At 45.2% G+C, this 138654-nt stretch overlaps 7 protein-coding genes and 1 long non-coding RNA gene across 28 annotated transcripts; 4 read left to right on the top strand and 4 right to left on the bottom strand.

The window, feature by feature from the left end:
* Window positions 1-22415: 22415 nt before the first annotated feature.
* CCDC68 (coiled-coil domain containing 68) lies at window positions 22416-30081 on the top strand. Of its 6 annotated transcripts, none has more exons than XM_068665047.1 (10): window positions 22416-22657; window positions 25493-25635; window positions 26714-26857; window positions 27079-27204; window positions 27320-27448; window positions 27875-27957; window positions 28306-28411; window positions 28712-28795; window positions 28997-29073; window positions 29212-30081. In XM_068665047.1, the coding sequence occupies exons 2-10, from the start codon at window positions 25546-25548 to the stop codon at window positions 29276-29278; spliced, it is 906 nt and encodes a 301-aa protein (XP_068521148.1). In that variant the 5' UTR covers window positions 22416-22657; window positions 25493-25545; the 3' UTR covers window positions 29279-30081. The 6 variants fall into 6 exon arrangements, with proteins under 6 accessions (XP_068521148.1, XP_068521146.1, XP_068521144.1 ...); XM_068665045.1 differs by lacking the exon at window positions 22416-22657 and adding an exon at window positions 23094-23240; XM_068665043.1 differs by lacking the exon at window positions 22416-22657 and adding an exon at window positions 23459-24901 and having other exon boundaries at window positions 26717-26857.
* A 128-nt stretch (window positions 30082-30209) lies between these two features.
* Window positions 30210-57868, bottom strand: RAB27B (RAB27B, member RAS oncogene family). Of its 2 annotated transcripts, none has more exons than XM_068665049.1 (6): window positions 57762-57868; window positions 39279-39450; window positions 37042-37127; window positions 35998-36101; window positions 34791-34914; window positions 30210-34083 (listed from the first exon to the last, which is right to left on the bottom strand). In XM_068665049.1, the coding sequence occupies exons 2-6, from the start codon at window positions 39429-39431 to the stop codon at window positions 33894-33896; spliced, it is 657 nt and encodes a 218-aa protein (XP_068521150.1). In that variant the 5' UTR covers window positions 39432-39450; window positions 57762-57868; the 3' UTR covers window positions 30210-33893. The 2 variants fall into 2 exon arrangements, with proteins under 2 accessions (XP_068521150.1, XP_068521149.1); XM_068665048.1 differs by lacking the exon at window positions 57762-57868 and adding an exon at window positions 44209-45266.
* Window positions 39367-46304, top strand: LOC137846943 (uncharacterized). Of its 2 annotated transcripts, none has more exons than XR_011090665.1 (2): window positions 39367-42999; window positions 45702-46304. It is a non-coding gene; the product is annotated as an uncharacterized lncRNA (long non-coding RNA). The 2 variants fall into 2 exon arrangements; XR_011090664.1 differs by having other exon boundaries at window positions 45261-46304.
* A 935-nt stretch (window positions 57869-58803) lies between the features above and the next one.
* DYNAP (dynactin associated protein) lies at window positions 58804-68442 on the bottom strand. Its single transcript, XM_068665796.1, has 10 exons — window positions 67460-68442; window positions 64673-64765; window positions 63041-63265; window positions 62203-62409; window positions 61528-61761; window positions 60826-60979; window positions 60200-60309; window positions 59908-60021; window positions 59389-59538; window positions 58804-59103 (listed from the first exon to the last, which is right to left on the bottom strand). The coding sequence occupies exons 2-10, from the start codon at window positions 64748-64750 to the stop codon at window positions 58990-58992; spliced, it is 1386 nt and encodes a 461-aa protein (XP_068521897.1). The 5' UTR covers window positions 64751-64765; window positions 67460-68442; the 3' UTR covers window positions 58804-58989.
* CWH18orf54 (chromosome W C18orf54 homolog) lies at window positions 68437-76125 on the bottom strand. Of its 2 annotated transcripts, XM_068665795.1 has the most exons (8): window positions 75173-76125; window positions 74753-75089; window positions 73549-74319; window positions 72333-72483; window positions 71534-71642; window positions 70062-70193; window positions 69234-69339; window positions 68437-68577 (listed from the first exon to the last, which is right to left on the bottom strand). In XM_068665795.1, the coding sequence occupies exons 2-7, from the start codon at window positions 75075-75077 to the stop codon at window positions 69280-69282; spliced, it is 1548 nt and encodes a 515-aa protein (XP_068521896.1). In that variant the 5' UTR covers window positions 75078-75089; window positions 75173-76125; the 3' UTR covers window positions 68437-68577; window positions 69234-69279. The 2 variants fall into 2 exon arrangements, 1 of the variants encoding a protein (XP_068521896.1); XR_011090938.1 differs by lacking the exons at window positions 68437-68577; window positions 69234-69339 and adding an exon at window positions 70943-71005 and having other exon boundaries at window positions 70118-70193.
* Window positions 76126-76260: 135 nt separating this feature from the next.
* On the top strand, window positions 76261-82890 carry STARD6 (StAR related lipid transfer domain containing 6). Of its 5 annotated transcripts, none has more exons than XM_068665801.1 (7): window positions 76261-76312; window positions 76746-76839; window positions 76991-77040; window positions 79451-79577; window positions 80320-80437; window positions 81783-81876; window positions 82217-82890. In XM_068665801.1, exons 2-7 carry the CDS (start codon window positions 76750-76752, stop codon window positions 82368-82370), a joined length of 633 nt encoding a protein of 210 aa, XP_068521902.1. In that variant the 5' UTR covers window positions 76261-76312; window positions 76746-76749; the 3' UTR covers window positions 82371-82890. The 5 variants fall into 5 exon arrangements, with proteins under 5 accessions (XP_068521902.1, XP_068521900.1, XP_068521904.1 ...); XM_068665799.1 differs by having other exon boundaries at window positions 76293-76418; XM_068665803.1 differs by having other exon boundaries at window positions 76310-76338.
* POLI (DNA polymerase iota) lies at window positions 76621-92433 on the bottom strand. 9 transcript variants are annotated; one of them, XR_011090933.1, is made up of 13 exons: window positions 92285-92433; window positions 91396-91521; window positions 90548-90712; window positions 89650-89802; window positions 88832-89068; window positions 87888-88066; window positions 87550-87641; window positions 85912-86045; window positions 85212-85435; window positions 83484-84265; window positions 82892-83155; window positions 77572-77705; window positions 76621-77428 (listed from the first exon to the last, which is right to left on the bottom strand). XR_011090933.1 is itself a non-coding variant. In XM_068665794.1 (11 exons), the coding sequence occupies exons 1-11, from the start codon at window positions 92400-92402 to the stop codon at window positions 83083-83085; spliced, it is 2283 nt and encodes a 760-aa protein (XP_068521895.1). In that variant the 5' UTR covers window positions 92403-92433; the 3' UTR covers window positions 82745-83082. The 9 variants fall into 9 exon arrangements, 1 of the variants encoding a protein (XP_068521895.1); XR_011090935.1 differs by having other exon boundaries at window positions 76621-80940; window positions 83412-84265; XR_011090930.1 differs by having other exon boundaries at window positions 76621-80940.
* A 267-nt stretch (window positions 92434-92700) lies between these two features.
* MBD2 (methyl-CpG binding domain protein 2) lies at window positions 92701-120953 on the top strand. Its single transcript, XM_068665798.1, has 7 exons — window positions 92701-92960; window positions 102480-102639; window positions 108435-108572; window positions 114898-114988; window positions 115564-115741; window positions 118934-119074; window positions 120460-120953. Exons 1-6 carry the CDS (start codon window positions 92848-92850, stop codon window positions 119061-119063), a joined length of 810 nt encoding a protein of 269 aa, XP_068521899.1. The 5' UTR covers window positions 92701-92847; the 3' UTR covers window positions 119064-119074; window positions 120460-120953.
* The last annotated feature ends 17701 nt before the right edge of the window (window positions 120954-138654 follow it).

The following is a 138654-nucleotide window of genomic DNA, read 5'->3' as shown; positions in this document are numbered from 1 at the left end:
AGGAGATCGCCACTCGGGCAGAGGTTTGCTTGGGGCTCAGGGGTGCTGTGGGGCAGCTATGGGGTCTGGGCTGGGCAGGCAGGGGGATTTGGGGACATGGGGTACGGGGAGCAGCCGCTGCCACCCCTGTGGTGCTGGGACTGTGTCTCTGGGCAATCAGTACGAACAAAAAATGCCCTTTAGTTACATCCTGCTAATTTGGAAGGAGGTTCAAAGGAAAATTGAAAAAGTCCTTGTGGTTTAGGGCCAGTGCAGTCATTAAGAGCAGAGCCAGACCCTGCCACTTGCCAGCACCGCTCGCTCAGGCGAGGGCTCTCGAAGCCAGGAGTCACCCCAGGATAAAATCGGGGACTGGACTCGGGCTCGGAAGGAGAAGATCTGCTAACAGACCCCACTCCTGTCAAACACTGCTGCCGTCCCAGGAGGAAACATCCCAGCCCTAAGAGGTGAGGCTCTCCGAAACCATCTGGCAGCTTTCTCCTTTCATCCCCAGTCCCAAATACTTATTTTTTTCAGCATCGATTTTGCAAACGGCCCAAAGAAGCCCATGCTGTAGGCTGATCGAAAGCAGAGAGAGAGAGGTGTGAGGTGCCCATGGGCCCAGCAGGTCCGTAGGCGTCTGTGCCCTGTTGGGGTTTTCTTCTGACGTGGGCAGCCCCAAACCCGGCTGCTTCACGTGCGGCCCCAGCAGCTCCTGAGCCCCGTCCTGGCTGGATTTGAGGCACGCAGGGACACCGACAACAATTCCACCTAATGGGAACCAAATGCTCTGCCCCAAAACGTCCCTGGCTTTCAGTGGGAGTTTTACAAGGAAGTCAGAATTGGATTCAAAGGGTTTGTCTCACATTTGTCTTCACTCCTGGCTCTGCACCCCAGCTTGTTCTTATTTTATCTAAATCTGGTCTTAGTCCCTAGAGCTCTGGGATTTGTCCAGCTTAGGGCTCAGTTCCCGTCTCACCTACACGGAGCACCCGCAGTGACCGGCCTTTAGCTGGGGTCGGTGGCTTTCAGGTGGGGCTGGTGGCCGGTGGCCGTGTCCTGGCAGCCGTGTCCCCACACTTGTCCCCTCTCTGGAAAGGAAAGGACCCGAGGAGCCGTGCTGCCGCCGCATCAGCCCCAGCCGCCCATGGCCATTCGGGTCTGGTACAAATTAACGTCGGCTTCCGGCAGGGCTCCGCATAACGCAGCGCGAAGGATGCACAAAGAGCAGCAGCAGCATGGGGGCCGGCCGCGGCGAGAAATCAAAGCGTCCCCGGCACCCTCCGGCCCGCGCCCGCTGTGGTTGCTTTCGCAGAAGCGCCTGGTCTGGTGCGCGGCCAAACCCTTTCACGGCCACATCCTGAGGCCTTCCCCATTCCTCAGAGGGCCGAAAGGTGAAAAGTGGTGTCACCTGTGGAAAACACAAGGACACGGCCATAAAGGTGACGTGGAAGAGGAACCGGATTGCTCCCACACCAAGCGTCCCCTCACTGCCTCAGCTACCAGGGCCCCGTGGCTTTGGATGTACCGCCAGAGTTTTTAACGCACCTCAAGCACACTTTTTGTCTCCTAAACCAAAAAATGTCCCCCAAATGTGTCATTTTTGGGGTATATTTTCAATTTACCTGGAGAAATCTTCTTGAAAATCTTGATTTTGTTGAGTTTTGACTGCAAACCGTGATCAAATCTCACTTGAAGTGAAGCTGCAGGCCTTCTTTGAGGGCACGCCGTCAGCAGCCCGTGCTGTGTTTGAGTGCAGGCCGGACACTCCTGCTAGCAGACAACAGCAAAAAGGTGATTTTTGTCAGAAACTGACACCGTAAGCAGGGGATGAAGCCAGGTTTGGGGCTGTAATTCCCCCTCCCAGCACCTCCTTGAGGCCAGGGAGGCTCCCAGGCTGGGCCGAGGCCTCAAACCACCTGCTGCAGCCAGGCCCTTGCCTGGGTCAGGACACAAAGGCGGCGTTTATTTCAAGTTCAGGGTTAGATTTGAAAGACAGCACATTAAAGCACACCCTTTCTTAATATATATATACATATATAATTATTTTTAAGTTAATTTTCATTAGGGTTTGAATGGTGGCTACTGCCGGGCTATACACAGTTCCCGTAGACCCGTGAGGTGGGCTTAACCTACGTAATCCTCAATCTGCAGAACAACCACTCCTGGGCCAAATCCCTTGATTTCTCTAGAGACACAGAAACCAGGAGTGAGCCTGACCTGACCTCGCTGTTTCCAATCAACTTTTCACAGCTGAATCGAAGCAGAGGTGTGGTGCTGTGGAGATGAAGCCTCTTACCTAACAGCAGCTGCAGAAACATCGAATTTTAGGGACCAAATGACTGAGGTGGCACTGTTTTGTCGTGCTTCCCTGTCTGAAGGAGCTTGCCTACCATCAGCACTCGTGGATTAGGGTCATTATAGTGGGCCAAGACTCAAGCACAGCTCCTGGGCTTAAGGCCGGTGGGTCTGGGTCGTGCCTTGAAAGCCTTTCACATCGAATCGTGATGCTCCTGCCATCACACAAAGGCTTTGTAGGCAGAAAAACTTATCATGAGTAAGGCCATTTCCAACCATTTTACTCCAGAAATTGCTTCATAAATGAAACATGTAAGAGACTATATTTATAGTAGAAAGAACAACTCTCTCGGGATGTGAATAGCATTATACCATATCATGTAATTAAAAGCTGAATATGACTAACACATTCCCATACAGATGTATCACAGCGCTGGCGACCATGTGGGCTACGCGGAGAAAAAAGACTTAGTTAAAGAAACCACAAATTCCAGGGGTGGGAGTGTGAGGAGGGGGATAATGAAGCGCTTCGCGATGTATTTTTCTTCTCCCTTTTTTTTTTTTTTTTTCTTTTTTCCCCTTCCGAGAGGAGGAACACATGAGAAGCATTAGGTGGCTGCATGTCTCTAGCCCTCGGAGACCCAACCGAGCAAAGGCAAGCGCTCGTCCCGAGCTGGAGGGGTCCTGCTGCAAGATGGGTGTATGGCCTGTACCCTGCTGACAACACCGGGATGGGGGCTCCGAATGCCAGGAGACCTTAAAACACAGCTCTGGCCACCGGTCCATCCCACAGGGCTCCCCTCCAGCAGCCGCTGCAGCCCAGCACAAGGCTATCCGGGTTGCTGTGGTTGCCTTCCAAGCCTGCCCTGGCGCTGCGGTGCAAAGGCCCGATTGCCCAACCCGAAATTGCATGTTTCGAGCGAGACAATGGGTGTTGAAAGGAGCGAGGGAATAAACCAGGGTTGAGAAAACAGTGTAAAATAAATCCATAAATTCTGGGCGAGGGGAGACGAACCGAGAATGTAGGGGAAAAAAAAAAAAAAAAAAGGTCCGAAGAACAAACAAGTCTGGGCGTAGAATTATGTCATCTGCGAGGCATCCCCCAGTGCCAGCCACAGTCTCACAGGATGTGATCCACGGTCTTCAGCTGGGCAGAAAAATGTCTGTGTGGAGCTCCAGCTCCGGGGAATTGTGCAGAGTAAGGGGGTTTGGGCCACACAGCGGGGACCAGGCCTGGGCAGGGCTGCTCAGGAGGAAAATGTGAGGTGGAGGCATGCCCGGGGAAGGTCCAAAGCACGGGGTGGGGGAGTTTTCCTCATGTGCTTACAAGCGAGATGATTTTGTGAGTGTGTTACAGCGGAGGATGGGAGCTGTCACCTCATGGGGACAGGGCAGGGGGGTGGCGAGGGAGCGGTGCAGGAAACCACAACCCCACGGAGCTCAGTGTGAGGGATGCAGAGGGCCCGGAGGGTTACTGGTGCCAGACCAGTATCTCCTTGGGGATATCCCAGTGCTTCACTGGGAAGCACGACTGCTTCTTTAGGCACCGAAACATAGGTGGGAGCTGTACAGAGCAGATCCCAGGGTAAATAACTCTGTTCTCGGTCTTCCCTAATGCAGCCTGTGCCTCTGCCTTCTTTTCATCTTTTCTTTTTCTTTTTCTTTTTCTTTTTCTTTTTCTTTTTCTTTTTCTTTTTCTTTTTCTTTTTCTTTTTCTTTTTCTTTTTCTTTTTCTTTTTCTTTTTCTTTTTCTTTTTCTTTTTATTTTTCTTTTTTTCTTTTTCTTTCTTTTCCTTTTCCTTTTCCTTTTCCTTTTCCTTTTCCTTTTCCTTTTCCTTTTCCTTTTCCTTTTCCTTTTCCTTTTCCTTTTCCTTTTCCTTTTCCTTTTCCTTTTCCTTTCCTTTTTCTCTTTCTCTTTCTTTTTCTCTTTTTTTCTCTCTCTTTTTTTTTTTTTCCTTGCCGCATGGAGATGAAATCTTGTTTTTTTCTCATCAAACTTTCTACAAACACAAACGCCAGCAGCACACCTTCCCCATGCTTATTCAGATTCACTCAGCCCCATCACTCGGGTCACTCCGTGAGCAGCATTTCCACCACTTTCTGAGCTCCCCACGGTCAGTCTCCTGCTGAACTCATGCTCCCATCCCGACAGGTCAACGTTGGAAATCCTCCTGGGGTACGGGCTCCTAGTTCTGGCTTTGTTTACCGCGTAGCATTCTCGTCCAGGCTTGGATGCTTCAATCAGAAACCTTGCCAGAGCTCAGCCATATGACATCCACAGCCTCTCCTACACGCACAAGGCCTGTTGCCCTGCTGTAGTATGAAATTAGATTGGTTTGACATGATTTATTCCCGACAAAGCCATATTAGTTGTTACTCATCTCCTTGTTCCATATACTTAAAAATTCGTTGATTAATTGCTCCAGTACTTTTCTGGGGCTTGATGCTAAGCTGACAGCTCCGTAGCATCTCTGGTCTTCTTCTGCTTCTTCTTTTTATCCCTTCTTTTCCTTTTTGTCTATTTTAAGGCTAGAAACCCTGTTTTCCATTTCCTAGACTTTTGGGACGTCTCCAGTTCTTACGACTCCAATTCTTGGAGGGACCGACCAAGATGTGTGCTGGCACTCCAGGCAACCCAGGACGTCCCAGCCCATCCTCCTGGCCGGTCCCTCATGATTGAAAGTGTCAGCGAGCCACAACAGACCTGGCACACGGTGCTCCTACCCCAGGGATCCAACAGCGAATATTTTCATATAAAATAGTTTCCTGGCCCTCGGACACGGCTCGCTGTGCCTGCAGAGCCTACTCAGGGTTAACACGGGAAGCTTCGGAAGAAAATCAGATGCCTTAATGACACATCCCTACTTTTATTTAGAATACGTTCTCCTTCTCCGATCACACATACTTGTCTGAACTACATTGTAAATCAATGTGCCCTAATTCAATCGCGCGTTAATTAATTCTTCCACTCGCCTTCTACTTCGGGGAAGCAGAAGAATAGATGTAAAAACCCTGATAGCGATGTTGGAGTGGCTGATTATTCTTTTTTTACAATAGCGTATTGATAAGAAAATGAGCACGTTCTTTTCCCATTTGCAGCACAACCTTGGGCAGGAGTTTGTTATATTAGAAAAAAAAAAAAGAAAAAAAAAAGCAATTTGAAAAAATTGCTCCCTGGCTCCCGTACAGCCACTTGAAAATTGATTTATTTTGGGGTTTCCACAGCTGTGTGTGGGTTTCCACAAGCCTTTATTTCATGTTATTAAATCTGGCCGTTGAAATGTTCCTTTGATTTCATGTGAAGTGCGTTTTATTTGATAATTCCTTATAGATATGGAGGGGAGGCCGCATCGAAGCCCCGGGGAGGAATAAACAAATAAATAGGTGAAGCGAACGGCTTGGTGCGTGGATGGGAGAAGAGATGAGGAAAAAAAAGAGAAAGGCCACGTCCTGAGGTTCAGGAGGCACGGACAGTGGGGATGGGGACAAATTAGGGCCAAACTGAAGGGGGAGCAGTGTGGGGAGGCAGGGGCAGTGCTGGCCGGGCTCCCCCCAGCCCTTATTTTAATTGAAATTAGAGCAGAGAGGGACCCTGCCCGCCCTCCAAATACAATTTTAAAAAGCAGAATGCTTTCCTCATCGGAACGAGCCACAACCTTCGTCCTTTATTCATCAGTTTGGTGGCTTAGCCTCATACGGCACGCGGCCACCCTCGGGATGGTGCATTCGGGTAGATTTGTAACGACACTAAAATTAACAAATTTTGCAGCGAGCCTCGGATGAAATCGCCGAAGTTTGGGCTTGAAAAGCTCGCTCCAGGTCAGGAAAAGGCAAACACTTTTCCTTCCAGTTGCAACAAAAGATTTCGGACCTTATAACGTGTTTCCCAAGAAGGCCTGCCTGAATTTGTTGTGACAGCGCTCCCAGAAGAGCCTTGTGGTTTGGTTTTGTAATGGAAATCCCAGTCACCTTAGATAGCTTTTGAATTACACTCATAATTTATGGACAGGGTGACTCCAGTAGTGTTTTTATGTATTTTCATTTAACAGCTCTGGAAATACAAGGTTTGGAGCTTGTAGCAGCTGGAGCGAAGCTCCGTCTTAATTTATGTTGGGCCAGGTTCAACCTTATGTGACTCTGCTGAACTCGTTCACCCTTCATTTCCCTGCCTGCTCCAGTTATGCTTCCTAATATTCTGCTTCCCTCCTCCCACTTCCTTCCTGCTCCAGGCCTTGGCTCGCTGCCCTCCCTCATCTGCCTGGCCTTGGAGCCAGCCCCTGCCCTCCTGCTCCCTCCTGCCTGCACCCGCAGCCCCTTTTCGGCACACAGCCCCATTTCGGCGTCCCCACGCCATCTCTTCGGGGCTCTTTGCTAGCCCAGAAGGTGGGTTTGGGCGGAGAAACATGCCTTTTCCTATGATGCACGGGGAAGAAAAGGTTGTCACCTGTTAAAGGGCTTTCCAAGGCCCGGCACAAGGCACAATGAGATGTTTGCACCCAAATAATCAACGTCTGTGGGGCCCAGGAACTTCCAGATTTCCTGAGCATAAATACTCAAGTGAGATTTCTGAAAAAATAACAATTCCTGCATTGTTTTCCCAGAATTATCCTGGCCTTATATCCTCTCGGGATGCTTAAAAGACCTGGTTACCTCCATTTGTGGGCACAAAGTCACGCCACGGGGGCCAGCAGCCGCAAAAATCATCCCCAGACAGCATCCTCCTGTGCTAACCCACGTCCAGGCGCGCAGGAAAGAAAGGCAAAATAGCAAAATACGGCGAGACTGCCCCAGAAAATTGCCCCAGCCCTTGGGACGTGCGGGGGCAGAGGCGCTGCCGCTGTGCCGGGAGCCGGAGCAGAGCCTGACCTCGGCTTATTAAAAAGCCCTGACCTAATTTAGCTGATGGCTCTCTGGATTTGCATAGGCTGCCCACAGAACGGGCTGGCGCTGGGCAGATTAACTGCAATTATTGGGGGACTCACAGAGCCTGGTTGCAGAATAAACTGGCGGCTCGAGCAACTAAAATAATTTGGGCTTCGGGCAGACTTCCCACGGCAGATAGGCGGCCCCAAATGAAATTAGGAGAAGAAGCAGGGGAAGTGCATTTGTCCTGCTGCGTTCAGCGCGGGGCAAACTTCTGCATTCCCTCCTTGCACGGATCCATCTCCCCCCCCCAAAAAAAAAACAACAAATAAAAGGTTTTGAGTGCACGGAGCAATTGATCCTTTTTTTTTTTTGACCGTCTCCACCGTTCTCAAACCCAATGAGAAAGCAATTCCGGATGGGTCGCCGGCCCCGGCGGCCTTCCTTCTGCTTTTCTCTTGTATTTGTTGTTGCCGTTGCCTGTGGAAACGGCGCTCCTGCTTGCAGCCCCACCGCCACGCTCCTTCTCCTCCCCGAGCGCGTTATTACCGCCTTGATTTACGACCTGGGAGCAATTAGGGGCCTGCTGCGGGGCCTGGGGCCGAGCTCCCAGGAGCCATGTGGGAGGCGAGGGCCGGGAGGGGGGCACAGGTCCCCCGGCCCCAAAAACGGGGCCACGACCGGGCACAGGGGCTGAGCACGGGCAGCGGGCTGGGGACCCCCACACCCCGCATCCTCGTCCCATGAAACAAAGTTCTCGTGCTGGGCTTTCACTGAAATCCTACCCACACATGTGGCCCGGCCTCGTGTTGACCCTATTAGCAGCTTTTTCCTTCCTTCTTGCCACTTTTTGCCTTCTCCTCACGGCATCTTCCCGGGGATCCCATCCCCGAGGATGCTCCAAGGCTCTCGGGGCGCCCCGGGAAGTGGCAGCTGGGCTTGCAGGGCCCGAGCCCTTTGGAGGGGATAGGGAAAAACCCCACAGCACACGAAGCAGGGCCACGAGGGGCCGAATCCTGCTGGGGACAGCCGCCAGCAGCCGCACGGCTCCGCACGGAGCGGGGACAGCCAGCAGGCCACAGTGCCACCTAGCGCGGCACGGCCGGAGGAGAGCTGCCAGACAGAGGGGCTGCCACTTCTGTGGGGTCTCCGCCACCAATTTGGGGTCTCCGCCACTTCTTTGGGGTCACTGCCACTTCTTCAGGGTCTCCGCCACTTCTTTGGGGTCTCTGCCACCTCTTTGGGGTCTCCGCCACCTCTCCAGGGTCTCTGTCACTTCTACAGGGTCTCTGCCACCTCTCCGGGGTCTCTGTCACCTCTTTGGGGTCTCTGCCACCTCTCCGGGGCGTTGCAGTTCTCTGAGCTGCCATAAAGGTAGTCAGGCAGACATTTCCATCCCGATCGTGGCAAATAAACGCAGTGGGAGCCCAAAGTACCTTGAGGGACGCCCTGCTGTGCTTATTACCCTGCACTTCTCCGCTAATTACTGCAGCCTCAGCTCGGGTACCGGGGGGGGAGCGCTTTACCTACCGCTTCCTCAGCTGCCGCAGCCTGCCGGTGAAGTTTTCCTTCCCGACGGGCTGCAGTGGGGTGGAGGCTAATGGGGCAGAGATCCCAAGACATCCAGGTCACCCCCGAGCCCGATTCCACCCTACGGGCTCGGTTGCTTCACCCCATGGGGGACCCCGCCACGTGGGGGATGCACGCACACGAGTGATGCTAACCTGCACCCGTCCTGGGGGACATTTGGGGCACAGGGTGCTATGGGGTCAGCCCTATCAATAGGAAATCTGCTGCCACCCCAAAAAACACGGGGCCGGGGGGGTCTGGGTGGCGTTTGCTGCCCGCTGGGCTCCAGCTGGCGCCGCGGCAGCGCCGCGCCGCCTCGCAGGGCCCGCTTAGCTGACAAAATTCAAAGCATTCGAGGCCAATAAATTGGATTATCACCCGATTGTTGGATTAAGATGAATGACTTCGCCAAATTCTTGGCCTGTTTGCTTTGGCCGCGCTTGAATCCGCCGGCCCCGGCTTCTGATAACCGGGTTAGCACGGGGGGTACGTGGAAAAAAAAAAGGTGGAAGTGGGCCGGCGTAATCGGCAGATTACTTGCCGGTGGGTTTTTGTTTTATGTCAGGACTCCGAATCCGTCCCTAATTACCTTCATTACGCCCGACCCCAGAACGAGCTCAAAGGCACTTCTAAAAGGGATTAATGGAGGGATTTGGGAGGAAGGGGGGACGCTGCGAATAGCGGCGTGTCTGTCCTGCACCGGCTCGGTGGGGTGGCCACGCAGAGGGCCGAATCCCTCCCGACTTTCCTGGAGCTTACAGGGGCAGAATTTGGCCAGCAGGAGGAGAAGGGCTGCCCCAAAGCCCATTTTTTGGGAGCTGGCAGGGCCCGGCCCCGGACCTGGGGGGCTGCAGCTGCTGCTGCTGCGCGCAGCGATAACACCATGTGCAGAAGCTTCAGAGAACGGCAAAAAAAAACCCTCTGGCCACCTCCAGCAGGCTCTGGCCGTGGCCACCAGCCAGTTTCTTCATCACACGGACACACGCAGTCCTTTTAATGCATGTATGTCCGAATGTAGGCTGCAGAGAGACAGAGACACCGGGGCTGGCACCTTTGGGGTCGCCGCGTCCAACCCTGCTGCTCCCGGGGCTGAAACCAGAGCCGGCTGCCCAGCACCGCGGCCAGGCGGCCCTGGGTGCCTCCGGGGACGGAAGCTCCGCAGCCTGTGCCAGGGCTCATCCCGGCTCAGACAGACAAATAGAAAAAAAAAATACAAAGAATTCAAGTGGAACTGGGTGTGTTTTAACCCGTACCCACTGTTTTTCCTTTCCCCGCTGGGCACTGCCCGCTGATACGCGGCCGTATTTTAAGTTTTTGGGTTGGGGATGCGCACGGCTGGCTGTTTGGGGAGCAGGTGAGGAATGAGGACTTGCAATCCTGCTGCAAGCGCCTCCTGTGCTGCATTTGGGTTTGCTTTCAGGTTCCCCAGCTCCCCCTGCTGCACCGAAAGCACAGGATGGAGAGCCGGGAATGTTTCCTCGCTGCTGCACCTGGGTGTGATGCCCCAGAAAGGGGAACACAGGGGCAGAAGGGGCTGAAATTGCATGGGCAGGGCCCGTCCCCATACAAAACGCTCCATTTGGGAACTCCATCCCCTAAAAAAGCCCCGGAGAGCCTTTCCCCAGTGGGTTAGGTATAGGAAAACATGTTTGCACCCTAACCGTGCCTGGCAGCCCGGCCCAGGGTGCCTGTTTCACTCTCTTCTTGTGCAAAAAAAAAATAAAATAGTGCTTCTATTTTGGGGTCGAGCCATCTGCTCACCTTGTTCCTGTTAGGCGGGGAATTAATTGCAGGCCATCTTCGTTACTGGAAACAGAGCCCGCCTAATGGTTTTATTATCAGAACCTGGTTCGAAAGGGTGTCCCGTCCCTGTCTGATGCGGGGAGCTAATTGCAAAAGCTGCTTTGGATTAACTTGAAAGGTATTGTGACATCCAGCTTTGAACATCTGGAATGAAAAATGGGATTTCTCTTAGAAAGGAACTGCCCGAGACAGCTCAGGAGGCGGTGGGAACACATTATTTCGTTAAAAAAACGCTGCCTGCCGAAACGAAACCTTCCCCACAGCACTCTCAGGGCCGTGTGCTCGTCCTCGCACTGAGCACCCCTCACCTCCCTCTGCATGGATAGCGAGAAGGGACCCCACTAATTAAGGATCTGGGCTGCAGGAGGATGAGGTTTCTGGGGTAAAAGGGCGGCCTGTAGGGCTGGGGTGGCTGCGGGGTGGTGGTGCAGGTCGGCAACGTCCTGGGGCTGTGCCGGGCATCCCGGAGCAGCCAACGAAACCAAGAGGGATGAGCCGACGAGCTGTGGAAAGCAAAACCACAAAAACGAGCAAAGAAAAGGCTTGTGACACCCACGAGGAAGGAAACGGGGGAGGAGAACAAGAACTCGCCCCCAAATATGTTGGAAAAGACAAAAATAAGAATATCAAAGGGCGCCCTTCAGGCAAGGGGAGAGCTTCCTTCCTCCCAGCCGGGGCGAGGGAGGGTGCAGCCTCCAGCAAGCTGTCATCCTGGCCAGAGATCCCCAAGTCCCCCGGCCCACCCCGGTGGCAGCAGGACAGAGACGTGGCCCTAAAAGCAACCCGAAGGCTTCAAGCCCACCCCGAGCCCTCCCCGCACCCAGGAGCAGGGTTTGCAGGAGGAGCGCGCCCTGGGTGAGCGCCACAGGTAGTTTGCAGTCACCAGTTCAGCGTTTTTCTTTCTTCTTTTTTTTTTTCTTCACTCCTGGGAGAGCTAATTACAAAGAATTTAATTAAGATCTCGCGCTCACTAATGTTCCAGCAGTTCAGCAAGTTTGGGTTCGCTCAGCAGGTTGCAAAGGTTTTATTCTCCCCCTGATCCCCCCATTAACTCAGCCCGTGCCAGCGCCGTTCGCTTAAAGCCCCCCCCCCTTTGCGGCAAAGTCTCCTGGAACAGCAGATCCCGGGACACCTTGTCAGAAGGGACCAGGAAGATTAAAAAAACACAAGCAAGAAGGGAAGGGGACTGGGGGAAAAGCTGGAACCAGTTCCCTGGGTATCAGCTCAACAGCCTTCTCCGCCTGGGGCAAAGAGAAATCCGAGCACTAAGGCCCTGGAAAGCGGAGAAAAAAATAAAAAAATAAAAAAAAAATAAAAAACATCACAAGTGACTGAGAAAAGAGAGGAAATGTATTTTTAGCCCGTTTCGAAATCTGGTTTGGTTTTGTTTCGAATTAGCTTAAAAAAAAATAAAAATCTGCTTTGGGTTTGGTGAACGATTTGAGCTCAGCGCCGAGCTCTTGCGTCCCCAGCCCGGAGGTGGCCGCGGCGCTGCTGCAGGGCACTGGGCTTCCAGGAGCCATCCTGCGTCCCCTCGGGAGCAGTTGGGGACACTGAGGTCCCTTTCAGCTGCCGGGGACCCTGAGCATCCCCAGGGCTGTACCCCAAGCGCAATAAAAACCAAGACACCTGCTGGGGAGCCTGCCTGGCGAGGGAGTTGCTAACCACGATAACCACGCAGCGGGAGAAAGAGATGTTTAGGGAGTCACCTGCAGCCTTGATTGAAAAAGCCGAGTTACATTAATTTTATTTTTTTTTTCCTATTTAATTATCGCTGGGATAATATCGCTTCGATTGAGTTTCATATCTGAGCAAATTAGTTGTGCCACCATTATTAAAACCTACTTAGGAAACTCAATCAGCGCAAACTACCACTTTGAGGCTTAGCACGTGCTAGGAACCGAACTGGAGAGGTGGTGCTTTGGTTTTTTTTTTTTTCAAATGAGCTGAAGTATCTTTATGATGTAGATAAATGTAGGATGCGTGAATCCAAATTAACCCCGCTTGGGAAATCGCTTTTCCATTTAGCATTGCTCCTCAAAGTGGGGAAAACTTGGAAAATATCGTGCAGGCTTCAGCCCGGGGGAGCCCTGACGCCCTGGTGGGACAGAGGTAAATGGAAATCCATGGAGCACTTGCACGGGGTTCATGGGCTCTTTTCTGTGGGACTGCCACCTGAATGATAGAAATTGGCCCTTTTCTTGTCCCTCTGATTTTCCCCGAGGGATTGGAATCGCAGAATATCCCCGGCTGGAGGAGACCCATCAAGACCAACTTGTGGGTCCCCAAAGGACCACCCAAAAAATCAGAGCATGTGTCAGAGAGCGTGAAGAACATTATGGAAAATATAGAAATTCTTCTCCAAAGTTTAACAAGTCATTTTATATATATATATATATATATATATATATATATACCAGCTTGGTTCCAGCCCTGCAGCAGCCCTTGGCACAGCATCAGCTTAGTACAAGAGAGGGCTCACCAAGGTCTTAATTTTGGTGCAGCTGTGGGCTGAGCTACACATTTATTTCATTCTGTATTTTTGAATCACTTGTTTTATGCTCCAACCCCGTTTTTTTATTTCTTTTTTTTTTGTATTTTTTTTTTTTGTATTTCCAAAATGCAATTAAAATTGCAGCTGCGCCGTCTATCATGAGCCCTTGACAAATCTTTCACCTTAAGGCTTCCTGCTTTCGTTTTCATCCGCTAATGTCTCATTCACAAGGTGAACCGTAGCATCGAGCTCGATAACTCGATGTACCGTAGGCTCTTCAACCTCCTCTTAATTGCAAACTCCTCTGATGCTTCACAGCTTTCTGTATCTCACACCTTCTTCGTGTCTACTTCTCAGTCATCTTCAAAAATAAAGCATCCCAGATTAATACGACTGAGGCTTTTTCTACTAAATCTCTTCTGCTGGAGTATTTCAGGTTTAGTATTTCAGGATGCTGACCCCAGTGCGGGAGGACCCCGTGCCATGGGAAACGCAGCTTGGGCAGGGGGAGAGTGGGGTGTGCTCCTGCTGGGCAGCCCCTGTTGGGGGTCTAATGGGGGATTTGGGGGATTTCAGCCCTAAATAATGCCAATAACGAGTCCTCTGCTTAGATTTCCCCATGGTGAGCCCACGGGACAGGCTGCCCTCCCCAGAAGAGAAGCATGGGGGCTCCAAGAAATGGGGAGCATCCCACCTCCACACCTCGGGACTAGAATTTCTAAATCAAAATAAAACTGGAACTCAATATTTTTTGAAATTATGAACAAACAAACAAAAAATATATACATGTAGGCTTCTACACTATATTTTTACCGCTGAGATACCCACATTAACTTTTTAGCTGACACAGGAAAATGCCATTTCAAAGTACTGAAGATTTAGATAACCCCCTCACATTTCTCTGTCACCCATTCTGTACAAAACAAGTGCTATTTACAGGAATACTTCTCTATGTAATTACACAATTATTAAAAACATAGGAGTGAAGTAGGAGCTTTTATCAAGTCATTCAAATTAGAGCTGTTTCATTCTAATCACTATCTACTTGAATACGTATCGCTTGGATGAAACTGTAAAAAGCTCGTTAAATATATTTTTCTTTAAAATTTAATTACTGGGAACTTCTTCAGAGAATAATGATTGTGGATCATAATTAGGATCTTTGTTGCTGTTTGTATTTAGACTGAAAGGTATAAAGACGGGGAGAAAAAAAGAAAGAAATTGCAGATCCAACATTTGGAAACGGGGCTGTCAGAGGGGGAATGGAATATTAACAAGCCAGATCCAGCATTACAAAGCAGAAAGATGGTGCTATAATTTGATAGACTTATTAAGCCCTTCGTTTCTGGCGTTAAGAAAGCTGTGTCGTAGTCTTCTGTAAATGTGAGATCCTAATTGCATTCTGTTTCCATACAATGCGTTTATGTGCATTAACTTTGTTTAAACAACCACGATGCATTTGCAACTTCAGCGTGACGACTGGAGGTTGCCCTCCATGTGACGGTTCTAGAGCCCAGAACCAAGGAGGAGATGTCAATGTTTTCCATCATGTAAAGCAAAGTAAATCACCCATTTTTTTCCAATTTTTTTCCAGGGATTGTGGCAATGGATGGAAGCAAAGCGGGAAACTGAAGGTGGTGGTGGGGGGGGCAGGATGAGGCCTGCTTACCAGAATGGTTCCAGAAGATAAAAACAACAATGAGTAAAAGAAAAAGGAATTGTCCTAAAAAATAGTAATGAAAGGAGGAGACCAGAGTCTGAAAATACCCATTCACTTGCACGTACACAGACAGAGATCATGAGAACTTCTCTCTGAGGGATGCAGACTCTGATAGCAATCTTAAAATTGAAAAGCAAACGCAAGTGATATCAATTACTGACGATTTTGTTTGTTAAAGCTTCCTCTTTATTGATGATTTTAACTCAGATGAAAGACGACTTTGTTTATGAGGGAATACACTTGGAGCTGTTGGGATTCTCTCCTGACGGGGAAGGAGGGATGAGGTGAGGGAAGGGGACGGGCATGGCTCTCCCTGCCTGCCCGGAGGGGAGCACGGCAGCTTTATGGCCCTAACCCACGAGGCCAGAGCTCCCTTCATCTGCTGGAGGCCATGGCTCCATCTTTTTAGGTGGAGAAGGAGAGCAACAAGGATTTATTTTTTGAATACCCCGGGCTCCCTCTGAGTAGGCACTTTGTACCATTTCCCTTGGACGCCCAGGGAATGGCGGCGGCGATAAACAAAGCTCACAGAGCTCAGCCGATTTTGCAGATACGTTCACTGCCTGCTTCCAAGGCCTGCTACCAGCAGGAACCTGACTGCCTGAAGTGTCATGGAAGTGTCATGACAGAGGTTTCACCTCTCCCGTTTCCTTGAAGGGCTTCATGCAGCAAGTGGGGCCTGAGGTGGCAGCTTGGGGTGAGGGAGGAGAGCAAGGCCGCGTTTCTCCTCCTGGGCCTAGAAACCCTTTTGAGGCTGGGTTGGGGACACCTCCTGCACTCAGGGAGCTGCCACACAGGGCTGCAGGGTCACACATGATGCCAAAATAGGGTCAGAGCCACGTTTTAGCAGTCACACTGCCCTCAGAGCAACGCCTTCAGGCCCTGGGGGCTGAGGGCCTTGAGGTCAAGTTCCTCCTGGGCAGGTGTCCCCAGCATCTCCTCCTGTCCCTCCACACGAGACAACCAAATGGTTGTATCTGAGGGTCACTGCTCGCTGCCCGGTGTCCCCACACTGTCACCGTCCCTCCTTCACTTTCCGTTGACATCCCTTTACTGCCACACCGCCAACGGAGGCTGAATACGGGATACTGCCATTTTCTGGTGCGATATTACAAACCTCTGCTTCTTTTTTTTCGAGGTGATATGTTGAGGAAAAACCCCCCAAAGCTGTTAGCTGTACATTTTTCTTCTAGAGATGAATCATAGGCAATTAACAGGAACAATTCTAATTAACTGACATAATTAAAAAACTAATAATGTTTAACATTATTGTTTTATACAATGACATTAGCTTTAACAGCCTAGCAACACATCAAGGCTTCATTTGCATAGTCACTGAGTATATTATTTATTCTTGGTTTCTTTGGTAACCAAATTGACAATAAGAACTTCAATGTGAATTCCTAAATTGTTTTGCCATATAGCTTCATAATTTATGCCATTGGCAGTAATTGTAATGTCTGTATAATTTCCTTTTAATTATCAGCTAATGAAATTTACATTCATTGGGGTAAAAAACAAATATTCACATTCGACTTCCAATCACCTGGCCAAATTTCCAATCAATTTGCCCGCGTTTAGCTGTGCCGTATGTTTACTTAGATTTTCAAATGGCAAAGTGGGCAAGAAATGCCGAAACCTCTTTGGCTGTTGGTGGCTGGAGGAGTCGTGATTGCTCTTTCGGCCTCCGCTGGTCTCTCCTTCCTCCCAAATTTCCATGATCCTTTCCAAAAAGAAGAATGAAGACGTGGACTTTATCGCGTTAAACTCCACGGATTGCAGGCGGAATTAATTCTGTAAACTTTAATTGCAGACTAATCTCTGTGTGTTCCCTTATCTCTTGATTTATTGCAGACATTTACTTCTAGTTTGAAAATTCCTCATCAGTTTCCCAAGGAATTAATTCAGTGTTGTTTTTTTTTTTTTTCAAAAGGACAAAGAAACAAAATAAAGGAGGGTTGGGGGAAGGAAATGGTTTCTAAATTCAAATTGTGAGGCTAATTACGATAATTATTTCATGAAATAATATAGAAACTTTATCTATATGAGCGTAGTTGTTTCGCTGAGAAAAAAAATATCTATTTGCACGTAATCTTAATTGAACGCAACTTCTGAACAAGACAACACTTTGGATCATTGTATTTTAAGCAGTAATGCTTGGGAAAGCCAAATTGGCCCCAAAATGTGCTCCTTGGGCTCGGGCAGGGCTGTCCCAGTGTGTGCAAGGTCCTGGGGTGCCCTCGGTTGGGGCGTCCCCATGGGGGGCAGCGCCGCCGCACCTCGGCGAGCGGCCTCCGCGGCGACTGAGCGATGAAGTCCATTATCCTCAATTACCTTTAAGTGATTCCAATCGAGATTTGATGCGAATCCACATGAGACAAATTAAAACAATTAATGGACAATCTGGGCCAGTCCTCGAAGGGAAGTGCTTATTGTTTGCGTCTGGGTTTTTCTTCTCCATCAAGCGTGCCTCCCGCGCACAGAACCTATTAGCTCCTTTTTGATTAGGAAAAAAAAAGGAAAAAAAGAAGAACCGTAATAATAATAAGTGCTAATATGCTGCGTTTCTTGAGGGAGAAAGGCATTGCTGCTTGGAGGGCTCGCTTCCCAACAAAGTTCAACGTGTCCCCTCGGAAAGGAGCCACCTGGGTGGTGATGGAGCATCTCTGCTTGGGAAGAGGAGGTCTCACCCGGGTGTCCTTAGATTTTAGCTGCTGGAAAATGGTTGAGCTGGAAGACAGGGAGTTACCCTCCCTGCCTGCCAAATTCCCCCTGGGGCTCAGCGGGGTCGGGTCCGGGCCTTGGGGATGCCAGCACGCTCACGGGGGGCTCGTGGAGCACACACTCCTTAAAACTCAAAGGGATGGGACGCTGCTACGAAATGAGCAGCTGTGCTCAGGCTCATTTTGCTCAGCAAGCGGCAATTGTGATCTGGGTTTGGGTCCACTGCACAGCATTTCTATAGCAGTTGAAAATTCATTTCATTTCATTATCGGAACTGTTCAAGCACCCCACTTTGGATCAGAGAAATCTTTCTAAACCTGCAGGAAACTCATTTACCCCTGCTGAGGCTCCAGCTTCTCTTCCCATATTAAGGTAGCGTTGTCTTCCCTAGGAGTTCTGGCAGGCACACACACAAGATTTGTTCTGAGGAGGGAAGGAACATTTGCCGAAATCCGGGGTGGAAAGGAGCAGCATTATTACTCTTCCCTGCTTTATTTAGGTCTGTTTCAAGGCTACTTTACTAATCTCTCATCTGTTACAAATACAGTTCCCGATGCATTAGAAAGGAGAGCGCTGCCGTTGAGGTGTCGCGATGTAGAACAAAGAAAAGACCGTCTGCCCTCCGAGATTTTACTAATGAAGACACTTGCGGTATCATTAAGTTGAAAAGAGGGGGAAAAAGGAAAAAAGAGGCAGTAATCAAAGCGGGATGCTTTCAGATGGGGACTAATGCAGGAGGGCAGGCACCTGCCCCTTCCCAGCACAGCAGGACTGGCTGATCCCCGCTGCAAAACTCGACCCCGTTTCCTGATGGCAATGACTCAAAGACCCAAGAAGTTTATCGGAATCAATCAGTTAGCTCCAGAAGTGCACCAATAAAGATTAATCCGAGATCAGATTGCCTGCGTTCATCGTATTGAGCTTCCACAAGCACAGAATAAACACAGGGTGAGTCGCAGAGCTCTGCGTGCTCGTGCCCTACGACACCTGTGCGGCACACAGAGTGATGCTGTGAGCTTTTATCAGCCCCGTAAGCTCTCATCATCAAATAAATGACCTGCATTGATCCTGTGCAAGTTACTGAATGCAATTAGGGCAGCTGGAAGGAGAGGTGTGCGTTGCAGAGAGGAATGCCCCCCCGGTGACGTGTTTCGGGGCTCGCACCCTCATGCTGCAGCCTTGCCGGTGCTGCTTTCGGCTTCTCGTGGCGCATTTTGGAGTCTCTTGCTTCAGCTGAGCAATCCGTGGAGAGAGGCTGTTGCCAATCACGTTATCTTGTCACATTTGTTTTTGAGGAAGAGCAACTGTTCTGGAGTTCCTCTTAAAATAATAATAATAATAATAACAAATAAATAAATAACCACAGTGAAGGAACGAGAAATGAACTTTTTATTTTTATTTTATTTTTTTATTGGGTGAGAATCTGCAAAGCAAAACTCAGCTCAGGCAGCGCTGGGTGGCAGCTGGGTGGCAGAGCTGGGTGACAGAGCTGGTGGCAGAGCTGGGTGGCAGCACTAGGTGGCACTGCCTTCCCACTGCTCCACCCGCACCTCCTGCATCCCCTGCATCCCCTAAACAGAAAAAAAAAATAAAAATAAAAATAAAAATAAATAAATAATCAATCTCTTTGCAGTTTCCTGGGAAGTGAGGTGATGGATGGGGCCGAGCATTAAACACCTCTGGTGTGGCTTGTGTGAGCGATGCTGCAGACCTTGGGCCGGTGCTCGTGGTCCTAAATCGCCAGCAAAGCTCCCACCCCATTAACACCAGCAGCAAAGCGCCTGCTGAGACTGGGGATGGGGCCGTGGCATCACGGCAGGTACCAGCACCCCAGCACCAGCACCCCATGTGCAGACCTGCAGACCTGCAGCATCGCCCCCCACGGGACCCCAGACCCCATGGGACCCCAGAAAATGCCATTAACCCCATGCCAGGAGCCAAAGGCACTGCATGGAGAGACGCTGAGGTTTCCCATTTGGGGATTTGCTTCTCACACTCGTGTCTAGATGGCTTCAGAGGTGTCAAGCTGACGTGTTCGTACACATGGCGCTTCCGCTCGCTACCGCAACCCTATCAAAATAAATGGAGGTACGGTAAAAACACCCAGAAATCTTATTTTTGAACAGCTTTTCGCCGCGCTTTGCACGGCTTTTGAGCAGCGCTCTCGTTTGCCATCTGACATTTGCTGGCACGGTTTTTCCTGGCATGGGAGCCCCGAACGTAATGCCAAGGTATGAAAGGCAAAGCAGTGCCGAGCAGCACAAGGATGGTGACAGGCGAACCGCCCCGCTAGAAATAACATCAGTGACGGTGTTTAAAGACAGGAGTTCTCCAAATGTGGCTTTCAGCCAACCTGTCGTGGACAAGGAAGGTTTATGGGGTCTGGACCAGCCGAGGGAATACCACTGGGATCAGGGTGGAGGCGAGTGCCGCCCCTAATTACAACACCACCAAAGTGGGTTTTAGAGGGAAAGAGATTTTTTAGAGCAAATGATTTATTTAGGAAATAAATAAATAAATAAATAAGACAAGCTCTTTGGTTCACAAGCTCGTCCATACGCACGAAATGGAAGGAACACTTTTCAAGCTTTCGTTCCTATTTAATTAATTCCAATTAGCGGCTGGCTAGACCAGGCGCAAATATTCCTTCCCTTTGCAAATAACAAATATTGCGAGGGGACCTATTTAGTCGGGGGTAAGCAGGCGTTGCCTAGTCTTGGTTAGACGCTCTTAAAATGTCTCTATAAACCCGGGGAAGAGTGAGGGCTTCATTTTCCTGCTAATGTTATGTTTTCAGCCCAGGCGAGATAAGAAGAACCCTTTTTTTTCTTCTTGCCCAAACTACTCATGCAACAAAACTCTTATCTTAAAAAGACATTGACAGGAACAGTTAACGCACTGTATAATTAAAGCAATAAATTAATTACCAGGCTTCCCTGGTGACTGTTAAGCACTTGAGGCAAAAGAGCTGTCTTTTGCTCCTTCTTGCAGGATTATTGCGGTTTGGTTCAAACGTTAGCTTCAGCATCTAAGCGAGGGCACTTTCCCTTCCCACCTGTAGGCTGCTGGAGGAGTGTTACCAACAGGTATGCAACCCGCTGGCCGTGACGTCCTGCAACACACCCTGAATTTTGGGGTGATTTGGGGCGATCTCGGGCCAGCCTCGCTCACAGCTCCCTCCTTGGGATGCAGCTTGGGTGCTCGATACCTCCGCCAGGACACACGGACAGCATAAAGGGACACACGGACAGCATGAAGGGACACGTGGACAGTGTGCTGGGACATTTACTGAGTTTGACATCACATCGAGATGGCTCGAACACACCTTGGCTGCGTGCTTCCCGGCAGGCAGCAGACAGATGACTCACGGCTCTCGTTGAGCCGCTGGGCCTGGCAGAGCCAGGACATAATCTGCGCTTCTTATCTAGAAATCCCAGCGTTAAGGCTTTGTTTGAGTAACTCCTTGCCGTGTTTGTCTGTGGAGAGTGGCTCAAAAGCTGTCAAAAAAAAAAAAGGCTGGTTTTGTAGGGTGAACTTGGCTTGAAGGAACTTTGGGTCTTTATTAAAATTTCTAAATCCTCATCTTTCATCTTCCTCAGCTTTGGCATGAAGGCTGGCTTCGGGTAAGGGATTTGGGGTGCAGGCGGTGTGGGAGCTGCGAGCAGCCAAGGGCAAGGCGAGCTATGGGGCCGAGCATCAGTGGGGGCAGCACGGGGACTGCCGGCCGTGCGCTGTGACCGGAAAAACCTGAGTGGGATCGGACGGGTTTCCAGCGAGGAATGCACTTTGCCTCGCTAATCAGCGATCCTCCCACCAGGGAAATTGCTGACTGAATGCTCACCGTGTCTGCTGGCAAACCTGCGGTTACACCCACGGGGTTCATGGGCAGGAGCGGCCAGAGCTGGGACGAGGAGAGGATGGCATTTCCGCGGGCAGCTCAGGAGCCAGCTCCACGAAATGGCATTTCTGCACGGGATTTGGGTATTTTGTGCTCCTTTCTGGCTTTCTCCTGCCTGAAAGCTCCTGAAAATGCAGAATGAAAGAGCCATCGTGCTTCCAGAGTATGAGTGATGCAGCTGCATTACTGCTTATGTTTTCAATAGAGAAATAAAAATAAGTAATCCTCCTTCAGGGATATATATAAAATTTCTTTCCATATTATTCAACAGGCTTTGCTCCAGACCTCAACATTTGCGAATGATCTTAATGCTTTACTCGGCAAAGCCCACAATGGAAGTTTGGTGGGAAAACCCGTAGTGACATAATAATTTTCTCCGTTCTCTTTTGAACGAGTTTGTGGATATAACTGTGCTTTTGTGGAGGTGAAACGGAGATATTTGAATAATGACAGTACGAGGATGAGTAACTGAACAAGCTCCAGGGGCTGGGAGACCTTCCCGTCACAGGCTCAGCTCCCTGCACACCCCATACGAACCTGTGGCTGAATCAAAACAGGATGCGGCGGGGAGGAATGATGAATCCCAGGGCAAGTCCGAATCGCTAACCTAAATTCCCGTGGCTCATCGGCCTCCCCTGCCATGTGGGTGCTACACGTGAAGCTTACACAAGGCTGTGTGGAGCCCTGCAGCGTGCTGATAGCTGGGCTGGCAGCTCCTGCAGTACCCCGTAAGTCACCTCGAAACGTCTCCCCGTTAATAGAGGTCTTCAGGCATCACCCCGTGTCAACGCTAGCAAATGATTTAGCAAATCTTACACCCTCAGAGACTTCCTGGGGGAAAGCACAGAGGTGTTTGCAAACTATTTGATACGCAGCCTCAAGGCCACGCCAAGCTGCATTTTGCCTCCCCTGCCGTAAGCAGTGAGGGGAAATGAAATCACCTGGACTCTGCTGTCCTGGGCTGCTAAACACAGCTGGAGCCAGCTCCAAGGCTCACGGGGGACTAAAGATTAACCACCGGTGGGTGGGTAGGAGACGAAAAACCTCTTCTTGTGCCCCCGTTTTAGAGATTTGAGTTTCCAGAGCTGAGGAAGGAGCAGTCCTGGGGGATGTGCTGGGTGCTAACTGGGCTCGGGGTGGTTTTGGGGTGTGCTCAGCCTCTCACCTTGCTGGGGAGAGGAGACTTTGGAGCTGGGCGCTGCCTCGTCACTGTTTGCTCTCCAAACGGGGCTGGGACCAGCCCGACTTTGTCCCACACCTCACACCTGAAGGCGAGAAAGGAGCAGCACGTCCCAGGCAGAAGAAAAGAGTAATGCTTTATTATTCTTATTATTTCTGATTATAATTAATAAGACAACCCCCTTGGCCTCCCAGAGAACAGACAGCTCGCCGGGGCCAGCAGCTTCTGGCCTTCGGCCCGGGACAACGCTGGGGTCCCAACAGTGCAGGGGGACACCATGAGGGGACACCATGAGGGGACAACAGCGTGTGGGGACACCATGAGGGGACAGCAGTGTGTGGGGACACTATGGTGGTGGGTGGGTGCCCAGCAGCTGTGCCACACAGCCTCAGCTTCAAAACACTGCCGGGACGAGAAAACTGGGTGCAAAACGGTGGATTTTGGGGTTACGGACATGGAGGGCTTGCTGTGGGGCGGACCTGCTGACAGGGCTGCTGTGTTTGTAGCACTTTTATGACACGTTTTTCTCCCTCCGTTCCCATTTTACCCTCTACCCCTGCAGCTCCAGAGGGGGAACTTTCTAGGGGGAGGGCTGTGAGGGCTGTGGGGCTGGAGGCTCCGACCCAAACCGGGCCGGGCTGAGGCGGGGCCGGGCGGGGCTCGGGGCCGTGCTCGGGGCTCCCCGGCGGCCGGGGCCGAGCCATGTCCGCAGGTGAGGCTGAGGGAACGGGGGGAGAAGGGTTTGGGGGGGCAGGAGGCTGAGGAAGAGGAGAAGGAGGCAGAGAAGGAGGAGGAGGAAGAGGAGGAGAAGGAGGAAGAGTGGGGGACCCGCTGGGTGGGTGCTGGGGGCACCGCAGCCTGCCCGAGCCCCGGGGGGGGAGCACCCAAAGGTGCTTTTGTTTCGTGTTTTGGTGTATTTTCTAGCAAGGGGTTGTTAAACAGCGCTGAGAGCAGCCACAGCAAGCAGCTCCTGCAGGCACAGGCATGAAAAGGGGGAGGAATGGTGGCTAAATCCCTGTTCTCTGGGACGAGCGCCGTGGTTGTTTACCTGGCAGCTCCTGGGGAGCATGGGCAGGGAGAGACCGGGTGTTGGGGTACAGGGCTCTGCCGGAGGCTGGCACGGGGTTTTTTACCCCAATATCCCCAATAGTTGCAAGGAAATGTGTTAATTCTGATTAGAAGGGCTCCAGCCCTGCCTTCGTTTTGTTGCTGGTCCCGTTGCCCCGCCTGGAAAGGCGCTCGGGGCAAAGACCCAGATTTGGGGTTTATGGCAAAGACCTGCCCCAAATCCCCGACAAACCAGGACTGTGCTGGGGACCTTCAGGCCACCTTGTGGGGCTTTGCCCATTCTTTATTTCTCCTACCACCGCTTCTTTGGGGCTAAAAGGCATTTCCACCCCACTCACCCCCAGGGGATGGGACCTGGAGGCTTCAGGCTGAACCCCCCAGGCTGGAGGGAGACTGGTGTGGGGTGCCCCTGTGTGGGGCGAGCTGGTAGCCAGGAGGAAAACAGCAGCCCCAGAGCGAGAAATGACTTTGTGCCAGCAGGGAACCATCCTCTGGAGCTATGGAAACCTCTTCCGTGTGCTCGCTTGAGGTCAAAGCCCTGAGGGTTGCGTCTGGATCTCCAGCTCCTCCTTGCCAGTCCCGTGAAAATTACAGCCAGAAAGGGAGCTCTTTGTTTAACATCATTTTTTTTTTATGCTTATTTATGGCTGATTTATGATTTAGTTTTCTGTATTGTCCGGCTGGGACACAGGTTAACAGAAGAAGGGGAAGGTCTGCAGCGGGGCGGTTGTGCAAACAGCTCCTTGTGGGAACGCGATTCCTCCGCCACCGCAGCAATAAATATTTCGAGTTGCCTAATTATATTTTACTAGAAAACGGGTTAATTAAGAAATGGGCTAGCCTGAGTGAGCTTCCTGGTAGTGCTGCAACACTCTGTGCTGGGATGACTCAATGCACACGAGGGTTTGCCTGCAGCAAACCGTGCGGGGATGGCTCTCAGTGACTTAACCCGCGGGAGCTAAGACCTTGAACTCCAGTGTCTTTAAATAAATGTATTTTTCAGTGAACTTTTATTGTAAATGATCTGCAAGGTTTGTAAAACCCGACCACTTTTTGTTTTGAGCCTGTCCACCACCACGCTGAGTGGTTTGATTAATCTCCTGTGCGAGCTTTAATTAGTTCCAGATGCTTCAAAGGGGCTCGTTTAAAAACCAGCTTGCCTGATGGCCACCTGTAAGCTTGCTGGGACAGGCTGGAAACAGGGAGCTGGAGCAATTCAGGCTCCTTTCAGAGGAAAGCAGCTGACACTGGATGTCACCATTGTACAAGAGAAGCAGAACCGAGGTGGCTGGGACCTTCCTCTCGGTGCGTGACACGGGAAGAAGAAGCTTTATCTGCTGTCTCCCATCCGTTCCTGTAGGTAGTTTTGCTCCCACCCCTCTCCTGAGAATTACGATGTTGTTCCTGCTTTGTGCTGCTCCTCGCATCTGAGCAGGACGGGTTATCAGTCCCCTGGGCTTGCTCTAATTGGCGGTGAGACCGCTCTGCTGGCTGTAATTGCTTTTGGTGGATAAACTTCTCAGACGAGTGGCAAAAGTTTTGTTTTGCCCCGTGTCGAATTGCAGGCGTGTGCGAGGCATTGGCACGTTTTCTGCTCGGAGTCTCCAGCCAAGAGTTTTCTGAAATGATGTAGGATTGAGGTTTAGGTTGCTAGCGAGAAGTCGGTGAGATCCTCAATGAGAATAATGTGCGAATTCATTTATTTTCCCATCTATAAAAAGAAAAAATAAAAGGAAGTGCCTACATTTTATTTTTATGTGGTTCTCAGTCTTCGTTTCTTTAAGCTTGCAATGCCTCCAGCACGCCCCTGAAGCCGAAATGGAATTAAATGGGGTGGAGGAATGGCCTCGCTGCATTAAATTAAGGAGCCAAGCCCCTCTTCTTGCCCTTCTACAGGTCAGAGGAACGCACGCATCGTGACCACCACCCTGCTGCTCACTGAAGAAGTGATGCGGGAAGACCGGGGCTCGGAGGGGAGCTACGTCCTGTACGGCTCCTCCTGCGCCGAGCTCACCGAAGAAGCTGAGTATGTGAAAAAGGTATTTGTGAAGCGTTGTTTTGTTGTTTTGTTCCCTCCTTTGCTTGGCAGCACGGTGAGCAATCGTGATAGCTGCCGAAAGAGAAGATCCCGACCACGCGCGGCTGTTTACTAGAAATATGATTTTCTCCGCAGCGCTGCTTTAATTACAGCACGCGCTGTCTGGGGTCAACCACTCTGAAACCCAGGGTTTTCCACCCCTCATTTAGGGTTGTTGCAAGAGGCGTTGATGCGCCGTCCCCACCCAAATTCAGGGCTCTTGCGAGGCAGAGCTGGGGACGCTTTGCGATAAGGAGGTGTTTAGGATGGGTGCCTTGTGCTTCACAGGTGACAGCAGCAGAGCAAGGTGGGAGCTGATGAAAATAAAAGGATAAAATGATGAAAATAAAAGGATAAAAGGATCCAGCCTCACTGCAAAAAAGGATATATTCGGTGGTGGTGACATTAAATCACGAAGGGTGTGTGAAGGAGTGGGCCAAAACTCTGCTCATTAAGAAATAATCGATCACAACAAGTTCTTTAAAACGCTTATCCCTTTTTCTGCTCAGGTGAGGAAGGAGGTGGGAAGAAAAGAGGCGAACAGAAAGTGATTTATGGTGTTTGAGCTCTTTGAAATGCCCAGGCAGCCCTTTGTTTTTAGGGGTTTATTTTTAACAAACGAACTGGGAGGAAAGGAAGAAAGGCTGTGCAAAATGCCAGCGAGTTCTGGCAGAAATCTGAGCGGCTGCGGGTCGTGTTTCCTGCACAAACCGGGTCTCAGAGTGGAGAGGTGGACAGTAGTTGCTAACGTGTGTGTATGCGGCCTCACCTGCCCTAGGCGATCATCTAAAAGCAAATTATTCTTGCAGAGTAACAATGGGGGGAGCAGAAGGCTGCTGTTTATTAGGACTGATGTGCTGAGGCTTTAAAATATGAAGCCCTGGGGAGCTGCACTGCTCTGCTGGCCCTTGGTAGAGCTGGCTGCTCTGCAATGCCGGGAAAAGGAAAGGGGTGATGACAAGAAACCAGCCTGTTTTAGGGGCTCAGTCATCTGTTTTTCTGATCCCTTAACCCTTCTTTCCCTGTTTGTTCCCTTCTAGCAGCACCCTCCGGTGCCGGGCAGGAGCGCAGAGCCCAGGAGCAGCGGCTGGGGCTCGAGCTGCAGCCCCGTGTCAGCGAAGATGAGGGAAACGGAGCAGCAGCTGCTGCTGGTCAGCAGGGAGAACCAGCTGCTGCGGATCAAGGTACGTGCTGGGGGCTTCCCAAGGTTTCTCCTGTGCCTCGTGGCACGGGGGACAACAGTTTTTGGGGGGGAAGAGGCAGAGCTGCCTCGCTTCTCTGGCTGGTGTGAGCTGCTCTGCTCTACCAGATGATGAAATTCATATCAAACCTGCTTTTTGACAAGGGAAAATAGTGAAAATTGATTATATCTTTATATAATTATTGTGAAATTCCCCCTTTCTAGCTGGAAGCCACGAGAGAAGCGGGCGTGCAGGCTCTCCGGGCTGCCTCCCAAAAACTCTACGAGAGCTACCAGGCTCGCTCCGAAGAACTTCACAAAACTCAGGAGAAGGAGAAGCAGCAAATACAGGTACGGATCTCCCTGGGAGGGGGCACGACGGTCCTGCTCAGACACCGAGCTGGTCCAGGAAGGTATTCTGAGCCCCCAAAATCTCAGCGGGGTCCTGTGCCCTCCTCATTTTCAGGCCCACAGTCGGGAGCAGGAAGGAAAGCTGCAGCAGCAGGAGGAGAAGGCCACGCAGCTCGCCGGCGCCATGGAGGAGAGGTGCGCCCGCATCGCGGCCATGGAGCAGCGCGTGCGCAGGATGGAGGAGGTGGGAGGCAAAACCACGAGGTTTGGCAAGTGGTGGAAAAAGTATTTTTGAAGGATTGGTGGCCTTCTGGTAAAAAAAAAAAAAACATCCTGTAAATGGAGTCGGATGTAGCACTTTTGTGGTACCTTCTGGTGGCTAAGCGTGGCCACTCAGAAGACCCGAGGTTTTTGCTGATTAAATAAAGGCAAAAACTGTTGTTTTAAGAGTGAATTTTCTCATGGTAAGTCAGCACGCTGCCATCCCTTTCCGGGTTGGTTTAAAGAGGTCAGGTTTCTGTACCTACACCTGGAGCTGAGGTTGCTGTAGGTGGCTATCGCTGAATTTTTGGGGGCTGGATAGCGGTTGGACCGGAAGCCGAATGTCTCTTGGTAAAGAAACGACAGGCTGTGTAATACCGTTCTCATAAAACTGTTTTTATTTCCTTAGGAGAAGAAAACGCTGATGGAAAAGAAAACGTCCTATGAAAAGATGCTTCTGCAGATGATGTCGAGGAACGAAGACAGCAAACGGTGACTAAACGCACGGGGTGCAGCGCTCCCCTTGTTTCTGGGGGTGACTTTTGGAGGGTATTGCTCCCTACCCACCCCGTGGGGCTCCCAGAGCCTCTGCAGCCCCCCCCTTACTATTTTTTATTTTTTTTGATATATTTTTTAATATATCAGATGATGTTTTATTGCTTATGAACTCGTTTGCAAATTCAGCCTGTGGAGTTATTGATGAGCTTCACGCTCAACAGGGATTGGGGTTGGCAGTGGGCCTGACACACGCAGTCTGGCTTATTTTAGGGCTTTATTTTATGGGTTTATTTGCTCTGCTCAGTGCTAAACTCGTGCTCCCCTCCTTGCTCCTGTCCCCAGGTGCCTGGCGGTGCAGCAGGACATCGCCACGCTGCGGGAGCAGATCGGCCACCTGCAGCGCCTGATCGGGGCGCAGCACCAGAGCCTGCGCCGCGTCATCCAGGAGGTAAGGCCCAGGATGGGGGATGCAGAGGCCTCCATCGCCCCCAAAATGGGGTTATTGGGGTGGATGGGGCAAGCTCGGGCTGTAAACACGCTGTCATGAACAGCCCTCACCAGCACGAGGCAAACCAAGGAAAATGTGACACGGAAATTGTCTTCTAAGTTGGGCAATCAATTAGCTTCAGTTTTAATTTGGTGAAAGAAGTGCCTGCAAGTCCCCTGGTGTGGCAGGACGCTTAATGCCGTGGTTTTGCTCGTTTTTCGTGTTTCGGATCCCTTACAGCCTTCCTTTCCTAACTCCTAGGCGGAGGAATTGAACGAAGAACTCAAAATCCAGGACAAGAAAATAGAAGACCTGACCGAAAAGGTGACGGCGCTTGAGACTCAGGTAAGGTCAGGAAGGAGGAAGGGGCATTAAGCTGAGAGATCAGCAGTGGTCCCCTGAAATCCTCTTGTTTCTCAGGTGGGGAAACATCAGGAGAGAGGGCAGCAAAAAGCAGGGATGGCTCTGGAGTGCTGCTGAGCTGGGGGCAGCGCCTGGCTGTGATTTATTTGCATTACATATTGTGTTTTTTTTTTCCCCCTGCAGAATAAAGAGCTAAAAGACAAAGTGGCGCTCTGGTCCGGCCAGCCCAAGACGAAAGTTTCAAAAGCCGTCCTGACAGAGTGAGTGCCTCTGCCCGGGGAGGTTTGGGAGAGCTGAGCCAGGCCTTGGGGGAAGGAATCAGATCGCAGCCTTTTTTAGAAAAAGAGGTGTGGGAAGGTTTCTGAGCGATCCCTGCTTTTCTCTGCTTCACTCCGCAGCCCTCTGCGGGACTACAGAGCATCCCCTTACCTGCTGCTGACCAGGATGAAGAAGCAGGACTGCTAAATGAACTTAATGAAACGAGGGCGTGCTTCTCCTGCCTTTGGCAGAAGGACTTCTTGTGTTGCAACACGTCTCCGACACTTGCTTTTTCTGAGATGTGGTGCGGAAGAGGTGCTGCGGAGCTGCTTTTGGGAGAATAAACCTGGAAACAAGGCATGAGGTGAAGAGAGAGCGCGGGGGCATCAGTTCCATACCCACCGGGAGCAGGAGCTGTTCCAGTAAGCCATACGGGGCCGTCCCCATGGGATTCAGCACCGTCCTCAGACAAGGATTTGAGCAGATTCCTCTCGGTGTTCGACCAGCTTTTGTTTTCCTGAACTCTTTCCACGGTGAGTTTTGTGCTCCAGTCGGTGCGAGGACGAAGCTCCACGTTTAGCCTCTCCTTCCCTTCACCCGAAATCCTGTTTGCATGGGATTGGACTTATTTCCTGGATGGTTTCTGGCATTTACGTCCTCATTTTGATGCAAAATCTTGAAAGGGTGATGAACTGCTGCCTGCGCTGCTGCTTACCTCTGACTGTCCCGGTGCAGGTAACATCTCATCCGTCCAGCCCCGTGCCCAGGACAGGCTGGTCCCTCTGCTGTCACACCAAAGTGTTCTGGGCACCGTTAGTCCCTCATTTTGAGATGTCACCTCGTGGTTTGAATCGTATCCCCCACGAGAGTGACACTATTTGCACATGCACCTTCACCTCTGAAGGGAAAGGAAAGCCAAAGCCTTGTATAAAGTTTGTCTTCTCACCTGTGTAACAGATGACAGTATTTTGGGAAAAATTGATCCTTAAATAAGACTTGAACGTACCAAATTTGTCTGTTCCTTTTCTTAGCTCGCTTCAGAAGGTGGGTTTATCCTTTCAGGAGAAACTGAGCTCAACTGCAGGTCAGGATTAAAAAAAAAATAACCGCTTTCCCCCCAAAGAGCTGAGCCAGCCGCTTAAAAATGTACTTTTATTGTGAAAATAACAGTGCAGAAACCGGATCACGGGCGTACATTCCTCAGCTGTGTTACACAGACCCACGCACCGGGGGCTCATCCGCCAGCACGGGTTTGAAGCCCCAGGTGCTTTGGTACAAAAAAAAAGTGACAAGAAATTTGTTAAGCAAGCGCCGTGGTCCCAGCGAGGGGCATCTATGCTAAAAACACCGTTTGTGTTCGAGCTATAGTGTCAACCACACTGATGTCACTAGGCGTCACAGGGATCTGCTGGAGACGAACGTAAAACATGCTTACCAGAGCACAAGAGAAGAAAACACCCGGGGAGGAACTGCTACAGGCTCCGTAGTGTTCGTATCTGGACGAGGAAAGGTGCCTCGACGAAGCCAAAGAACAATTCAACGTCCAGAAGTAGGTTGGTAAGACACAAGAGGCTTTTTTTTTTGTAATATACAGTTTGTCCATTAAAGCCCTATTGCACAATGACTTTAGAAAATAAACCCTAAAGTTATGTTTTCACTAGGTAACTGGAAAAGCACAAAGCCAAGAATCATCTCCTCTGTTGCCTTTAACCGGTTTAGACAGAAATAAGAAATTAGAAACAGCTCTGCCCAGCATCTAAGAGCATAATTCTAAGCCAGGTAGCAGCCTCTGGGGGAAAAAAAAACACAAAAACAAGACAATTCATCCAATATAAGGGGTGCACTTCTGGTTTTCTTTGGGGGGGGAGAGGTGTCAGAGTGTTTTGTGTTTAAAGTAAAAGAATTACGCAAGACAGAAAAGCTGTGAAAATTTGGCTCTCTTTAAAGTAGTCTCAAGCCAGGTCTCACAGCAGTCAGGTAAAAAAAAAAAAATACTCATTTTAACATTTTCACATCAGTTACAAGACGTTGATTTTTTTTCCCCCTTCCTTTTCTTTGTGCAATACCAGAGCGTGGTCTGAAACGCCTACAGCATTCGCACACGTAAAAATAGCAGTCACTTGAGGTTATTTTTTTACACCTCCTACTTTTCTAGGGTTATAGTGACGGGAACACAGATTTTAAAATAACAGCTCAATTTTTTTTTTCATTTTGTTTTACGTTTAGGCTGAAAAAAGCCTGGTTCCATCCAGGCCTTGAAATAGATCTAGGAGATAAAAACCTCTTACCTTGAAATAAGCCCAAGGAGTTGCTAGGGAGTAGGTATCAAAAATCACATCAGGTACAACTTTTAATAAAGTTTCCTACAGGATCCAATCCTCTAAAAGGTAAATGGATGTGTGACAACCCTTTACACAGTCAGAAAAAGGAATGCTTAGCCTTCAGAAAACAGTTTAAGGCAATTGTTTTTTTTATAAAGTTACCAAGCCAGCTGCTGCTCTCAGCTCCATCCTTCGCTACATCACAGCCTCCTGAAGCCACTTGCAGCTCCAGGAGCAGCAGCAAATTCCCCATCCGTCCCTTCTGCTTTTAAAAAGAGCATCTTTCAAGCACCCAGCACTGTATTTTAGCTACCTTTCCTCTTTCAAACATCCCAAGAAAGCCACTGAAAGCAAAGGCAATAGAGAGGATGAGAGTTATTTAAGCCCCCTCTGCTGGTTTCCCAGCCTCACGTGGGATGCCTGGCAGGTTTGCAAACGTGCTCAAAAGCAAATCCTCCCAATTCAAACACCTACAAGGAAGTTCTGCGACAGCAGGATTCGAATTCAAGATCTGCTGGGGTGGGGTGAGGCCACATCCAAGCAGAGGGATTAAGTAAAAACTGATTCATTTCCAAGGCCACTGTCCCAGAGCCACTTCTAGGGCACAACAGGGTAAAAGCGAAACGCTTCACCCAAGGGGAGTGCAAAAAGGGTGAAAACAGTGGGGTTTGGCACCTGGGGGGGATACATTCAGGAGTCCAGAGTGCAATGAGAAGAGGCAGAAGCAGTAAATAAAGTGCTGTGCCAACCTGCTGGGCTTTAATCCCTCCACAATAGGCTTCCACCACCGGGATGACTCAGATGTGGCCGTTCTGTGCTGCGGTTCCCATTGTCTCCAGGACATTACGTACAACCTGGGAACTTTCAACACTGCTCTCACTTTCAGTTTGAGCTGCTCCCGCCCCAAGGAGTGGCTCTGAGGCATCCCTGCAGGGCTGCAGCTGCTCAGCAGGGGAAAAAAAGGGAGCAAGAGTCAAATGGAAACGGAGAGGTAACAGGTAATAGACTTACTTAAAACCCTGTCCTATTTTTTTGCAAGGAGGATTAACCTAATAAGCAACAAAGCTGTTGGCAGGCATTTAGGAACATTTACTATGTTCCTCTTTCCTGAGAGCTTCCCTATAAAACCTACCTGCAGCACCTACCAGGAGGAGAAACTTCCATTTCTCTCCCTTTTCCTGTACAGTTTTGATAGCAAAATCCTTTTGGAATAATAGTTTCATTGGCTTCCTTTTTTAAAAAAAAACAACACATAATAATTAGCTTCCTGTATTAGCAAGGAACAAAACTTTTGCTGGAGTCATTTCCCTTTTATTCCTATGTGGATCCCTTGAGGGGATCCCTGAATGATTTTTAAGTAGCTGAAAGCACAATAACCACAAATAGACCTTTAACTGCCAGCTGTATAAAACCCAAACCCTTATCCTATAAAAAAAAGGACGGGAGAAACTCTATGCTGTAACCTGGTTTAGAAAACGATCTCTTTGCTTACAAATATAGTATTTTTCTTTGCTTTGTCCTGTATTTAATCTTTGCTCATGATAAGCAGCGTGATATTTCACTCAAAGTGGTTTTCACCCGTAGAAATCTTTGCGATCCACCCCACTGCTGCAGCACGCCAGCAGAATAACCTCTGCCCACTGCAAGATTCAAAAGATGCTTCCTAAAATATAATTAATTTATATTAATGTTCCCATGCGTTACATTCTCATCTTTACAAACTGTCCCTGCCGTGCCAGAATCCCTCTCAATCCATTATTTTTTCCTGCCATGCTCCAATCCCTGCTTGGATTATTGGCAACATCAGCAATGCTGCACAATTCCCTGATAATTATTGTATTATTTTTTTTTAATTAAATGCCCTTCTTCCTGCCCAAAAGCCCAAAACACACACACACAGACACCACCCCAAGCAGCTTCAGAGCTCTGCACTCTGTTCAAGCAACAAAGTTTTTCTTCAGAGGCCACACACCACTTTTCATCTCTCTATTTTACAAAACACACGCTCCCTGCTGCAGATTAAGAACCATCAAGAAAAAAAAAAATCCGTGGAAAAATGGCACAGACCTAGAAAAGCACCCACCTCCACTTAAATTTCAATATCCAGCTGATGTAGACAATATATTCTTTCCCCTCCCCTTTTTTTTTTAAAATATATATATTTTGGATAGAGCTACTTTCCTCCGTTCAGCATCCCGGCAAGGAAAGACGAGGGGCTGAGGGCACGGGAGCGGGGAAGAGCAGGTGGGAGAATCACTCAGGACGATGACCCCGTACTCGGGAACAACGATTTCAGCGCAAGAGCCTCACCGCAACACAGGTCGGAGCTTTTTCAACCAGTTCTTGGGAGGAAAAAAATAAAATAAAATAAAAAACGCACGATCCCACTAACACGATGGAGCTGCTGTGCACGGCTCGACGGAGCGGGATTGAATTTGGCGGTGGGTCAGCCACGTGCGGGTGCGCTCTTGGCACCGGTCCTCACAGTTTCGGGGCGAGCTTTAGCAGGCACACTTCTTCTCCTCCGGTTTTGCTGAATCCAGCTTCCCCGAGCTTCCCCCGTTGGCCGTGTCGGAGCCCTGCGTCTTGTCCACGCACTGCTCCATCCGTTTCATTATCAAGTCCAGCAGCGTGTCCACGGCCTTCTCCACGTTCTGGCCGGTAGCAGCACTCGTTTCGAAGTAGGGGATGCTACGGCGAAAAGAAAAGGGTTTAGCGGAGGGGCTTTTAAGGCAAAGGAGACTGAACTCTTCATAAAACCCTTGGCACAGCTATCGGTGGTGGGTTTAAAGTTAATGAAAACCGTGTGAGAGGTTTTTGGGTTGTTGGGACTCGATTTTCCTGCTCACCAGAACCCAAACTCCAGCCACGTGTCTGAGCGAAGCCGTGCCTCCTACACGCCACGCTTCCTGCAAATCTGACTCACACCTCGGGTTGTGATCGATCTGCTGCAAATGCGGGCATTTGCCTGTTCGGAAAACGCCCCAAACCTGCGCTCCTTTTCCAGAGGTGAGCACCTACCCAGCTCCAGCACCTCTCTTCTCTTTCCTAGGGCTGCTTCCTACACAAAACCTCTGCCAAAACACAATTTGAAAAACCCACGTAGCCAACAGACACATCGATGTCCACTACTTTAAAGTAACACCTATTTTTTTCCTGTAAAGACAACGCCTGTATCACATCACCGTGATCTAGATGTTTTGTTTTTTGGCTGTTTCTTGCCATTTCCTATTCAAACAGGTTGATCTGAAGGCACGACGAGCTTCACTACAGGCGTGTGATCCTGCACTGTCTGCACACCTCAGAGCATCTCTTCCTTGCAAGTGTCTCCAGCCAGCCATTAGCTGTGCTTCCAACAACTGGACCACTAAATTTGGCTTCTGCCACAACGTGCTTACCCGTATTTGTCCGCCAGATCTTTCGCTTGCCTTTCATTTACCTCCCGCTGGTCGGATAAATCCGCTTTATTACCAATTAACACAATATCTGGGTTCTCACAATACGCATTGGCTTGCAGCTGACCTAGAAGGAAAAATAAACAGGAGGGGTAAGAGCGTGTTGGAAGTGCCTTAGAGACTCAGCCGGCTGCCAAAACACTTCAAAAGGCCTGCGACACAGAAGAAAGTCAGGACTCAACTTGGTAAGCAGTGGAAGATTGTGATGACACCAACCTTTTAGTGGGAGGAATGAATCTCTGAAGAAATTCAGCTAAGTATATAAAATCTGGAGCTGTTTTCACAAAACTGTCTGGATTCTTGCGTTATCCCCACTTCAGCTCCCTGGCTGGAAAGCTACCAGCTGGAAAAGCAGCGGCCTCCATCCTTCCAGGACTCTGAATACCCTCAATTAACAACAAACTTTAAGAATTTAACCTCTCTTTCCCTGTTAGTCAGGTGGTTGTCCTAACAAAAACCAGCTACAGCTGTAGGTAGGTTTTTTTCTGACCCTGTTAAGGGCCAGAATACATTCAGCTGTTCAATTCTCAAGTACTATCTGCTTTCAAACACGAGCTTCAAAGACCAATTTGAATCAAAACCTCAAAGCCAGGAAGGAATCTCGTTCTGTTTTGCTAATACAAATCACACCAGTAAACTAAACAGCGTTTTCCAGGCTCCTTTGTATCATCTCAAACGAGGAGACTGGCCAAAGAAGTGTCAAACGCCAGAAATTTTCAGGAGGCGACAGATTTGTTTGGATTGTGCCAAATCCAAACGAGATTATCGAGTATGTGTTCAGAAGTCTACCATGCAAAAAAATGAAATAAAATAAAGAAGAGCACGCATCTTTCACATCTGATGAAGCTTTCACCCCAAATCAAAGGGCATACCCTGCTCGAGGCAAGTAATTGTGGCCCCAAATTAAGTCCCAACAGGGTGCCAGGCTCCACAGGACCACAACCCACCTCCTACAACTCATCTCATCGCATCTCAAACCTTGATCCGGAGCAGAGGTGCTTTAGAGCACACGGGCTGTGAGTACCTCGCTTTAGACATAAAAACCTCTGAAATTTTTCCAGTTCACAAGCACATAAAGCCTGGAAGCATAAAAAATGCGCAGGGAAGCTTCAAGTCACCCGGTAAACGCCAAGTGTATGTTTCTACTTACTCATCCAATTCCTGACATTTAAGAAGCTCTGTTGACTGGTGAGATCAAACATCAGTAAAAAGCCCATAGCATCTCTGAAAAACGCTGTGGTGAGGCTTCGAAATCTGAAGGAGGAAGAAAAAAAAAAAAAAAAAAAGAAAAAGAGAAAAAGAGAGCACAGCTCTGTTACAAAGTGAGCTCTACGATTCGAGGTCAGCACATTTCTGGCAAAACTGAACCGGGTAAGGAGAAAAAGGTGAAGTAAATGAAAGGTTTTCCAAACCAGCTCTTAAAAAAATCCCAGTCAGAAGAGTCTGCGTGATTTAGAGGATGTACATTCCCCTTGGAAGTCAAAAAAAAATAAATGTGATTTTCATTTTAGCTATGATACATCACGTCAGTCAACACATATTAATCAGTGTGTTAGTAACGGGCCAGGGGAAGCTTATTCGTGAGAAATAAACACTGTCGGTGACTAATGTATCGGCTCCAATTCTGTCTGATTTAACCCAGGACAGAGACGGAGAGGGAGAAGAGCTGGCCTGCAAAGCCATGGGGCTGGATGAAAGCACCGACCACGAAACTACAGCTGTTTGTCACCCAAAGGTCACAGCCAAAAATTAGCCTCAAAACGTTTAACTTTTACTACATAAATGGTGTTTGGGGGTAAGCAGGAGAGATACAACCAAAATTTGGGCTGTTTTCTGCTTTTCACACGGCAGTAACCCCTCCCACACAGTGCTGGCACCGCTTATTTAGAAACCTGAAATCTGTCTCATCCCTACACTCGGCTTCCTCTGCTTCTTCCCTCGTCAACAGATGATAGCAGCAATCGTGCTGAGGGCAACCTCGCACACAAAACCATGAAAGAAGAGGTTTCTTCCATACCAGTCAGCATGGGTAAGGCTTGAACTTAAACTCTCCACCCTAAATAAAGTGTCAGAAAAAGCTTCATTCCTGGAAAATGCCGTTCTTGTCCCGAATTAGGAGGATTTTTGAGATTCTTCACGTGAAGGGACTAACGGTTTACCCAAAAATGTGGAAAAACTCAGACTGGACTCTCACCTTTCCTGTCCAGCGGTGTCCCAAAGCTGGAGGTGCACCTTGAAGGCTTTTCCTGGAGATCCATTTGCTCCTCTGCTATTGTACACCTACCGAGAGAGAGCAATCAGTAAACGCATGACTCTTTTGGCTCGTGGCGCCCAAAGAAAGCACCGTGACCTTTTTTCTGCTCAATTCCTCCTTGAACAAAAGCAACGTGTACACGAACTGTTACAGTAAAAGACAGGAGGAAAAAAAAAAACACACAAATAGGAACCATTTTTGCTCTCCGAGCTTGCTCAGCAGACTCTTCGCAACTTTAAAAGCAGGGAAATGTTGTCCCTGAATTGCCGAGAAGAACCAGCAGATCGACCACACACCACGCTTTGTGAGTTAAATGAGTGAATAAATAAATAAAAATAAATAACTGAAGCATGCTCCTGCAATACCCAGTGCTATAAGCAGGGAATTTCACGGGCTCGTTTTTTTTAATATGACTTCTTTGCAACAGAATTGAACCTTTTGGAGCTCCTTCTTAAAAGACCATCTTATTCAGACGGATTTTCCAGATGTTTTAAAGCTTTTAATTGCACGTAAGTTGTAGTTTCGTCCATCCTTATCAGCGATCTCCCCCCCAAAATGTACGGCAGTGGAAAATTACAGAAGAAATCCGCCCGCAACCCTTAGCAGAAAAGTTCAGCCCCCTGGAAGGAAGCCAGCACCCGTCTTCAAAACACGCTAACGAGCGTCTCGACGAGGCAGGGAACGAGCACGCCGGCGAGCTGCGTGTTCAGACGTCTCCTTGCAATAAAACTGCTTTTCATATTTTCCTCTCGCTCCACCGGGGGAACCCAGCGGTGCGGTGGAGGATCCGGGTTCCCCTGGTTCCCCTCCGACCCGTGCGTCGTGCTTAACCGGTCTGAACTGCTGCTTAGGGCTAATTTAAGATGTAATCCATTTTATTCCACCTCAGGCCTAATGATTAAGTCTCCAGTGCTGCTGATTTACAAGAGTTCCCTACTAATTGCCTGGTTCCCCACGGACCTGAATACACCTAGCGTGTCCCGACCACACCATAAACCCGTGGGCTCCTATGGCTCAAGCAAGGGACTGAAAAATGTGTGATTTACCCCTAAAACCCATACAGGGCAGGAGACGACAAATATATGATTTAGCCCTAAAACCCATATGGGGCCATCTCTTCAGTGGGGCTGGCACGTAGCCTTCACGATGGCACCACCGAACTCAACACCACAGCCACAAATGCTCTCAGCCATAAAAAAAAGTTATTAAAAAAAGTTATTAAAAAGGAAAAGCTGCCCGGGTCTGCCCCTCTCCAGGCTGAAAAGCTCTCCACAAGCAGTGGTTTTCCTGCCCCTTTAGCATCTCGGCATTGTCAAGACTTCCAAGGACTTTTCATGCAAAATCCTTCAAGTATTTAAATTATAAAAAAAAAAATCAGACTTAAAGAGATCTCCATATGTCAACTGGGAAAGTGTTTACGTCTTTTTTTATCAAATAACTAACTAAAATCATCCTCCAGAGCCTAATATCTTGTATTTATCATGGTTTTGCTCTTCAAGCAAGCCGGAACGACTCCTATTAGAAAGTTGCCTTTGTCCCCTATATTTAGCTTGTCTCTGGTATCAGGATGTAGGAGCAGATAGATTAGTCATGTGAAATTAAAACGGAGCAAGCATGCTCTCTTATTCCTGAAACGAGCCCGACTGACGCTACCGAAAGACTCTCAGCTTCTATTTAGGATAAAGAAATGAGTGCATTGCGTTAGGAGCTCCATCAATCCTACAAGGACTGCTGATAACAGAGTCCTTGGGCTCATTTTTCAGCCTTGCTGCTGACGGGGGAGCAGGGAAGCAGCAAGCTCGTTCGCTAGGTTACTGGAAGCGAGTCGAAACTTCTGCATTTCTGAACGTTTCCACCTTTTCTATTTAAATTTTTACTTTTTGGGGCTGGAGTTATTTCTAGGCATGAGCAAGCACACCTCATTCACCAGCACTACAGAAACTCTTGGAAATAAACCACTCACCAGTCCCACATCGGGATAAAGATAATGGTGTTTTTCTCCTTTATCCAGTTCCTAATTATGATTTTTTTAAGCCAAAAGCTAGAGCAGGAAAAGCGTTATCAACATGTTGTGTCCCACAGCAAGAGCAGCAGCGCACATCTACGTCAAATTTGTTCTCAGCAGCAACGAGGACAGATAAAAAGGAAGCTGCTAGCGTTCAGCCGAGGCCACTTACCACTCGTTTTTCCCGAAAATCTATCCCTACTGTCGTGATGAATTTGGGATTGAATTTGTTGTCGGTGTATCTGTAGAGGAAGGTGGTCTTGCCAACCCCGGAGTCTCCAAGGGCCAGGAGTTTGATCAGATAATCGTAGTCTCCATCAGTCATAGTGCTAATTTTTGGGAACCTACGGAAGAAGAAGAAAAAAAAATGTTTAAAAAACCAGAATGACCCTCGATGGAAGACGACTTGCAGAGACTTGCCCTGGGTGACGAGACTTGGAGGGCGGGGGCTGATACCAGCATGAAGTTATCAGGGCTGCGCATTTTTATCTTGATAGAAACGTGGGTTTTTTAGACAGAACTAATTAAAAAGCAGAGTAAGCAATCATCCTGGGGGCACGGGGGATAAAGGCAGGGCTCTCACACATGGTTTTTTCACCGGCACGACCAGAGGCACGCACATCTGCCCCGCTCGGCGAAACCCGCCCCCTAATCAAATGCCGCCGGTACTAATTGGAGTGGAGAAGAAAGCCAACCAGATGGAAAACCCGCAGCGTGGGCTCGGCTCCGCCACAGCCGAGTTGCTTTTTTGACTGCAGGTTGATTTCTTTCCTGCGTGCCAGGAGGGGGGGAAGTGTTTCGGGTTCGGCGATGTCCCGAGGAAACCACAACCAGCTCCCGGTTTCGCCACCGGGACCAGCGGAGCCTGCCTTATCGGGTACTTGCAAAACAAAATGCGTCGGGAAATCACGAGGCAAATTTCCCAGGAAGGGGAAAAAAATCTCCCTCCTCTTTGCCAGGCTGCCTCCCAGCCCAGGCAGAGCTCCCAGAGCTAAATGGATGCCACCAAAAGGATTCCTGGGAGATTTTCACGGCCCCACACCGCACGCACTGAGTTTCCCCAACCTGCTGAGTCAAGCAACATGGTATATATGGGAGGGAAAACCCCATTATTGCACTGACTTTGCCAATTTTTGCTCTGCAGAGGATGGAAAGGGGACGACGTACGCAAGAAACAGGCCTGTAAAATATTTATTCACCTGCTTGAAATGCCCCGACGAGAAAGCTGGAATTATGCGAAACGCCAGCTGGTTTGCATCCTCTTCGCTTGCTCTCCAGGTGATTTAAGCCTCTCGTTTTTTCCACCGTTCTGCTAATCCTGAGCCCAGATGAACACATCCCTTCCATTCAGCTCGTTATGCCGAGATTAATTACCGCGCTGCCAGCGCGGGAGACCCTGGGTCACGCTCCATTCATAAAACCTCCTCCTCCTTTCAGCGCAAGCCCTGAATTTCCATCCGGCTAAAACCGACGTTGTCGAGCGCTTAAATTAGCAAGCAGCGACCTGTTTCGACTGAAATAGAGATCTCACAGCCCGCTTTGACTCCCCTGGATTTCAACAGCTTTCAGGAGAAAAGAGCTGGCGGCGCACCAAGCCGGTGCATTGTGCGAGCCTTCTACCTCTGACAGACACGGAGCCACCCAGAGAGGCAGGAAAAGCTCAGGAGAAATCCATCTGCAAGATGACAAGGGTTTAAAGAAATCCGAGGAAAAAGCTCTCACCTGCCTGCTTTGCTCTGCCTGGCTCTGCCTCTGTCCTGCGCTCCTCAGAGGTCCGAGCACCAACGCGGCACCGTCACCAAAATTAATCCAAGACCTCTCATCTTTTCCCCGATATCTCAGGTTTTCCACCAGGTTAAGCCTGCTTTCTGCCCTGATGGTTAAGGATGATGAAAATCGACCTATTTCTGGTCAGCACGGGAACTTTTCTTTGGGTAATTCATTCAAAGAAACAGAAAAAAAAGGAATTTCAGAAACAGAAAAAAAGGAAATGAGTGGCAGCGCCTGATTTTAACAACGCTTCCCTGCTTTCTTGGCAGACGAGATTCCCATCTCGACCAGAAGCAGCCTCCTCTTTCGTCATTGATCATTTTCTCCCAGCCCTATTTAATGCTCTCTAACTCCGGGGCAAGAGATCGTTTCAAAGCTGGCACTTGCCAGCAGATGCTCCAGCGAGTGTTTTCTCAATGGAGAGCCAAGGCTTCAAATAAATCAGAATAAATCAGCCCAACCTGAAGACATTTTCGTTGTAAGCCTATGGGAGAGGCAAATCTACTCCTCGGACACCACGCTGCAGCTCTGCACCCGATGGGGAATTTGGAAGAAGCAAATTTGGCTCTCACTGCACCCTTGGAGCATCTTGAGCACCATGACCCTCCGGCATCTCCTACCGTGGGGACAAAAGGGTCTCCAAGCACATCTGCCAGCATATTTCAGCCTGGTATCAGCCGAAGCTGCGAATCGTATCCTGTTTTGCTTCCTGACAGCCTCACCCTTTCCTCTGTGGATTTTCCCAGTTCTTTTCTTGAAGTTTCCCAACACGCCAGAGACGGCGCGGCTGCTCCAGGCTGACCGCACGCCGCATCCTTTCTTCCATTCACTCCTAAAAAACTACAAGTACGGTGCTGAACCGAAATCTAAGCTGGTTTTGAAAGAAACATTAATTAATAAATAATGAGGGCTTTATTAATAAGGGCTAAATCCTAATCCCGCCTCAAATACCTACAGCCTGTTCGTCTTGGGGTGGGACAGGATACCCCACGAGACGTCCCCTCGCTGATCAAATCCCCAGCATCCAACTCATCAGACACCGAAAGCCCCTCCAGGGAAGTCTGCAGCATCTTTTGCAAAGCTCCTTTGACAAAAGCCAGCCCTGGCAACCACACGCGTGACTCTCGGGCTGGTTTTTGCCAGATCTCCGCTTAAATTCGGGAGCCCTGATAAGCTGGTGAAGACTCCAAACCTGCTGATTGCATCTTTAACCCCAGAACCCATCCCCAAATCAAACCCATCCTCTTTACAGAAACTTCTGAAATGGAGGAAAATAAAAAGCTTTGCTTTTTATCCTCCTAATTTTAATATAGATCTATTTTTTTTAATAAAACCTTCTAATTTTTCATCCTCTAGAGATGCATCCCCATCCCTGGAGGTTATAAAACACGACTGAGATATTCAGCCAGCCCTGCCCGGCACAGGAGCAGGGATTTTTTGGATAACTGGAAATTAATGGTTTTCATTCCCTGTTGCTGAGGATGGGCTCGGGAAGCTCCTGATGCTCTGAGAGCTCATTTAAACAAGCCATAATTTTACGGGGAGCACTGAAGCGACCTGATTATTACACCAAAGCTTTGGGAATTCAAGGCTGTGGTGCTGCCCCGACCCAAAACGCTGCCACGAGCGGGGTTAGCAGGGGGTTTTATCACCCTCCCCTATGGGAATCCGCAGGTTTTAAAGAGTTAAAAGGAAACAGAGATCCCCAAGCACCTTTTCCACTACGATATTTGAAGATTACATCGGCCAGGCTCAATCAGCCACTGCAGAGAGTTCCTCGGTGCCTGATAAGCCCGCTGCGTTTTCGATCACCGAAGCTGTTTCCCCGCTGCATTTTGTAGGGCTGCACTGCTGAGAGCAGAGAGACTCAAATCCAAGCCTGCCCTGCTCCGCAACAGGCATTGCCTCACCGTGCCGGGTTTCAACACACGGCGTGCGAAACGTGGATTTTCTGGGATCTTCCAGGGTACCTTCGCTCGCAGGAAAATCGGCTCCGAGGTTGGAGGCTGCGATGCGTGAGCAGGGAGGAGAACCAGCAGCCAGCAGCCTGCAGAAAAAGCAGCTGTGCAGCTTGCTCGAGTGCAAATCTGGACTTTTGGCCAGCTGGACTCGCAGGTGTCTCGGTAAGCAGCACCCAACTGCGTTTTGTGGCACCTTCCCAAGGGAAATATATTTTTCCAGGTGTTATCAGGCCACTTTCTGAAGTGCATTTCGGCACTGACTGGGCTGTGCGAGCCGTGGCAATTCCTGGGCACGCTTTAAGGGAGCCCTCCTGCCCCGCGGTGCTGTTCCTCCCGAGGCACCAACCAGCCCCGTGCCGTGAGAGCCGTCGCTTTCCTCTGCAGCTCTCCAAACCTCCCCGGCACCAGCTTTGGGCTCAGCTCTCCAACGCCGCCTTCCTGCGCCTTCCCTCGTCCGTCACACCCCGTCCTGAGAACCTCACAGACCACTGAAACCCACCAGGTTTGTTGAGGAGGGTTTCTCGGTGTTCCTCCTGTGCCGGATTAAGGGCTGGGATGCGGAGGCACGCTCGCTTTCACCGGAGGGGATTCGCACGCCTCCAGCTCTTGGCCTTTTCCCCACCTATAGCCTGCAAGCGTGCGATCCCTTTCACCTCCAGCACCCTCCTCCACCCCCAACCCGTATCTTAGGCTTACTTTTAGGGCTGTTTAGCCAGAGTTTGGAGACGAGCAATTTCCCTGCTGCTCCCACAGCCGCTTCAGGTGAACCCCACAGGAGCCAGGCTCCCAAACCCATGGGTTACCCCTTTGGGGTGTGCCAAGACCCCGGTACCCACGAGCCAGGCGGGTTTCCAACCCCCAAGGCTATTCCGTGCGTGTCTGCACAGATCTTTTTCTATGCTTCAGCTCCTATTTTTATGCCCTCATCCCCGCAGCACGGCGGCGGAGGTGCGGGTGCTGGCAGCCACGCAGGAGCTATTTCGGGGCAACGTGGGGCACGAGGGCGCGACGAAGCTGCTGTGGGCACCCCAAAAATCATGAAGCGAGGGGAGAAACCCCCAGATGCTGGCGGGGACAAACCCCAGGGGCTGGCGGGTGAGCATCTCACAGACCCTGGGGGGGGTGTGGGAGCCCTCAGCCCCCCACCAGGGACAGGGATGGGGTCGGGGACCGGGTTTGGGACCACCCCCCCATCCCCATCCCCATCCCCATCCCCATGGCGCAGCGCAAGGCCGTGCCGGCGGCCGCCCGGGCTCCATCTCAGCTCCCCAACCGCGATGTCGGGGACCCAAAACGAGGACCCGGGGGGGGTCCCGGTGCTGCCCAGCCGCCCCCCGACCCGCTCCCCCCCCCCCACCCACCGGCACCGACCTGCTGCGGGGAGCGGCTCGCCGCCTGCGCTGCTTCCTGCTGGCGGCGGCGGAGGGGCCGGGCGCCGAGCGCCTCCCTCTGCGGGGCTGGAGCCGGGGAGGCGCTGCCGGGGCCTCCCCCGAGCTTTAGGGCTCAGCCCCGGCCGGCCCCACTCGCCCGGGGGCTCGGGAGGGGGTTTTCTCCTCGCCCCCGTGCGCCCCGGTTGCGCGCTCCGGCGCAGAGCGCCGGGCACCGCTCGGTGCCTCGCTGCTCATCCCCCCTCTGAGCCCTGATTGAGAAAATTAAAGGGCTTCACCCCACCCCCTCGGGCTTTAGTCCTCGCCCCTATTCCCCAAAACCTGCTGCTCAGGCTGTGCTTCCAGCCCCGAGCTGCGGGAGCCCATCGGGTGCTAACCCCATGGCCCCACGCTCCTAAGAAACGGCGCTTGGGAACTCGAGTGCTGCTCCTTCCGAAGCATTTTCACGCAGCAAGGATAGAAATAAATAATTTCAGCGAGCTGACAGCCAAACAGCAGGGTTATCATCAGCCCTGCTGCGGGCTTGGGGCTACTGGCGCATGGCAAGGCCCCAAGGGGTTTCCTTGGGGCTGGACACCCACCTGCCCCAAAGACACCGGTGCCCACTACGAGCATATTTTAGCTCTCAAATATCTGCCTTAAAAACAGAAATGCAACAGGTGGGAGAGGCAAACAGGTCTCCCAGCCGGGCTCATCAGCTTCACAGTGCGGCCACCAGCGATGCTCCTGGTGCCCATCCCAATAATCCACAGCCTGGGTGCTGCCCCCATGGGCAGAGCCACGCAGGAGCTCCCCCGGGAGGAAAATCCCCCTTTAAAACCCTGGCAGGGCTGAGATAAATCTTGTTCCAGGGAGGTAGGGGATTTCTACTGGGTTCAACGTCCTCCAGAAGCGGTGGTGCTGCTCTTCGGAAGGGCACGTGCTGTGATACAGACCAAAAAATTCTTGGAAACTGGAATTTGAGGTTCTCATCCTGCTCAGATGCATAGGGATGCTCCGCCGTTATCTTTCTATTCTGAATTTTTATATTTTCAGAGGTTGTTGGAGAACCTGGGTGGCTGCCTGTAACCTTTTGTGATGCCACGAGGATGTTCCAGCTGCACCCCGGACCAGTTTCCAGCACTCGCAGCCGCTCCCAAATCTCTTTAAATGGTTGCTGCCATTTGCTGGGATTTGCAACTGGCAACATTTCCAAAATAGCGCTGTGAGTACCAAGAAAAAAAAAGAGGTTTTCTGAGCAGCTTTGTTCTCTGGGCTCGATAGCTAACAAATAACCCATCTTATCGATGGCACGGACAGAAAGTGCTGGCCAGCACTTTCTCGAGGCCTCGCATCGCCCCCACGCCTGGCCTGCGATCAGCGGCAGCTCGCTTTATGTCACTGGAAACATTTTGCTGTGACAGGAGGTTTCAGACAGAAGCATTTCACCAAAACACTAAATATTTCTAAATAGGTTTTCTCTTTATCTCCCCCTAGGCTGCTAAATGGCAAGCCAAAGGATTTTTGGTCGCGTTTCTCTTGGGTTCCTGAAATTAAAGGCGTCTTACTCAGTAACCTCAGCTTCCTGCTGGTTCTTCTAACAATTAAAACTCAGCACGGCTCGCAAGGACAGGAAACGTGCCTCGATTCTGCTCTTCCTAGATAGAGAAATGTCATGTGAAACAGCAGCTTTGAGATCGTCGAATAAACCCGACCAAATTAATACCGAAGCGGTGGCATTTCCCGAACCAACCTCTTCTGAAAGAGGGCTGGGGCTCCTTTGGAAACAGCAGCAGGATGTGGTCTGGAGGCTCGCCGTGACAAGCGTGTTTGCCTTCGCTGCTGTATTACACCACAAAGAAAGCAAATATTTTAGCTCACCTGTTCTCCCTGTGCCCACGGAGGGAGCGAGCAGCAGCCCTGCATAGCCTCCGTGTGCTCCAGGAATAAGGAAAAGGCTGCAGCCAACTCTCTCTCTCTCCCCCCCCATTTTTTCTTTAATTATCCCACAAAGTTATTCCTCATTCAAATTTTTTCTTCAAGGCCTGCACTGCTTTGGGGAAAAAAATAAATGTAATAAAATCATTTTAACTAACAAAACCGGTGCATGCCTTGAAGTAGGGCTGTCTGAAACCAGTTCTTGCGGCTCAGCTGTGGTTTTTCACAGAGTAGCAGCAGCATTTTTCCTTTTGCTAATGCAAGCTCCATTCGTGTACGCTCGACCTAATTAAGCTGCTACGAACTTCTCACGCCAATGCCCTCAGCCTGATTTATCCTCGCTCAGCCCCCTCGCATGGGGCTGTAAGGACGGAGGCCCTGGGACACCAGAGGTGTCCTGTCCGTTTTTAAAACGCCTTTTTAATTACAACGGAGAACCGAGATACACGACCGAGGCGAATCTGGAGCAAAGAGTTGACTTAACAGCACAAAGGCACCAAGTTAATTAGATAAGGCACACACTACAGATTTATTTAATGACTAAGTCCTGCATATCCTGCTTCCTCCCCCATCGCCCTGCCACCCACGTCCCCTCCCGGTCCCCGCCTCTGACTCCTCCAAGCCCCTCTGAACTCAAATATTTTACCCTAACCACACATTTAATCCCCTAGATCCACTTGCTGAAAGTATAAATCAGCAGGATATGCTCCTATTTTCCGTCCCCTGAATATGTGGCCAGGGATTAATTAGTTCAGAGTAAGAGGAAAGAGCAAGGCTGGTCAGAAATCCCCTTCTGCTTGAAGTGGTGTTAGAAAGAAAAGTCCTAAGTATTTTATTTTTTTTATTATTAATATATTTATATATTTTGCTACAAAGGTTTTGGATTAAGATTCATTTTTCACCTAGAAAGTCGCCCCGTATTTTTTTCAGACCCAGAGCATTTTTATTTTCCCATAGCCTTATTAAGGCCAGCAGGTGAACACTGGGATTTCTGCCAACCTGCAATGGACTCAATCTGCATCACTTTTTTTAAAAAATCAGATTTTTAACTTTAAAATGCATGCATTAATTCCTCATGTAACAATATTCTAAATATTTCATATATTTTTAATATATTCATGTCTCATTTACAAACAAGCCAAGATCGCTTTGATGTTGCAAACGCCAGGTATCAGCACCTAAATAATTCTGCATCTGCACTGATGTATTGGTGCTGAGAAAAGCCATAAAATAACACGGCTTGTGCTGGATTTCCTCAGGTCTTGGACCCAAATTTCACCTTCCACTTGCTGCAGAAGCAGCAATTGCTACGTGCTGACCAGTCCGAGGTGCCTCGTGTTCCTTTCCAGTACCCGGGGCAGTTGAGATAAGGGAAAAAGGCTCTGAGCTGGACAGAACTGCCTCGTTATCATTATCATTAACTTCGTTTGCACTGATTTATAACAGCTGTATGATCGTACACTGTCACATACAAACTTTCTTCACACCAAAAGCTCCCCTCCCCTCGTTACATGCAGCACGGAGAGGGTTGGAGAGCTCCGAATTAAATTAATCTCTAAAAAAAACCCAGCAGCTGAGTGCTGCTTAATGCACTGAGCAAATCTAATTTGCCAGGCACTGCAAAATAGTGCTGAGAAAGAGGACTGAGTGGTTTTTTTTTGGGTGTAAAAACCCAATCCCCTCCAGCCTGCAAATATCATCGCTGGTGTTCCCTCTGCGTCGCCGCACGGAGCACGCAGAGGCTCGTAGCCTACAACAAGAGCAGCGGGGACTTCTACCTGTGCTGCTGCCTCGTGAAATCCATTTTCTAACCCTTCAGCAGCTGTCCCAACCTTTTATTAGTGATTATTTCCCCTCGCTGTGTTCTTTTCTTTCTGTTTTCTACCTGCAGCTTTCGTGCCCCTGCGTTCACGCTGCCGGCGCCTGGAGCACACGCAGCATTCAGGGCTCGTGGCACAGCCCAAGCCTCCTCCGTGAGGACTTTCAGCTGCAGACACACAATTTTTTTTTTCTCATTTCTGATGTCCTCAGATCAGCACGTGCTGGTTTTTAACCCGTAGACACTTCTTTTTGTCGCTCCTCTGCTTAGGGGACCTAATTCTCAGCGTTGCGCTGTATGTGTGCCTCAAATCCCTTTCGAAGGGACCACCAGTGAGGAGCTCCTCTGTAATTTTGGGGGGTATTCTTTGGGATTTGGGAAAATTTTATGACTTGGGACCCCAGCCTCAAGGTGATCAGACTTTCCTGCATCCTACATCCTCGGTGCAGCTCTGCGCTGGTTTTCCATCTGCAAATTCGGTGAAGGTTTCAGGGAGCTAATGCACGGTGCTGGGATGTGATTTGGGTTTCCTCACCGCAAATCAGCCTAAATAACAGCCTACATATTACCATCATACAGTTACATGCTACTAATATTAAAATCATCTCGTCTAAACCGGGGGTAATAGGGCGAGGATGCAAACAGGGCTGGGTGTTTGCATCCAGGAGAATACGGGAGCTAATTAAATTAAAGGCTGTGTAATAGGGAACCTACATAATAGCGCTGCCTAAACGAAGAAGTGATCGTCTCAAACCAAGTTTTCCAGTTCCACCGCCCGGCCCCGTTGCTATTCATCTGCTTCCAGGTGCTGGAGATGAAAGTTGGCTTTGTTTCGGTGTTCAGCAGGTCGTCTGTAGCCTGCTGAACCATCTGAATTATTTTTAAGTGTCGTATTTGTGAGAACGAGGGATTGAACTGCACCGAAACGCAACAGGTTTCACGCCGACTCGGCCTTACCGACGCTTTCCCAGGGATCTGCTCCTCCTCGTTCCCATGAAAAAACAGGGATGTGCTTCGGGTTTTGCATTCGTGGCTCCTCCTCGTAACCTAAACTTGGCAGTTTGTGCACAATTATGGGCTGTTTCCAGCACAATTGTCTTATTTTACCTGTTTTTACGCACGCACACCCAAATAACTTCACAGCCCCAGCACGAAGAGCGGCCTGATGGCACGCTGGTGCTGACCCCAAAGCAGGTAACTTCTAAAAGACATCAATTTGTAGCCCAGCTTTAAATGGAGGAGCCTTTCATTGGCACGGAGGAAACGAAGAGCAGTTCAGCACGCAGCAAAAAGCCAGATGCAACAGCCTGAGCAGCAGAAAACTCAGTGATTGATCTCCAAACCAAAGGCGCATTCGTTATCCAGAAATATAAGCATCTGTTTGCAGCATAAGTAATTCCTCCCTCCCACCCGAGTGCCAAGCGGGTGCCCACGGAGCAGGATGGATGGCCCCAGACAGATCCCTTTATTGCTTTCCCCCAGTTTCTGTCTGGGAAGCGCCGGGGAGGAAGTTATTAGGGAAAAAGCGCTTGAAAACAGAGCCCGATCGGAGCAATCCCATAAGATAAATGAGCATTTCGCTACCATTTCGCTTTCTGACACGCAGCGTGTCTGCCTACGTTACCCCAGACAATCATTTTACCCATCCGACCCCCTCTTATCAATTTGCCAGGATGAGAAAAGTTTATTTGCCGTCTGTCATCCCGCTCACTTCTCCCACGGGAACCCAAACCAGGGCCAAAGTCCCCGTTGTAGGGCTCCCCCCACTCTCCTGCAGTGGGAAATGGGTGAAAAAAACATAGGGGCACAGATAAAGGGTGGTGGAGCCATACCCAAAGGTTCCCATTCATCAATAAGGCCCTAGGGATGGTCCTTCCCATCCTCTGTATGGGAACAGAGCCCGGGAGAGCTCCGTAACCAGCACTGAGCACTTCTAAAAATCCTCTGCTTCGGCACGGGGAGGTGACCGAGGGGCTTTTCAGTGGTGGTCTGCTCCCGGGTCAGATGGAATTAGTAAAATAACCGCTATTAACGGAGCCACGCTGCAAAACCCTGCGTAAAACCCCAGGCTTTTTGGGGAAAATGTTGCCTTAGCAACAAATTACCAGCCTGCTCGCGCCCAGGAGGAGGCTGCTGCTGTGTTTACACGCAGGTTACCCTCGCTGGGCCACAAACACCGAGCCTGAGCTCCCCCGAAATGCATACCCCAATTATTTTGGCCACCACGCACAGCTTGGCGTGACCCCAGCCCCCTGCAGGAGGTTCTGGTGATGGTGACCGGTCCCAGATCAGCCTGAAAAAGGGGCGCAGAGCCCCCAAAATATCCAGGAACCAGGGCTGCATTTCCCGGGCACATTTTGAAACTTGGTTAAGTGCCAAATCCCAGGGGTTGTGCTAAAATAAAAGGCTAATGATAAATTTAGCGATGATGGTCTGAGAAAGAGAGGTTTCAGAACGGTCTCCCCCATTTCTTCATTTAAATTAAGTTCAAACACTACTAAAAAGCAACCTCGTGGAGATCCACCCGCACTGAATTTGGTGGCTTGAGTTCCAAATAAACCCAGTCATCCTCCTCGACTGACTTTAATTCCTCTGAATTAATGAGCTTTATCCATTTTTAGCCCTTACAGCGGAGTTTTGTCCCCAAACGAGCGGTTTCCTGAGTAACGTTTACATTCATGAACATAACTCACAGATGGGCGTCAAACAAAATGCATTAAACCCCCAAAAAACACCCGACAGCCTCATGGTGCTTGCTGATAGTGAGGATTTACCTGCTTATTAAATGGTTTCTTATCAAATTATTGGCACCGCAGCAGCATCGCAGAAGGGTTTGGGGCAGAAGGGACCCTAAAGCCCACCCAGGTCCAACCCCATCCCGCCAGAGCGGGTTCCCAAACCCCATCCAGCCTCTGCCCCATCTTCTATTGCCCCCTGCTGGGTATCTCTGTGCTCGTAGGGCTGAGGCTGGTTCAATATCCAGAGACATTTTAAGGAAAAAAAGCCTAGTTCTTCACGCTCAAGTGACTTCAGGATCTGGGACTTCAAGTAACTTCAGAGATCCGTGCCAAAATCCGGATTTGGGATCACATTTGATGGGGAGAGACGTGCAAACAGACCCAAAGGGCACGCTCCTCCAATGATCCCTGTCAAAAGGTCCCCAGCACCCCTCAGCCCACCACCCTATTTCCCCAACACCCATTCCTCTGTGTCTCATGAAGCAGAGCATCTCCTACGTAAGAAAACCCCATTTAAAATCACCTTCCATAGGGCAGAACAGAAGCACGGGTTAAACACCGTGCGGCGATGAATCGATTTTTTTTTCCCCCCTCAGATGAGAAACTTCATATTAATCCGAGCTGATCAAATCATATCAAAGCATTCCTTCAGGAAGCAAAACACGCTTCGCAGAGATGCGGCTGAAGCTCAGATTTTCTGCCGCCTTCTGCTGTTTTTCCAAGCTCTGAGCAATAATTTATTGTGACTATATAAAACAGCGAAGCCAGCTCACGCAGCATCGCCCCGTTCCTAAGCTCTCACATCTCCCAGCATGGTTGGGACCATGTAGGGCTCACCCTGCTGCATGGGGCTGCTGCCAGAGCTCAGCAGGGACCAGATGTGGGTCCCTGCAGCTCCTCGATAGCCCCCTGCACTTGGCCACCAGCCTGCTGGCACAGCTTGCCACTCACCTGCGGCTCGCCAGCAGCTTCGGAGCCCTCCTGGCATCCATCCCGAGGCACCACCTTGCTCTTCAGCACCAAGATCCCCCGCTAGCCCTCTGCATCACGCCAAAATAGTCCTGATTTATAGCCAAACACCTTTACCCAGTAAATCAGGGGGCTACATGGCAGCGTGCCCTCCCAAACTGCCCTCCTTTCCCCGTGCCGAGGCTGACAGCATCACCCAGCCAAAGGATCCCTTTAATTAGCCCCTGCACAAGGACGGCACGTGACATCTCTTAGGGACTTTCTGACATTTCTTGAGGATTAGCAGCGCCTTAATTATTTAACGCCTGCCATTTACTCCCTGCCCTACATCGCCTGAGTCAATTAAAACACAGCAAAATGCCAGCAAGGGCATTTCAAACCGCTCCTGCATGTCGGGTCCCAAAGGATGATCACAGAAAAGCTTCCAGAGGCAACCAAGGGCACAAACCCAAGGCCATGCCTGGCCACAGAAGGGGCCCCAGGACCCATACTTAAAGTAAAGGGCCCCAATTTCCACCCAGGTTTGCAGGATGCAGCCCATATTACGGCAGCAACCATCGCCTCTGGCTGGGTTTGGGCAGGTTTTGGTGGCCAGGAGGACAAATGTCCATAGCCCTAAGGATATTCTGAAGTAATGCACCCAAAAGAAATCACTCGCCCACCTTTGTGGCTCTCTAGCCATCAATATGTGGGGGGGAAAAAAAAGATTGGGCACAATGCTATGGTGTTGGTAACCGCAAGGAGAGAAATGTTACTCTGAGAAACGTTAACATTTTTTACATTTTTTCCTCCTCTGGTGCGAGGACATTCATTTATATTGTTTATTTCAACCCCAGGGCAGAGGGATGCTGAATGGTCCCTCGGAATATGGGGGCTGAACGCTGGCTGTGGGGTCCCAGCTCCCATTTTCAGCCCCGTTCCCTGTGAGGAACCCGCAGCCTGCACACAACCCCGCTCGTTTCCTGCTCTGCCAAGATGTGAAGCGCCTTCCCCGCGCTAGGGCAAACACAGATTGCTCCTCAAAGTTGCTCTTATCTCGCTGTGACTGGCTTTTTTTCAGGAAAAAAAAATAATGCAGGACCCGATCCAAAGCTCGAAAGCAGCATTTACAGCCTGCTCAATGAGAGAGGAGCCCACAATCCTGCTTCCCTCCCCTTTCTGCTGCTGCATGTAAAGGATTTGTGGCAGAACGAGGGCTCCAGGCAGTGTTGTGACCCCAAAGGTTGTGCCTTGTGGGTGCTGGAAGGGCCACAAGGGCTCAGCAGAGCATTTTGCCTGCAGCTTCCCCCACAGCCATCGCCACCTCCCCTAAACCAGCCAAGCCTGGCGCAGAGCTCCATCAGCTCCAGGCCTCAGTCTCCCAAACAACTAAAAATACAAATTTTCCACAAAAATGAGAATCTGGGCCTGGGAAGTGATGAGGAAAAAAACAACAGGTGCACAGTTTATCAATAATTAGTCGAGAAAAGCCTTCACCCTGTAGGTTTTGGGCCCTGTCCCTCAGGCCCTGCAGCAGGGCCACAGCACCAGCCCCTGAGGGCCCGGAGGCTCCTCGTGGGTGGCAGTGGCAATTAACGTCCAGCTAATTAGCAGCATAAAAAAGAGGCACAAAGAAACTGCTACATCCAGTTTCAAACCCTGCATGGACGCGATCAAAGAGAGGGTTTGGACGGATGAATGCCGTGTGCTATTTTAGGCCGTGCGGCTTCAAGCGCTGCTCTCCTCCAGCCACATCAAAGGCGCCGTGAGCTGCTTGCAGGCGAAACCACAGCCAGTGCCTCTTGTCAGGTGGTGGATTCTTGTCCCGAGTTCCCCCACACAACACGGACAATGGATGCTGTAAAAAGCTGGACGAAAAAAAAGAATCTGGTGTCTAATACGTCTTTGCTGTACACCTAGGGGATACGTGGCGGCACGCGGCGTCTGCTGCTCGTTTTCTCAATCTGCCCCTCCAGGGAGCTTTATGGTTAGTTTTATGCCTGCTGAGAGCAAAAAGGTGGGGAGAGGAGGGAGAAAGGGAAATTCAGCCAATTCAACAGCGATCAGCAGCAAAATTACTTTCTTTTGTGCACTGCAATGTGAGCTCAGCTGAGGAGGAGAATGGAGAGCAGCTGAGGATAACTCGCAGCACTTGGGACTGATAGACAAATTAATGGAAAAATGGGCTTTGTAAAGCAGTTTGATCCTCAGAAGGGACCTCGTTCACCACGCTGAACAGGGAACGAGTTGCCCAGGCTGTGTGCTGGATGAGGTCAAAGCAGCACCCATCCAAACACTCCCTGCAGCTGCACAGAGCTCACAGCCCGGAATAATGCTGGAGTGCAGGGCTCTGCACAGGGGCATGACAAAGCTGGTTTGGGCAAAAAAACACACCCCTCACAGAGAAAGCCCAGTCCCTGGTGTCCTCCCCTGCTCTGTAATTCTCTCATCATTCACAAAACTAAGCCATTATCCTCAAAACAAGAATCCCCTCTTTGAAACCCTCCCCCGTGCCATCTCTCCCAGAGGTTTGGACAGAGCCAGGAGTACAAAAACAATAACTTCAGCAAATAAACATCAAACCTAAAGGCATTAAATATTGAATATTTTGATATATATTTTTTAAGACCAATCTCTGAATTCAATTCATCAGCAAGGAAAGGCCAAACTCGTGGGACCAAGAGACTGAAGAGGATTTTGCATTATTACATCCCCACAGCACCAGGGAAATCATTTTGATCTCATCGTACCCTCTCTGCACAAGGTATTGTCTCATGAATTTTTATTACCAAGTAGCACACTGTAATCTGAATTTTACCTTGCCATTAAATTAAGTCCTGTGGAAACTCATTCACTGTGTTTAATCGGGGGTTAAAGTATATCAGAAAAGCCATAAGTTCTCCAGTCTGTTTGTCCCAATCCCAGTGACTTTCTGCTTTCCTAATTGTAGGAATTATATACTTGTGTTGGAACTAAATACAAACAAAAAAAAGGTGTAAATACTGATGGTGTCCAGGAGAACGAGCCAATTGGATTTACTGTATACAGTCAAAATATTTCAGTGCATTTATAATAAAAGGAAAAAAACAACTCCAAAGAAAGATTTTGCCATAGAAACTGATGCGTTAGTAAAAAGTAAATTATTGTAAGGTCTTTTCTAGCAGGCAGACAATTGGGTTGTCCCTGCAGCAAGCTCCCTTTCCCAAAATACAGGCAATAATGTATTTGTGGAGAAATTTACTATTTCACCATTTTCTTTGATCTAGAGTGAATAAACCCCCTGAACTTTCAACTTGCCTACCGCAGAGATGGGCTAATTTCAACATCCTTCCTTAGTAGCGGCATTTCTGTGATGTACGCTCACATGGGTATCCACAGGCAGGTTTTTCCTCGTATTTGGGTGCTGTTGCCACCCCCGGGGCTCCTGCCCTTGACTCACCCTTCCTGGAGGGGTGGAAGTGCCAGAAGGGGAAGGGGAAAAGGTTTGGGGCCACCCCAGCAGCACACCCCCTGCCAGCACCCCAGGGTCATGCAGTGGGTGACACCAAAGATGATCTCACCTAGAACAAGCTCAGTGTGGGTTTTATGATGGCCCTCTGTCAGGATTTCAGCCGAGAAGAAAACATTGACACCAAATCCAGATGTTTTACACACATCCTTAAAAGAAACACCACGAGGAGGGTGCAGGAAGTTATTAAACCATCACGTATCGAGGCCTCTTGAGATCCCACCAGGCTGCCAAGGCATTTTAGCTGGTGGGATCTCAACAGAAACGTTGCAGACATTTGGATGTGTTTGTGTTTGACCATGGGCTGCAGAAACACCATTGCACCCATGGCTGTAAAACCCAGCCAGCCCCAGCAGGATGGCTCAGGAGGAAGATAGAAGGAGAGGGGATTTCCCCAAAAGGGGTAGCCCGGATGCCAAATCCTCCATACCCCTGCCCCGTGCTGGCTCAGCGGATGTCCCAGCCATGCCAGGGACTGCTGTCACCTCCGGCAGCACCGCACCCTCCACCGGGGAGGTCTAAAGCCAGTCAGAAAACCTCAAAAAGAAAGCAGATTGAGGAAGGGGGGTTGCGTTTGGGGAAACTGGAAGGGAACCCAGCTGCCCTGGGCTGTGTTTTGTGCACGGGGCAGAGCAGACAGCCCTGAAATAAGGATGTGAATCAGGCTTCTGCTGGGAGCCCAGCGCCACAAGGCCCTGAGTCAGGGAATCGGTGTTGTCACCTCCTGGCAGATTTTAAGCTTTCGTATCAAGGGCAGAAATAGCTGGACAGTGCAGTCCTGCTGTCCCAACCCTGCCCTGGTCTCCAGCTCTTGAGAGCATCCTCAGGCTGCCCATGCCTCCGTATATCACATCAGTTGTCCCCAGTGCAAGGCTCTCCCCGTCATGTCCAAACCACAGCACCTCTTCTCTGCACAAAAGGGCTTCCCTGGACCCTGCCCTTTGGATTTCATAGCGCTGACACCAGGTTACCACATGATGATTTGTCTGAAGTGAGCCACAGGATGACTTACTCCGCATGAATTTCACTCACACAACACCAACCACTCAAGTGTCACACCCATTGTGTGCTTCTGATTATAACCACCCCAACAGGACAAAACCTATTCTATTTCACGTCCCTAGCTAATTTCTAGACAAGAAATATTTGCCATAATTCATATTTCTTCTGACAAAGCACATCACAGGTGGTTAGCTGCATTTCAAGCCCATCTCTACCACGTCGATTCAAGAACCTCTCACTGACAGGACTTGGAAATATTTTTGAACAACATCTAGCCTATTGTCCTCTGGGTAAATAGGATAAAGATTTGGAAGAGATGGAGAGTTTTGAGGCAAGTCTCATATTTAGGAACCAGACCTCATGGCCTTTTGGTTAAATCATCTCAGGCCTGTAGTATTTGGGGGGAATCTAGATAATTTGCTAGTCAAAGAGAAAGCAGAAGAGGAGAGGATATCCTGTCACCCACTGAATACATCACTCTATCCCAGCATTACCTGCAGAGCTGTGATATTAACAGCCAGGAATGATAACGAGAATGATGGAGCTGGCCAACACTCCACAATGTCCCTGGTTTAGGCAGATTAACACAAAACGGGGATCTGACACTTCTGCTTTGACCATTTCTTTGGATTCCGTCTCCAATAGGAAAGACAAGAAGCGTAAGTTAACATTGCATTGACTCCACCATAGCCGGCTGAAAAATGGTTTGATGGCAACCAAAGACTGATCAAAAGAAACTATGGAGACAGCAGTTGAATTATGAGTATTTGTAAAAATCAATAAATAATTAAAACCAGTCCATCAGTAAGACAACTGGTGAAGTTAGTCCACCCGCATACACGCTTACAGAGAAATCCACTTCATCGTGCTGGAGGACTGGTCTACAATTAGCAGACCAAAACTTAATCAGAATTGAAAATAAGGCTGAAAACACGCTAATTATTTAGTAAAACAAACAAAATTGTAGCATTCCTCAATGCTAGCCTGCCTACAAAGCACAAGGGCACCGCTACAGCAGCTGACTGGGCAGTAATCACCACCCGAAAACGCATTTCACAGGCTGTTAACGTGATAGATTTGGACATGCAAAGCAATGATCGTTTCATTACGGCATGATAAACGACCACCATGCATTTCCCTTCGTGGTCCTTCCAAGAGATTCTCCAGAGAGCACTCACGGCACTGCTGAGCGTGGCGTTTCGAGCAGGCTGGCTCGAAAATAAGGGAGATGGAGTAGGAGGTTCCCATCCAAAGAGTATTTTAAGGAGCAGCTTAAACACAACGTGGAATAACACCAACAGGCAAGCCAAACCACTCCAACAAGAGGTCAAAGCCAGCCCAAGGAGCATGTAGGTGAAGAGACAGACAGAAACCAGGCACTGAAATAATTAGTGGGTGCCTGTAAGCAGCATCCAAAGGCCACACGTTGGGACTACAGGGCTTGTATGGGCAGAAGACACCACAGAATCATGATAAGAGACCTCAGCTTTCAGCCCATTGTTATCAGCACAGCAAAGGAAGACAACAACAGCAGGACAAGAGCCACATCCCTGTTCCTTATCCAGTTCCACTTCCCCATCTGCCAAGCAGAGCATCTCCCCTACCTGCTGAGGGCATGAAGAACGTCCTGAGGAGCAACTCCATAAAGAAAGAAGCATCCAGCATCTAAACCTTCTTCCTTTCAGCTGAATTGCTTTAAACCAGAGCCCTGGGCAGGTTGATTGGTGGCACCTGAGTGACATTTTTCGTAATGAGCAGAGCCTGTTGCTCTCCTAACACCTGAAAGCAGTTGCTGCTCTAATAATATGCCAGGCCCTCTTCTCCTTGGGTGCAAGGTAACTCAGAGTGTTTGAGGGAAACCCTTGGGGAAAGGGTGGCAATGTCTGCAATAATAACTTAGTAAATCACGTTAATCCTGATTTGATTTAAGCCCCAAGAACTAAGCAAGTATTTCCTGAGACAGGGACGATTTCTCTTAAAAAAAACCCACACCCTAAGCCCCAGGACATGGAGAAAGCTCTGTCTCCCTGCTGCAGCCATCCCGTTGGCTATAACTACCTAAATATTTACAGATGGAGAGCGATCTGAGGGTTACAACACAACGACATAGCTGTCAATGTGAAAAAAATCATCTTTTGCTCCTTTTTGGCCTGCTTTTTGTGGGGCTCGACTATCCCCAGCCTTTGTGCGGGACGCGTGGGTGTCTAGCACGGAGCTTGGCTGCTACTGAGTCCGTGCTTCTGCTGAGAACCTGTCCTCAAATATCCCAAGAATCAAGCCTCAGAAAGCAGATTGGTGGCCAAGTGGGGAAAATAAAATAGTTGTTGTAAAAGCTAACACAGAGCTCAGCTGAGGGGGCTGCAGCGAGAGTGAATTTGAGGCGAACGCACGATGAGCTCGTTCCTGCAGCCACTCCTCGAGGCAGGGCTTACAGCAATGCCTGGTGTCAGGGCAGACAGAGTTGGGTGAATGTGCTGTGTTTGTGCAGATGCTGGTGGATAAAGCGCTGTCGCCGTGACAAAAAATCAATGTAAACCTCAGTAATGCGAGGAAAGAGATAAAGCGGGATAATGGGTAATATACACAACCAAAGGCAATTGCAGAGGTAGAAGTTAATTTAATAAACACTCAAAATACATTGCACTATAAATAATACGTGATAAAAAAATACAAACAGGAAAAAAAAAATAAAAGTAGTAACCATAAATTCCATTTTCTGAACATCTCTCCTGGATAAACAGCGAGAAAGGCATCAGAAGGTGCTGCCAGAAACACAGCACTTGTACAAAATCTCCTTGGAGCCATGAACTGCTGAGACCACTTCTCGGCAGTCTATTTTTTAGACCTTGGGAACTTCTTGAACTCGTCCTGTTCCTTGAAGAAAATCTGAGCAAGGATGTGGTCTGCTGTGGCGTGGAAGTAGTCGTTCATGCGAAGAGTTTCCAGCTGTAAGGAAAAGACACAGAATTTTAGAGAGAATAATCATAGCTTCCTGGCTATTTTTACAGCATTAATGATATGAAATATTGAAGTGCATCTCAAATGGAAGTGAAAATGAATGACTATAAAGGTATACAGCTAATAATAAGCCTTACACGGAGCTCTTGGTATCACTGGATGCATAGGTTAGGAAAATACAGCCTTGCTCTGGCTCCTCAGATGCAGAGCTGCTTAAAGCACAAGATTATGTGCAGTTGGGCTTTTCTGCCTCCTCCTGTGAAGTTTTCTCACCTGGTCGCCTGTGCTGTAGGCCAGAATCAGAAGCAAGTCTTCATCACAGATGCTTTTAAGGTAATGCTGGGTCCCAACGGGGAAGAATATAACATCTCCAATACCAATGTTGAAGCTGCTGGTGGCTCCAGAGGAGGTGATAACTCCAGCCTGTTGCAAGGAAAGCAGCAGGATCTAACTCAAAAGCACTGTTTTGTTTTATTTTACTATTACCTTCTTCTCCCACTATTCAGTCTGAATTCTTTTCAAGGGCACGTGTGATTTCTCTGAACAACTGAGCAAGAAGGACAAATTCTGCTCTTTGTACAAGCCCGCTTTGACCAGACAGGCTTCCACAAACGCAACTGAGATCAAAATTCATATTGAAAAGGAATGAAGGAATGTGTGGACAGCGAAAGTTTTGTAATAATACTAATTGGAGTATGATTAATAATCAGGGATGGGGATCCGTTAATAGATCTGTAATTATTATCCAGCCAGAACTCCACTGGCTTGCCCCTTACTGAGGGAAGGCATTACCTGTCCGCAGCCGCTAATGACATAACCCATCTCATTAGCATTGAAGTGGAAATGAGGCTGTCCCAGCTGATTATTGAATATCCTGAGGGTTGCCAAGGTAAGGGTATTTTCATGCTGAAAAGCAGAACCAAAATATTCAGAGTTTGTTACGTCCCCGTTGTACATCACATCGCGGTGACGAACCTACACAAAATGCCTTTGATGCCTTATTTTTAGGGAGCTAAACGCCCTATTTATAAATACCTTATTCAATGCCTTATTTTTAGGTAGCTATTCAAAAGCAAGCACTTACCTTGTTCAGTGACTCACTGAAGATTTTCTCGGTTTCATTCAGCCCGGTGGTATTTCTGCGGTAGCGAGCCCACTGGAAGATGCCTCCCGGGAAAGGATATTCTCTGGACCCTTCAACCAAAGACATAGCTAAATGAGCACTTACAGCAAGGTTTCGTGAACGTTGTTAATGAACTTCGGGGAATTACTACACGCTAAACTTGAAGCCTTGAATCTTGTGAGCCTCCAGAACAAAAAAGAAAGCCCATTTGGCTTATCCACTAGGCGCTATGCCATCTCCTTTGTTGGATGTTTGAGATCACCACAACGGAAACCTCACTTTTCCACCCCAAATTTCTGTTAATAACAACACACATAGCTTCGAGGGTATTTTTTTAGGCCTTCTTGAACAGAACATGATAGTTGGCACTAAGTTTTGCCATCTGTGTTCGTTAGGTGCTCCCTGGTAATCACCACACCCAGGCTGCCCAGAGGGATGCTTAACAAATCATTATAACTCCCTGCTCTTCCAATCCCCTTAAATTCTCATTCCTCTCTCTACTTTGAAGTCATGTTTCGGGAAAAGGTTTCCAGATCCCCCTCGACAAGCACCGAGAGCTCTTCCATCCCGGGTCCTCGGATGCGTACCTTTGAGGTCGTAGAAGTACTGCCACACCTGGTGGTCCGGGGACTGCACGTAGTCGGCACTTTTTACCAGCTCGTCCAGGTTTGGAGGGAGGTTGACCGCTTGATCTTCCATTTGTTTCTTGAAGGTCCTGATGAAGTTGACCCCACCTTGTGGCTGCGGGACACAAAACGTGGAGCAAGTTGACAGATGCACAAAAGCAAACTGTGGGATTCAAGTTGTATTGCTTCAGATATTTCTTCATCTCCTTATCTACCTCGTCCTGCCAAGGCTTTGCTTTGCCCTTGTGCTCTGCCCTTCCTACTCAGGTGCCACAGAGATTCGGAGCAGTAATTCAGTCCCTCTCCCATCAAATTCTTTCAGGGTGGGGAGATTTATCACAGTTTTGTGCAGGTTCCTCAGACTCAGCAGAATTTCTGAGCCTTGATGGAGGAACACTGCCAACTGGTTAGCTCAGATTAGCTCCGTTTTAACAAGGAGGTGGATTTATCTATAGTTTCTTGAGACATTATTTTACCACAAGATTCATCAAGGGGCTGTTGGGAAATGAGCTTTGGGCTTCAGTACATGTGTAGGGTAAGTGTACGTCCCTCCACACTGGGGGAACTGAGGAGATGAGCTGAGATAAGGGGAATTCTCCCCAAAAAAAGGACCGCCATGGTAACGTCAAGAAGATTAGGCAGAGGCTGGTTATCCTAGCATACCTTTAATGCTCTTGCTGCTATATCCTCTGGGGTAGAGAAGAATGCATCGTCTACATCCAAGGTCTGAAGCTCTTCGTGCGTCGTGAAGAACAGCAAGAACACGCAGTCCTCCGTGCCTACGTTCTTTATCCAGTGCACGGTGTTTCTGGGGAAGAAGATCACCTGGCCAGCCGTGACATTGTACGTGGTGACCCCACTGCCGTCTGCCCCAATGACTCCAATCCAGGCAGTGCCCTGTAACACGATGGGAATTTAACAACAGCAATGAAAACTTGCTCGTTTCATCTATTTGAGCCCAAAATCAGATAGGCTCGTAGGAGAAAACGGGTCCTGATGCACCCTCCTGCAAGCTTTAGTGAAATTAAATCGTGGGATCACAGAATGGGTTGGGCTGGAGATCTTAAATCCCAGTTATGTGCTGTTAGCATTAACTAAGAGTAATCATTCTTAGAAATACAATGAATAATTGATATATATATATATAAATACATATACTTCCAAGGAAATATGATTTTGTGTTCAAATAAATTTTGTATCTTGAATTTTTCCTCACGGTGAGTTTCTATTTATTTATTTTTTTCTTTATCTATTTTTACAGATATGAAATTTGTCACTAAGATGAAGTCAAGCAAATCTTTTTGAAGATTTCAAAGATTTAGAAACAAGCAGGAATACCTGCTGCAGGTAACCATGTTCGTTGGCATTGAAGTGCCAGTGGGGGACCCGGAGCCCTTTGGCTTTGATCCTCAAGGTGCCAAAAGTCATCGAAGAGCGGTGGTTGTTGATACTTTTCCCAAATTCCATTTCTTCATCGTTTTCATACTCGTTTACATCATTCCTGAATCGTGCCCACTGAATTTCACCCCCGGGGAAATTATACACCTGGAAAGTGAGTCAAAGTGGATAGTTTTATCAGCTGGGGATCTTGTAGAGGGGAAGGGCATATCAAAAGGGTTGCTCTGCTCTTAAAACACATCGTTTGTCCTTTTGTTTGCATTCCTAAACACGTTTTTGTTTGCAAATATATTACATAGTTAAATATAATGTGTAGGAGTACCAGGATATCCGTCATCAGTTTAAAGTGTCCAGCTACCTAATTTATCCTTTTCACTCTTTGCTGAGCAAAATTAAATGTAAGTTTTAAATTTAAATGAACTCAAATTTTAATCAATCAGAAATTATTTTTATATAACAATACAAGATGGATCTTGTCTTTAGAGTTTGCTCAAAGGGGAAATTTCTATAAAAATCAAAATAGACTTGCAAAAAAAGCCTGCATAATTCCTGCAGCTTTGTGCCATTGCAAATTAATGTGTTAGCTCACTGAAACAAGGCCATAAAATTCATTTTTCTTAAGAATTCGTAAGAATTTGTTTGAATCCAGTCTTCAGAACTAAGAAGTTACTGTTTCTAGATTCTAGACTGGTCACCTATTACTTAAATAAGTAAAAGTAGGTGACACGAATCCATTCAACTTCTACATACGATGCTAGAGTATCACTGAACAGTTTACCTTGGATTTGGTCAGATGATTGAGGAACTGGAACTTGACGTCCACGCTCTTTTCCTCTGGTTTCATGGAGGTTGCCCCATCGTCTGTAACGCTGACCTCTTTCACGATGTGGGTGGTGTTTGTGTAGACCAAAGACAAGACCAGCACTCCTATGGCGGTGGTGATAACGCAGGCCAGCAGGCAAACCAGGAAGATTTTCATCAGCGACCAGTTGCCTTTTCTTTCCTGGTATTAGGAAAAAGCCCAGCGAAACAAAACAAGGAGCTCTATTAGGTTGAGCACACGGGAAAAGGTTTGTGATAATTCCTTTGTTATCATACCAGAATCGTTAACCTTGCAGAAACACGCTTATAACCAAATCTCTGGGTCCATTTTAGGGAAACCTCATAGCACATGTTATAGGGCTGCTTCCTTCTGTCCTTTCCTTGTTTTACTGACTGAAAACACATCATCAGCACGGGGTTTTACAAGCACCTGAAGCCTACTGTAGGCATTCAGCAGAAAACATCTCCTCGATGAGGATTTTCAGTTTTCCTGCCCCTTACCAATTCTTCTTACAAGCTGCCGATTCAGATGAATCAAAACCACATTCCCCGACCCAGATTTTTAACCTCCGGTGATTCTGAGGTGCACAGCTTGATCTACCTTTAGAAGATTGATTTTCAGGTGCCGAGCGCCTGAAAATGAGCTATGAAAGCTGATCCCTTCAGCTGGACAAGCAGAAGTGAAATATCTGCAGGTTGCCCTCGGATTTTAACAAAATGACCTCTTTCATGAATCTCTTTGACAAAAGCTCTTTGCTAATAAATTTCCCTTAGCAGTGGAAAAGTGCTCGAAATACCAATGTATTTTACTCAGTAATAATCCCTTCCTCAGTTTAAATTACCCCTTTTTTTCAAGCTTGCATTCAATTAAATATTACAACAGCAGTACACAGACCACAGAGTCTCATCAGAGAACGAGGCGTTAGACCTAAATATGTTCAAAATCCTCATTTTCCAGGCTGGAATGACCTTTAATTTACAGCATTTTCACAGCAGTGGCGCCGATTCAATCGATTATTTTATTATATTGAGGAAATCACTGGTTTTGCCATATTTATGGCCAAGGGCAGCGCTGGGCAGGCTGCAAACGCATGCAGGGCTCTAGGAGCCAGCTCCTTCTCCACGAAGTTCCTTCAACATCCCAAGGAGCAAAAACTTGAAGGAGAAAATCACAGAGAGTGGATTTTCTCAAAGGCAAGAAAAAAAAAATAAAGAAAAAAAATGAAATAGTACTCAAACGTGTAACTCAGAAGAGATGCTAAACACGACCACAAAATGGGTTTTTAAGTAGCCGTTTTGGTTAAAATCAAGGGGTAATCCTCCAAAGATAATTATTTTGTCATGGGATAAAGAATTTAGCTCTTAACTTCAAGGAATTGTGTCTCGCTGTCCAGCTCCTGGCACGTGCACGTGAGATAGGACGTCGTAAAACCTTGGCAGCAGAAGCCCTCAGGAGCTTTTGTTTTCCTCAGGACCTTCTTAATGGTATAGGATGGGGTCATAGGGTGAACTACTACGAAGTAAGGGCTTAATCTTAACTATATCTATTCATAATATTTTGATAAGACTAAAAGAAACTGGCTGGTACCTCTTTCTTGGGCCACTCGTTTCCTTTCGAAGAGCTTTGTATTCTCTCCCCGTGCATTTCAAAGGCCTGGTTATCCATTTAGTATAGATGAACCTGCAAAAGACAAGAGAAACGTTGAAAGAAGAGGCTGTTAATTGCGACGTGTGCTCATTTTTGTTGCATTAAGGCCGGGGAAGTGACTCATCGCCTTTGCACGGCAGCGGCACCGAGCGCAGCGCCCTTGGGCAGCAATAGAGAAACTCCGAGCTCCGGCAGAAGGGGCTGACACATGGCAACGAGATGAGGCTGAACCACCAAATACTGGGAAAAATGATAAAAAAAAAGCAGAAGGGAATCATCAGAGGTCATCTGGTCCCCTCACGGAAGGACCTAATGTGGTGTAGTTATAGCTTTCGGTTACACAACCTGCTTTTGCAACAAGCAAAACGGTCAAGGTTCCCGAACTCCTTTGGCAATGCACTTTGCTGCTTACATGTTCTTATCACGGAGAAGTTTTTCACAAGGCTAAGCCCTAAGCCACTCTTGCTGCAATTTCAGCCCGTTAGGGTTACCCTCCCACCAAGGACATGACTGCGCAGCAGCGCATCCAGCCCCGAAATCTTCCTCCGAAGAGGAAGATGCCTTCCTTCCTCTGCTTCATTCTGTGGAAATCCAAGTCTTTCCCGAACCCGTTTACATCCCCTGACTTAACAGACAGGCTGCTTGCTAGGTAAGGGAAAAATAAATCAATCAATAAAATCACACTTCCCTCTCCTTCATCATTTCAGCCTCTCTCCTCCGGATCTTCTCCAACTTTTTTTTTTCCTCTTTTTTCTTTTATTTTTTCTTCTTTTCTTCCTTCTATTCTTTTTTCCTTTCCTTCCTTTCCTTTCCTTTCCTTTCCTTTCCTTTCCTTTCCTTTCCTTTCCTTTCCTTTCCTTTCCTTTCCTTTCCTTTCCTTTCCTTTCCTTTCCTTTCCTTTCCTTTCCTTTCCTTTCCTTTCCTTTCCTTTCCTTTCCTTTCCTTTCCTTTCCTTTCTTTCTCTTTTTTCTTTTTTTTCTTTTCTTTTCTTTTCTTTTCTTTTCTTTTCTTTTCTTTTCTTTTCTTTTCTTTTCTTTTCTTTTCTTTTCTTTTCTTTTCTTTTCTTTTCTTTTCTTTTCTTTTCTTTTCTTTTCTTTTCTTTTCTTTTCTTTTCTTTTCTTTTCTTTTCTTTTCCTTTCTTTTCCTCTCTCCAGCAGGAGCTTGGCATTAACGCCAAAAGGGCCAGTCCACTGACCACAGGTACCTTGCGTCAGCCCTCTCCGTCACGCTTTCTCTTTTCTAATCTGGACTTTATTCACCCCCCCTCCATGGTATTACTACCTGCTTGATTGCTGCTGATGATTTAAGTAAACACCGTATCTTCACGGGCCTAATTTATTAATCTCTGCAGGAAGCTCGTGGACCAGGGTTTTCCCAGGTCCTCCTTTCTGTCAGTAAGGGACTATTGTAAACAATGAGGGACATTGGTGCCCTTTTATTAACTTTGACAATTCTTCCTCCTTGTCTCTCCTCTTTACGCTCTTCCAAAAAGCACAAAAGTTAAAGGTGACTGACGGTTAAGTGCAATTCCACTCGATTCCTTGGTACTTCCTTCCTGGAGACCCTTGAAGACTACACGCCAAATTATATTGATTTTCACCGTTCCGTGTAATGATGCCCTACCATTAGATTTCATTACATCTTGATGAACATCCAAATTCCTGAGCGTCTTTTTTCCTAGCCTGTTTCCCCAGGATTTTGCAAAAAGACCTCTGAATTTAGTGAAGTTGCTTTTTCTTTCTAAAAACCTTTATATCCTTTAAATCCTTCACACTCTGATCAAAACCTGACATCCTCATAGCCTAAAAATATCCTGGATCTACTCTGTTCAATTTATTTTTTTTCCCAACAGATATTTGGTCAAATTACATCTCCTCGAGGCAAATTATTCAATTATATTTTTTACAATGTTTTTTTTTTTTTTTTTTTTTTTCCATCTTCTCTTTTTGTGGTTTGGTGGACTTAATGGCAGGATCTCAACGTAATAGCACTCGGGCTTTTTTCTCCCTTTCTTGCCACCAGGAGACTTCCAGCAGATTCTCTCCTTTTATTCTCTAAACTTTGACGCAAAGGTGAAAATTCACAGAGAAATGTAATGAAAAGCTTTTCTCCTTTCTCTCTGAACAGCAACTCTCTCCGCACAGATTTTCCAACTGAAAATGCGCCCGAAAGTTTTGAGTAAGGAAAGAAAAACGAAAAAATGTGGTAGATCAATGAATCAATGATCAACAAGAAAGAAAAGCGTGATTTTCAAGGGTTTCACAGCTCCAGGTATGTATATATATTTGAGCTTCCACAAACATATTTTGACAAACAAATACAAATGCTTGACGGTGTAGGAGTTCACCTCGTTACACAGGAAAAGAATTAATAGTGACAACTATTATTATGCTATTGATAATGAGTGGCTACAGGGCTTGCAGTTTTTCAGATCCTTCTTTTCAGGCTAAAAGGGGTATAAATGACCCAGACTACCCCTCAGCTGGCAGTCTTTGTGATAGCTGAACCCTGAAAATAAGTTTTCTTATACCAGCATCTTTTCAAATCGGTGTGAAATGATGCTGAGAGATGCCCTAATGCAAATTTCCAGAGGCAAACACAACGGCAGCACACAGCTATCCCATTTAAAGCCCAGCATCACAAAGGGTCTTCCCCTGGGAAGGACAGAAATCCCAGAGACAAAATCCCCATCCGTCTCCCTCCCACCGTGCCAACCCTCTGTCTTACCCCCGCTGGGATCTTCGCAAGGTCTGAGAGCACAAGGCTTGTCCTCCTCAAAGCCTGAACTGTCCCAGCTCGGTTTTACTCCTTTATATACCCACTGCAATTCAGGAAGTGCTTTGTGCAGAAAAGATTTCCTGCGTATGCAAATACATATGATCACGGACACTTCTGTACATCTTCAGCAAACACTTCTGGTAACTTGCTGAGAAACGGTGACATTCCTTCTGACAACTCCTACTAATTTATTATTTCCTCCAAGCGCTGGACTCGGGCTTTCTGCCTCCCTTCCCCACCCCATCACTATCGAAACACAGATTAGGGTTCAATAAAATGCCTTTTCCTTGATCTAGCCTCCAGGAAACGAACACCACTGACAAGTTGGAAATGGCAATAACCGCTGTTTGGTGCTTGACTTACATACTCATTTATTGTTCCTGAGTGGTAAATTCATTTTTGCTTACAAGAAAACAAAATTCCAGCTATAACTACAAGAAGTGCCTCGTGTGTGTATCCTAAAAGTTACTTTTCCGTTGATATATAAGCAATCAAAGCCCTCTTTAAAATACTCTTCATTGGCGATAAAATTCTGATAAGAAAATAAGGAAAATTCTAAGAGGCTGTGCAACTATGATACCCAGAACTGGACAAACAGTTTAGTTTATTTTATTATTCTTATGAAAAATATAAATACACGGGGCTTTTTCCACGAAATGTTAATGTTGATTTAATTCCATAGTCTTCTAAAAGTGGTGTCTCCTCACATGTTGTTAGACCCTACTGGAAGCACTAATAACTCCAGGTTTGAGATAACTCGTGAAAGTAATGAACAGGTAGAGAAATAATGAATAAATAATAATATTTGAAATGAATTATAATATTAATATTATAATAATATGAAAATGAATAAATAATGATTTTTTTTTCAGAGCAGGCACTGGTCCACCTTTCAAAAAAAAAATTGAACAATGTACAAGCTGACAAATTATTTAAATTACACAGTATTAAACTTCGTTGATATCAGCTTCTTTTCTTCTTTATCTTCTTGATGATTGTCACTTTGTTCTTGTTTCACATTGGTATCTTCAGGAAGACTCTTAAGATGTGACACATGGTGTAAAGCCCTAAATTAGGAATTATGAAGACTTTAATAATGGTGTCTAAGTAGTTACAATCAACACAAAATTATGTTTTACTAGCAGTTTACTTACTAACAGTTTATGTACTAACAGTTTATCAGTTTGAATTGTATTAGAAACAGTTCCCATCATCTTGTCTAACTGTCCACTCGTTCTGTTTTAGAGATTACAAAACAAATTACGATTTTCTTTTAGAAAAAGATAAAATATTGTGGGGAACTGAAATTCTAAACACGTCTTCTCAAATATGGGCACTCATGCAAATTAAATTATTAAATTATTATGGAATAGGTATTTAACACGGTGACAAACGTGTTAAATCATGTTATCAAAGAGCATATCACTCTAAAAGTTACAGTATTTTTACACAAACCTTTATATTTCACATCACAGTATTATACTGCGACGCTGACTTTTGTTGAAACAAATGCTCTGAGTAATCAAAACCTGTTTTCCACTCTGCCTTTTCTCAAAGTTATTATTTCTTTAGTTACTTACGACTTTCTGGTAGGATTGTTGTTAATTATTCACAATTTGCTTATTCTTAACATTTTTCAGATCCCACAACAACTCTCAGCTAATCATTCTTTCTCTTTACTTTCTGAAAACAGTGAAAAATCAGAAAATCCACAGTCACTTACTTCTGAATAGAATTGGTAAGAGGGATTATCTCGCTGTCACAGAGTTTTAATTCAGCATCTCCTTTTTCAAAAAGCTAAAAAATAAATTGTAAACTGAGGAACATACCTGAATGTGACAGAAAAAAAAAATACAGCACATTTCATTGGAAAGGATTACCAAAAACTTTATGGAAACACAGAATAATTCAGGAGGGGTTTAATCCAAGTTCCTGTGCATCTATGATGTTGCAGAAGGTTGCTCCCCCTGGCCCATTCCTTATCCATATGCATGGGGAATTCATTCACTATTGAGTACAGGACATAAACTTTAAGAGCTGTATGTAAGAAGTATTATGAAAATGTTATAAAGAAATTAATCTGTGAATTTTGAAACATAAGGAACACAAAATACTGAATCACTGATGCTAAAGCAGGCGAGGATAAAACATTTGAGAGTGACTTTTTAAAAACGTGATTCTCAAATGCCCCCGAAAGCCTGATATTAATTGGGATATAATCAGGAGGCAGCTTGTCCAGAACACATCAAGTGGCTGCTGTAGCTGGTGCTCGAGCAGCAGGGGAGGGTGATGTGCTCTGTTTGGGCAGGATTCTCTGGGATGTCGCCACCTCCTGGATAAGCAGCGCTTTCTGCACAGAGACTGATTCACAACGGCAGCAGGAACAGCAAAAAGACACAGGGCTTTAGGGCACAGCAATTTGGATCTTGATGCAATCTGGATGGAATCTGCTGGCAGTGTTGTTTTGAAGCTGACTGGAAAGCTCAGCCATAAAAGAACGTAAACAGCACATCAATACTGACAAGAGAGTACAAGGAAACTGACTACTTACTTTTTCAAACTCTTCCTTTTGCTCAGCTGTTTCGTTCGGGTTTAATCTTCCCTGAATTGCTTGAAGCTTGAACAACATTAGCTTCAAGGCTTCCAGGGGTCTGTGCTTATGATCTCCAGAAAAGATGTTTTCCTAAACCAAAATCCAAAGAATGTGTTGATTGTGCACGTAACAGCAACATTTCTTGATCAGTACACATAAAAATTCGAGGAAGTTTTGAAGTTTCCCTCAAACAGCTGAAAGGCAAATTTGTGAGTGTTTCTCTCTACCTGTTCTTTGCAAGTCTATTGATAAATTGCACATAAATCAGGCTACTCTGGATCATCTTAATTTATGTCACTGTAGAGTTAGTGAAGTCACTGTAAATCCATGCATTTTTGTATGTTCTGAAGCAACACAGAAAGGTCTCAGCCCTGGCTTGTGTAAAATCATTCAAGAATATTACGGCTGTCAGCATCAAGTCCTTTAAATGTTATGGCAGCAATGCTGGAGCATCTTTTAACATCTTGTAACTAACAGAACAAGTAAGCAACATTAATGATAAGCATAGATTCATTCATATAATTAGCACCTTTGTGATAGCTGCTCATTCAATAATAAAACACAAAACAAGCAAGCAAAATAATTCAAGGTGCCAAACTTTGTGGGTCATCTAGAAAAACTGTTTTCTAGAAATGAAGCCAAATTCATTAGACAGAATCACTTGAATTACTCATGCAGATTGTTAGGTTCTGTGTCAAACAACTCCAAAGGGGAACAGAAATATGTGCCACTGTGGACTAACTTAAAGGATAATGCTTTGTTTTTCTGCAGGATGGGAAAAGAGAATGTTAGAGCGGTTAAGATTCAAGGACAGAGGGCAGAAAGGAAAAGCAACATACCACGACAGAAATGAACGTTATGCCTTTGAACTAGAACACTGGGCTCGGGGCTCATCTCCCTAGCTGAGGAAAGGGTGATAGAAATGGAAAGGGTTCATATAATTAAAATGAAAGACTGAACAATACTAAGACTGCCAAGAAGGCGATTAGCATGTAAGAATGGGATTAAAATAATGAATAATCTAAAGAGAGTCGATTCAATCCAAAACCCAATTCCAGTGCGGCAGCGTGAATAATAATATATTAATTTACCCCTTGAACTTGACTCATACCCAGCACGACACCAGCAAGGCTCTTAAATAGGAAGCATTTAATAAATCTATAATAAAATGTTTTTTTCTTTTAGTTGAGGCAGGAAAATTACTGTTTAAACTAAACATGGAATGTAAAAGTAAAACTAAGTGTTAGCTCATAGGATTTAATAACTTTAAGAATTCATCATGCTGAAACATGACAAAATTACAGCAGTTTGACTTTCTACTTCATACATTTTAGGAGAAGGAAACCAATTTAGAGGTATCTCCCCTTCTGATATTTACCAGCCTTACACATTTGGGGCACTCTAAGCAGCAAACCCTCAATTTTACTGACCTTGTTCTTGTCATCTAAACAGTCTTCCAAGAATTTATCGATGATGTCTGCCTTGGGGAATGGTAGAGGATTGTTTCTGTCCTCCCAGCATGCAGGCGCTGGTGATTTGCTGCACCGACATTTAACATGCAATGGAGAAGAACAACAGGTTGATAATCTGAAAGAATTCAACAGTCTTTTTGATGAAAACTGACTCTGAGAGAACCACACTACTACTTTTTTTCCAGTTTTGCCAGTTAAATCAAATCCTGAGTAGCCCTAAAAAGCAACTAACTAAATAATAATAATAATAAATTAAAGGCAATTAATTTTTAGCTATAATATAGCATACAGAGGTGTTTTTCTTACATCTGCAATTATATATTCAACACCCAAAGAAAAATAGTTATTTTAATAATATTTTAGTAATAGGAATGCTGCAGGTTGAGACTTCTGCTCGCCTGTTAAATATAACTAAATTATTTCATTTTTCATATACTCTTAAATTTATCAATTTAAATTCCACCGAATAATTGTCCTCTTGAAGTAAATACCTTTGTGTATCAATGATATATAAAATATATTATTAAAAGACAACAATAATATTGATAGCACTCTTTGCAAGACAGTGCAAAAGGGAAAGTAGTGCACTAATCTGACCTCAGAATATCAAATATTTAGCACTAGGCAGGAAATCTAACAATAAATCCTTTATGCACATGTCGTATTACCAATATTTATAAACTCTACACAAAAGGAATTAAATACATAATGCATTTTTCTGAACAAAGGATTTCGTAATCTGTGTTTATTTACTTACAAAGCACCTGGAACATCTTCCCAGGATCTTTCTGCTCCGAGTATATCTGTGGTAGAAGGACTGCCATCACCTTCCAGAGCGTTTGACAAACCTTCATTTGAATTCTCCAGATCTCTCTCAGCCTTCAAGGTGAGCAGCTCAAGTTGGTCTTCTAAAAAGCAAGGACAGAAAGCCCGTGGAGAGGATTGGACACGTTATTTCCACACTACTTTTAATTTTATGTAATACTCAAAATTACTACAGATGAATTATCACTGGAAATATGTTACAGATTGTGTAGCCACAGCACAACACCTTTGCTTATGTTGGTATGGCAATAAAAAATGTGAATCAGCAGTACCAAAAAGATGTTTCTAGCTGGGAGACTGTTTAAAGTAATCAAGTTTTTCTCTTCCTACATAAAACAAGTGCTGCATTCAAGATTATTTAATGATTATATGCTTTCATGCTGTAGAAAATCTAATTAAATTTTCTGTAGAAATGTAATGAATTCACCAAATATTATTTATTAATCCTGCAAAAGCTTAAGTTAGTTTTCTTATTTGTTTGTATGGGTTCTTCTAAAAGCTGTTTTTACACAACTCACACACAGAACTCACATTTTAGAGTAAGTTGAGACAAGCACTAATCACGACAGAGATATTCTCATCTATTTTTATACCCAGCCTTTTCACGATTGATAGAAAAATTCTGTTTGGGAAAAAAAAAAGATTTATGCATGCATCTGAAGTCCATCATGCATACATACTGGAAAGGTGTTTGCAGACACTTGCGTTATCTGGCATTTTGTGACTTTGAATTCACAACATTTTAACTTAGCTTTCGCATCTAACCTCTTGGAAGAAGGAAGAGATCAATATTTGTGCTTTGCATAACGAAGAAAAAGAACAGACGTCATATAGTTTAATGTAAAGCTTGAAATTCTATTTGAATATTTACAGAATTACTGTTGTTACCTTGCTGTAAGATATGCCACTGTAATAAATATTCTTTGCTGTAAAAGGAATGCTTAAATACTCACCAATATATGAAAATTTACAGTATAAAAGCTGTTCAGCTTGGTCATCTAACTAATAAATGCTTTGAATTGCTTGTCAAAGATGGGAGTAAATAAATCTGCTGTACAGTGCAGACTAACATAACGAGAGCTTTTGTTTGAAAATGAAATTCATTAGCTCACCCTCAAAATTCAGAAACAATTGTGAACTCTAGTTACCTCCGAATGACTGTTTGGTGTGCTTTGAAAAGGAGGTACCAGATTGGAGGAGTGCATCTGGGCTGTCATACTTGCAACTTTCTGCTACTTCATTATCACCTGTCAGATCCAGGCAACCACTTTTTTTAAGAAAATCAGCACCGTCCTCATCTACGGAGCATTGGTTTCTCAGCATCTCAAAAATCTGCGAAGAGGAAGCTTTGCTTTGGGTGTTAAAATTGTGTCCATCACTTTCTTTAGTCGCAGCAGAGAAAAGGTTGTGACTCTTCAGCCAGACTGGGTAGTGAAAACTGGGAATACTGCTTATCCCTGATACGCTTAAGTCAGCCTTCTGACTCGTAAGCCACCTTGGGTAATTCTTAGCAGGAAAAGTGGCAGAGTTCTCCACAGATAAGGGTCTGGAACTTCCTTTCGAGGAGATAGAGTACTTGTTAAGTGTAAACACATCGTATTTCCTTTTATTAAAGGGTTTGTGTACATTCTGATTAGCATCAGCTTTGCCGTTCTCCTGAAGACAGGAACCCCTTTCCATATCGAGTGACACGGTGTGGGAAGGGCAGACAGATTTTTTAAGTGGCCATCTGCTCCTCTCACTATTTTGATGTCTTGATTTAAAAGGCCTGCTCGGGACGCAGGGCAGCGATCCATCTGCTGGAAAAGCTAACAGATCATCTGTCGCAAGACTAATCGAGTCTGGGTCACATTCCATCTCCCCTCTACAGGGTGAAGCAAGAGAACTTAATCCCATGTGCTCGTTACAGTCATCCAACGCTGAAAAACAAAGACAGTTTACATGAATCACATAACTTCAGGCATACCAGAATGACACACTTGTAAGATCTAACGTGGAGTAATAAATTAAAGCTGGGTATATTATTAACCAAGGGGGACTGAATTCTAGTTCTTGCAGGAATTGGGATCTTGATAAAAATAACAGCAGTTAAAAGTTACGTCACCTTTTGGAATACACATTTGCAGTCTGGAATATTTTCTGAATGCAATATTTGCATCACAGAGAATGACAAATATTGCTAGCCATGATCAAGCATCATTTATTATACCACGAAGACTTGCAGGCAGTCATACAGGGAATACTCCACCAAAGCAGCTGACATGAGACAAGGAGTTGCAAAACCATTGGCAACGGAGGGAAACAAACAAAAAAAAACAACCAGAAAACATCAAAACTTGTTAAAAGACGTACTTGCAGAAAACACACCGTGTTTTCCTTTGACGTGACGCTTTGAAAACTCCGCTGGTTTGGGAGTACTTTGACACAGGCAGATCTTCCCAGGGGTTATTTCTGAAGACGTGAGACTTAGATCAAAATCTTCGATATAAGCTTGCAGCGCCTCAGATGCAGAGCTGTAAAGCTTGTCCTTGTATTGAATCAAACTGCAGGAGCACGAACTGCTGCTGCCAATGCTGCTTAGAAGAACAGATACCGCTGAATCAGGAGAGGAGACACTGCTTTTTTTATTAAGCTGGTCGTGGTTTTCATCCAGATTTCTGTTTGGATCTTTACTCATTTTTTAACGTATCTAAATGGAAAAAGAAAGCCCAAGTCATCATCTGCACTGAAATAACTTAAATACAGTTTAATATAAATACAGTTTGTTCTCACACTGTAATGCATCTATGATTTTCTTTTTTTAGTTATGTAAAATGTCAGTAATCTGGAGGAAAATAATATTTAGCTATTCGACTTCCTGCTTTTCAAGTAAGTTAGTCATCCATAGGTGTCACGCCTAGAAAAGCAGAAGGGAGAAAATAAAGCCTCAGGGAGAAATATATATATATATATATATGTATATATATGTATATATATATCAATAGGGAAAACTTCTTGTATACTGAAGCTTTAGGCAGAGCACAGAGCTGAGAGGATGGCAAAGAAATCCAGCTCCTCACTAGTTCCCAAGGATCCTCAGCTTTTCCAATAACTGTGCTTCATGTTGCTGACATTCAGGAAAGAAATGCAGGAATATCATGATCTTTAATAAAATAACAAGCACAATGGGGATTCTCATACAGAAGTAGCTTAGTATAAATAAAAAAAAAAATGTTGAATGCAACTGAAGTAGAAACTTAGAAACCTGTAGATTCTTTTATGTGGCCAGATGTGTACACACACCAGTATTATTTTACAGGTCACAACAAGAACTGATTTAACATCAGGGCACTTCAGATTTATCCAATTTACACAATTTGGCCAACGCTTTCCAAGCGTTACTCCGTAACCCCCCAAACCATGGGCTGAAGGGCAGGCTGGCTCCAAACCCTGCAAACAAGCCCAAAACCTCCTTGTAATTATAATCCCTGCAAGCAAAAGCCCATTTGAGAAGCAGGTTAGTGTGTTAGAAAGAAGCAGACGCTGCGACGAGGCACAGGAATTAGTAACTTTATTACACAGCGCACCACACGCACACGCGGATCACCACGATTTACACGGAAAGGAGGAGCGGGGCCCTACAGCAGGGCTGCTGGAAGCCTCCTGGGTCCCTTTGACCCCAAAACACCGCCGGTGCCCCCCTCCTAGCCCAGGACAAGGAGCCGGGACGAGCCGAGCCCCTCACGCCCCGCGGGGCCCCCAGACCCCCTCAGCGCTCCCCGAGCCCGCACCCCCACACAAAATGGCGGCGGGCACGCGCGGCCTCATGGGAGTTGTAGTCCGAGGCGGGCTGGCGGCGCAGCGGGGCGGGGCGAGCTGGGACTACAACTCCCGGCATGCCCCGGGGCGGGGCTGAGCGCGGCCGTGAGGCGGGTGAGGAGAGCCTGAGGGGGACGGGAGTGAGGCGGGAAGGAGGAGAGGTTGTGGGGTTTGGTTGTGGGGTTTGTGGGGCGTCCTGGAGGCTCCGGATCCTCGTGTGGTGAGCCCTGTGAGGAGGGGGACACCCGATTTGTACCCATTTTTAGGTTTGGTGGCAGTGAGGTGCAAGCTGGGCGCTGGAATTGATGCGAAAGTCCCACCCCAAGCCCCGGTCATCAGGCGTCCGGGCTGGGAAGCGGTCATAAAATGTTTTAATAAATGCCTGGCTTTGTTTCTGAATTGGAACATGACGACCAAGAAGATGTGATAGAAATGCTCAAGGTTTATTAAAGCCTTCGGGAAAAAATAGAGAAGTGAGCCCTGTGCCTTGCTGCCCTTCAGGGGATGCTTTATTGCATGCCAACAAATTGCTTTTACGTTTTTGCAGCTAAATGGACTATAAGAAAATCACGGATGAAATCTCAGAAAAAATCTTATCGTACAGCCAGGATACTTCAGGATGGAGGGTGATAAAAGTTTCGGTAAGTGAATACCAGTTAATACTTTTAATGAAGTTATCCGTATTAAATACGTTTTGTTGCAGAAAGCGTTTAAAATGTTGTTTTGCTTTAAAAACTAGCGACTGGTGAAAGGTAGCGCACTAACTTTTTATTTTCTTTTTCTCATTTTGAGAAAAATGTTACAGTTTCTTCCAAGCCTTCCAAAGAGTATGCGGGAAATATGTAAGTATTTGCATTTTGTTTGTCGTTGTAACGAACGCCAACATCTGTCCCGAGCGGTGACACCCAAGATCTAAATGGAAAAAGCAATCGTGTGCTGTCCCTCGGGGATGTGTTCGGTCTTGTTAACTGCAGAGATCTTGCACTGTAGTTGCCCAGAGTCAGCAATAGTTCTGGAATAGAAGAGATGCATTTCCCAAACAATTATGAATGTGCTATGAAAATTAAATATTCTATGTAAGTTATTAATATGGAGTAAGCTATCAACAGGAGTTCCCTTTTCACATCTTCACACTTGCGAAATGACCGATACTTACACGTGTAAACACACTGAAGCTCTCGCTCTACTTTACCTGTGCCTTTTTCTTCCTGGCACTTGAAACTGAATTTGCTGTAGTGGGAAGAAGAGAATCTTTTAGTCTCTGAAGCTGCAGCAGCATCTGTCAACTCTTCTTTTGAGCTATGAATTCTGTGCTGTTATTGAGCAGCTGGATTTTGCCCAGAGGGTGGAATTAGGGGAGGTAGAGTAGTAACCTGATCATATAACTTGCTGACACTGACTGTTCTTTTTTACGTTCATCCTTTCTGCTTCCTTGCCCCTCTCCAAGCTCTGCAGTCCTTCTCATTTATGCTGGCTGTGGCACTCAACTGGTGGCTGAGACAGATCACTGAAACAGGGAGAAAAGAAATCTCACTGAAGAGAAGCATGCGAAAGGGGAGTAAAAGGACACTTACGGTGTGTCCTTAGCTTTTTTTTTTTTTTAATGCCTAATGGGTATTAAATTATATTAAATGTCAGTCTAGACAAAGAAGCAGCAGAGACAATACGCATCTGATTATTGAAATTTGTAAATTCTCAGTATGATGAGATGTTTCTGATGAGTGGCACTCTAAATCCAAAAATCGTGCTTGGTTTTCTGATTTCTTTTGAAGCACGGAAGGTATTCACTAGAGAACGCGACGCTGTATTAATGATATTACAAAAGAATTACATGATAGCATTATAATGGAAAGTAATATGCCATTAGAATACGTTAAGAGTACTATTATCTTAATAAGAATTTGAATAGTGCGGATGTGGCATTGTTCTCCTGTTTCAGATCTTATTCCAGTGCAGGTGGGTGTGAAGGACTGAGAATATGGTAGCTTGGGAACTCGTAAGGATGCGCCTGACTTGTGTCTTTTGGGTGAAAAAGGCATCCTGCGGTCCCTATCAGGCACGTAGGCAGTCAGGAGAAGCAAATATCTTTGTCACGTTAACAAGCTGCATTGATCCCTGGCATGCCTTTTAGGAAGGAGAAGGAATACCAGCTGATTTTGGAAGCAAAAATATAGCTGCTCCCCTTTCCAGTGTGACATTCCACATTTATTAACCACGTATCACAAACGCCAGTTCCTTTTCTAAGTGGCAGGAGTAGGAAGAGTTTGCTTTACTTGCCAAGAGAAGGCAGCATCAAAGCTGGTAGAGAAAACAGAGATTCTTGCAGGTGAGAGTTGCTTAGGATGCTGGTAAGCATAAATCCCTGGCAGCTACGGAAATAAAGGGTGTATTCAAATATTAATACGATTTTAACTGGCCCTGGTGTACGTTCCCTGTTTTTGAGCAGACATTAAAATGTTTTCCATCACCCTCAGCCCTGTTGTAGGTAGCAGAGAGGCAAGTTCCTGCAGCAGTCCCTCACACCCACGCTGCCACTTCACCGAGTGGTGATGAAATAGCTGTTTGCTCTTTTTCTTTTCCAGTCCTGTATTGTCAGGGGCTGCAAATCTGATACTGTGTTTCTTAACCTCTTTGTGAGCAGAATCCTTTCAGCTCGTTTGTGCAGCATCCTTAACCTTTGTGTTCGATTGCTGTCTGTAAGTGATTAGTGCAGTGATTCAGTTTCCCAGAAACCAGGTGTGTGAACTGCCTGTGCTGTGCTACTGAGCGTTTCCCAGCATTAGAGGAGTTTCCTATTTCCTTGTAGGAGGCTGCTCTTCCCTGCTCTGAACTTTGCCTTGGATTTCCCAGAGTATTAGGAACAAAAGCTGGAGAAACACCAGCGTACTGGTTCATAAGTAGTAAGATTTGCAGTATCAAAAAGGTTTGAAAGTATTTACGTAGAAAAATATAAATTAAGAGATAAATTACACACATTTAAATTAACATTTTTATCTAATAGCTGACAGCAAATGATTCATTTAAGATGTGTGACATTAAGAATGTGATGGTCTCAAAAATCAGCCACAAAATCATTATTTTTATTACTGCTTGCATTTTAAGCCATCAAGTGCAATCGCCTTTGTTGTCTTTCCCCTCATTATAGGCTGGTGTTCCCACCTTCTAGCTGTTTCTTATTGTGTAACTTATTTTCCTAATAAATGTGAATTTAAAAATCTGTTCTTGTTTTTTGTTTGTTTTTACAAAATGTAGATACCGTGGAGAAGGGATAATTGAGGAAGTCCCTAGTAAAATTATCCCTTTTATGTATCTTCCTGAATATCGAAACAAATGGGACAAAGCACTAAAATCTTACAGTCTGTTAGAAAGCATTGACCAGGTAATGCAATTGTTTAAAATACAGTTTTTAACTAATTTTGCCTGAATTGTGGTGACTAAAGAGATCTCCGTTGGGTTGAAGAAAGCTCTGCATATGAAATTCATTCTGAGTTGGGTCAGAACTTCTTCTAAACCTGTTTATGTGAAATGGATATGAAACATCTCTCCCCTTCGGATTTAAATGTTTGTTGTGAAATAAAAAGCCAAGAATTAAGCAGCTGGAAAACACTGAAGTCTCTAAAGAGCAGGGTGAGACAGAATCATAACAAAATTTAGGGAAAGCTTCTCTCTAAGTGTAGTTTAAAAGAAACAAATCAAAAAAGCAACTAAAAAACCCTCAAAAACCTCTTCTGGCCACTGTACATGCCAGCATGCTTCTCAGGTAGCAGCTAAATTTGGGAAGGGGTGTAAAATGGGGGTTTTAAAAGGTAGGTTACAGTTGCTTACATGCTGCTAGAGGAAGGATGAATGAAATCACACCAGGGAATCTGCAAATCAAAGCCTTAATAACATGGAAATTATCACAAGACGTTTCTTGGATTTGACTGAGTGCTGCGCTCATGTGGGCACACGAGACAAGGACAGAATGAAGGCGTAAGTGATGCTGTACTAGGTATTCTAGCTCCAGATACTAAACGTGCATGTTCTGAGTTTCTCACGCAGCAATTTTACTGCTTGTCCATCAAATAAAGCTTAGCTTTTTACATTATAACCCACAAAAAATTCCCTGTACTCACTTGTAGGACACTGGTATATACCACAGCGTAACACACAGCTATGGCATGGGCCTGATTTCCTCACGAGATTTTGTCGACCTGCTGCATGTCAAAGCTTATCCTGGTGGCATCCTTACAACTAACTGTGAGTTCTGTGTAATTACTGCGTGTTTATTTATTTCGGAAAACCTCGTGAATTTCTTTAGGATCAGTTCTGCAGACTAATCAGGATATATACTACTTGCATGTGGCCTTATTGATAACAGTTCCCTCTCGTTTGTTCCAAAACTGTTTCTTTAACACTGAAACTCGTTTATAGAACGTCCTGAGCTGGAATAGACCCATGAGGATCATCCAATCCACCTTCTGACTCTGCACAGAGTTAAACCATTTAGCATATAGCTAAGGGTGTTGAGCACCTGAGCACCCTCTCAGCGAGGAGCTGTTTCCTGATCTGGAAGTCCAGTCTGGATTTCCCCTGGTGCAGCTTTCAGCTCTTTCTTGCGGTCACCGGAGAGCTCAGCACCACCCTCTCTGCTCCCCGCTCACAAGGAAGCTGTGGCTGGTGATGAGATCACCTCAGCTGCTCCTCCCAACTCCTCCTCACATGCCCTCTAGTCCTTTCACTGTCTCTGTTGCCCTCCTGCCCTAAAAAAAAAAAAAAAACAAACAGTAGCACTAACAAGAAATTTAGAATTTATTTCAATATAGAAGGTCATTTTTTGTTAAATAAACTCTTCTTTATACTTTGGGGTCTTCCTGACCAAATACAACTAGGGAATTCTCAGAGTGAAGTTTGCTAATTTGGTCTGTAGTTGATTGTATACATACACCAAATGTAAAATGATTGATATCACACGATAAACAAGGAAATTAGCTCACTGCTATTTCTGTGCTGAGCTTTTCCTTTGCAGGGGTCTTAGGACATGGCAGAAAACACCCTTATTCACCTTAGATCTTTACCAACCTATGACTATTTTTCAAGCTGTGTCACAACACTTTATTACGCAAAATTAATGGGGAGCTAAACAAAACAACCCCTCCTAACTACTGCTCTATAACTAAACAAAACCACCCCTCCCAATTACTACTGTCCATGTACACAGCAAACAGTTTCCTCGTCTTCTTTGCGACTGCATTAACTAATGAGAGACAGCTGCTACCAAACTGACTTCTTTGTCCTGAACTAAACCACAATTCAACACTTCAGGATGTGTAATCACGTCCCGAGGATAAAAAACTGCTGGGTATGCTTGCCCAAACATCCACAGAGATTTCGGTTTATGTTGAAATATTTGATGTCCTTTAGATATCTCGCTTATAGAATAAAACGATTGAACACATCAGGGAGCATATTGTGAGATCTTTTACTATCCCACACCGGTTGGCATTGCTGTTTTCAAAAGTTATTTTTGAGTTTTATGATTCACATGTATAAAAATAGGTTAATTTCACTTTTTTTTTTTGTGTGTGTGTGTGGCAACTTGTAGCTATCAGTGTAGAATATTCCAGCTGCCCTCCAACTCCCTCTTGTGTCCGAGGCCGTAACAATCCCTGTGGGTACGTGTGTTCTCCCTTGCCTGAGTAAGTATTTCAGTGGCCTCTTCAGTTACTCACTTGTCCTCTCTATACCAAGCTTAAATCTGCTGAACCCAAAACAGCTTTTTATTATTATTATTTAGACAGTTTTATTTTGGGCAACCTTTTAGATTTTTGTGCAGATCAATCTTCTGAAACAACTGAGGGAACCTTGTTAGACTCAACAGCTGAATTTAATCTTCTAGGACCATTTGTATACCCTTCATTTTATATATGAGTGATTTCAACAGAGATTGTAAACACTTGTAAACATTTGCACAGCTCTGTAAGTTTCAAAGCAGCAGTAACAACTGTTAACTGAAAGATTTTGCTCCTTTCATCGCAGGAATCCAGAGCACTCTAAGCTAGTTTTATTTATTCAGCCAGAACTCGGAGGAATGCTTCCCTGCTCCGTGGTGGAGACAGCGTTACCTACAACTCTCGTAAACTTAATCACTGAAACAAGGGCTGGACTGAAAAGCTTTAAAGACCGTAATTAAACATAAGTGGAAAATAATATGGGCTTAAGTCACGTGCGTTTTTTACTTCGATTCATATTTAAAATGGAAGACGAAGTTTATTTTAATGGTGTATGTGGAAATGTGTAAAGCTCGACTTCTCTGTTAACACAGTGAATGCTTTTGGGGAATGATGCAAGAATCTACCCTGAAGTGCCCTCAAAGCACAGGATGTAGCTTTCACTGTTATCAGGTGATGTCTTGTAATATTTTTGCACTATGTATGCAGTCACATGAGGACTCGGTGATGCAAATTATAAATGTTAAAATGCAGTAGTCAAATATTTTGCTATGGCTTTAAACACTTTGATAAATTCTTACCTCAATTATGCACTCCTGACTGAAACAAGCAAAGATCTTGTGTACTAGAGACTTTAAACATGTTTATTAAGTGTGTGAGTGTAATTAGAAACTATATCACTGGTTTGCAATTAAATATTTGAAGGAAAGACTGGTAAATATGATTATACAGCATCTCATTAAAAGCTGCTCTTTATACTCACTCAGATTGTCTGTCGTCTTCTGAATCCTGAGCTCCAAAACCCACCGTGAGTTTTTGTGTGCTGCCTGAAGTCGGGGAATGAACTGGTTTCTTTGGAAGTAGCATTTCCCATTGCTCCTGCAGATTTTCCAGTACTTCTAGATAAGCTTAAATGGCAGGAAAGGGTGGCAGCTAGGACAAGAGCAATTTCTTTTACAAATCACAGAAGCAGCGGTGCAAATTAAGAGAGCGAACATGGCTTTCATCTTCACTGCCTGGTCTCCTCCTGAGTTGTTAGAAAAAATTAATAACGTGCATAATATAAATCACTGAGAAATTAAATTCAAAATTTCTTCCTCTGGTCAGCGTGTTAAGGTATTGATAGTGAATATTAAAATAAGTTAGCTTAAAAGTAATTTTTGAGGACAATTTGAGATTAATCGTATAAATGAACAGAGAGGAAAAATAAGACTAATTACTACTTAAGCAGTCAGCAGCAGGTTTTATGTCAAAATACATTTTTAATCTTCACAGTAACTAACCTAAAGTGCCTTCCAGTGCTGAATCCTACAGCGTTACTGTTATGAAAAATGTTTCACCGTGGTTTAAAATACCTCAGCAAACTGTTAGACTGTGAGGAACTCAACGCTGCGTTCTTTTTTCCTTTATTTGTTTTAGGCCTTTCTGGGGGTTTCTCTATACAAGTTTTGGACGCAGGTTCCCGATTCTTCCATTCGGCTAGGAGTTCTTCCTGCACATCTCTGGGTAGTTCATAAAAAGTCTTTGGATCAACACTAGGAGGAAGTACAATTCCCACTTTCCTGCTGTCGTTTTTATCCTCGGAAGTTATTTCAGAGGCCTGCTCATCTTTATCCAAGGCAGGGACACGCGGAACAGTTTGGCTGGCACCAGCTTCAACTGATAAATCCCAGAAGCTGTGAGAGTCAGGAGGGTTTTCTTCCATGCCTGTTAACACACTTTTAGGATACTCAGCAGAAAAACTGGTGCTGGAGCTGTGTGTCCAAGCCGATGCTGATTCACGAGCTGGTGTGAGGTGTGCACTGTACCCTGCAGAGTTCTCATCACCCTTAGAATTTGGGGAAGTGCTCTGTACCTCCTCTGCGAAACATACCAGTGTCTGACCCGAAACATCCTCAGCAGAGATCACTTCTGCTTTTTCAGACATGATTTCCTTTTTAATATCCTCTGGAAGTTCCCTGAAGACTGCCTGGTCAATACCACCAGGAGACAAATGACAGGGGAAGGCAGGAATTCTTGCTTTCTTTGTATCGCTTTCCTTTTCCTCTGAAGGTCTCTTTGTTTTTGTAGTGCCAGTTCTGTTCCAGTTCTGGTTCCAAGAAGCACTTCCTTCACCTTGTGAGCCGTCTTCCATCTCCTGTGGTATAAGATGTGCATAAAACCACAAGCCTACTAATCACTGAGCACCATTTTACTAACAGCAACTTCTTCAAATTATTCCTTAATAGACACTAATTCTTTCCTCCCGATCAGTAATGCTTTTATTTTTTAAATCTTATTTTCAAACACAGATCTAAACAGGGAATCCTTTTCTTCCTTTAAAGGAGCAAATACCCTGAAGCTGTATTTTATTGCTTTATTCCTGAGCAGTCAAGAAACACACGAGTTACCGATATGCAAAATCAAGATGTCAAGACAGAATCAGTGCACGATGTCATTTTGAAGTTACTGTTTGTTATGTGTGGAAAACATCTCCTGGAATTACTTAGCAGTGTTTCCACAGAGTCTGCACGGCCTAGAATGTGATGCTAGTGGCCAACACAGAATTGCATCTTTGTTTAATTTCTAGTCTGGACAGGAAGACTTAAGGATGCATAGTAAATTAAATAATCACTCTGAAAGCATCTTATAATAAGAGCAACAAGGTAAATGATCAGCAACTTTAAGGAGATTTTAATTTAAGGTAAAAGATACAAGTTCTATCCCTGGCTTGATTTAAAGATAAAGCTGAGATTATTTCCACCTCTTCCTGAAATTAAAAGCAAAAGTCAGGAATTATTTTCAGAAGATGTACATCTGGATTTTTCCCTTAGTGAATTCTGTTCTCTTCAGGTGCAGAGGGCTGATAACCTACCTGGCTGTTCCACTCAAAACAGATAGCATGAAATTTGTTTTAAGCAATCTAATAAAGAAAGCAAACAAGTAGCACCTGCTCTGAAGATTCCAAATAAATCTTCATTTTATGAATAAAATTTATGATCCAAAAAAATTCCAAACAGTTAAAGTTTAAATCTGTAATAAAGACAGAAATATCTCAGAACTTTCTTATCTGCGAAGATAATTTTCACCATCTTTCAGCTTACCTGGACACTTTTACCAGAGCCTGACGTTGGTGTTGGTGTTGATGTTGGTGGTGGCATCTGCTTGAGATAAAAACCTATTGATCCTTTCTTGCTGCTAGGAACATCTTTGAGGTTAGAGAAGCAAACATTCAAGAGGGTAAGATGAAATGGTAAGTTTACATTTACCATCTTTCGAAAGAGTTTCAGGAGTATATCAATCAGTGGAGATACAATGTTGCTGCTTTCTGAAACAAACAGTAATTGAAAGAAAAAGTTATGTATACAATCAAAAATAGTTGACTGAAGATTGATTTAAATAGCAAAGTACAAGGCAATGTGTGAGGCACTTCTAACTTTATATTATGAACTTTCAATATTTTGCATGTACAGAAACAGACATCAACAACAACCTAAAAAGTTTTAAATACACTGCTATTCTTAGTATATAACTCCATAAATCCACTAAGGAAACCTTTATTTATCTCAAAAGATGAATTCCTGAAGTGTCAGGGTCTGAGCACTGCTATGGGCTTCCAAAATTATTCATTGGTATGGTCATTAAAATGTTTGTTTTGCCCTCTCAGGTATGCCTTGAACTGAAAGTTTTTCATTTAGTATCTTTTGACAACATGAAGTGCTCAGAGAAGCTAAGGACCAATTTTGTGCTGCTCCCGTTTTCAAAAATGCTAAGTGTGACCATTTGCAAAAATCCTACGCGTACCTTTTCCAAATTTCTGAACAAGATGAGGTGGAAGAGCACACTGACGGCTTTCCCGATTGAACCACCTATCAGTCGCAGAGAACTGGCGGATAGTCAACCTCACGGTGTGCGGCTGTCTTCCGTCTTTGGATACCCTGTGGAACACAAACGTGTGCAAAGTGATGAATGTTACTATGAGTATTTTTCAGGGAGTCTCTGGAAGCTGTCACACCACATAGTTTAAGTTAAAAAGTCACTAAATTAAGCACTATGGCTCTCCCAACTCCTGATTTTCCTCTGCTGATTTTATGGGGAACTTCATTCTACCTTAATGACTCCTAATTTAGGATTCCAAAACTGTGTGAGTACTGTCTGTACAAGTCTTAAAAAGACTCAAAAAAAGAAAAAAACAAAGAGATGTGAAAATTAAATGGGTTAGTCTGCAACACTGCCACATTTCAGCATTTAATCCATTTAGCATTGTCTTTGGAGTTACACGCTACGTAATCCTCAGCTTCTAGTTTTTAGCTTTTCAAGAAAACTTCCTCAATTCAGGGCAAAAAAAATAAAAAAATTAGCTAACTTTTGAAAGAAAGGGAAGAAACAAAGTATGATGTACTCATTTCCCCCTCTAAAAGCTATGGAGGTATTTTCCCTACTAAATAATTAAATAAAAAGATAACAAGATAGGACATAGTAATCAAAAATCTGAAGAGAGAGATTGTTCTGAGAAACACCCAAGATGCAGAGAAAAGATTCCCTGTCCAGAATGCTCTTGTAATTAAATTGGTTGTGTCTGTTATGAGACTTGCATAGATGTAGGGGAAAAAAAAAAAAAAAAAACACCTTTATGACTTGTAGATTATTTTAAGGCTTAGAGAAGAATGCAGTGAGCAAGAAAAATATTTCTCAAGAATAAATATCAAGAACAAATGCGGAACATGAAAGGTTTTAAGAGTCAGAAGAAATCGAAGCATAGCAGAAGAGAAACAATTCAGTGTTACGAGGCTATTTATCCTTATTAACTGGTTTTAAACAGAGCCACAGGATAGAAAGGGAGGATAGGAAAGTCATAGTAAAGAAATGAGTAATGGAATCCACCTGCTACGCTGTTTTTACCTTTTCAAATATTTTGGGTTTGGATGTTGCCTGGATTTGTGAGGCAAGGTGGAAGAAGTGAAAATATTCTTTCAGCATAGAGAAGAAAAATTTGTGGGGTAGGAGACAAACATAAAAAATGATAACCAAGGGTCCGAAAGCAGAGACAGCCACTCACCTACGGAAAATGAAAGAAAAACTAAGGATCTTCACAGGAAATGAGAGATATTAGTGAAGATGCAGTCAGAACTGCAAGGCACGACCACAGCAACAGAGAACGATCAGCAAGTGGAACGATGCAGAGACCTTCATCAGAAAAGCTGGATGGCAATGGGAGGGCTGGAGGTAGGGGTGCCCCAGGGGGCGGGAGGAAAATACCAACAGAAAATTGATGAATTAAGCAAAAAATAAAAAGAAGAGAAATTGGAAAGGCGAGTGCTGTTCCTAAAGCTGCATTTTGCTCGGAGGAGAAATGTTGAGTATGAGACAAACCTAACACCTGCTCCAAGTCCCTTCAGGTCACAAATTCAGTCACCAGAAAGAGCTACTGAAGGCAGTCACCTGTCTAAGAGGCTACGAAGCAGTTCTTCCATTTTCTCTTTCACTTCCGCTTCTGAGGAACATTTTTTAAAGGAATCTTCATCGCTAAAGGACTGAAAAGAAACCACACATTAATCCCTTCAATTTTATATTCATTTCAAAATTCTGAAGGGGAAATAAAAACCACCATAATACTTTATTATGAGTTATGCTAGGGAGCGCATACGAAAAGGCAGGAATTGTTAAATAAAGTTAGCAAAATAATTGGAATGATTTCAGTTAGTCCAGCTGAGCTGTATAAAACTCAAAGCAGTTTTTTTTTTTGCTCTCTAATAAGTATCTCAGAACAATTCTTGTACCTGAGGGCGGCCTGATGGAGTCACAGGGGAGTCGTCTTCTCCATAGCTGAGTTTTTGGATGCGCTGAGCAACGGAAGCCCCTAGCTCCTTCTCTAACACAGGGGATGGAAACGCTTGGAGATCACACACACTCCTCACGCCCAGTGTTTCGAGACGTTTGGCAGTTTTGTAGCCAATGCCTAAGTAAAAATGCATATAAAAAATACATAGAAAGAACGAAAATCAAAAAATATACACAAGTATGCACACGCTATCACGTTTCTGTGAATGTTTGTACATACATAATAAAAATATTATTTCACCCACGTAGAAATCAGTGCTGAGAGTTATTTTCATTAATGCAATGAAGGCTTCTCAGCAACATTTTTGGTGAGAAGCTCTGGACGCCTGTCCCTGGAAGTGTTCAAAGCCAGGCTGGATGGGGCTTGGAGCAATCTTTAAGGTCCCTTCCAAGCCCAACCATTCTATGATTCCATGAGTTTTCATTCTAATCGGAGAATCTATCATTAGAAAAGCCACACTGGGACAAAACAAAGGTCCTGCTGTGTCTGTAGCCTGCAACGTTTCCTGGCCAACAACAGCATAGAATAATCAGGCAAAGGACTTCCCCAGAATACTTGATCAAGCTCCAACAGACTGGTTAAATAACTCTCAATAGGTTTCCAGACAGAAAATTAAGAATAAATGAAGAAACACAACCAAAGAACCTTTTCCATATAAAACCTAGTATCGGTAACCAAAGAGAACCAAAAGAAAAGAAAACCAAAGTTGTTTTGTTCCTTCTGCTTAATAAAACAGCTTATTAAAAAAAAAAAAAAAAAAAAAGCACCACTTAAAGGAACTAGATTTAAAATTATTCCAGTTATAATCTTTGTAGTACTTTTTCTTATTATTTTAAGGGCTGTCAACGTGCTCGCCATCTATGCTTGTAGCACCGCACTTACCAGGCACTTTTTGGATGTGATCAAGGCTGCGCATCAGATCTTGACAGCTTTCAGGCAGCAGAACTGTTTGTTGGTTTGGTTTAAAGGTCCCAGATACCAGCTTAGACAGCAACTTGTTACAGGCCACTCCTGCACAGCCTGTGAGGCCAAGACGAGCGTGCATGGCTGCCCTGAACTCCTCTGCGATCTGAGATCCAATAACCAGCCTTACGTGCGTTGTATCACGTAAATCGATAGCTGCAAAGAGCAAGCAAGCAGTGTTCAGCACCTAAACGGTCCCTTAGTTGGCTCTCTAATTAAATTTGGGCATTTTTTACATTGTTACATGTGGTATCGCTATGACTTCAGCATCCATGCTCCTTCTTCCCAGAGTCCCTGTAAAAGACACTGCCCACTGTCTGAACCAGGAGCATACTGTCAAGGATACAAAATGTTTAGGGAGCATTTAGAATATTAAATATATTAATAGGTGTCAAGGTCTGAAGCGTTGCAGATTCTTGCATCAACACAATGAAATGAGAGATTTCAGAGTCTTTGATTTAGAGGGCTGCCCTGCCTTTGGTAATGCTATCTTCAAGAATAATAAAATAACAATAAAAAAAATAAGGAAAATCAGTTCTCTATAATCAGCCAGGGGGATTTATTTTATGTACAGTCTAATAGGAACAGCCATTCACACTTGTGATATGTGAACTCTCAAATACAAAGCAACACAGTTTTCCACCTGTTCAGCATTGAACAATACTGAGAAGAAGATAGATATTTTTCCTAAATGTCACAAATGTTATATTTTTCAGGATGAAGATTGTTATACTCACCTTGGTTGTTGTACACGTGGCCAGACACACACACTCTGGAACATCCACTTTGTTGTAGCTGGTTTAGCCTTTTTTCTACAATCTCTGAGATATCTACAAAATTTTCGTCAAACCCGAGCCTTTCCACTAGAGGACAAAATTCTTCCAACAATCCTAGGAGGAAGAGACACAGCAGAGTTCCTATAAATTCCAACAGGATGCTTTCAAGAAGAGAATCCTATTCTCTTCTGGATGATAAGACACTGAATATACATTTATTTTATTTATATGTTTACTGAATAAATGAAGAGCATGTAAAGAAAAATATTTCTCCATCCCACAACACTCTGTCGTTTGCTTTTCTTCTCAAACTTCTTTCCTTATTTCTCTACAAAATGATAGCTCTTAACTTCTGCAGCGCCTTTTCCAAATGAACCCTGCTTCTTAGTCAGCCTGGCTTTCACATTTATCATTATTTCACCTGTTACAGCTGCTAGTAATAAAAAGCAGTAATAAGTGACAACACAGACATACCATATAATTAAGAGATACTAAAGAAGTTTACCCACTTGAAGGCTTCAGGGTTCTGTTCTCCATCATTTTACGCTTAGAAATATGTTAATGAAATCAGTATTTAAGGAAGAAAAAATGTTCCTCAAGAACTACATGGCTAATAAACCTAATACAGCATACAGGTCCCATAAAACATTGGTATGATATAATGCCTGACCCAGACTGCAACCAAGTTTAGTATCTTATTTTCGGAAACATTGACATTGATGACCATAATTATCACCATAGTAGGAGGCTCAAGAACTTTTACAGCAGCACATAGTAGTAATATTGCATACGTGTACATGTGCACACAGAATTTAACTGGATTTTTTTGTCCTGTAATGAAAAATCGTTAATTTTGTACCTGTAACCTTGTATGACATTTCCCTGTATGGAGTTAGATCTTCTCCATTAACCAGTACCAGCTGAGGACACTTCTCTTTAGCATCTTTCACAGACATCAGCTTCTTAACTCCGAGTTTTCTGGCTTCATAGTTTGAGGTTACTACTAAGGATTTCTGCTGCACACCTAAAAATAAGGGTTTAATGTTTTTAAAAGTCTGTGTTTCTTGGTACTTCACAGAAGGCCAGAGTACTTGCATGCCACTGCGAGACTACAAAGCATAAAATTTGATCAGAACATGACACTGTAGAACAAATAATTCCCAAAGTCTTAACTTCACAAGACTACAAGAAAGACAGATTTGTTGGTTCAGATCAGCAGCTGGAAGAACATTTTAAAACCTCCCATTTTGCTCTTACCCTTGACCCTTTTCAGGCAGTTTTACCCATGAAAGTGACCTTTATGTGTTAGTTAAATTCAGATGTACATCCTCCACAGATTGCAGCCATTACTGACTGCCTTTCATTCAAGCTCAGTTTCTGGATAGAATAAAGCGTGCTTTGAGCATGACTGTGTCAAACGGCTCGCCCGTGGAGCTCTGCCCTCTCCGTGCCCACATGCGTTACGAACCAGCCTCAATCCCCAGAACTGTTGAGACGTGTTGGCGAGTGCCCACGCTTGTGCTCCGGAGGATTTATGAATCCTGTAGTCACCCAGCTGCACGGAGCCGAGCCTGCACCTTGCTCACTGCGGATGTGGTTACAGCTGCCGGGTGACTGCCTGCGTGTCACCGTGCAGCCCTACCTCCTCGGTTTCTCCGGCCTGAACCAGACATTCCCCAGATTAATCAGCAGCAAAGCAACTCCTACCTAGAGGCTTGTCTCTTAGCTCGGGATTACGGACCATTTCTACTTGGGCATAAAAGCAGTCCAAGTCCACGTGCATGATTACTCTGCCCGCCGCGTTTCTGGCTGGCACCGACTTGCTGTGGCCTGCTGCAAGGAAAGCAAACAAACAGATTAAACATTACTAGCCGCCTTCAACGCAATGAAAGGTTCATTTTTAAATCAGTTTATACTACCAAACATATTACGAGAATATAAAACCGATGAGATTTATATTAATTCTAGCACCGGATCAGTAAGGAGGGTAAGTCACCCACAGCAGCTCAGCTTACTGCTTGGCATCTTCCCGTTTTCAGGTGGCCACTTGGATTTCTTTTTCACTGGGCCATATTAGAACATTGTTTAGGTGCTGTAGTACCTGTTCTCGGTGGAACATTTAAGTTTTTTTGGTATATTTCTGTCAAGTCTTCTGGTTTTAACTCAGCTCTAACAGAAGCACAGCAGCAATGACCTCCACCTCTTGCTGAGTGAACCTTTCACCGGTTTCATACCACTTCAGGTTAAAGGTGGAGTGAACCTTTGCCAATTTCACACCATTTCAGCTCAAATTTGAGGCAAACTGAGTTGTTCCTGAGAAGTTTGTGGGACTGGGACACTGAAACCTCGCTGGGGGGAAGGCAAGATCTCCACCTGCCAGGCAGCAAGCCCAAAGCTGCCGGGTTAATGGGTCTGTCAGTCGGCCCATCAACCCATTAATCAATCAGATAGTCAATTAATCAATCAGTCAGCCATTTAGTCAATCAATCAGTCAATTAGTCAACCAATTAATCAGTCAGTAGTCGCTGAGGCCACGCTAGCGCCTCACGCCGCCTCACAGCAGCCCCCTCACCCCCCGCCCCGAGCCCGCGCTCACTCGGGGCGGGCGGAGCGGCCTCAGGGCCCGGCTGCGGCCACCACCACCCTTCCTCCTCCTCCTCTTCCTCCTCCTCCTCCTCTTCCTCCTCATCCTGCCCGCCCCGGGGCTGCGCCATGGCCCGGCGGCTCCACGCAGGCCCTAGCACGGGGCTCAACAGCGCGCTGAGGAGCCGCTGCGGGGCGAAACGCGGCCCTAACAGCGCCCACAGCGGCTCGAGCTCGGCTCCCGGCTCTCTCCCGGCTCTGCCCGAGTGAGGGCGGCTCCGGGAGCGGGGCTCCGAGGCCGCGCCCCGCCCGCGGGGCCGCTCCCACCGCCCGCGGGGCCTCGGCCGCGGAAGCGGGCGCCGGGCGAGCGCCCCGCCGGCTGCGCGCGCAGCGACCGCGCTCCTGGCGCCCAGCAGCCGCCGCCGCCATCGCCAGGGGGGTCCCCGGTGCCTCCCCGGTCCCCCCCCGGTTCCCCTTTCCCCCTCCTCGTCGCCGGTTCCTCTGCCGGCTTCGGTCTCCGAGCGCCCGCCCAGCCCCGTCCCCTCTCGGCCGGGGTCGGGGCCGCGGCGCCGGTGCATGGAGCGGCAGGGCAGGATGGACTGCCCTGCGCTGCCCCCCGGCTGGAAGAAGGAGGAGGTGATCCGCAAATCGGGCCTCAGCGCCGGCAAGAGCGATGTCTACTACTTCAGGTAGGAGCCGAGAGCAAGCGGAGCCCCCCCCCGGCCCCGCCACCTGCCGGGGAGAAGCCCCTCAGGGAGCGGGACCCGGGGGGGGGCAGCCCCTGACCGGGCTCGGAGCGGCGGGGTTCCCCTCAAAGCAGCCACCCCCGGGGTTTTTGGGGCACCCCTGGGTGTTTTTGGGACGCCCCCGGGGGTTTTGGGGGGTTGTGGGCACCCCCCGGGCCCGCTGTCCCCTCAGTGACAGGAGCGGCCCCTCAGAGCCGGAGCTGCCCTGAGGTGAGGTGAGGCGGGGGGGAGCCTCCCTCAGCGCCTCGGGGAGCAGGAGCTGTAATTTTAATAAAAGTTCGACACAAGCGAGGGCTGCCAGCCTTCCCGCTGCCAGCACGCCTTGTCGGAGAAGCGAGAAAAGCTCCGGCACCCTCCGTTTCTCCCCCCCTCCCTCCTGCTTTTAGAAATGTTCTGGGAATAACTCTTTTCTCCAGGCTGATAAAAGGATCGAGCCTCTAAACGTGCTCTTAGGCCGGGCTCGAGTAGGTCCAGCCCGCTGCAGAGGAAACCACCCAGTGCACAGGCCGGCCTGCTGGCCGCAGCTCCTCTATTTATAGCTCGCCGAGCATCTGACGGGCCCCACCTGAAACCTCTGGTGAAGGCTGTGCTGCTTTGCGAGCAGCCTCAGCAGCCTCCTTTTGTTGCAGCCGAGGGACTCGAGCCTTCCTCCGGCCGGCTGGAGGAGCGAGCGGGCAGCCTTGCTCCTGCCAGCGCCCCCGGGGTGGCATCGCTTGACCCGTCGCTGCGAAACAACGGGAAATCTCTGACATCGGTGGCCCTGCGTGCAGAGGAGGGATGGCGCTTCTCCTCCAGGACTTCTCAAAGCCGATTCTGCCGTCTTGCTGTGCCTCTGTCTCCTGGCCTCGCTGCCTGCCTCTCCGCATCTGCTTGGCCTGCCTTCGGGAAGCCTGGCTTGGAGGTTGAACTCGAGTCCTGCCGCGTCAATCCCGTTTTCTGGAGGGCTCCTGGCTTCCTGCAGCCCATTGACCTCAACTTGCTGCGTAGGGCTTCTTTTTCCAGAGCTAAACGCCAGGCTTTTTGGCTTTTCTCAGGCTAGGCACTCGCTGCTAACTCTGTCACAGCACATTTAATGTAGAAAGCCCACATAACTTCAGTTATTTCCTCAAAATGGACTGTTGGAAAAACACTTAACCCTAGTCCTGCGTCCATCCCGCTACAACACAGGGATGTCAGAGTTTTATACATCCCAAATTCTTGACAAAAATACGGGGAGGACGCGGTACGTCCTAGCAAGCTCCAGGTTTTAGCTCTTGCTTCACGAAGAATGATAATGGAACCTCATTAAGTTCATTAAGGCACTAATATTAGCTGCTTAGAACTAGTTAGCTGACTAAAAACCTGAGGTTTATGGGTTTATGACTTCTTAAGGCTAGAGGAAAAAAAAAAAGAAGGCCCAATAAAAAGGGATTGGACGAAGCTTCATTTACGACGATGCTCTAAATAATGGCAGTAATTAAGAACAGCTCTTGCAAGGCTAATGCATGTTGCAATCTACCTGATTTGCATTTCGAAACTGGCTTGTTTCGGGGCTGCTTTATGGTGCTTGAAGCTGCCACGCGTTCGGGAGAGGTGAATCAGTTGCTCGGCCGGACTGAAACGCTTGCAGGCGGTTCTGCTAGGACGGTTTTTGCCCCCCCCGTTTGCGTTCAACCTTGAGGCTGAGCGACCTTGATTATCATCAAAAAGCTATTCCAGGAGGGGTGTGGTGGAAATACCTTACAAGCACCGCATGAGATCAAACCGTGGCTTTTAGGGTTAGCCCCTTCTGTGATGATCCCAGCCTTCAGACTCTGCTGCTGCCGAAAATCCTGCTGAGGAGGAGCTCCTTAGCACGCTCCGGTTTAAGATGCAGGGCTGTAATCTGCTCATCGCCGACTCCGGAATTCTGTCTTTTTTTTTTTTTTCATGTGGGAAAGCGGGAGGAATAAATGCCTCCCATTTCAGGACGCCTTCCAGCATGGTTAGCAGTGATGCAGATCTTCTGCCAAACAACCGCAAAATTGAAACTAAAAACTCACCAGGCAGCTCATAGCTCAGAGTTTGTTGATTTCGCTACAGATTACAGGTTTGGAAGAAGAAGTAGTCATTTATGTCTGGAGAAATAACTTCTGTTCAGCAGCGGGCCTACTGCTGCTCAACCAAAGCGAAACAAATAAAAAAAAATGTTTTTTATGGCTGCAGGCGGGACTGGCATAGGAAATTTATCTCTTTTTTTTTTCTTTTCTGTTTATGGCTTTGAGGCAGATTTCAGCAGCGCTGTGTTTCAAACAAATGGAAATCTGTTTTGATCCAGCAAAAGCAGAGCAGGCCAAATGCGTTCAGAAGAGCTGTGTCACCCCTTTTTAAAAATAATAATAATAAGGGGATGTTAATAAACACGGCGATGCTGAAATACGTAGGTGGGTACAAAGCTTGTACTTTGCTTGGCGTGCCTCGGAGAGGCCAATATTCCCTAAAAGCCTGGGCAGCCAGCACTTGGCACGGCCGCTTGAAGTTTAATATTCCACTTTTTTGGCAGTCGTAGGAAGCGGTGGAAATCCACGTTGCGTTTGAAGGGCGGCGGCGTGATCTGAGCAAACGTCCAGTTGCTTCATTGTACGCAGACTGTCAGATTTCTGTGTGTGCTGGGTAAATTTCTGTGTGTGCCAGGTGAATTTCTGTGTGTTTCTCCCCAGGAGGCTCGCACGGCTGACCGAGCTGGCTTGGGGAATCCTCGCCCTGCTGACGGCGAGGCAGCAAAAACCTAATTCCGCTGGAGCTGAGCGCGAGGGGGAGCTTCTATATTTAGCCCTGCAAACTTATTTGATCTGGGCGATGCTGCATTAAAAATCGCGGCGCTGAATGTAGGGCAAATGCAAACAGCACGCTTGCTCAGAATAAATGCTCCCGTTAGGCTTTCATCTAGTTGGAAGGAGGGAGGAAGAAGGTTCTCCTCCTGCCCATCTTGTCCGTGTGATAGCGACCCATCAGCAGAGGCGAGCTGGAAGGTAATTTTGCTCCTTCAACCTCAGGACGAGGATCTTCTCTCTGAGCAGCTCGCCTCTGTGTCATTTATGACATCCTGCCCGTGCTCTCACTGTGCCTGCAGGCAGGATATTGCCTTGAAGGCTCCGCATCAGATTTCTTTTTTCCTTTTAAATCGAGCTCACTTCGACTCTCCTCACTTCTCCAGGTCCTAGTACCGAATTGAAATCAGCACCACGATTTTTTAGAATTATTTATTCAGTGTGCCGTGAGGTAGGGGGTGCTGCTGTCCTGTTAAATACTCAGAGTTGCTTCCAGAGCCCTGCAAAAGTGGGAATTTTGAACGAGGGTTTCTCAGCTTCTGCTTTATCACCCCTTTCTTTCTGCTGGCGCTGTCTCCTTAGCGTGTGTAACCCCCTCGGGCGTTTACCTGCTGAAAGATGTTTCTTAAACCTGGCATGAAACGACTTCTTTCACAGCTCCAGCCAGTTAATATTCCGTTTTGGTGCATTTGTTCTTCGTGGGAAAAAAGCAAAGGAGCTACCCTTCTTTTTTTTTTTATTATTATTTTTTAAATTGAGATTAAAAAAGCCGAGTAGTTCGACACGGCTCTCAGTGGGTTCTAACAGGCTCTGACGTTGAACTACAAAAGCTTTTCCAGCCTAGGTGTACCCGTGGGGCAAACAGACATCCCTTTGAAGTTTTGTTTTGTGGTTTGACAGGAAGATAAACGGCGGAGAGTTTCCAGTGACAGCAGGATTAGTTTAATTCGGTGCCGGTTTTCGGAGGGCAGACCTTTATCTTTAAAAGCGAGCACGACGTAACTTCCTGAGCAATGCTGCTCTCGGATGCTGAATTATGCTTATGTTATGTGTAGGTTTGCTGATTTTTTAATTATTTTGCTGCTTCCAGAGGTAGGTAGGACACAGAACAAGTCCTAACAGCGAGGGCTAAGTCTTGGGACCGTGCTTTGCCTTCTGTGCAAGCAAAAAGTTGCTGCAATTAGAAGTTTATTAATTTCTCAGTGCTTTTCCTGTTCCATCTTCTCCCTGCAGAGCACCCCCTTCGTGGGATGACCTTGAAGTCGCCTTCTTGTTCTTCTAACCTCTTTGGAAGCTCTTCATCTTTCCTCCATCACTGCTCATAATACTAAAAGGAGGGTCTTGGCATGTAAAACCGAGCAATACCGGTGGTTATTACCAAGCCATCGTGGTAACTGCCTTCGTTTTACGAGGGCGCGATGAGTCAGGCCTCGGCGAAGCAGCTGGTCAAGTCGTGCAGGAAACGTAGGAAGGGAGTCTGAAAAACGAAGCCAAAATGTTTTGAGAACTAGAAAACTGAACAGCCCTCTAGAAAATAACCTCTCAAAGCTTGTCGGCATCGGCTGCTGTTGGTGGTTTAGTGTGGTGATATGAAGTGTGTGCTTAAAATCAAAAAAAAAGGCGTTTTCTTGCAAGGAAAATTAGATCCTAAGTTTTGAATTCCCTGAAGGCGTGAGAATGTTTTGCTTCCCCAGCCGTATGGTGACTTCTTTACCCGATCTTTGAATGTCTAGAAGCGTGTGTTTGAGCATTTGCACTCAAATCATCAGGGGAAGGTATCTTCCAGGGATCCCAGAGCAGTTTTTATACGCTGGTAGAACAAATCTTTCACGTTCCCTGCAGAGGTCAGCTGCCGAGGAGGCTTTAAGGAGCAGCTCTCCAACATTAGGTTCCCTTGAACGTAAGATCAAATGAGGGATTTCTGTGGTCTTATTTACTATTACCCCGTGAAACGCTCGGATATATTCCCACTCTCCTTCCTTTCCTTGGGCTTCGTTCCCAACCCACAAGGAGTGACTGGGAGAAACGCTTTGCTTTGCTTCACCTCTGTTAGGTGGCCAAATTAAAACATCATTAATCTGAATCGCCTTTCAAAACTAGTTTGGTGTTTTTCTTCCTCTCCTTTGGTGGCCGGCTGTGCCGTGCTCCTCCAGGTCGGACTGCAGGATGCCAGAGTGGATCCTTAAAAACAGGAGCCCTTTAATTTATGGCTGCTTGGGGTAGCTCCAAAAAAACTAGGCACTTTAAACCCCAAAAAGGCGACGTGTTTTCCCTGTTACCATCTGCTGTTGGAGCATCGAGCTTGCTCTGGTTGAAATTTTCCTCTCTAATCTATTGGATGGGGAGGACCAGAGTGTAAAAATTAATAAATAAATAAATGAGGAAGCTTGCCAATTTTTTTTTTTTTGAAAGCAGCCAAAAACAGAAGTGTCTGCCAAGCTTAAGGTTATTGTTTTTAATATGCAACGCTGCTATCTTGCCTGTAAACTCGCTGCGCGTTTTTGAACTGTGGGGGTGGCCGGGGAGAGTAGCGTCAAGTAGGCTTTGCTGTGCCATAAAACCCAAGGTAACTTCCCTGTATGCTAATTAACTTGTTCTGCTGCTTCCCAGGAAACATCTGTAAAGTGTCTCTCTCTTTTCTTAATAAAGTTCCCTGCAAGCTCATTGTCGAAGTTAATCGCCTTCAGCCCGCGAAGAACTTCAATTTGTCTGGCATGTAAATTTGCACAAGCGCATAGCTGTAGGTGAGGTGTAGTGTGCTTCGTTTCATCTCGTACGGAGTGATCCGAGCCCTGATAACGTCACCGAAGGAGTAGTTTGTAGACGCTCGGGAGATGTGCTGTTAGTCCTTAACTGATGAGGCTGAAAAACATCCCCAAATTTGACTTTGAAAGAACAAAGAGCAAATGCTGGGACGCTTTTCAGCTATGATAGACCCAAGTCTCACAGGTACACTAAATATGATTGGAAATAATTTTTCTATTTGGAAATAATATAGAAAATAATTTTTCCACTTAGAAAAATCTGAGAAACTTTGAATTGAGGTTGACAAGTTATTAAAAAAGCTCCGGAAAGTTAATTGTCCTGAGGTGAGACTACATATTTGTAACTTTTAGGTCATATTTACGAGAATAACAGTCCTAAACCCATCCATTTTTTTGAAATTGGTTTTGGAGATGCTCACGTGCATCTCAACGTTCATCTTGCGACTTTAAGCTGTCTCGGTGTTGGGTTATGCAGCAATTTGGGCAGACCAGAGGCTCCACTGTGGCTCAGCACCCTGAAAGAGCTCTTTCACTTGCTCCTCGCTGCATGAAAGAAGTGTAAAAATAATCTTCAGAACGCTTGGATGAGGGCAAATTGTACCGATTTCCTCCACATCTGGGTAATTTGTCTTTGAAATCGTGCAGGGATCCATTTTTTGACTCTTGTAGCGGTTTAAATTCTAGGCCGTGTGAACTCAGACCAACGCGTTTTAAAAATCTTCTGAGCAAAGCGTGGCTTTGAAGTCTGCGCTTCCTTCAGCTTTCTGCAGCATCCCTTGCAGCCTGACTTCTGAGGTGCCTCCAGAGCATCATCCAGAGGGGCCTTTCTGGGAGAAGAAAGCTTCACAGCCCTCCTTCCACCTTTCTTTTCTACCGAAAATGAAGTTTGAACTTAGTTTGGTTTAAAGAAAATAAAAATAAAACATCTCTTCATAGTTTCAGCCCAGATGCGTGAGTAGCAGGCTTGTATGCAGCTGCATTAGCCCAGACAGATTCTGTAACCCCTCTCGTTATCGTTAGTGCATGGCAATTACTTAATAGATGTGCAGATAAAGCTGCTGCAAATGGGCTTTCTGCTTGACGTCTGCCTCGTGGAGCTTTCTTTGCAGGTAGGAGAAGTGAGGCAACTTGGCAGCAGGAGCAGGGGAGAGGTAATCTGGGAGCGATTCAGGAATGAAGGCATTACTTCAGTGCTTTGACACTTTCAGTTTAAAAAACTACACATATTTTTTTATATTTCTTGCCATTTTGCAAGACTTCTTCCAAAGTCTCATCGTTTCGGATGATTTTTTAAGTTGTATTTTTTTTTAACTTTAAGCTTTTAATCTCAGCCCAAGCGCGCGTTTCTTTCTTAACACTTAATTAAAGGTGAAAGGAGGGATTTTGTTAGCGTACCGCGGTTTCTCCCTGCTAATAGTTTCAGTGTAAAGCGGTGGAATTTGTGCTATGGATCGAAATAGCTTTTAATAATAAATCCCTGCTAATGATCCATGCTGATGCTGATACAGAATATTGGAGCGTTTGCTCTTGCATTACTGAACAAAACAAACAGAAAAGACCCCTGCGATATTAAATATGTAAAAAATAGAATTTAAGAGTGTTGGATGCGTTTATAAATTTAGCTTATAAATGTGAAATGTGTTTGCAGAGCTCTCCAGGAAGAGTTTTTCGTGGAGTTAGGCTGGTGGCTGCTCGCTGCTGGAATTTTGGCTTCCTTCGAGGTGCAGGTGAAGCGTTTCTCTCCAAGGAAGCTGAAGAGGAAGGCTAGTAGACACAGAGCTATCTTTGTGACAGTCTGGTAGATTATTAGAGAACAAAAAAGGTGGTGATGGGGGAATAAGAAAAGATAAAACGATTCTTCCTTGGTGCAAAAATTAGGATATAATGGAAGAAGGTGTTTGGAATTCCAGTTTCTCTATCTTTTAGGTAGTGACTTAGGTGTGGGATAAAATTACACTGTGTATAAGGGTTTTAATTAAGAAAAAAAAGCTTTTGGAACAGAGAACTTAATCATCAACTTCACAATTTGCTTATAGTCATTGTTTTCCCCTTTTCATTCAGGGTTTTATGAAGGATGAGACAGCAGCTCTTACCAGGAGGCTTTATTCAGTGAAGTCGAAGCAAGCAGGGCCACTTGGCTAGGCAGCCGGCACTTCTAGACAAGGTTTTATCTTGAATTTCTCTCGCAGGTTTCTGAAGAAGCCTAAAAGACCATAGATCAGGTTATTTCAACAGGGAACTTAGTTGCCCCACGAGGGATTTGCTCACTGTCTGACCTGCAGTGTAGAATTTCTCGTGCTCTCAGCAAGCCAGGGCATTCATCTTCACCATCCAAAATACAACTCAAACACTCTGGGTTGAGTTTGGCTTCCAGGAAAGCTTCAGTTCTTGGCTTGCAAGAAACAGAAAGGAGTTTTTTTTTTTTTTTTTTTTTTGTGGGGAGCGTGTGTGTGTGTGTGTGTGTGTGTTGCTTTTTTTTTTTCCCTCCCACACCCATCCTTGAGGAGGTTAGCTTTCAGATTGCGATCTGTTTCAAGTCTTTTTCTCCCACCCTTTACCTCTCGTTAATTATATCTTTCCATATTTCTGGATTCATTTAAATATGTTTTTTTTTTTAAAAAATGTTTGGCTTAATGAGCTGGTTTTCCCAGAATTCAGTACGTATTCTTTTGTGTGGAAGTTCTTGCCTCGAGGGCTTTTTGAGGTGGGGAAAAAAAAAAAGCACACAACACTTCGGAGGAAAAGCGTAGACAGAAATCTTCAGTAATTTTTTGCACAAAGTGTTGTGGAAAACACTCTGAGCTCGGTTAACCTCTTGCGTAAGGAAGCTTTTGACACTTTTTCAGGTCCTTTTTTGACCTTTTTTAGGTCATTTCACTGCAGAGAGATTTGCAGTAGACCATCAAATGGCTGTTGACTTGATGCGATAGGTATGTAGCTGTTTCCACAACCATGTAGCAGTTCCTGCCAGCAGCTTTTCCCCCAGCTTTTGAGTCTGGGGGCAGCACCGTTGTCCCTTAATTAATTGTCCCTTAATGTCCCTTAAAGTCCTGGTTGACCCGCTGATGAGTCCGTGCACGGGAAGCCTCACTGAGCTCAGTGAAAATCTGCAGAGATGAAATGTGTCAGAGATGAAATGCGTAATTCAGGGCAGGCAGTGCGTGTGTGTGGTGTGTGCATCACCATCCTGGGTGCTTGAGCCGAAGAGAGAGGATTCTGTAATGTAAAGAGGGGGAGAAATAGCCCTTCCTTAGGAAAACCTGAAAGTATCTCGCTTATTCAGACCTTTATCTGGGAATTTGGGGTAATAGCAGTGGTGTAATTTCAAACGAGTCCGATTTAAATAACTTCTGTACGATTTGAATTTGTGATGATGGGATCTGCCATAAATACAATTGCAGCTTGGGACCTGCTTCATGTTCCGCACCATCTCGCTTGCTGCTTGCTTGCTTGTTGCTCAGGTACCTCGCTGCCTTTGCTCACCAGTGTAAGCGACTGCAGAGCCCAGAGACGTCACCTCGAGTCTTAGTTGTGCCCGTGGCTTCAATCCCTCGCTGTTTGCTAGCCAAAAAGGTTGCTGTTGAGTCTAGGCTGACCTTAGCAATCAATTTAGACCTTGCACAGGATCTTTACGTTTTGTGCAGAGAAGTTCCAGCCCTTGGACGCAGCCTGACTTGCCAAGGTTTAGCCTGACACGTAAATTAAAACCCGTGCCAAGGAGGGGATTGGATATATGCAGGGATCGGGCAGTTGTGCCATCACTAACCCCCACACCAATGAACGTGCCACGTGGAATAAAGCTAATGGAAACTTTTTGGATCTTTAACCAGGCGTAAAAGCTGTTGTAAGAAGTCAAGGTTGTATCCTCTTGTACAACAAAACATACTAAAGTGTTTTCTTCTTTTTAGTCCAAGTGGTAAGAAGTTCAGAAGCAAGCCTCAGTTGGCAAGATACCTGGGAAACACTGTTGATCTCAGCAGTTTTGACTTCAGAACGGGAAAGATGATGCCCAGTAAATTGCAGAAGAACAAACAGAGACTAAGGAATGATTCTCTCAATCAAAATAAGGTTTGTTAGTAAAATACTGTGTTTAAGGATATCCTAAGAATTTCCTTTCCTGTAGTTCATTTAGCAATTTCTTTTCTGCTTTAAAGCAGCCTGCTTCTAAGATGTACGTGTATGTTTAATTTTTAGTAGTGGTAGAGATGCAAATTTTTTAAATAGAGGGAATGCTCTGCTACTACCAGAAAATACCAAGGTGATGTTAAGTATGAAACAAAGGTCTGAGTAAGCCAGAAGTTGGCTAAGGGCTATAAAGAGCTCTAGTTTTAGTCATCTGCCTGAGTAATGTTCTTCTAAATGGTAACAGTTAGGATTGTTGACGTCGGTTTCTTCTGTGCAAGACTTCAAAATTCCTAAATTCTATGTTCATCTTCCTGTTCTGAGATGAAATAGTTCACATTTTGAGTATGTGCCAGGAAGCTTGTTTTCTGAGGCAGCTTATCTGTACAAATCCGAATGTCTGGAGCCAAACAAGGCCAGATATTTCTCTGCTTGATTGGGCCTTTGTCAATTGATCTGATTGTTCTTTTCTTGTCTTAGTTCTCTTTGGACAAACACACCCTTTTGAGTACTGAAGAGAATGCGTAAGGTAGATTAAAAATGAAAGTCTGAAGGATAGAGCAGTAAAATAACGGCTATAGCATGTAAGAAAAGGACAAATAAACTTATCAGACCCTCAGATACTCTATTCCTAAACAAAATATAGATATCTTGTACGACAGTTCTCACAAGTTCCCAAGGATTTCGGTAACAACGTTTTTCTTTTGAAAGAGCTTTATTCTCTGAGGTTTCCTAATTTACAGTAGTGTCTGAAAATACCTAACGAGTTTTAGCTGTGTCTCGTGCACTGTCGTTTTTGGTCATCTGCCGCTTGTAATTTGTGACCCAAACATTTCATGCTGATTGCTTTTTATTTAAGTCATGCCTTCAGATTCTTTCATTTCCTTCCCGCAGATGGGAGGCTTTCAAATAAGACAACTATTGGGGCTACTCCAAGGAAACGTTTTGGGTGGGCAGTCTGCAGGGGCAGAAATTGCAAAATTTGGTATATAAAATCCAGACGAGACTGTGCTAACTTTGTGTTGCTGTAATTTAGATTGCTTGGGTGTCGTTCGCAGTAACTCTTTAACTATCAGATTAGAATAAATTAACGCTTTCTCTTTTTTAGGTAAATAACACTTATTATTTGAAAGTGAAAGACGATGTGGCTCATGAGCTTTCAAGAATTTCTGCAGCCTCCGCGATAGTTAAAAATGAGACCTCAGCTTAATCCTGAAGTTTATGCTTTCTTCCTTCCACCAGACAGTGCAAAACATTGGTTGTGGTCGTCTTGTAGTCCGCCGTGCAGCTGTGCTGCTGGAGGGACCATAAACGAGAGCTGTGCGTAGGCATGTTTGTGTATAAACTTGCTCATATTTTATGGCTTGTTTGTTTTTGGACAAACAGTTCGCCACGAATGTTTCTAAACTCCTTGGCTCCCCTTCTGTTACAAGAACGAATATCAAAATAAGACTCTGGCCTTCTTTCTGCGACGTGTCTAGACGGTTAGATTTATGCATCTGGTGGATGGAAACGCTGTCTTACCTTACCTCTAACTCGGGAGTTTCTCATCGTTAGCAGCCTAGAGCTCAATGTCAGAACTGAGAGGGGAACCTCTCCTGGTTCGAATTGGAACCCAGGGTAACACATTCTAATAAATGCTTTTCCCTTTTGACATTCATGTACGCAATAATAGAGGCTACTATTTAACATGCTATCCGATTATAGATGGCTTCTTAGGATGTGAAAGGCCAGGAAATATATCGAGTTTTTAAAATGTTTTCATGATGGGAGCGTGTTGATGCTTCTGGAAATAGGTCTTCAAAAAGGTAGCGGACTGGAATTCTTTGGAAACTGTTACTGGAGAATAAATAAGATGCTCCTAATGAATAAAAACGAGCAGGGGATACCGATGTTTCTGCTGTTTAATATATTGCTATCATTCCTAGAGCAGAAGATTTTTGTCAGTAATCAAGTGATGTAACTCCCACAGGTTTGGGTTTCTGGATATTGAAGTTTTGTAGGGGTGCTTAAAGCTCAACGTGGTAAACTTCAGGTGGTGAACCTGTGTCCGAGCACTTGAAACGTGTAAAGTCTTTTGGCCAGAAGGCTCAGAAGAGTCCTCTATGCTTTAGGAGAGGTGTTGGCTGTACATCAAGGGATGTTTGCTGCCACTGCCTTCCTTAAGACGGATTGGAAGCTCTTCCCGTGTCAGGAACAAATCTTGTTTATGGTTTGTTGTGAAAAAGAGTTTCTCTGAACATCCGTCCTTTCCTGTTAACGTAGGGTTTTTCCCTCTAACTCTGACCATCTGCAGGTGCTGGAGATAGATGAGCTTAGCGAGTTTCTGTCCTAAGGAGTTTATTTGTTGTTCAGCACTCCCAGTGACCGCTTGGTTAGGAGACCAGCAAGCCCAGATGTGAGTGTGATGAGAGGGGAAACAAAGTAAGACAGTAACGAGTACAATTATAATACTTGGGACTTGATCTGTTCTTAGTTTAAACAGTTTATCCTAATGGCCACTTTCGAGTACGTTGCTCTGATTAAAATGTAGATTGGACATCTAGTCCTTCAAATGGCATTTCCTGGATAGTTCATTACTCATCAGGGTGTTGCTTTAATTCTCGGGGCTAGATCATTAATGTAGCTTAATTTAAGTTCTCGCACTGCCTGAAGGAATTTAATTTTTTAATTTTTTTAAAGTTAGTTTAATGGGTATATTTTAAAAATTCCCCTTTAAGTCATATTACAGGACAAAAGGAACCTGTGGCTTTTTTTCCAGGAACTTGAAACCAAGGCCTCTGCTCCAGAAGTGTCAGCTAAACCAGATTTACCCCCCATGTTGTGGGTGGCTCTGTCATATTATTGGGTTTGTGAACTTTAATAGCTGTTTTACCACGACTACTGATGCTACTGCAGAGAATGTCCTGGAGGCATGGACTTCAAAGCTTCACGGATGGCTTTGAACTCGATGTCACAAGATCAGGGAAGGCGAAGCTGGGAGGATAAATAAAGTCTGTCAAGGTTCTGGTCTAGCTCTGGTTGGTGATTCTGTGCTCATCAGAGCTGCTTTAAATATTAAAAAAAATATATATATGGAAAAAGTCTAACATTAGATTTCATTAGACATCAATCAGAGATTCTGTCAGAGGGTTCACCGTGGGCCCCATATTTGATAGGAGGGACATATTCCTGCTAAAAGCAGTAATAATATTACAAGACATGGGGACTGGCTTCTAGCTGTGAGTTTATGAATGAGAAACGACAGATACCTGAATTTCTGAGGATGACTTCCATGGGAATTTGTGCTTTTAGCCGTATTATACCTAAACGAGTTAACTGCTCTAGCTGGAAAAGAAGAAAGAGGACCTATAAAACAGCAAGATGTTTTTTAAGGAGTGGTAGGAATAGAAGCAGAAAGACTTCCATTGAAAATAATCTATTTCTAGAACTCTTTCAGGATTCACTTCTATGTTCTAGCATGCTTCTGCTGCTCTGGAAAATTGTTTTGGCTTTCCTGAGAGGCTGAGTGAATCGATATTAAGCAAAGATTCCTAAAATGCTACAGAGATGGCTTAAAAATGAGTGTGTGAATTGAGTCATAATGCTGAATAGCTAGGAATGTATGTGGTATTCTTGATAAATCACCTTCTTTGCCATCTGGATAAAAAATCAGGCCTGAGGTACTGCAACCATCCCTTCATTCAGGTAATACTGAGATAAATATGAAGCATTTCTCTGTTTCTCTTATCAATTGCATTCCTTAACATTACATGGAGGAATTCCTTGTTTTTCTCCTGGAAAGAACTTTATGAGAAAAAAGCAATTTCTTGGGCTTAGAAACGGGAATTAAATCTCAGTCTTCAAAACCTCATTATTTAGATTACACAATTTGGACGAGATGACTTCATAAAAGACACTGTTAAACAAGCGTGTGCTCTCTGGTTCTTAAAAACCATTAGTTTCTAAGCTAAACACACATCCAGATGATGACAGCTAGATACTCACTGTGGATATTCTGTAATGATCTGTATAAAAATGAATTTAAAACCGTTAGAGACTCAGGTTTATTATCATATTAGTAACCAGTAAGTCTTTTCACTACACCTGTCTCAATTTAAATTCTTATTTTAAAAATATCCTCCTTATTTTTAACTTTTTCTTTTAAAGTTTCCCTCTTTCAGCGCTTTGCTAGGTCAGTCTGACGGGGTGGATCCTCCATCATCAAAATGCCCAGCATTTTAGCACGCTTCTGTCCTTGCAGGGTGGATGGCTGATGAGAGGGAGCGTGTGAAGTCCTTCTTTCTGTATGTCTGCAGCGTAACACCTATAAACCAGCAATCAAAAGAGTATCTTTGCACAGAAAGTGTGCAGAAAGTAATTTTCAACGTGAAAACCTTCCCACAGGCAAGGCACTTAATGCCATATGTCCTCACAAGCCATGATGATTATTACATTGGCTGTTTTTTCAACTTTTTGACTCATCTGTTGCGTGTGGGGAGAGGCAAGTGGGGAAACCTCTTTCTACAGCCTCTCCAGGGTGACACAGAACTAGGAGATTCTTGGTAGAAATAATTTTAAATCATTTTAACGTGATCTTTGGATGTAGTCCACTATCAGCGTTCACCGTGCAATTTTTATCCAGTGAGCTCAAAGCCAATTATAAAACTTTCTTCTAAGATCTGAAATACCGGGCAATAACTTTTCTTCCTTTTGAGCAAATAGCAGTATTTTTAAAAAAAAAAAAAAAAACATTTTTCTGTGTCAAAAAACAGGTATATTTGTAAAACGGTGACACAAAACATGAAAGTGCTTTTTGATATGTGTTAATTGGGAACGTATGTATTATAGGATATTTATTTTCAGTGTCTTGCCAGTGACGCCCCTGGAAAAATGGGAATTATTCCAGGAAAAATAAGGCAAAATGCATAAGCAGAGAGGTCTGAATGGTCTTCAGGACTTCTAGGAAATGAGATTACAAAAAAAATAAAGCTTTAGGGGACTGTTCTGCTGGCATGGCACTTCAGACTTGCAGGCAGCTCTTGGATAGATCCATTCAGAGAATCTGAATGTTGTGTAGGTTAATGTGCTTTTGTCTTCAGCAGTCTTGGGGGTTAGAGGGGACTTCCCCATCCCAAATGATTCATCTGGTGGTGTTAGTACTGATGCCTGAATGGCTTTCTGTAGCATCTCCAAGGGTCTGAGGGTTCTGTATGTGCCAAGCTCTTGCTGGGGAACTGTTCTATCTGGTGCAAGGGAAGCATCGGTTAACAAGGCTTTGCTAAAGTTCATATAGTTTTAGTTTCTTTCCAGAACAAATGACTGCACTGGATTAAAAATTGTATTATGGAGGAATCACTTAGGAAATCTGTGATGAGTTAACTAGCAAGTTGCTGTCCTTTAAGATGTGGGACTCTCTAAACTATTCACTACAAGCGTATTTTCACGAAGCTGTCTGTTTTCAGAATGTAAGTCACTTGCACAAATAACAGTTATCATTTACTAAACGAAAAGGTGGACTTTTGAAGCAGTGTGCTTCTTCCAGAGAAGGTGAGAATGTGGGGAGCTGGTGAAGTGGTACATTTTTCTTTAAAGTGGGTGGCCACAAAGCTTAGTTAAGTACAGCATTTAAGTGAAATCTTTACTCCAGAAAAAGCTGCTTTCTTTTGCTCGTCAGTAGAGGATGGTTTATCCAACGTTAATTTGTAGGAATTTTATGTGTATCTCTTGTTAATTCACCTTTTATTTTTTTTTTTTAACAGGGAAAACCAGACTTGAATACGACTTTGCCCATCAGACAAACTGCATCAATTTTCAAGCAGCCCGTCACCAAAGTCACCAACCATCCTAGTAACAAAGTGAGATCCGATCCGCAGCGAGTGACGGAACAGCCACGGCAGGTAGGAATTCATCTCTTTCTGTTGTTACTGTGCAACATTTGAGACAAGCTGAAAATCAAAGTATTTTGATTTCCAAGCTGAAAATCAAAATATTTTCAGCTGCGCTTCGATCGCAGATGAGCTATCCTGTCTTGATGGTTACTTATGGAAATATGCTGCAATAAATACCATTAAAATCCAGAAATAAGTCAGTTCTTATGGAGATTATTTTTGCTTAATCCAAAACTTCATTCAGATTTGACAGAAAAATTCCTCTTGAATTTCAGATACGTGCTGTGTTGTCACAATTGGACCTCAAACACAAAACTTTTTTCATGTGCAGCTTCTTAACAGAAGTTTCTATAAAACATACAGTTGTCATCAAGAACTATTATCACTTTTATATAGAAGAGCTTTGTGCAAAATCAATTTAAAATTATCTGAAATCCCTCTTTTTCAGTATAATACTACTGCAAATGCAAAACACAGTAACTTAAACTCACCTTACACAAGTTCTTTTTTAGCTGCTTTTCTCTATATCAATGACATCACCTCTTCACACGATGCTTTTTCAGTTTTGTTTTTTTATGGGGAGAAGAGCAGAGAAGAAAAGGAAATCTAGTTGAAGGAATAATCAGCTACATAACATAGTGTATATTGGATTTAGGTGTTATTTTTTAAGTCTGATGTGTATTTTTGGAGTCATAGCATTGCTCTTATCAAACTGAAACATCTTATTCTGGGATGAGAAGAAAACGCAGAGGCATGTTCACGTTTTTGTACATTGGTATGTCGCTAACTTTTAACAACATTTCCTTTGAAACTCAGGCTGTCTCTAATATTGAACTTTCAAACCTCTTGAATGCTGTTCTCGTTAGAAATAACATAAGGAATTTAGACTCTGCATCCTCTAAATTCAGGTGAGAAAGAGAAGGAAGAAATATCGAGCCGTATGGGATCATCTTGTTGAGATGTCTTTTAGCAAGATTTGAAGGCCTCAGCTAACCTCACTGTTGGTCCCGTGAAGTTCAACAGGGGCCATGTAAGTGTATCACGTTCAGATCCTAAAGATGCATAATTGCATGTGTCTATTGATTCTCTTCACGTTCTTTGGGTTTTCCTTTTAAACTACTACACTTGGTGTGTTAGGATGTCTGCTGAACCAGTAATAATCACTAAAGGGTAAGAAAGTTACGGCACCTTTGTGGCAAGAGAAGTGGATGTTTGGCGACCCGTATCTTGATGGATTTCAAATCCTTTCGTGCTTGCCTATTTCCTCCCAGTTTTCTTTCTTCCAGAATCTTTGCTTCAAATACGTAGTGAACTGAAACCATCTGGAATGCATCCCTTGTCTTTTGAGAATGACTCTTCAGGAAAGACTTGCAGAATAGTCGGTTTTCAAACCCACCAAATCTTTGCTTCTTTAAGATAAGTTCTAGCAGGTGAAGCTATAGCAAGATCTTCAAGAAATCCATGTCTGCTGATCACTGTGTCAGCATTTGGGTTTGATCAGCATCCTTTTGCTTTGCTTGCAAGAGTACATCTTCAGAAGAGGACACTTAAAATGTTATTTTTATTCTATAATGTCTTGCTTCATTTGAAGAAATGCAAACTCTACTTGCATTGAATGGAGAATAGTTTATCTTAATGTCTAATATTAAAGGAAATCTTGAAATGTCTTACTCTTTTGCCTTTCCCCAACCTAAAATGCTGGTTTGAGATCTTATGTTTGTCATGGTGACTGACACAGGTGGGAAACTCGGAGAAGAAAGAGAATAGTTGGTCACAGTTGCCTTTACGTAAAGCTTCAATGAGTTCTGAATAAAACTTCCATTAAAAAATCTGGAATAAAGCAGTTTAGTGTAGATATGCTGTCAATTCCTGGAGAATCTTAAGCAAATTGCCAGATTCCATAAACAATTTCCAGTGATCTGGTTTCTTGACACACAGATTTCCATCACACATTTATTAGTATTTCTTTAGGCATTGGTAACTGAAGGTATGTAAATACATAAACACGCACATCTCGTTTGAAAGCATCAAGAAGTTCACTCAGATGTTCTACTTACTATCTGGATTGTAAATATTAATGGATGTGGTCTTTTCTTGGTTTTCAAAAAGCAAGGATTCTTTTTTTTGGTGTGATCAGTTGAGATAAAATAGAAAAAGCCCAGGTGAGGAGTGAAGTTGCTGGAAAATTTTATTCTTAGTAAAAAGAATAAAAAATACAAGAAATAAAAAGGAAATGGAAATAAAAAAGAAATAGGAGAGAATAAAACTGGCACCTTAGAGCACTTGAGATACAATTGTCAGATAAATGCAGCCTTGAGTTCTCTTCCAGATAAAAACTCTATTTTTCCTCATATAAATGATCCCTACGTGCATCACTGCCTCCTCCTTCTTTTATTCTCAGGCATGGAAACCTCCCAATATGTAGACATTAAATCAGTGGTGGATAATCAGCTGCTGAAGCACTGACTATTGCCTATTTGTATGTAAAGCTTACTCAGTTACCATTTCCAGTGTCATTCCTCCCCGTTTCTTCAATTCTTGGCCCCAAATCCCTTACGGGGTTCTTGCTTCTGTATTTCTAGATACACATCTCCAAAAGCCTCGCTTCACTCGTATCTGTTATACCTCCCTTTTCAAAAGACAGCCTCACCAGAGTTCCCTGCAGATTCTCTTTGGCCTTCCTCCTTAGGTAGAGCTGAAAATCACCGAGCACTGGAGTTCCTTTGGCAGTCAGGAGTTTGCTCGTGACCTGGGAGCGAATAGACATGGTTATTAGTGTTGGCAGGGAAGACGTTTGGCAGCAGCTCTTCTTTAAGCACTAAACCCTGTGGTAGTTCCTGGAAAGATAACAGCTTGCCTGGGATCTGGGTGGAGGTAAAGCTGTCAATTAGAGCAACTTCTGGTTCTACATATTCAGCGTGATGTTTAGTTGCACACAAATAGTGTCACAAGCTTGTCTAAGACTTTCAAGCAACTGCTCTGCGAGACAGCATCTTAAAGGCTTTCAGATTTTTAGACTTTTATAGATTACTGATCATCAGAGTGGAGAAATTCATCCAAGAAGGAGTAGCAATACTCTGGAGAATTCTGGAAGTACTCGAGTTGTGTGTGCGTGCATTTCGTAAAGGGTCTTCTGATACTCACAAGACTTCTCCAAGTCGTCTTCACCTAAGAGGCCTCTGTTCCAACACCAGTACCAGTCAATCCAGGAGATTTCTCAGATTTTTTTAATCTAATCAAACAATCAGAAAATCTGTTCTTAAATAGCAAATCTAGGAGCCTTATTTGCAATTTCCTTCGGAGTGCTTTCACATCGCTTTTTGAAGCATCATCCTGTTCAAACATATTTTAGTTTTCCATAAGCTTACTTAGCATAGGTTTCCTTACTATTTCTGTGTTGTTTTTTTTCTTTGCAGTGTCCACAAATAAGCCAGTATAAGCAAAAGAACCCTGTCAGATTTTTAGTGGATCCTGCAAAGGAAAAAATTAATAAATAAAAAAGTTTAGCCTCCTAAATGTTGTCAGCCTTGCTGCTTCAAAGTAAGTTTCAAGAAGACATGATATATTCTTGATAAATTTCAGAGGAATGGTTTGGATTTTAAAAAGTCAGATTGCCATTGTTGAAACTGAACGTCAAGCCTGTCAAGCGTTCTGTACCTAATCGGATGTCTTAAGTCCTATGTAGAGCACTTAACATCTTCTTCATGTTTTAGAGCTCCTTGGTTCACATTGTTCCATGCTTACTGGCCTTTTTCAGAAGTTTTTTCATCAAGTTCACTCCCTAAATGTGTAACATACCTGAGGTATTGAGTTAAAGGTCCTCAGACTGCCAAGGACTTGATTAATCACTTGTTAATTCCGCTGTATAATGTTGATTGTGGTGATAGAGATAACTTGAAACCATGATAGTAAAATAAACTAACTTAAGTGGTGATTATAAAACTGAATTTGCAAAAGGTTCAGCTCTATCTTCCTGATACATTTGGCTACAAAAAAAAATAATCCATGAGCATGGATCAACTGTTTAAAACGCATCCAGCCTCCTCTTTGAAGCTTGCTTCAAGAAGAGCAAGTAATCAGTTAATACTGTGTGATCTGACTCCTCTAGTGCTATGGCAGATAGCCACCTTTCAAAAACCACCTGAGGATAAACCTGCTGGTATTCACTTTATAAAACCACCTGAGGATAAACCTGTTAGATTTGCCTATAAAATAATCTGTCTTCAGGCCAAAAGTTCTCTTCGCAATTGATTTGAAAGTCTATCTTATCCTTAGTAGACTTTATAGATATTTGCCGTGGATTGTTTTGTGATGAATTATTGAATAAGATGAGAGATCACAAGCTAAATCCGACCACAGTCACTTTTTGCATAAGATAGATGCAGTCTCAAAAGCCTAATTTACCAGAAAAACGGCAGGATGTCGAATAGACGTAATTTTATTTCCTGCAGATGAACTTAAAAGATCAGAATCCAAAATCAGGTTGGGTTGGAAAACTGAAGCTTGTTGGTTGATGGCTGTTAAAATTATCAAAAAGAGGGATGGAAGGAACCTGAGGAGATGAAGTTCCGCCTCCCAAGCCCGTCGAGAAGCACTGATGTTTTGTTTGGCAATTATGGGTGTAGGAGAGCTGAGCAACTCACAGGGTGTAAAAAGATGAAAAGTTTTCCAGCTTTATAGAGGAATTCTCATTCATTTAAAAATCTTCCACAGACATTTTGAAAAGCCCACTTTATAATCATATTTCCTCTTTAATCGCTTGCAATAGCATTGAGTTGAGTAGTTCCTAAATGATAAATCATAAAAAGAACCAGTGGTGGAGGAAGCAATATTTTACCGTTCTCCAAACAAAGGACTCCAGCAGCACATCTGCAGCGCAGGGCTACCATTATCGGGCCGCAGAAAAACAAGGAAGTGAAAAGAAAAGGCTGCTCCGCCCTGGGGACCTTGGCACGGCGTTCCCATATCAGAAGAACACTGGGTTGCCCTCCAGAGAGTGAGTTTGGGTGCTGAGGGATGCAGTTCTCCCTCTGCAGGATGTTATTGCGTAAGAGGTCACTTCTGGCATAACGCACGCTGACTAATTTCCCAGGAAATGGGGCGCTTGGCTGCTGGCTGGCTCTGAACCCAGCCCGCTCAAGCACTGCTAAATGAAGGGTTTGGGTTTTAGGCTCTTTGCCGCGTGTGTTTCCTAACCCCCAGGCTTCAGGCGAAATTGCAATGGGGCCGTTTTTCATCCCGCAACAGGACCAATGCCCCTGACTGATGGATGGATGCTCAGAAGGGTTATTCGTTCTGCATTAGTAATGAAATATCGCGCCGTAAGAATGATGAATCTTGAAATGCGGTTCTTTTCTCATTCCTTCCTCCTCCTGCTCCCATCAGGATTCTCATCACTGCCTACCAGGGGCATGTTTGCTAATGCCTCTCTCCTGGAGGCGTGGATCTCGCTTTTCTGGCTGCGCTGGTGCAGCCTCAGCAGGCAGCCGAGGAGAGGAGCGGATCCTCCTCGTGGTGCTCCCCGGGGTGAATTGGAGGTTTCTTTCCTCTTCTTTTCCCCGGCTCCATAACGCTGAGAGAGGTGCAGGCTAAATAATGTAAACTATTTTTAGGGCTGTAACTGAAGAGGCAGATGCTCCATGCCTCGAGCCTCGCAGGATCTTTTTCACTCACGTGAATATGCACTTCTGTGGCTGAATATTGTGTCTTCATCTTGTACGTGAAGTGACAAAAGCTTTCTGAATTCCTACAGGCTTCAAGATGGGAAGCTAATCCCTTTTTAACCAGCTTCCATCGCTGTCTTGCTAGATAAAAAAAAGGTCTTTTTAAATAATAGTCATGGTCAATCTGCAGCCCAGAACTTCAGTATGTATCTTTGGACATATAAGGTAGGAGCGAAGAAGGAAATCTGTATCATTAAAAAAACCTCCCTTAAATCAAGAAATGAGAAATGCAAAGTGTGTTCCCAGCTAATAAACTAAACAACGGAAAGAGAATGTGAATTTAGTTCATGTTACCTTCCTAGAAGTGAAAAGATTTGATCCCGTTCCTAGAAAAGTCAGGATTTACCTACACAGCAATGGAAAGGGCCAGGTCATGGAGCCAGTGTAGGTTTGAGGGGGTACAGCTGCTGAGCAGCTTCATTTGGTGATCTGTGCTGCTGTAACCTGCAGCATCACACAGATTTCCAGCAGCAGATAGGACATTCACTTTTCCATAGCTTTGCAAGCTGCATCTTGTATATTGTTCCGATGTTCCTTTGATTATGAGCACAGTTTATTTCCATCAGCTGATTTATTTCGTATTCTAACGGGGGTCTCATTTTCTTCTGCAGCTTTTCTGGGAGAAGAGGCTACAAGGCCTCAGCGCGTCGGATGTCAGCGAACAAATCATAAAATCCATGGAGCTCCCCAAGGGTCTTCAAGGTACTGTGCTCACGCTTCAGATTCACAAAGCAGCTTGGGCTTAACAGGGACAGACTTTTTGATGCTCTTAACGAGTGTTTCAGTTTCCTATCAGATTTAGTAAACTTCAAATTGTAGATATGCTTGCTGACAAAATACCTCAGTCTCCAAAACTCTTTATTTTTAGCAGTTAATATAAACCACACTGCAGAACTGTACTCTCGCTGGTGAAAGTTGATCTAAAATATGATCAAATCGCTGGTCAGAATTAATAACGTTGTTCTGCTGCCTAGGAGACTTTCGCAGGAATTTGAGGGCTGTAAAAATCTTCACTGGGCGTTTTTCAAACTTAACACCTTGTAGGATTCAAGCAGAGACTGTGCTGGTGTGGATTAACATCATGAAGTTGCAGATGAACTGTTTGAGGACGTGACTGATAAATTGACGATGTGATCAGCTTTATTAAAAAATTCATGATGTTGTAATTGCTATTGCAAGTAAAAATAAAAATAAAAAATCCAGCCAATTCTAGCGGTGAGCTGCCTTGTGAAATGTTATTGCAAAGCTCTTTTTTATTGAATTTATCCTTATTTTAGGAGTTGGCCCAGGTAACAACGACGATACCTTGTTGTCGGCTGTTGCCAGCGCTTTGCACACCAGTTCGGCACCCATCACGGGCCAGCTCTCCGCAGCGGTGGAGAAGAACCCGGCCGTCTGGCTCAACACATCTCAACCCCTCTGCAAAGCTTTCATAGTCACAGACGATGACATTAGGTGAGTTTTTATCGAGTCTTCAAGAAAAGGGGAGGCTGCTGGAGCCCAAGGAACATTTGGATTCTCTGAAAATAGCTGCCAGCTTGAATCCTGTTTAATTTGAAGTATTCCTGGTCATGTAATGATAATAAATCTCTTTCGTAATCAGCGTAAAATACAAAATTTCATCTTTCAGTTCAGCAAACATTTTAAATCTCCTCCTCTAAATGCATTATTAAGAATTAACCACGCTTCCGTATCAGCAGGGATAAGCACTTCACATTTTTCAGTTGTGGGATACGGCTTCTAAATGCTAGTCCTGTGCAAGGTAAGGGTGTAAAATGAGCATGGTGTGGTTCCCAGGGGTGTTTACATGTCAATCTTGGTCTCTTTAGGCAGGCTTTTGGTATTCCCTGTAAACTGTCTTCTCCCATACGGAGTCTGAGATCATTTATCTTGAGATTGCTGATTCACAGCTTGTTCGTAGCTTTTTGTTTCCTGACCTGCACATCGTTATCTTCTTTTTGTAACCGCACTATTGAGTTATCTCCGTTTCTGTAAAAGGCTCGGGGTGACATCCGTGAGTCTCTATTAGATAAAAGCTTTAACTAGTTTTCCTCTTCTGGGGTGGATCGGGGAATGGCATCCTCTGAAAGGAACAGAGGGATTGCTCTCCTAGTTTCTGAAAATCCTACCTTTTGGTTTTCAAGAGCCCTTTCTCTTGCTCAGGCTAGGTTCTTTGCTGAATGATCGCTGTTGCCCATTAGGTTTTGGTCCTGAGATTTCTCAGGTTTCTTGACAAATGGCCTGTTGAAATTGCATGTTAATAGGACTTCTGCTTTTCCCTGTAAGCAGCCATAACCTGCTAAATTCACCAGAGCATAGCGATAAATGAAGTATGTCTGGCAGCGTCACGCTCTGCGCAGTAGTGGGTAAGAAAAATTACCTCTTAATCTGTCCAAAAGCCAAGTGGCATTTAACATCAGACAGGAATGGAGAGTAATTCAAATTTAGGGCTCTCCAAGTCGGCTTAGCTTGGAGCTAAGCATGTCGTCGTCTTCAGCTCTGTGAACCTCGATCCGAGCTAGTCAGCTGGAGCTTGGTACCTCACAATATTCCTCAATGCCCCGCACAAATCTTGCTCTGTGTGGCAGACCGAAGCCACGAGAACTACAAAGTGCCAAAGGGAGGAAATAAGAGGATGCTGTTGCAGTCTGAGCTCTCCTCGTGATTAAGAAACTTGTAAGGTAAAATGATCACACCCTTCTGTGTTGCAGAGAGGTTAAAAACTAAATAAGCAATGGCATCAACTTTCTGACCCCATTTTCTAACGATGAGTTTGATAGGGAGCATGTCAGCAAAGCAGGCAGCTGAGAATATGTCAGTGCTGTTTAGATTTGCTGTGTCAGCAGTGGTTAATTTCTGCTGAGAGGGGAGGAGAAAAGATCTTTGTGAGATGACGTTTTGGAGAGTTGTGTGTGTGGGGAGTCAGCGGATGCCCCTAAACCTGAATTTAATTCTGAGCACTAAGGAGATCATCTGAATGCGACGTTTATGCGCAGTCCTGCTGCATAAAGCAGCTTTCCCCTGAAAATACGGTCAGAATTTGAATGAATTTCTGCGTTAAGGGGAGCATCTCCTTAACGCTCGCTTGCTTTTGAAGACAACAGCACAAATGCTGTAGGATGAGGAGTGCGTCTTGGCAGGAGGAAGGCTGAAAAGAGCTTGTGGCTGCGGAGCTGCTTAGTGGAGATAGTCTGAGCCTTAGGATTTTACTTAAAGATGAGCACTTCTTAGTAGCACGCTTTTTTTTTTTGCTGTTGGTTCTTAAATATTTGCTCTCGGTAGCTCCCCGTGCTTTAAAAGTAATACTGCTTGTATAAACAGAGCTGGGTTTTTAATGCTTAAATCCATTTGCTAGCAGAGCAGCCTGCTCAGGACTGGAAGTGCCGCGAGCTGTTTTATGGTTATTGCTGCCAGGGAGATTAACTGGCTGGCTGACGATTTGGGAATGAGCTAACTTGGGAAAGCTCTGTCTTCACCTGACCTTGGGAGGTGAGGAAGAAGAATCTCACGAGGAGGCCGCATGCCCTGCTAACAGGAACCTTAACAGCCCTTAATAACAGGAGCTGGTCCAATATATGTGACGTTGGCTGGCACTTCTGTGTCTTGTGGGAGTTAAATACCACGGATATTGGGTTCGAGGTGGTAGGAAGGAAAAATTTTGGTTTGTTTTGGTTATATTTCATCTTATTTGCGGTCTTGGGATCGCTTTCATTCAATTAACAAATGCCAAAGTTGCTATTCTGTGTGACAACGGAGAAATAAAACAGGTTATAAGGCATTTTCGGTTCAGTTCTCTGCCCAGGGGTCTGAAAGATCACTGGGCACTGAAACTTAACAGCTCTGGGAGACAGCGAGCTGTCTGTGGAGGACAGCAAACAACGATAGGAAACAGCTGGAAGACAGAAAACAATTTCTGTACCGAGCTGCTGGTTTGTTCTGGACTTCTTTTGCTATCTCTGTGAGCAGACAGCCTCCTCCGAAGTGCTGGCAGTAGCTGCAGTGGTAAAACTGAACAGCTTTAGAGGCTGGTGCTCCTGAGAGGCTTCTGGCTTGTGCAGCACGCTAGATATCACTCCTGCTCTTCGAAGATTTGATGTTCTTCCTATCTGTCCTGCCATCCTAAATAGCTGCAGGGTGTTTGCAGCACTCGAACAAATGTTTTCCTGTGCTGCCTGTGCCTGTTTCTGATGAGTTCTGGTCATTTTTAAGCGTATATTTTATTTTTTAGAAAACATAGCTTGATGGAACAGGTGTATTTTCAAGTTTTTAAAAAAAATGTTCTTTTGCAAAAGTTGTGTTCTCTTGGGAAAACTTCAAAAAAGGACTCCTTGCTTTCAGGTAACACAGGAAAGCTAAATTTTACCTTCCAAGTTAAACATTGACTCAAAATGCCTTAAATTGTTCAAGACATCTGAGGGAAGATGTTTGAAATAGCTCAGCAGGGAAACAGCCGTTTGTTGCTGCTGCCCAAAATGCATCAGTGACTGGTAGATAATACTTGAATGTGAAGGTAATATATTAAAGAACTAATCAGTATGGGTTAAAAAAAAAAACTGAGTCATTGTTTATCCATGTAGCATGCTCCCAGGCTGGTATTATGCTTGAAGGATTGACATTTCTGCCCCTTCTCCCCTTCTCTGCTTTCAGAAAACAAGAAGAGCGGGTGCAACAAGTGCGTAAGAAACTGGAGGAAGCACTAATGGCAGACATTCTGTCACGGGCGGCTGATACGACAAAAGATCTAGAGGTAGAAATGGATAACGGAGATGAAGCATAAAAAGAAATCAGGTGAGTCAGATCTCCAGGAGGGGCACACTCAGATTTACCCATCTCATCCGCCAGCATATCACGCAGAAGCAGCCCCACGTTCTCCCAGCACGTTTGTTAGTGCACTGCATCAGCAGGGGCAGTTTTGCATGTTTAGAAATGAACATCTTCACATCGAATGCTACACAGATCGCTGGGGGAGGAAGAAAGTGGTTTTCATCCTTTAGGGTAAAAGCCCAGTCTCTGGAAACCGTTGCAGATGAATCTTTTAATGCGTAGTAGATGCCGAAAAAATGGGTAAAGTGATCAAAGTGAATGTCCTGCTGTTCCTCAGACTTTAATTTAGTTCCCAAAACTTTTCTATTTATTTTTAAATGGATAATACTTACAAATATTAATTCACGTATTTGTTAATTCATGTTTCTACTGCACATTTTTATTACTTATGGAATGAGTGCAACATAAATTTGCTCTTTATGTCGTGTACGAGAGCTATTTGGCAGTGTTGTTTAGCCCAGTTAACAGGCCAGTAACCTTCCTTCTAATTACTTGGAGTTCTAGATATTTACTGTCAGACTCTTAATCCCTGAATATTTCTCCTCTAAAAGCCTAATTATGGGTAACATTAAAGGAAGTCAGGCAAGAACGCTGATTTAAGGTGTGAAATTTCGAACCTTTGCCATTTTCGACTCAAATTGTCAATCTGAACTCCTTAATTTAGCGTGAAATAATTACTCTGTAATGGAGTCACAGAAGTGGTTATTTTTGCACCGATGCTGCGGTTCTCGGTAGAAATCAGTTGGATCAGCAGACCTTGATTTTCATCTGCTCCTTACCTATTTACCTGTACTTAAGTGTGTTGGCTGTATTCTCTAAAACCCCTGCTTTCTGCCCTAATGGCTTTCATTATAGATTTTAACAAGAGTTTTAAGTGGATTAGTAAAGCAGCTTGAAAGATGAGTCTTTTCCCTACTAATTTTTTCCCCTAATAATTCCCAGACTAATTTTCCAGTCTGATCTGTTGATATTAAGAAACTTTTTATGCACTAATTATTCTGTGTTTAAAAATGAGAATCCAGAAAGTGATTTTAGGTTGTAATGAAACACCCCGGAATGCAGGAGGGTGTGTGGTGGAAGAGGTTGAACCTTTAAACCATGTCGTGTTGTGGTTGTGCTTAATAAAAAAAAAAAATAATAATAATAACTAGGTGCTTGCAGGAGCCTTAACAACTGAGCAGCTACTTATGTGGTGTTAATTTTTTTTTATTACTCACTAGGAACAATTTATAATGTGTTCTTCATATGGAACTAAAGCACAGCTGTAACTGTTCAAACAAAGTCGCTCTAATTGATGCAACCACCTGCCTTTGCTTTTCCAAAAGGGCTTCTTTCTTTCTCTCTTGCAGGTACTTTTAACTGACTTGTCCCAGGAGGAAATTCCCAAAAGCCAGAGGCACTTTTTCCTTCGGTCTTTCGTTATAAGAAGAAACGGACCCATGCACATTTATATAGCTTTCTAATAGCATTAAAACCAATGCCTTTTTTAGACTCCTATTTTTGATGTATATATCTTATTTGAAAAGCAACTTTATTTTGTGTCCTATGACTTAAAGTCCTTTTTTAAGTATCAAACATTACCCTTAATCTAAAGCTGAGCTTTTGATGCCAGGTTGCAAACCTACTGGAATTATATTGCCTGTATTAAATATTTGTTGGTTGTTTTTTTTTTTTTTTTTTTCCTGTGGTCTTTAGTAAGGATGGATCAGGAGCACAGAGTGATTTCCCAATTAAAGATTATTGTGACTCTGTATATAAACAGATTTTTATACCTATGGGTGAAAACACCTGTACATTCTTCCGTCATCACTGTAAAGAGAAATAAAAGATTATATTCCAATCAGTTGAAAACTTGTCGTGTTGTGGATAGAGTGAGTGAAAACAGTCCCTGCTCGTATTTGGTTTGCTTGGCCAGGTGCTGGGTAGGCTGGGAAGGGCGGATGTCAAAAAGTTCTGTCTTTGCCCAGAGCACTGCCTCGGGAAAGCTGTCTGATCTCGGGAGCAGTTGTGGATTTTTCACTTGAGCTGAAGTACAATTGCATTCCCCCTGAGCAAGAGGAGTGCTAAAAATAAGTAGCCGGCACGACTTTACAGAGTTCTGCTCTGAGGTCGAAGTGAAACTGGGAAGAAAGTGGCTTCGGTTCAGAATGCAGCAGGTGCTGAAACTTGTTTTTGTTTCTGTCTGCTGAGACAGAGCAGCAGGACGCTGGGCTGGCCCTTTCTGGGGGAAATGCATCCGTGCTGCAGTGCCTAGTAACGTTTCAGAACACAAGGTAAGGGCTTGATGGGTACATCTCAGAAGGCAGAACTGTGGGGAAGGCTAGTAAATGCATGTTGCCACAGATAATTAGTTGGATTGAAAAAAAAATAGCTTACATATACACTCTACTATTTCCAGAGTTGTTTTGTGTAATTACTGATCAAAAGCTCCTGGATGAGGATGTGAGTGGCTTCTCCCATGTAGCTGTACAATGCAGTCTCATTTTAGGGATGAAGATACCAGGACGTTAACACTTAGGTGACTGAAGTCCAATAAAACTGGCACAGAAGTGGCTTTAGAGGCTCTTCCCAGCCAAAATGTTTCATGTCGGAGCAAAAAGCAGACCCAGCTCTTTGAGGAGAGTTGCTCCCAAAAGTAATGGTTTAACCATGCCTTGCAGTTTCCTTGTCCTTATTATGCTTTGTCACTTCTTTGGGTGAGCAACACCACTGCCAGAGGTAGCTGGAAAGCCCTTCAGGGAGAAAATGCCTCTGGTTTTTGGTGGAAAAAATATTCTCTGCCAAAACTAGAAAGCCTTGTATTAAAACACAAGAATTTTCTGAAGTTTGGGCTCAAATGGGACAAAAGAGTTTCCACAAATGCTTTTACTGCCTTCCTGCCAAAACCTTGGTTCTGATGGAAGCCTTCCTTTTGCCTGTTGAGGTGTAAAGTGGCGTTTCAGGACTAAGAAGACGGACATAAATTCACTGAGAGATCCTTGAGGAATGACCTTCTGCTTTTAATGGTATCTTTCCACCTGGAAATCAGTCAGAGCACTGAGAGGGAAGGGTGGTGCTGGTTTAGAGCTCACACACGCTCATGAGGAGGATGTGGTTCTGGTTTTGAAGCCTGGGGAGACCTATGCAAGGCTTCCCTGCTTCCACAAGCATCCCTTCAAGCTGACATGAGTCTGCCTCTTCCCTCGGCATCTGTCTGCTGTTCTCCCATCTCGTGCCTTTCCCTAGCTCAAGTGACTTTGAGATTATCACTGACAGCCCTCCTCGTTCTCCTATGCCCTTAACCAAGTGGACTGATTATTAATCATTTTGGCTGACGGTTTAGTCCTCTTACTTTAGCTTTATCCTGTCGTAGATAGATTTGACAAGCGATATAAGCTGCTGGTGTGTAAAAATGCGAGCGCTTCGTGTAAAAGCAGGTGTCAAAACAAGAAAGCAGGAATGATTCAGTTGCTGTTTAAGGGACTTATTTGGAGAACTCAGAAATTTCACAGCACTCGGGGCTCTGAAACCCAGTCCGTTGTGGACACCTGTGCCCATGAACAGATCTGGCGGCTTCTTTCAGAACCAGACAACTGTTTTAAACCCCTTTTTTCCTCTACTTTCACAGCTTCTTTACAACAAGAGCACCCAAAAGACGGCTTAAATGCCACGATTTGCTCTTCTCACCCGTGCTGCCGGTGTCTGGGACGGGCTCAGCTCCAGGTTTATGTGAAGTAGGGCAGTGAGAGACAAATTTGTCTCTCTTGATGAGCTGCTGCCATTAAATCGGTGCCACTCATGGTGACATTTATCACAATATTCTGCTCCGATTTTCCCTCCAGCAGGACCTGTTCCTGTGCTGGTTTATACTGAACTTTTCGGTAATAAATATGATTTAGAGCATGTATATATTATGTAGTTGCTACAGTTCTTTAAAGGACGCGTCAGTTCCCTTCATCCACCGCTTGGGTTCCTGCTCCTCCCCACTCCTCCCTGACGGAGGACTGCTATGTGAGGTAAATATTTGAAGGTTTCTTGATGAAAACCCCATACTCAACGTGGTACCAGCAGTTTAGGTCAGGGTGTTGAAGAAAAGCGGAATGGAAACGCGCTGAAGGGCTGTGCTGAGGCCCGAGGCCGCCCCCAGGGGCCGCTGCCGCTCCAGGCTCGGCGCCGCCATGGCGGGAGCGGGCTCCCCTCAGGCGGGGCCGCCGCTGGGGTGTCACCGCTCCGAGGGGACATCGTTCACCACAAAAACCTACTTTTTTTTCTTTGAAAAGTAAACACGCTGACCCAAAGCATCTCCCTCCCGAGCGGGTTTGCTCTTTGCCAAGTTTAAGCACGCTAAATGAAAAGATCAATCTCTCCCGAGCAAGGGTTTTGCTATTTTGGCAAAAATAGCAAAGTGAACGATGCAGTGCTTCCAAATTTCTCCTCAGCCCTGTGACATTTAACCAGTTCTAACCAAATTCACAAGTAGATGTGGTTACCCTAAAGCTGCACGTGAAACACTCTGCCAGGTGTTTTTCGGTACCCGTGTGGCTTTCAGCTCCTCTCCTGGTGGCAGTTTGTCCTAAAATTTTGCCAAACACTCCTGCCTGATAAACATTAGGGACATTTTTTCTGTTTATTAACCCCTTCTGTTTGGGGGACAGACAGAAAGCCTGTCAGAGCTCTGCCCCTGGGGTCTGATCTTCGTCTGCAAACTGGTGGCTTTCTTCTGAGGTGCTAAGTGCTGGCCTACGAAGTGGGAACGCTGCCCCTCAAATTTCTGATATTTTTACCATGTTAATAAGAGCTCCTGCAGCTGAATTTGAACCTGGAAAGGCAGAAAGTAACAAAAAGGGAAATTGCATTAGCATGAGGCTGAATGAGGAGTGATTCCCATTCTGTTTCCCTGACTGGGTGGCAAAGCGCATTCAGGAAAGTTTCGTCCTGAGGACAGAGGGGAAAGCTCAGCCCAGGTAAGGCCAAAGTGTGTGAGCACTCACCTGGGAAGCTACAGCCAGGACAGAGCCTCAGGAAGCCCTTATGGATGATTTTATGGACTCGTTCCTTATGACTGCAGCTTAAAACAGAAGCATCGATTCCTGGCCCAGGACTCATTTTAGTCTCTGAATAATTACATTCACATTTGTCTCTGGGGAAAATTCGTAGTAAAAAGTAAGCCCAAGATTCTCCCCATCAACAATGACGTCTTCTCCAAGGTTTCCATCGAAGGAAAGGCCCTCAGATTCGCATCCTCAAATCCCGAGATCAGCAGTTCAGCAGGCCATTTAGCATGGCTCTATTTTCACGAAGGATCCCAAATCGCTGGCAGTTTTATGGCCCTCAATCCTGCTTATTTCAATCCTGAAACTCTGTCAGCTCCTGTTAAACGTCAAAGAGTTGCCAGTTTAGCAAGAACTAGTTTTACGATGCCTTCTTGCTTCCCAGCATCCTCTTAATCCATCTCCAGTCACTGCAGTGGCCCACATCTGTCATTCCTGGTAATTTAGTCGTTTTATGGAGAGAAAGCTTGCAACCTTGTTGGCCTTCAGCCAAAGCACCTTGCAGGAGGTTGTGCAAGGAGAGGAGGCAGGCTGGCTCGGCACCTGATGCCGAAATCGCCGCTGGGGGTGAGGAGGTGGGGTGCTGTGTCATATTCCCACCCGTCCTGTCACCTCTGAACGAGTAATAACGAGGGTAGAGGTCTCTCAGTCCTCAAAATGCCGCTGTGAGGCTGGGATCTCAGACGAAATTGGGTGTGCTGCCTCTGTTCCCGGGCACTTTGCCACCACGCAGGGGCCCTCCAGCTCCAGCAGCCTCCTTCCCGTCTGCGCTGCTGGCACGCGCTGCTTTCTGCTGACGAGGAGAAATCAAAATAATCTATTAAGTATTTAATGGAGAGATTACTGTGCTGGGGGTCCAGAAGGAGCAGCGTTTGGCCGTTACGATTAAAATCACTGGTGATAACTTCCATCCTTAACACAGCTCACATCTGCAGCTACCGGAGAAAATGAAGCACTTGGGTGCCGAGCAAGGTCAGGAAGCGAAGAAAAGCCCTACAACTTGTCTTCTGACCTACTTAGGGCTTCGTAGGGCAGCAGGTTGGCACCGTGGTGCTCTAAACACTGGCTTTGCACCCACCCGGGAGCTCAGCTCCAGCTCCCGGCCCCGCTGCAGGGCTCCCCGTGGGCACCGCCATCCGCATTTGGTCCCGGCGCTGACCAAATTCATCCTTGGCGAACGAATGAAGCAGCACCCTGCAAGGGCTTCACCACGCTGAGAAGTTTGCCAACAGACCGGCAGTAGACTAATTATTTCCCAAAAAAGTTATTCCACTGCAAGCCCCCTGTGGAAGTTTGTTCCAGATTGTAATGATTATTTTTTATTTTTTATTTTTCAAATTTAGCTCAATCCGCCTCCAGATGGGGACAAATTAATGATTTCAGATTGAGAGAGTTCACGCAGGGGTAGATACCAAAATAACTCGTAGGGAACAATTATTCCAACACATCTATTTTGGGAAATTTCCCAGAGCAGCACGGCACGGGGAGCGCGAGTGGTACCCGGGTGAGCGCAGAGCCTCCCGGGGACAGCTGGACACCACATTTTGGAGGGATAAAACAAACACCAATCTATATATTTTTTTTCCCTTAGTAGAAGAATGAAGTTACAATGAACAGATTAAAATGAGAACATGAAAAATATAAGGAAAAAAAATACAAAAGGAAGCAGGACAGGTTCCTGGGGAGAATTTTTATCACCACATTTATAAACACGGTGTCAGTGCTTTACATTTCCAAGAAAAAAAAAACAATTTCCAATATCTCTCATTCTGTGAGTCTCAAGCAAGATGTAATGAATATAATAAAATGTTTTGCGCCGAACCTGATGTTTGTTCAGTACTCGCAGTTAAGCTCATGCCACTGGAAACTCTTTGTTCCCAGCACAGATTAATGTGAAGCGTTTATTTGCAGGGAAAAATCCCGTAGAATTTTTATAATCTATAAATGGTTTTATAGGGGTTTAATCAATAAATGTGACTGCAGTTTTTGTAATGCCATGCTGTAAAACATAATTTTTTTTAAATGACACTTTATGTACGCGCAAAAATATTTTTTTCAATTAAAACCCTGGAAGCCATTCAGGGATGTCTTTAGCAGGCAGTTTTTTAAACCCCAAATTCAGTGTTTAGCAGAGGACTTAAACCCTTCCATTTTAAGCTGTTGCAAGCTTCTGGAACTTCAAAAATAAAGCTTGAATGTCACAGATTTACTGTCACCAATGCAGAGCCTCCAAAGAAGTGCTCTGGCAGTATCCTGGCCGTGGGTCCCAGCCGGACACCTCCATCCTGATGCAGGAGCTTTGCATCCCCCCGGGGCCCGAAACAAGTCAGGCGCTGAAAAATCTGCAGGGCTGTTGTCCCCGCAACTATTTTCACTGCGTGGTTTGGTAGAGACCGTAATTCTGCGTGACAGTTTGAATTCCAGCACTGGATCATATAGGCTTGTCTCTATTTAAAGCTACACAAAGTGTTCTTTTTCGATTTATTTATTTATTTTTCTGACACTGTCTCCTTCCTTCAGCATTCACAGCCTGATTTTGTCCTTCAGTGCATTTTCCAGACTGGACCTCCGTGTGGATGTGATGCGTTTGCTGTCTTTTGTCCTATTAAAACCGACACCAGAGAGCACACTTTTCCACAGTTACATCTCACCTTGGGTTTTCTGAGGTTAAATTTGGCTGCCATGTCCATGGAGCCACTCGCTGACGGGATCTGTCTGCATACATCCGAGGGATGAATCTGTCCCCGAAATGAGTGAGTGCAAAGAAACTGTGTGAGAGCGTTTTATTAATGAGCCCTCCGATTTCTTGCTCATTTTTATACCTGGAGTTCACGACCAGGAAAGTTATGGGGCAATAACTATCGAATTATTAAAAACGAAACGAGCTTGTGCAGTGGGCTTATTTTACAGCGTAGCTTGGGGACAGGAGAACTGTACAACTTTATAAGGTTACAGACTTCAAAGTGCTTTAGAACTTCTCCAAAAGTTTTACTGTTTCATAAAAGAAGGAGAACACAAAAAGTTTCTCTGCAGAAACACGTGGTTGTCTAACCAAAGAGCTGGGCATGTCTCTGCTGTTTAAAGAGAAAAAAGAAAGAAAAGAGGGGATTAAAAAAAAAAAGAGAAGGTGTCGTCTGTAATGGGAACAAGATCAGTCCCTTTCTCTTCTGGTTTGACTGTGAAGATTCTGCTCCTCCAACAGTATCTTGCATGTTGGCCAGCTGAATATTTAATTCTTTTGGAATGAAAAGCCCTTTGAGGTGGCAGTCCATCGGCTCATCCTTCTTATGTCATGGGATTGAGTCGTCAAGGGCCGAACTACTGAGTTTCCTGAAGTCATGTCAACATTTTGTGTTTTTTTATTATTTTTCAATTTCTCTCCCTGGATTTGTGCTTTCGAAACCCACCGCTAGGAGGAAGATCAGGGCTATTCATTTCTCGGTGAAACAGGAACCGAGGCGCAGGGGTTCAACGACTACTTTTTTTTCAAGCACAGGCTTTAACTTTGGCTCCGAACAGTCTGAAGCTTTTTTTTTTTTTTTTCCTGAGAATCTGCGCAATTGATTGCAGTGTTTGCTTGCAGCAAGTCTGAAAATTGGGGCCGAAATACCATTCGTCGGATGCTCAAAATGAGCATCTCTATCTGTTAACATTCACTACTACCAGCAACGGAATAAAATCTTGCTTTGAATGATTTATTTGCATACATTTGTTCTCGTTATTTGTCTGGCTGGGTTTGAAATATTCCTCCTACCAGCGAGGAACGGTTTATGCAGCAGCTCCCGGGCTCGGATGCTATCTTGATGGACAACCAAGCTGCTGGTTTCAAAAGACAGCCTGAATCAGGATTTACAAAATGATGAGTGTCACAACTTGCAGTAAGAGGAAGAAAGAGGCATTTTTTTTTTTCCCTAGAAAGCCAGCACTGGGAGAAGGAACTAAAGGATTACAAGGGAAGTTTTTTCACATGAGCAGCCTTACCAGAACACAAAAATAAAAGACTCAGAAAAAAAAAAAAAAAAAAAAAAACAACAACAACAGAGTAAACAAAAGCAGAAGCTTGTACATAAGGTTTAGAAGCACCTGGAAGCACAAAGCAATTTTCATGTAGGCAGCGAAAGGCAGAGATCTGCACAGGCCCCTGCTGGTGACTGGCTGGCTTTGAAAGCTACAACGATCAGTTTAGGCAAAGGCTCCTGTCAGTCTCGCACAGAGGCTGTAAATCTGGAAAAAAAAAGAGGAGCTGACTCTTACTCGAATCAAGTCTCTGAGCTCCCCGTCTTCTGCAAACGTCTTCCCATCAGCAGCAGTTCAGCAGGCACGCGTTCCTATAAGTAGGTGGTACTGGCTGATAAGATAGCAGGCAAGAAGCTATTTTCTGATTTAAAGATTGTTTATCTCCCCTGACAGTTTTCGTGGCAGTTTTGAAAGTTTTAACAAGGTGTTTGGCATAGCTGCTGGAATTTGGATTGTACGGGGGCAGATAAAGACTGCTGAACGCTACAAATCTGAAATAACTGCTCGCAGTTTTGAGCTTTTGGCTAGCGCTCGTCCTCAAGTGCCCGTTCTGAATAAATGTGAATTTATTCTGAGCCAGCTGTGAGAAGGAGCGAGGAGGGGATAGTGGGGAGTGGTACCGAATGGTATCGTGTCCCTCCTCTAGGTGTCTGTGTGCTTTCTGCTTCATTTATGTCGAAACCCCCGAAATTAAGGCACTGGGTGACTTGCGGGTTTCTTACCAACCCCCTGCTGATGTTGAGCAGTTAATTCAGGAGAAGGGGGTGAGGTTGCTGAAGTGTCACGCAGGCAGAGGTGTGTCAGCTGAAGATGAGGGGTAACCTCGTCATTTCGTGTACCTCAAAACAATATCCGTGAGAAAAAGCAACTACATCGTTACTCCTGCTCTGGATTTGACACCAGGGATCTGACTCTTGTGGCCAAGTCTTGTTATTGATATAAAAGTGTCAGTGGCCAAGGTATGCAGCCAAAAAGAGGTTAAAAAAGTCAATAAATGTCAGAGGTGGAGCGCTGGGGACCCAGTGGGTCCCACTGAGTTAGCACCTCGTGGAATTGATCGTCTGATCTGGAAGACTGAGACTAGCACCCATCGCTTTTACAGCACGTAGAAGTGTTTGCAAACAGAAGTGGGATAAATTCTGCAGGCAATAGCAAAGGATCTCACCAGGGAAGAGTCACAAAGAGGTACATTTGTGTTTAAAACAGCGTAATTTGCTCTCTCCTCTACTTGCTATTCCTTTCAGCTCCCTTAAACAATAAGGGCCCCTTACACTATTTTCTGGATTGGCAAGGACATTCATTATCTCCTTTGGCAGAATACCCCTTTCTCTGTCGCACACTTGATTACGCTGCAAGTTCAGCCTCCCGCGGGGGCTGATTTTTATGCTAGTGGACAGGAGTGAGAGCAAATGTTGTGTATCACGGGTCTGGACTAGGAGCACATAATGGGAAGCCTGCCTAGTCCCTTGTTTGCACAGCTTGGGGACTTAAGGCTGCTCCATTAACTTATTATACCGCTGAATGCTTTGTGCCAAAAGCTATTACTAGTTCGTTCCTATTTATGTAATGCGTTCACATTTTCATAATTAGGACGCTGTCTATCCAAACTCATCAGTCTATTCGCGGTATTTATAGGACAACTGGTATCACAATGTGAAAACCGTGTCTTGCATCTTGTACCTTCGCAGCGCTATTAAGCAGCACGCAGCGACACGATTGGTACCCATTCATCTCTGCCAGAGCAGCTCCTCTGTACCTGAGGTTATTTCTCGGGGTTTTGCCATCCTTCCTAATTGTTCCTTCTTCTTTATTGTGCTTCTGCCACCAAAGACACCTGCTGAAGGAGTGCAGCCCTTGTCCATGCGGTGCTCATTTCATCCTCTGATGTCTCTGTTAGTGCCTCCGTTTTCTCCTAGCAGTCATGGAAGACAACACCAGACTTAAATGCCAAAGAAAATAGCAATAGATAAATAAAAATAAATAAATAACAAATAAATAGATAAATAAAAACCCTCCTGGATTCCTTGCATCTCACTGGGTTGCCCTCCCAAAAGACATTTGGGAGGTTAAGTCCTATAAAGATGAGGGGGACTTCCTCAAAATGATGTTTTCACCGTCTGTGCTGTCCTTCCAGGCTTTTCTGTCCAGCTGAATGATGCATGTATTTAAAATATCTGTAATTTACTCCCATTTCAGTAGGACCAGGACTCATCTGGACACAAAGGATTTCTTGATATTGTTCCTAAACATTAAGTCAACAGTGATTATCTTGACTGAAAGACGAAGACAGGCTGAAGACAGAAAAGAACAGAATGAACACAGGCGCTGTAGCTGAAGGAAAAACTAATTTGTTTTTATGTTATTGTTCAAAAGAATGACTTGGAAGCCATTTAACAGTAGCCTCGAACTGGTTTCATATATCACACATCTGATTTTATCCTTTCTAAGTGAACGCAGTTGTTCTCAGCAGGATTACGTACCGAGCTGGTGAAAGAATATTCAATAACGATCACATGGGAGCATCTGAGGGGCTTGGGGGGAAGACAGGGAATATTCAGTTTAATTACATTTGTTCAATCCCACAAAGACAGCGGGAGCTTAGCACACGGGTTAAACACTCCAGAAACTTCCCTTCATTAAGGTATGCGACTTCGCGAGGATGCTCTGGGATTACAGATCTACAGGGCAAGTAAGAACCGGGGCCGGATCCTAAGTAGATGATATTTTCAATAAATTTTCTGTAAAGACAACCCCAAACAATAAATGAAAGGCATGAGACAGAGTCGCAGTAATTCACTTCGTATCCCATGTGTTTTGTGGCTTCCTCAAGGCTTCTTAATTGTTCTGGTATTGAATAGCAAAGTCTCTTTAGCACAGAGGAGTAGAGTATTTCATAATGAGCAAGTTCTACAAATTAGTGCTTTTAGCCCACGTCAGAAAGCCAGCCACCACGGGTTGACTGCAGGAAAAAAATGAGCAAAGAGCAGCAGCAAAAAATGGCACGAGGAAATTCGCTATAATCAACTTGATGTGAATTATTGATGGGGAATAATAATGTCAGCATTAGCTATATTAAGGCAAGGGATTTTGCCGTGGAGAGGAATGAAGACGTGGATTTTTTTTTTTCCTAGTGCACCAGACAGTATACATTATTAACAGATGTATAAATGTCTGAAAATCTGTTATTAACAACTGTATCACTGTGGTGGTGTGATCTGATCCCCAGCCCCCTGCCTGGGACACCGCAGCGATCTCACAGCACGACCGCAGGGAATTTTACCTGAGTTTCTTTCAAGTAGACATTTAAATTGCCTTTCGGTTAAGAGTGGGTCTACTACAGTCCCACTCTATCAAAAATTAGATTGGGATAAATGAGTAATGAAGTCGTTCTGTTTAGAAGAATGGCTTTGAAATGTGTTTTCTGGAGGACGCCGTCTGAGGTAAGCAGGCCCTGAGCTTACCTTCGCCTCAGCTCCAACCTCCCCAGGGATTTTGTTCCACGTTTACTGCTGACTGGACTTAAACTCCTCCGGATTTGCCTTTTCAATGCTTGCTTGTCCCAGCATGAGGTATTTTTGACCTGAATTTTGATCCACGTTTTGAGCTGAATTATCTGGAAGAACCCACGGCTCCCTTCACAGAGAACAAAAACACCCTCAAAGATCAGACTCTGGAACAAAGTAAGATGCCAGTAGCCTTGAAGCGGATAAATATATTAATTATGAATTCATATATGCCAAATATACCACACACAGGTTTGGGGAGCCAAATTTTTCACCAAATCAGCTGAAAAACAGAGGAATTTTTCAGAACTTCAGTCAGGCCTGTTCTTCGTGAATCTATTTTCAGCTGTATAACCGTCACGGGGAGTCCTGCCTCCTCAGCACGTGCTCTGGTGACTTCCAGCAGTCACGTCACTTAGCCTGAAGTTATCTACGTCACATTTAGGTTACAGATTAAGGCACTTTGTGCCTTTTTAGCCATTCTGCAGAATCTGGTCTTCTAGTTGTTACCACAGACAGCTACAGGGATCCCTTCGGCCTTGTGTCATGCCCACCTCCATTTTGGGTGTCTCTAATACACCAGAGCGTGCCAAACAGCAAAAATTACCAACAGAACTTTTTTTTTATTTTTTTTTACCAGCTGAACAAACACAAATCAAAAATCAAAACGGAGCAAACACCATCAGCTCCTCTGCTGCCAGGAACTGGCATGAAACTGAGCCGAAACAGCTCCCCAGGCTCCAGTGAACTCAGTCCCCATTGAGGACTGTGAAAGTTTGGACACCCAACTGCCACATATGTAGGTATTTAGGCGTCTTCATCTGTAAATTGAAATCAGCTTCGAATTATTATTCACTTCTATTGTCGGAAATTTACTCATAATAGTGCTAGCAAGAAATTGTGATGAAACATAACCATTACAGTGCATTACACCAAGCAAATGAATACAAACAAGGGCTTCTATGAGCTTCGTGCTCACAATTTCGGTTTACAGAGGCATTCCTCCACACCTGGTATGCTCACGTAGCTGTACAAATGGGTAAGACAGAGGTTACAGTCACTATGCACTTTTGCCTGCCTTTATTTGCTAGTGCAAGCGACTCGCACTAACTGAAGACCCAAATTAAATCAAGGACAATAGGAGTTTTCAAAGCAAAGAAGCATGATGACTAATTAAGCCATTGTACCTCTCTTAGTCATTCATTTTAATAATCAATGCACTTATCTTTAACACACAGAAAGCATTCACAGCTTTGTTCATTTGTTGTCATTATGCGCTGGAACCAGAATTCATTGCTTGCCAAACCCAAAAAAGATGTTACTGATTTTAATGGGTGCCAAATCATGAGTCACTTACAAAGACAAATGATTATAGAGAAGAAAACACTGATACAGCCGCCTCCCTGGCACCGTAAGGCATTTGAGACTGGTATAAAACACATCAGGATGTTCCTTATCCTCTGTCTTTGGCCCATGATGTTAAGAAATAGAAAACTTTGGCTCTTCTTGAGCAAAATCACCTGCAGCAGCTGCAGGGTACGATAACCTCACAGCTCAAAAGCCTCAGGTATGTCAGAATTTGGTTTAGGCAAATAATTATTGCTGTCAGACTAATTCACCAGATGACGTAACTGGTCATCAATTTGTTTTAGCAATAATACATTTCTTCCACAGATAACGCTGTAGATCATATCTATATCACCCTGGCCACTTGAGTAAACACATTGACTTTTGGGCGCTCAAATTCTTGAGCACAGCCTCGCAGTGAAGTTGTGCTGGGCTGCCGGTTTTCCTTGTTGTTGTTTTTTTAACTAGAACAATATTTTAGAGTGATTTGCTTCTTATTTACAGGACGCAGCCGATGATAATGCTGTAAATATCGTAACGGGTAACTCAGAAGACGCAGGCAGCTCTATAAACCAGGCATGCTTTATTACTGCCTTGCTGAGAACGTTGTGCCCGGATTCAGAGGCGGATTTCCAGGTTGGCTGTACGTGAGTTAATGCATGCAGTCAGGTTCCCCCAGGGAGATTTAGTTGGGAAGACATCTAATATTTGACCCGCGTTCAGGCAATTCTAAAGAAGCACCAGGTATGCATTCACAGCCGTCAACATATAAATATTTTACGCACATCGATGGTCCAAGCAGAGCATTGTGGTTCGCATCTTTCCCTGCTAGGAACTAGTTTCTTATCCTGCTGCATCACCGTGCAGCTGAGTACATCATTTGTGGCACAGATGTTCTTTAAGGAGAATGTTTTTTTTTTTCTGTTTGCAAACTGTATGCAAAGATTCAGCAATTTTCTCCAAAATATCTGCTACAGAGGATTAGCCTACCCCACAATTTGATGGAAAATTAAGCGTCATTCATGTTGGAAATAAGTGGCATGATACAAAGTAAGTTGTCCTTCTGCAAATAGTGTCCAAAAGTTGATCCCCCTCCTTTGCACTAATAATTCTTGAGGTCAAGGCTCCAGAAATCAGTTTGCGTGCAGTCTGCTAAGCAAATGATTAAAGCTGCTCTGCTCGGACACTCCAGGTCATGGAGCATTGTTCTGTTATCTCGTTTCAGGAGGGTAAGCCTGGCTCCCAAAAACAGAGCCGAAAGAAGAGCAAGAAAAAGAGATGGAGCTTTAAGTTTGATCAAAGTGGAAAGTTGAATTTGGGTTATAAAGGAGAGAATGATGGGCTTGGAGAAAATGCAGAGTAAGGCAGAAAAAAAAAGGGGGGGGGGGGAATATATTGCTAGCTATTTGTCTAGTTTATTTTATGAGCTTGGACAGTAATTCTCTTTAACTATGGTTTCGAGAGCAGCTTGCCAGGAAACTAATAGACCCCAACATTTTCGACGTATTTACTCACCACAATATTTAAAACATTCACTCCATTAAAGTTCTTTGGTTAAAGGACTTCTTCCCAAGCAGCTTTATTAGTAATTAAAGGACGGAGTACTTTGTGAGGTTTGGGGTTTGATTTCTAAATGGCCTTCTACACAAGAAAAAGAGTTAATTATAAAATTCAGATCTCCTGCTGCCTTTTCACTTCGAGTAAAGGTTGGAGGAACAAGGGCTGTTGTGTAGGAAAAAGTCTGAAACAAGTTCCTTCCCTTTTCACTTTTCCTTATTAATTGTATCCATTCACATATCTGGAAGTAATTACAGACAAAGGAGAGGAATCAATGAATTTAAATAATAACTATTAACTTTCTCACTAGGTACATTAATTTTATGACAAGTCATTTGCCTATGATAATTAGCTTGGTGATACTGATGTACTTTCTTAATAAATCACGGAAAATAAATGGACTCGAAAGTTACATTATTTCAAATCAGAAATAAGGTTTTGGCCGTAAATGGTGAAAAACGGGGCTTCTGCCAGAGCTGTGGGAATGAGGACGCGGTAAAATATTAATAGGGAGAATTTTATACTGGTCCTTGGTGTGACATTAATGTTTGGGAGAAAACAGGACCGTGTTCATCTGGCCTTGTTCAATTGCAGCCATCTTCTTCGAGCCTCCTTCCTGGGGTTTTCCAGAACCAGAGGTGGTTTTAAAACCTGCAGGGGGAAAATCCGCTCCCCATTCCTCGCTCTCATCGAGCATCCCACAAAGCACTGCCAGGTACTGCAGGAGGGGTGTCGAGTGGAGATGAAAGTGGTCAGAAAATAAAAATAACGCAGGTAAGGGAAAGCTGGGAGAAGCAGAAAGTTCTTGTGCCCCTATTTCACGAGAAGGAAAGTTTTTCAGGTAATAGCCAAGGTTTGGGGTCGATCAAATGTGCCTGAATCAGAACTTCCTCACCTAACAAGAGGTTGGCAGGTGGTTTTTGTTTTTTTTTTTGTCTGTTTTACTTTTCCCTAGGTTATTTTTGGCTTGTCTCTACAAGGGCTATTCATAAATTATGCAGTTCCCATGCCCTAAGGAAAGCTTATGGGCTAGAAGTGTCTTTGCTGAATTTTGCATGGCTTTTGCATTTAATTTTTTTTTTTTTTTTGCCTCCGTGAGATCCATGAATAAAAATAGGAAAAAATGGAAACAGACATTTAGGGCCTGTGAACAACCCTATTTACCCAGCTTCATTTGCTCAAGTCCGGTTCTCAGCACATCATATAAATACTTAAAGACACCACATCAGACCCCTTAATGGCTTATGAGCAAATTTGAGGGTTGGTTGCTACTTCTGGCATGGGTTTTCTTTGATATATTCACAGTTCAGCGGTGCTGGTACAGCGTGCAGCCCAGGACGCGCGTACAATTGAGTTTAACGTCCCCAAAAAAGCACTTTAAGTGAAACAAAAGGGAAAAATTCCCCACTGAGGTCAGCGGGTGAGGAGTTTATCCTGTACTTTGACGGGATAAACACATCCTCAACACATCTCCTTCCCTTGGTTCACCCTTTTCTGCTTGAGTACGAGCACTGGTATCTTCTCTTAAAATTAAGAAGAAGCTTTTTTGGAACCTTTCTCAAATCCACCCCCTCCCTTTTATTCATTCATTTATTCATTCATTTATTTATTTATTTCTATTTTACCTCATCAGGGCTGGAAAGCAGTCTTGAGGAACAGCTCGATGTCAGCAAAGGCTGCCGAGGAGGAGAACTGGAAGGGGACATGACGAGGACAGGTGTCAGTCAGGGAGAAAATACCAGGCAGCCAAGCGAAAAGGCTGGGGAAGAGACCTAATTTGCAGAAGACGCTGCTGAGGGTGTACAAAGCAACACGAAAATCAACGTATTGATTTGTCGGCGGGGGCAGCAATTGTTACAGATCAGAGCACAGTGTCCGGTGTGGCACGAAGAAGGATAAAACAAGGAGGGCAAGTGCAAAACATCATGTCCTGGGAAGCTGCGTTGCATTTTGGTTGAGTCTGAACATGTTTTGTAAAGCCACGTCTGCCTTAGGAAGCTCAAATTGAAATGGGCAATTGCTTTTCTTTTCTTTTCTTTTTTTTTTTTTTTTTTAATTTTAATTTTAAAATTTTTAATGCTAGTGCTGGATTTAGGCTAGACAATTACGAGCTTTTCTGCTGTGGAGAAGCTCAGAACTATCATTTTTTTTTTAGAAAATGACAGAGAACAGGTTGTGAAATCTAAAGCAAATACTGGATTCAAAAGCAAATAATCAGAAGAATATATTGTAGAATAAATGCGGAGTAGGCAAGAAGTCAGTGGGATCCGAATGAAAGTCAAACTCTGATTCTGGCCTGATCCAACAGAAAGCTGGATTGTAAACTTCAGCAGTGTCCATCTCTCCACATCCCTTGAGGCTGCAGTCAACAGAATTCGTGATGTTTTGAACAGTTGCCCTGTACCTCACAGTTCTGTTTCTAGGATGCTTTAAATTTCAAGTGTTTTGAGCACAATGCTCACACCTAACCCCAAAACACGACAGAGACAAAGCAGAAAACAGCAATTCAGACAACCAGCCTGCCTCCACTGAGCCACAAAACTAACAGAGCTGGGAAAACGAAGTCTCTTGATGCTTAGATATAAGGTCCAGCAGGCTGTATTTTCTCCTGCTCAGAAGTTGTTGCTTTTGTTTTAAGGAATCTGAATTAATGTCTTCTGTCAGGCTGAAAGAAATGAGTCTGGGAGCACCTCCAGTTGGTACATAAATAACGGTGATGGCGCTCAGATGCAGCTTACTGCAGGCTCATCCACTATTCTGCGAGCACTTCGGTGTTTAGTTTATCGTTGCTGCTGCTTTTTTACTGCAGCCAATATCCTACTGCCTGGATGCGGGGTGCGAGTTAATTGACACCGAAAAGGTGGCGTGTCAGGGGAATAAAATTAAACAAGGAAGAGGAAAAGAAGAACTTTCCCTTCGGAGAGCCGAGCAGTAAAGACTTTATGGAAGAAAAGTGAAAAAGTGGGTTAGTACTCACACTAAATCCGTTCTTTAAATCTAACGCAGGCCACCTGAATTTGCACAGCTCCCAAGCAGCTTCAAATGGGGTTACAGGAGGCTGTCATTATGGCTCCTGATTACAACCTCTTCAGTCACCCAGTGCAGCCGTGGCTTGCTGTTCCTTCCTTCTCCCTGCACAGAAAGGTCTCAGTGAGTGAAATTGCAAATAAATGACTTTCATTAACAGCATTCTCTCGTCGTAACCTGTTGAGAATAACCCTGACGGGGCAGGCTTTTCGGAGACAACGTGGCCTGGATCCCAAACCGGCTCTGGATGTGACACGGGCAGCCTCAGCCTCGCTGTTTATTTAAACAAACTCTTGATGTGACAGCCTCTTACAGCTGACATTTTTGGCGCCTGTGTGCGCGTGGATGGTGAGGTGAGAGCTGTCAAAATGCATCAGTTGAAAGAGAAATCCAACTTCCCCTGTTTCTGAAACCTCTGTTTTTCTTTCCTCTCTCTGTATTTTACAGAGGAGTCAGGCTGGCCCTGTTTTATGGGAAGAAGATTGCACGATATGCATCTGTTTTGAGAAGTTTACATTCAGACATAAAAAATCCAGGCGGGATTTTTTTTTTCCTATTTCTTTTTATTAAATTTTATTAAACTGCCTCAACAGTTACCATGCCAAGAGAAAGGAAACACAAGCAAAGACGTCACCAACTATGGACTTCAGCATCAGGCCCTGTAAAATTTTCAGGCACCATAAAATTTTCTGTGGATCACTGCTTGTTATTGCTAGAAGCCTCTCTTCCATTTAGTTGCGACGATCCTGGCTCACACCTTGCCATGTTTATATTGCATTTCTGCCTGTTTCAGAAAAATCCAATTAATAACGATAGGCTATATATGAGTTTACTAATAAACTGACGTGAAAAATGTGTGTAATGAGTCATTTAGGTCTGTGACACTTCCCTGGATTAATAATCCAAATGGCTGAATTAAGATTTATGGAATGAAACCTTAAGGGACCTCTTACTGTCTTTTTTGGTAAATAATATTCTTTAAAGCCGTACAAGTAAACATTTATTTTTTTTTTGCATACTAAAACCTAATAGGTCCTAAGAAACCATTACACTCATCTGTGAA

Source organism: Anas acuta, chromosome W (assembly GCF_963932015.1).
Source record: "Anas acuta chromosome W, bAnaAcu1.1, whole genome shotgun sequence".
Lineage (NCBI taxonomy): Eukaryota > Metazoa > Chordata > Aves > Anseriformes > Anatidae > Anas > Anas acuta.
The sequence above is the reverse complement of the archived record's forward strand: the minus strand, read 5'-3'. Positions and strand labels throughout refer to the sequence as shown.

What these genes read in the sequence shown, in the direction of transcription:
- CCDC68 (XM_068665041.1), top strand. Translation starts at nt 24,760, where the DNA reads ATGGCCACCTGTAAGCTTGCTGGGACAGGCTGGAAACAGGGAGCTGGA. An exon ending in TGCGCCGCGTCATCCAGGAG is followed by an intron (nt 28,412 to 28,711) that starts GTAAGGCCCAGG and finishes CCTAACTCCTAG; the next exon opens with GCGGAGGAATTGAACGAAGA. An exon ending in TCAAAAGCCGTCCTGACAGA is followed by an intron (nt 29,074 to 29,211) that starts GTGAGTGCCTCT and finishes TTCACTCCGCAG; the next exon opens with CCCTCTGCGGGACTACAGAG.
- RAB27B (XM_068665049.1), bottom strand. Translation starts at nt 39,431, where the DNA reads ATGACTGATGGAGACTACGATTATCTGATCAAACTCCTGGCCCTTGGA. An exon ending in ATTTTCGGGAAAAACGAGTG is followed by an intron (nt 37,128 to 39,278) that starts GTAAGTGGCCTC and finishes CTCTCTCGGTAG; the next exon opens with GTGTACAATAGCAGAGGAGC. An exon ending in GATCTGGCGGACAAATACGG is followed by an intron (nt 34,084 to 34,790) that starts GTAAGCACGTTG and finishes TTTTCGCCGTAG; the next exon opens with CATCCCCTACTTCGAAACGA.
- DYNAP (XM_068665796.1), bottom strand. Translation starts at nt 64,750, where the DNA reads ATGGATAACCAGGCCTTTGAAATGCACGGGGAGAGAATACAAAGCTCT. An exon ending in ACGAGTGGCCCAAGAAAGAG is followed by an intron (nt 63,266 to 64,672) that starts GTACCAGCCAGT and finishes TCCTAATACCAG; the next exon opens with GAAAGAAAAGGCAACTGGTC. An exon ending in CCTACAGCACAGGCGACCAG is followed by an intron (nt 59,104 to 59,388) that starts GTGAGAAAACTT and finishes TTTTCCTTACAG; the next exon opens with CTGGAAACTCTTCGCATGAA.
- CWH18orf54 (XM_068665795.1), bottom strand. Translation starts at nt 75,077, where the DNA reads ATGAGTAAAGATCCAAACAGAAATCTGGATGAAAACCACGACCAGCTT. An exon ending in GAAGATGTTCCAGGTGCTTT is followed by an intron (nt 71,643 to 72,332) that starts GTAAGTAAATAA and finishes ATGTCGGTGCAG; the next exon opens with CAAATCACCAGCGCCTGCAT. An exon ending in AAAAGGAAGAGTTTGAAAAA is followed by an intron (nt 69,340 to 70,061) that starts GTAAGTAGTCAG and finishes TGTCACATTCAG; the next exon opens with GTATGTTCCTCAGTTTACAA.
- STARD6 (XM_068665801.1), top strand. Translation starts at nt 76,750, where the DNA reads ATGGACTATAAGAAAATCACGGATGAAATCTCAGAAAAAATCTTATCG. An exon ending in AAAGAGTATGCGGGAAATAT is followed by an intron (nt 77,041 to 79,450) that starts GTAAGTATTTGC and finishes TACAAAATGTAG; the next exon opens with ATACCGTGGAGAAGGGATAA. An exon ending in TGTTAGAAAGCATTGACCAG is followed by an intron (nt 79,578 to 80,319) that starts GTAATGCAATTG and finishes ACTCACTTGTAG; the next exon opens with GACACTGGTATATACCACAG.
- POLI (XM_068665794.1), bottom strand. Translation starts at nt 92,402, where the DNA reads ATGGCGCAGCCCCGGGGCGGGCAGGATGAGGAGGAAGAGGAGGAGGAG. An exon ending in AATGTCATACAAGGTTACAG is followed by an intron (nt 89,803 to 90,547) that starts GTACAAAATTAA and finishes TCTTCCTCCTAG; the next exon opens with GATTGTTGGAAGAATTTTGT. An exon ending in CCACGTGTACAACAACCAAG is followed by an intron (nt 89,069 to 89,649) that starts GTGAGTATAACA and finishes TGCTCTTTGCAG; the next exon opens with CTATCGATTTACGTGATACA.
- MBD2 (XM_068665798.1), top strand. Translation starts at nt 92,848, where the DNA reads ATGGAGCGGCAGGGCAGGATGGACTGCCCTGCGCTGCCCCCCGGCTGG. An exon ending in TGACGGAACAGCCACGGCAG is followed by an intron (nt 108,573 to 114,897) that starts GTAGGAATTCAT and finishes TTTCTTCTGCAG; the next exon opens with CTTTTCTGGGAGAAGAGGCT. An exon ending in GTCACAGACGATGACATTAG is followed by an intron (nt 115,742 to 118,933) that starts GTGAGTTTTTAT and finishes CTCTGCTTTCAG; the next exon opens with AAAACAAGAAGAGCGGGTGC.